Here is a 108,999-nt window from a genome sequence, read left to right as displayed (position 1 = left end):
ACTCATCCTAGCTTTATCCAAAGTTTGCAAACATAGAGCCTTTAAGTTACAACATTAATCCTGTTTCACCATTCAACTTATTCAAGAGTCATATCCACTCATGAAAGTTGCCACACTGGTAGTGGTTGGTGTTATAATGCACATGACAGAAAGGGCTGACAGATCAGTTTTAAATCATACTGGGCCACGACATGGTGGACCTAGTGTTATGCAGACCTTCAGTGGATCACATGACAACTTATTTGAGTTCATGAGAGAGGGGAATGATCATGCAAGGAATCTTTCTTTGGATCTATCAACAAGATTTCTTCCAAGGCAAGTAGGCTGTGGCATGCCATTTCACAGAAAGGAGGAAAGAAGAAGAGAATCTGGTTATCAATAGTGGTTAAAGGAAAAAATATTGCAAGTTTTAAAAAGAACAAAGGTGCAGGTAAGAAGAAATCAGAAGTGTGGAAGTGGATGACAATCAGATTTTCTCAAGACAAAAGATCGGACACACCCAGTTGCAATTTAAAGCTTGATTCCTCAAAGGGTAAGAATTGTGCAGATGTTTCACAGATTCTGGAGAAGAATGTACCAGGAACTTCTGTGCAAATTACACAGGAAACTGATCAGTGTTCAGTAATGAAAGAAGCTCAGTAGGCTTCTGCAGGAGCAATAGAAGAGATAGCGCAAATGGGTGATTTCAAAAGTAAAGTCTGCTCAATACTTGTCAATAAAAAGTAAAGTCTGCTCAATTAGTACGATTGACAGAATTTGCCTATGGAGATCTGCAATTCAGAATTAGGAAGACAAGCAGTTGGGGTGACTCAGTAAGAGAAAGAGAAATTAATTCTTCTCAGTGGGAACTATTATCCCCTATTGGGGGAAAGGGGAGGAGATCACAACTCAGGGAAAAAGAAGGCAGTGAACTCTTAGAGAGGCCAGAAAACCCTAGTGACTTTGAGAAGGCAGATACTTGTTCTCTAATGCAGTTATTAGAAAACTGGGGATGGACGTGGGCAGGAATGGGGATAGTTTGTAAGTAAATCAGAAAACAAAATCTAGAGGGTCAAATGTTGGTCAATTAGTTCATGTTACAAAGACCTTTTATTGCTTGAAGGAAAGGGCTCTTTGGGGTTGGTCCCTGTAATAAGTATAAGAGGTATAACAAAAGAAAAAGGGCAAGGATAGAACGATATCCCAGAGAAGTACAAGAGACAACCTAGATTTGGAACTATTGAAAAAGGGGTGGGAAAGAACAAAGTGGGGGCCAATTCAGATGCTCAAAAAGAAGATGCATTGTCTATTGAGGAGCATCAGGGGGTTGAGGAATCAGAAGAATAGACACAGGCAGGAGAGAAGGAAGATGAAGAGGTGGTTTTGGATCAAATAAGGAAAATAGGTGAAATATGAACTTGAAAAAAATAGTAGAAACTGAGGTTCAAGTATGGTTTTAGGTATATCATTTTTAGGAGGTGAAGATGTGAGAAATTTGATTCGGGAATTGGAAAACAGATATCCATTAAATGAAGAAAGTTAAAGAGGGGAGGTTTGATTGGTGAAATTGTTAGGGTCGTTCTTGACTTGGGGAAATTAGGGGGCTGTTTGCTGGGCATTAAAGCATCTTTTTTAGGTTATGATTTTCGCTTTGATTGTAAAATTTGGGCAAGACAGCTCCATATATTAACACAGCAAAAGAAACTCCCAAAACCCTTCTTGATCGAAACACTACATTTTCTGCTTCCTAGATTTCTTAATTTTCTTGATAGAACCACCCCTTATAAGTCTCATCTTCAATCCGCCAAAAACTCTTAAGACTGAACTTTTTTAATCAACAACCAGAAATTTTCATTAATTAATGAAGAAGATACAAGCGAGCATCCCAGAGAGAGATAAATTCTCTGAACTCTCTCCAAGATGACAAAAACATACGGCAATTACAGAACAGCCCAAAACAGTTGATCCCTTCCCGCCCCTTGCTTTGCCAAAACATCGGCAAAGGCATTTGCACTCCTTTTACCCCACTGCAACTTGATCTCTATATCTTGTGTTAAAAACTTTAAGTTCCTCCTCTCATTGATAAATTTCCACCAGCCAGTCTCATCTTTTTGCAGCCAGCTAACTACCAGCTTTGAATCCCCTTCTATGATCAACCTTCTTATATTCAGCTCCTTGGCTTTTTGGATCCCTTCCATCACAGCCAAGATTTCTGCCCTCAAGGAGTCTCCCACATCTATTGGCCCTGAGTGAAAGGCAATAACTCCTCCCACCTCGTTCTGAAAAACACCTCCAATAACTGAAGGGCCCAGATTCTCCTCACTACTACCATCAAAATTCAGCTTAATAAACCTTCTAGGAGGTGGGACTCAAACAGGCCTTATAACAGCTCTTGGAAGAGAAGAATCAGCCACATCCTTCCACTTTCTAAGCAAGTCATTTGTTGGAATGTCATCGAAGCTTCTCAAGGATTTAATCCAATGGATCACTCTAATAGTAATGGCTTCAATGATTGCCTCTCTGCTCCTTTCCTTGTCTGAAAAAATTCTTTGATTCCTTTCTTCCCATATTGTCCAGCATACTGCCGCTCTTGTACACCTCCAAAGGGTTCTCCCCCTCCTCTTTCTCCAATTAAAAACAGATTAATCAAACAGGCCTTGAACATTTGGCAGGGGGTTCGACATGCACCAAAACAAAGAGAAAAACCATTCCCAAATAGAAAGAACAAAAGGGCAGGAAATTAATAAGTGGTAGCTAGTCTCACCATCAACCTTGCAAAGGATGCTGATTTGGGGAGAGGCTTGTTCCAAAAACCACTTACCCTAGGAGGAGTAGGCTTGTTCCAAACCTCCTTTACCAGAAAGGACAACACTGAATTATCAGAAGGTTGGGTCAAAGCTGAAAAGAAGAAAGCACAAGAAAAGGAACCAAAATAATCAATACACCAAATCCGACAATCTGACTCTAAGGGGTTCAAGAATACCCCAACGAAATAATGAAGTAAGACTAAAACACTACTAAATTCAGCCTCCCTAAGAATCCTTCTAAATGGCAGGTAAGAAAAAGGAAGACACCAGCTCATCCTTGAAGATAGAAAGTCTAAAAAGGGAGGGAAATTGTTCCCAGAATTTGATAAGGTTACCCGAGCATAGGTTGTATCTGATGAAGAGAAGGAAAACTAGAAGAATATCATGGACTGATTTCCATGGTGAAGCTCTTGTTGCCCTGTTCCAGATTCCAGCATCCCATCCATTAGCTACAAGCCCATGAATGCTAATAATCACCTTTGTCCAGAATTCATCCTTTTCAACCAGCAATCTCCATAACCATTTCCCTAAAAGAACCATGTTCCTCCTCTAGATGTTTCCAACACCAAGACCTCCAGATTTCTTACTCCTACTCATCACCTCCCACTTAACCCTTTGTTCCTTCTTCTCCCCACCAGGCTCCCACAAAAATTCCCGAATTAGTTTTTCCAATTTTCCATTCACCCCTTCTGGAATTTTAAAAACTGATAGGCAAGTTAGCCAAAGTAGACCTAACCAATGTAATTCTTCCCCCCAAAGACAAATAGCTTTTCTTCCAAGATGCAAGCCTTTTGGTAAATCTTTCCATCACTAGGTTCCAGAAACTAGCACATCTTGGATTATCACCCAAAGGAAGCCTCAAATAAATCAAAGGCCACTGAGCCACCCCACAACCTAAGATTTCAGCATTATCAGATATCTCCCTCTGATCCATGTTGATCCCTGCAATGCAACTTTTATCAAGATTCATCTTTAAGTTAAATATTTTCTCAAATAATGGAACCACCAAGTTCAAATTCTGTGTCCACCTCCCATCTCCCCCTTCACAGAACAAGATAGTATCTCATGCAAACTGTAAATGGGTGATTGGCACACTCTCTCTACCCTCACTCCATCCCTTCACCAAATTTCTAAAATCCGCCCAAGAGACTAGTTTTCTAAGAACATCAACAATCAAAGTGAAGGGGAAGGGAAAGAAAGGGTCCCCTTGTCTAATTCCCCCAAGAGCTTGAAAATGGTCAACTTTCTCATTCACCAAAACAGAGTAGTGACAAGTCCTGATACACCCCTTAATCCATTTACACCATCTGTCTCTAAACCCAAAACTCCTCAAAACCTCTAAAAGGCAATCCCAATCCACCAAATCATAGGCTTCCTACAGATCAAGTTTAAAAACAAAGCCTTTTTTTCCCACCTTTTTCACTTCTCCAACACTTTCATTAGCTATAAGAATCTGATCAATGATTTGTCTGTCTTTCACAAAAGCCCCCTTGATTTGGGGAAACAATGGAAGGGAGAACATGCCTTATTCTACGAGAAAGCACCTTTGCAATAATTTTGTAGAGGCTATTCACCAAGCTAATGGGTCTAAAATCCTTGGGGTGTACAACATCATCATTCTTTGGAATTAAGGCAATGAACATGGAGTTTAACCAGGATTAATCACAACTCTCCTAAAAAATTCATTGTAAACTCCTTGGATATCATTTTTTAGGATCTCCCAACAACCCTGATAAAATGCCATTGTGAAACCATCCAGCCCAAGGGCTTTTGATCCATCCAAAGAAAAAATTGCTTCTCTGATCTCTTCCAAATCAAAACCCCTCCCCACCCAATTCTTAAGATCTTCTGATAATCTTGGCCACTCAAACCCATCCAGTCACACCTTACCCCTTAGGGGACTCCTAAAATAGATTTAAAATGACCCACAAATGCCTTTTCAATCTCACTTTGTTGATAATGATGCCCCATTCACCTCCAATTAAGAAATAAAATTCTTTCTTTTCTAACCATTTGCAAAGCATGAAAAAAAAATTAGTATTACTATCTCCTTCATTAAACCACTTGCCTAGATTTTTGTCTCCAACTGATCTCCTCCTTAAATAACACATTCTCAAACTTCTTCCTAAGGGACCATCTCAAATCTTTATCTTCCACTCCAAAGGTTCCATTTTCTTCTTTAAAATCCAGCTCCCCAATTTGGCTAATTAACTCTTGTTTTCTTTCTTCAAGTCTCCCAAATTGGCGGATATTCCATTCTTTTATTTTGGCTCTCAGATCCTTCAACTTCCTATGGAATAGCATGCCCTTCCATTTAACCCTCGGCTGACTTCCTTCCCACCATTCCTTGACTCTCTCCAAAAGACCCTTATTGAGCCACATGTTTTCAAATCTGAACAGTGTAGGGTCACTCCCTCTAAATTCTTCCTTGGCAATGGAAATAGGCCAATGGTTTGAAGTCACCCTAGGTAAAGCTCCTGAAGCCATACCTCCCAAGTACTCTTCCCCGTCCAAAGTAAACAAAATCTAACCAACTTGGAGCATATTGGATTAGCTTGGAGATTGGACCAAGTGAACTTGTGGTATATGCTCACTCACTCTAATCCTCTTAGTACAATCATTAAGTCTTTCTAATTTGAAAATTGCATTTTTCACAAAAAAAAAGAGTTGCCTCCCGCTCTCTAACATCTTCACATGCATCAACTTCAACATCAAAATTCCTCGATTCTTCTTCCTTTTCCATCAAATTACGTGTGGAACCCCCCTGATTTCATGAATTAGCTTCTTCCCTACTTTGCGATTTCCTACAAGATACTGCTTCCAACTCTCTAAACATCTTCCTTGCAAATTCCTCCCCTCCAAGAAAAAATATAACCCAAAATTTTACTTACTTCCACTTTTTTTTAACCACTATGTCCAAGTCCATTTCCTTTCCAATTTCATGAGTTTCATCCAAAACAATTTCATCTTCCTCTTCTGAAGGTTCAACCTTTGGTTTCAATCCTACCCCCTATGTCCCAAAAAAAAAAATGTTTTGTACTTCTTGTTTCCCTTGTACACTTCTAAATCCAACGACTCGGCCACAGCACAACCTGTCCCAACCTCCCTTCCCTCTTCAATCATTTGGTCTCTTAAATCATTTTCTCTCTTGTCCTCCATGATTTCATCTCTTTCCCCCATATTTACATCAAAAATTATTTCATGCATCACTCCGTCTTGTATTCCAACTTCAAAAACCATCTCACCCTACGGAATCATACCTGCCTCTTTTCCATCTTTAACAAATGGTTCCCCAATCTAAGGATCAATATGAATCATTGAGACATTCTGCACATCCAAGGAAGAATCCTTTACTTCATTAACTTGCTACTTTGAGACCCGTACGATTGGAAAATCATTTTGTTTCCCTTTTCCCAATCTACAATGCTAAGTACACAATCTAGAGCCTCCAACTTTCATTTTCAAATTACCCTTATTTCTAGCATTCTCTTTATTCTTGTCAATGTATGAAGTTGTGCACCATGCAAATACATCCTCGTCTTGTGGTGAACAAGTCTGAACCTTTGTTACTTCACTTTCATTATCATCCATCCTCGCACCTATGCGTCTGAGGAGAAGATGACGATAGAACACAACAATGGTTTATCATTGCATTATTACCATGAAGTCCAACATTGAACAAAACCATATGATGGAGACACCCTAGAAGGATCAATCACCCGTTGGTCAAGTCCACCCACCTCAGGTTGAACCAAAAAAAGGATTATTTAAGTTTGGCTCAAAAGTCACTCCTAACAGTTTCTTTAGCATTTTTCTTCCTCTCCACTTCAAATCTTTTTCTACAGATTTTAATTGTATTATTCCAGTATGCTCTCCAATCAACATAGATTGCACCATTGACAAATCCCCTCAACCATCCCACTAAGTTCAGGTCCAAATAAACTGTTACCTTTCCTATTCCCTTATCTTTAACCAATGCTGATCATGACTCCTGCCTTCCTGAAGCACGAATTTCTTGGACTTAATCACATGTGTCTTCCTCCAAACCACTTCAGTCATCATATTTGGACTCATTCCTCCAGTCTGTTGCTAAACCAGAGCTTTTCCAAAGATTTTTTGCTATCGAAAGATCAGCTCTTAGAATTACCAAATGTCACCCACGTCAACAGCTTGAGCTCAAACAGCATTAAGGTGGAAAGACCAAAATAATTATCTTGAGCTATCTTATCCTAATGCACACTCATCAAAATACTCTTATCTTTAATCTCCTCTCCAGTCCAAAGTTGTTTTCTCATGAAAACCATTAAAAAAAGGGTGAGGTTTCAAATAGCCAAAAGATCACAATTTTGGCAAACAAACTTTTTTCAATTAAATGATATCTTTTGCTCTTTCAGTTCCACAGTATCTCCCCCTTCAATTATCTAACCTCTTATAGAATCACAATGCAAATACCAACGCTGGACATGTAATAGAGTAGGGATGTTAACTAGCAGATTTTTATGACAATATGATGTAAGAGGGCTGGGGAATTCTGTCAAATGGGTGCCAAATACCAAATAATCCAGGATTATAGCAAAGATAAACATAAACAAAAAAGCTAGAACTAGGAGAAATAATTGGTAAGTTCAAGTAGACATATCAGGTATGGGCTCGGGTGGCAAATTATCATAGTTTTACAGGCTAAACAAGTGAATCAAGGCCTCCAAAAGTCTGAATTCTATAATATAGGTGGAAAATTAAGAGATATTAGGTTAAATTTCACAAAAAAAAGTGGCAGGAAAAAAGTGAGGGAAATAGGTTAAAGAAGCGGCTGATTGGGCCAACTAGGGTTTCTTTGCTGATCTGACTTGAGATCTAACAGAAGCAAACTCTAGAGATAGTTTCACTAGAGTTTCTTGCCAAAGGAGAAAAGATAAACTGATTAGCTTTGTAATTAATAAAAAAATCAAAATTTCATTTATCAGTTTCAAATAGAAGATAAGAGAAGAATTCATAGTTCAGTGTGTGGCAGAACCACAGAAAACTGTTTAATATTTTACAAAAGAAAATGCCACTGCACCCAAAACTAAGAGAAAAAAAATATTACAACTACAAACTTCTAACCCAATAACTTGACAAATAACTAAACAGTGGCTAGATTCATGACTCCTAATGCTCAAACTAACAACCAAAAATATATATATAAAAAAAAACACTCTTGATAAGCCAAAAGTGCTGGAATACATTAAAAGAATCAGAAAACCCTGTTGTTAACCATTTGATACATAGAGTAAATAATTAGAAAACAAGAGAATGGTGGCTACATTTCATATAACCGGTGTTCCACCTCTAGCCCCAAAACCTTTTTGCTAAAGAGATGTATCATAAGGCCAGGTATTTGATCAAAAGGAAACCCAAAGAACAACCTAACATAATGCTAAATAATCTGATGTTATCAGCTACTCCGCCAGTTCACCTACCGAACTAATACATACCCTCTAAAATCCAGGCTTGGTCAGTCTTTCCCAAACAATACCATGCCATAGAATTTGTAAGCACAGTAAGATATCTTTCTCCAAATCCCCTCCCACTATTTCATTAGCACCTTAATCAGTACAAATAAAGCACAGGTGAAATTTGCACCACACAATAAGAAAAGAAGCAGGGAAGCACAAGACAAGTTATATTCGATTCATTCTCAATTTATTGCAATTGAAAGCTCAGGGTGAAAAATTGCAAAAAAGACAACAAATGGAAACAGTAGATTCAAAAGCCACAATGTCTTGAAAATCACTGCACACAATGCTTGTGATTTAACAAGAGAGGAATATTGTACAGATATACAAACTCAGGATGAACATATTGCACGGCCACACAACACTCACAAATAATTGCAGCAGTCATATACAAAGCGTGTACAATGTAACTTTAACCCTAAGACCTGAGTCAATAAAAACAATATACCTCAGCATTCAACAAGAGAAAATTTCAACACTAGCCATCAGAAAGAAGTAAAGAATGTCTGCAAAGAAGAAAAAGAAAGAATGGTGTTATACAGCAAGAGCAGATACATATCACTACAAGGTTAAAAAAGGCCATTACCCAATGTTGGTCCCAGCTATCTGGGGTCTTGGGAGGGGTGGACTGGATATGGTCCTATGGTAATTTTTTGCACAAAGTGGTCTCTCTCAGACTCAAACCCATGTTCTCACACTTGACAACCTGAGATTTTTCCCTATTGCTACAAGGTAATAAACCTCCAAAAAAACCTTACCAGTATGTAAAGACACGGTGAAAAATGAACCGCTTGGTCCTGATAAGCCAGCCACATCATGATTGTTGACTTGCAGAAGGTGGCAAAGGGCAAATGGAAGCACGCTAATTGTTCACTGTTTAAGTAGTGAAGGTATTCCAGAAAACCGGTTTCTTCACCAAGCTAGTTAACATACGTACTAGGGCGCAACCGGCTATAGAATTCAGTGAAATCTAGCCGGAACAGAAGGAACTTCAGATCAACATGCTGCTGAACAGGCAATTGAGTGATGAATCCCTCAAGTAACGATGAATACTCATTTGCAACTGTATCCAAATCTGATCTCATATTTCGAAAAAATTCTCCAGCTAGTTGTGTTAGGGCCTTCCTGCCACCACCAGTCCATGACCCACATTCTAAAGATTCGTCAGTTGATCTTGACCTTGACTTGTTCCTGCCCCGGGAGGACTCCATTGCTCTGCAAAACAGGGCAACCAAATGTGGTTCAACAAGTAGAAATACATGGCTAAAGTACGCTTAATAACTTTCCTAGAAAGCAATTTATACTTCAGAATGACAAAAAAATGAGGCTTACCTTGCTTGTAGTTCATGAATACCTTCATATAACCTATCTGCACAACTACGGAATCTCAATATAAGGTCAAGTAAGACAAAGAGTGTCTTAGAAAGTGATTGAGATCGCTCTCCAAGAAGAGACTTTTCCACAATCGAATGCAAGTATTTCTCATGTGCTGCATGCAAATCATCAAGGTCTTTTGCCACTTCCATTTCATCTAAAAAATTGGACCATGATACTTCCAAAACTTCAAACATGATGTAATATTGCAGATTAGTGACAAAATGATTCATCTCATCCCAAAGAACCTGGCACCGCCGCAATGTCGAAATAAACTGCAGCTTAATAGCACCTTCCTGCTTTGTGAAAAAGTGAGACGTCATACAATTTGGCTTCATTGTCTTCCAGGCTCCTATAAGGGCATGCTCAACGCGTCTAAGTTTCCAAAGGAAATTGAAAATTTTAAGATACCTAGCCATGACTGATTCTGTAAATACGGTATTTAGTGGCACTCTTGCATCATATTCCAATGAGAATACATCCCAACCCCTATCCCCAGTACTATGTGGCATCATTTTGACCCTTAACCTCTCCAATATATCTGGATCATCATACTGTGCATTAGATGAACGTATTGCACTTTCCAGCAATCCAGCCAGTTTGAATGAGCTGATGGTGTTTGCAGGCTCTGAAAGCTCTGGTCCTACAATATCCATTAGGTACTGAACAAAATCACCTTGGCCAAGAAGTAAATAGCGCTTAATTGCAAGACAATGTTCCTTGAATTTGTATCTCTTGTACATGACATCCATTAGATGCTTGTCTATCCTTTTTGCAGCTTTGGTGACCAGTGATTCGAGGGCATCAGTCTCACCATATCCAAGCCCTCCTCTCCGAGTTGTAGTCCCAACGGCAGCTGCTGCTTCAGTAGCAGCATCTGCCCAACCCTGGTCCTCACAACAAACACGAAGGAAGTTGATTGATTTCCCAGTCCTCAATATCCGCTGAGCAAGAGACTGTGAGATGAAAGATGGAAGCATCCCTGCATGGAGTCTGTACCCTTCTTGCCAGAGGGACTCAGCCTTCACAGGCTGACCCAAAACAAAGAACTCTGCAAAAATATCATCTAGCTCTCCCTCCAAAACCCAACTCCTCACCATTTCAAAAAGCGGAGAGCAGACCCGACGAAGAAGGCGCCTCATGAAGTCTTGAATCAATGGGTCTCCATGCCGAGCATGCATATGAATTGCCCCGGCCATTGCACCACCCCTCAAAACCCTGCAACTATCAACCAGAACCGCCATCAACCTCATTTTCACCAATGGCTCAGCAAACCAAACTGATAATCGCCTCAGCGAGAGATAGTTACCCGTTTTTTCCGTTTCAGAAAACATTGGAATGGGATTCGTACACTGAGCTTCAAGCACAGCCAACAACTTGTAATATTCAGACAGTTCGTCCTGCAATGCAGCACAAAAGGCCTGCCCAACTGTTCCAACATCTTCGGCGGGAAACCTCTCCCTACTCTGGGTGATATAACCTTTGACCTTCCTAAACAACCAACCCAATTCGCAAAGCTTCCGAACCAAAATTCTCGTTGCTCTGGGTACCTTAATGGATTCCGGCAACACATAAGAATCAATGCTCTTATCGAATTTCACATACTTCCCATTGATTCCTTGACAAGCATACAATACATCCCTAACCAAAACCGCCTCCGCAACCTCGCTCTCTTCCTTCAACAAATCTGCAAACTCCCGAAAGGCAATGTCCCTGATATTTTCTGGATCTTTTGAAACCAGCAAAACACCACCATTCCAACCTTTGTCTAAGGTCTTCTGATTCCTAGGAACCCTACAATTATCGGACTCACCGTCAAACAAGAGCGGTAGACCACCAGATACCGTCGAAGCAAAGAAACCAGACGAAACTCTAGAATCAGATTTCTTCTCTTTTCTTCGATCCTCGGATATCACTTTGAGAAGGTAAAGGACGCCCCATTTGTTATGTATACTACCAGGACCAGACTTGGAAGAGAACTTGGCATACAGATCGGCGAAGGTTAGGGCATCAGAAGACTTACCTTCGTTAACGAGATTGCGCTTGATAGACTCAGCCATGGCGGCTTCGTCGACTGAGATTGAAGGCGTCATCCGGCTGCCAAGTATGCGCATGGCGTATTTGAGCGCCTTCACGTGGTCGATCGAGTGGTCCGATGGGCCTGAATCGGCTCCATTTGGTGAAAGTAAGCGAAGAACGAGCTCTTTAACTAGATCCAATATCTTCTGGTCTTCTTCCATGGAGGATTACGATCGGATTCTGAGATCTTATAAGTTGGTCCAGTAGCGAGTGCAAGGGAGTGAGTGTGAGGGAGAGAGGAGGTGAAGTTTCATTTTTTTTGTCTTGTGTTTTTCCGAATTTGGGGGTTTAATCGATGTGAGGGTTTTTTCGATATTGTTGTGTTGTGAGCGCGGAAACTAGAGCATTTCAAAAAAAGAAGGAAAATTGATGGATATTCGATGTTTCAACTCACGTGAGGAGTGTTTTTTTAGGGAAAATTCACGATAGGTAATATGTAATTTAGGACGAGTTTCAATTTAGTACTCGAACGTCCGAATTTTTATTTTGGGGTTCAACTATTATATGGAAAATATATGATATCGGAAAAACAATTCATCAATAAATTGGAATCATAAATGTGATAGTGAATCAGGTGTTATTTATCAAAATTCATGTGTGGGTTTTGATTGGTTAAAATTTTTTCCATATCATATCTTTCTCGTATCATAGATTTTCCCTTTATTTTGTGATAATTTAATACCCAGCATTAATTCATCGTCAATTAGAAGATAATATGGCCTAAATACCCCTCAGCTATTTCGAGTAATGCATGAATTTTCAATTGAAATTATGAATCTGACCCATCAGCTATTTCAACCAATACAAGTGGAAACCACTATTCACACTTGTAGTTACTGAGATTCCGGAAACCAACTCCCTCACCGCCTCACGCCGATGATGTTGCCAGAGAAGACGAAGAACACCAAAAAAAGTCAAATAAACCATAAACATATCAATGAAGAACACCAGAAAAATATCATAATAAGAGGAAGAGAGGATAAGTGAAAACTGAAAAGATTGTATATTTTCGTATTGGGTTGCTTTTGAAATTATATCAACGAAGAACATCAGAAAAATATCACTCGCTCTCCTCCCTCTTCTTATCCACAACGGAGATGAAAGACGGTTGTCACATCCACACATAGTGAAAATGGTTAGGTTGCCACTTGCCGGTTGAAATCGTCCAACTCAACGATTCCACTGTTGAAAATTGCTCAGACCCAAATCTCTCCTTCGAACACCCTTACCCACCCACCAAGACCATTTTCATCCCTGACAATGAGTGCTAGAAACCCGACTTCCTCGCCACCTCGGGTGACTTTCTCCGTGTATGGCACATTTCTAATAATCGGGTCAAGCTCAAGAGCCTCCTCAACAGCAACAAGAACAGCGAGTTGTGCGGCCCCCTCACCTCCTTCGACTGGAATGAAGCCGAGTCGAAGCGAATCAGGATTTCAAGCATCGACACCACTTGCACTATTTGGGATATCGAGAAGGAAACCTTAGATACCCAGTTAATCGTGCACGATAAGGAGGTCTACAATATTTCCTGGTGAGGCGTTGGAGTTTTCGCTTTGGTTTTCGCAAATAGATCCGTTAGGGTTTTCGATTTACACGACAATGAGCACTCGACTATCATCTATGAAAGCTCCGAGCCCGACACGCCACTCGTGCGGTTGGGGTGGAACAAGAAGGACACAAGGTACATGGCAACCATAATTATAGACAATGCTAAGGTGGTGGTTTTGGACATCCGGTTTCCGATGCTGCCAGTGGTATAATTGCAGAGGCACCAGGATAGTGTTAACACAATAGCTTGGGCGCCACATAATAGTTGTCATATATGTACGACTAGAGATCACTCTCAGGCTTTGATATGGGATCTTTTGTCAATGGGTCAGCCGGTGGAGGGTGGATTGAATCCAATTCTGGCTTATATGGTCAGGGTGGCAATTGAACATCTATAATGGTCGTCAACTCAGCCGGATTGGGTTGTGATTGCTTTCTCGACTAAGCTGCAAATACTCAAGGTTTGAAAGCTCAAGTGGAGTCTAAATTATATATTGAAAAATTGGAGATTTGTTATTGAAGATTATGGGGTTTGGTTCTTTTCCTTTTATTGCTTCTTGTTATCATTTTTCACAGATACGACGTGTCTTTTTTTACCTTAGTGATGGGTTATCACTATCTCTGATTTTAGTGGTGCTAACATAGTAACATGGGTCGGTTGGTTGTAGACTTGTAGTAACCCCTTAGTGATGGGTTATCACTATCTCTGATTTTGGGTTCCCGAAACCTTATCTTAATTTTCTTGAGAAAGAAGATGATGAACAATGTGTTTGGGCTTTGTTTCATTTTCTTGAGAAATAAGATGATGAACAGTGTCCAAGGGTAAATTTGATATTTTTTAAAAGTCTTAAATGCAGATGAGGTCAAGTGATATACATAACTGACGGTCCATTAACAGTAGGTACTAGATTATTGTTGCAAAATGAAAGTTCGGGTACTAGATTGTCGCATTTTAAAGTTTGGGTACTAAATTGGCACTCGGCCTAAAGTACGGGGTAAGTATCGGGAATTTTCCCCTTTTTTTACTACGAAGGATAAAAGTATTGTATTGGTATCGGGTATTTTGAACCCGACCCATCACAACTGTAATAGAAAATATATATTTTTTAATGACGTATAAAGAATTATACAATAAGATGTATAAATGTAATACAATTTTATTGATGATGCATCAATTAATAGTTCAAAATATATATTATAGTTTCTTATAAATAAATACATGTATAAATCTATTATTTTGTTATTTTCTATTTAATTTCAAAGCACAAAATATATACAACCATTATATTATAATTATTATATCAATTTTTTATTTTATTATTTTAAATTTTAACATTGGCAAAACATTCAATTAAATTTCAAATCTTCACATGTTTGGTGAATAATATTTGTGTTTTTGTAACAATAAATATGTTATCAAATTTGTTGAAAATTATAAAATACATGTCATATGCAAAATCTTCATTTTTAATTACTAAAATAATTATTCTAGTGTTAATATTTTTATTTTTATGTTTTTCTAAACTAAAAATAAATTTTTTGATATAAATGTAAATTAGTGGATTTTGATGGATTCAACTTAATATTATATTCTAAAATATTTTATTTTTATATAAATAATAAATATGTTTTTATTTGATGTAAATTAAAATAATAATATATAATTTATAAAAATTATAAATTTATCATGTGCAATTTTATAAAATTTAAGTACTAAAATAATTATTAATTTTTATATAAATGTGAATATATCAATTATTTATTCCATTGATTTGTAAAATGTCAATTTTGAATATTGTTCTTTTTAATTTATAGTTGTTCAACATAAACACATGTTATTTGATTGGATTGCATGTGAACACAAAAGTTAATAAAATTTATCACATTTCATGTATTATCACGAAAAAACAATGTGACTTAGTAGTTGAGAATTTAATAGTATCAATGCTTATCAACCCAATACAATGAGGATATGCATCAATATGGGCCCAGATCAATATCTATGTGCATCAATACCGATACAATATGTCCTGAATTCCCAACCAATCTAGATAGCAAGTGTGCAACTGGGCAGATCCAAACTAAGTTTTAACTGTCCAATTCCAAAATTTTACAAAGGTTAGGCTTGGATTTTCACTCCTTAGGTTGGTCTTGGGCCCATGACCTTGTGCTTTTTTTTTTTGGGGGGGGGGGGAGGTAGGTCGAAGTCTAGCCCTTAGGTAGTTTGAACCCAACCCAACTTTGTCCTAGCTTGAGCTTGAACTAACTATACACATTAATGCATATATACATACATGTTTATAGGAGTGGATTCGCCAAAATAGTATTAGGCTCGAGCTCAAATTCGACTCAGCACAAAAGCTCACAAGTTAAAGTTCGACTCCACTCGAGCTTACCACAAGCCAAACTTCATATAAAAAATTAAAAGTATACATATAAACATTATTTATTATCATGCATATAAAAAATAAAAATATTATATATGGTATTATTATATAATAAAAAGTCATTATATATAATGCGTGCATGTGTATGTATGTATGCATTCGGCTTGAATTGGCTCACAAGAGCTCATTAGGCTCGAACTCGGCTTAATTAACAAACGGGCCTATATATCTGGCTCGAGCTCGACTCAAAGCTCGATTTAAATTGAGCTAAATCGTGCTTTTCATGAGCCGAGCTCAAATAGATTGTGAAAAAAACTCGACTCATTTCCACCCCCACACGTTTACATATATAGACACATATGCATACGTATTTGCACAAATGCATATATACATGTGTAATTCTAGAGTGGGTTCATTAACCAACTTTACCTAACTTGGGCCCAAGCCCAACACAAGTGCATCAAATTACAATGCGGCCCATGTATACCCCTACATACATCATTTGTGTTGTGTTTGGCTTAAGAGAAAAGGTAGGCAAACCTATACAATTTGAGTGAGTTGATGGAGAGAGAGAGATAGGGCACTCCAAAATTAGGCCCAATCCATGTGTACCCCTGCATACATCACTTGTATTTGGTTTGAACGAAAGGTAGGGAAACCTATACAATTAGATATATAGATAGATAAATAGAGGGAGAGAGAGGGAGAGAGAGAGAGAGAGATTTGTGAACGCACAATGATGCCACTGTGGTTTTAATTGTGTTGGATTCAAATCAGACCTAGGTACATACGGGTTGCAAATCAATTGAATTTGATCCGAAATTGTTTTATTGTTATTAATTATAAACTTTATGTAATTATATACAATATAGTAGTAGAGAATGACCCATGTATTTAGTACTTTTTTTTAAGGGAAATTGTCTAAAACTTACCATGAGTTTTCAACATTTATCTTAAACTCATCACAACTTTTCAAAATATTTAAAACTCACCATGTTAATAAGCTTTTATTTTCCAAAACTCACCTTCCGTTAGTGCACCGTTAATGCTTCTTAGCAGAGGTGTTCATGTCAGCATAATAAACAACTTTCGTGACCAAATTACCCTTGAATGGTGAGTTAGAGGAAGATGGTCTTTTTTCAGTTTTCAATTTATTGTTTTTTTTTTTTGCATTGTTAATGTTTTTTTTTATAATTTCTGTTTTTTTTACATTTTCTATTTTCTACAATCTATAATTTTTTGTTGTTTTTCTCTACAAATTTTATTTTATGATTTTGTTTATCATTTTCTATAGTTTCTATAATTTGAAAATAATTTTTTATTTTGTTTGCAATTTCTATAATTTGTATTTTTTTTGTAATTTATATGTTTTTATGTATTTTATATTTGAAAATATTTTTTTTGAACTTTTTCCATTTTTCATATCTAAATATTAAAATGGTAATATATTAACACCCATTAATTTATTTTGTATATATTTTATACTTTTCTATGAAGGTTAGAATGGCAATATATTAATGCCCGTTAGTCTGTTTAACGTCAAATTAGTGACAGGGTGAGTTTTAGACATTTTGAAAAGTTTTGGTGAGTTTAAGAGAAATGCTGAAAACTCATGGTGAGTTTTAGACAATTTCCCTTTTTTTAAAGATATGTATTTAGTAGTTGGTATAGGGCCATTAATTTGACCTACTTTGACATATTATCTACAGTGTAAATTTATAGTAAGTTTTTATTTAATATATTAAACCAGGTTTTATTTGTAATTAATAAACAACCCATTTTATATTTGCCATTAAGGGCATGAATGAAGGAAACTTCCAACTTCCAAGGGAGGCAATATTGTTGCTTAAAGAAGACTATTTTGGTATATTGCGTTCCAGGCAACATGGTTTACGCCCTACGCTATTCTGTTTTAACTCCATTTTGATAAAGGCTAATAAAATTTAAACTTAGGGATATTAAAAAAAAAAAACTATTTTATCTAAAGAAAAGAATCCCACACCATATATTATTTGGTTTGAGATTCACTAATGCCTATATGGTAAATCTGATTTGGGTTTATACAATTTGATAAATTAAACCAGGTCTAGAATGAGAGAGAGAAAACATTTTAAGAAGTAATGTAGGAATACCACACCATTTGAATTAATAATGAATTTTGCTCTAACTAAATTTAAAGTTTCAGTGTAAATACTAAAGCTTGAATTAATACTGACATAATTATTTTTTTCTATTTTATTTACTTTAACTTGGTATATACTAGACTAAGTAATTCCAACTTCAATCTCCCGAGTTATAAGTTAATTAGGCACTAATATAGATTTTTGATAATACAACTTATCCTAAATTAATTATAACTTAATTAATATTAAGTTACTTAATGTTAATATTAAAATACCATTACTATTAACTCAAGCAACGGTGATCTACTGATCACCAACAAGATCTACACAAACTGCAATTCTTTCATCATTTCTTATGGCCATAAGAACCACAATACCTTCAACAACCCCATGATAGCACTTCTCTACGACATCTTTATCGTTCTTATTTCTCATAGTACCGTCAATGTCAACAATCTTAGGTTTTAAGGGTTTGATATTGAAGCTAATAACCAAATACTATTATTAAGCTAAGTTAAACTTTTTAGTTAATTAGGTTAATTAAATAGTCATTTTAGTAATTATGTTTTTAAATTGTTTAACCAATTTACATTCCTTTGGCCTATTTAGTAATTATTATTGATTTTATATTATCTTATCAGTTTACTAATTTAATTATCTTGTTATTTATTTAATCATTTTAATCACTTCTCTATGGGTAAAATACAAAAACCTCCAGTGAAGTTTTTGACAACCATGGGCTTAGGCTCGGGCTTTAAATATCAGGTCCGACTATTTTTTGGGTTGGGTTCAGGCTTTCTCAAATAAACCTGTTTCAAGCCCGAGTTCAACACGATAATATATAATAATACAACATCATATATATTATATAAAAATAAAATTAGTAATGAACAAGGTATTATATATTATAATATATAGAATATTATAAAGTATATAATATATTATTAATAATATATGACAATATAATATAAAATATTTGTCTAAATTAGACTCAGGATCAAGGTCTAGGCCCGACGATCGGGCCAGACTCAAGCTTGGGTTTGATCATTTTCTGTTTATAAAGAGGAAAAGCCCAACCTAAACCCAGCTTGATCCGACATGTGAACAGGTTTAGCTGTTATAATGTGGTATATTTGAAAGATGAGGAACCGGGTAATCTTTGACAGGGTTAGATTTCCCCTATGACTCTATGAGTGTAGTTACTTCAACCAAAGCTCCTCTCTCTCTCTCTCTCTCTAATATATATATTAAAACAAAGCGGTCAAGAAATTTTCTCATCTTTTGTTTTTTATTCCATGTCATTTTTGAAACAACCAATGATATGCAACCAATAACCTAAATAATCTCATATCCTAAAATTTATCCTAAACTACCTCCCCCACTTTCTCTAGAATTATCTCTAATTCCTATTTATCCTCTCCCTACTTTTTACCTATATCTATCTAAAGAAAGTTTTGATTAAAAAATTTAAGAATTATTTAAATATTCTAACAAAATTATATAATAACTTTAAATATTTATTAAAAACACAAAAAATAGTTTTATATTTTTACAAAATATATCACAAAATTATGTACAAACAATTTAAATTATATTTTCCCAGATCATCAATTTAAATGTTTGAATATGTAATAGCTTTAAATAAATAAAATTCAAATAACAAAAAAATTTAAAATTTTATAGATTATTTAAATATTTAAATAAATAAATATTTATCATAACTAGATTTTAAATAGTTAAAGTAACGAAATTATGTAATAAATTAAAAAAAAATCTTTAAAGTATAAAAATAATTATAACATAATATTGAAATTAATAATAATTTAATATACTACAAAATTAATAATGAAATTATGTAATAATAGTATAAATTATGATTTTATGGATACTTAAATTCCATAAATAATTAGTATTTTAAAATTCAAATATTTTACATATTATTTAAGTATTTAAATAATTGGGTATTTCAAATAACAAAATATTTAAATAGTTAAACTAAATAAATTATATAATAAATTTAAAAAAAAATTGAAAAGTAGAAAAAAATTATAACATAATATTGAAAATAATAATAATTTAAATTTTTTACGTAATATTGTAAACAATTAATTTCACTTATAACAAGTAATAATTCGAGAAAATAACTTTCAAAAAATTAATATTTATTAATAATAATTAGACTCTTAATTTGTATATATTATATAATTATATATACTAAAACTAATATTTATTGTATTTCAGTAATTATTTATTGTTTTTGTGATAAATGTGTTTTCAATGATTATGTATAAATTTATTTTGCTTTGTTATTTAATAGAAAACTTTCAATAATTATTGGAGATTGAACTACTATTAGTGAAATTTTTAAATTTAATTTATTGCACTTATTGTATTTATTGTATTTTTGTTATAACTTGTAACTTATCGATTAATATTTATTAGAGATTAAATTATTATTTGAGATTATACTATTTATTGAATAAGTTAATATATTTTTAGTACTTACTGTATTTTTGTATTTATTGTATTTTTTCATTATTAATATATTTTCAATAATTGTACATTTTTGTTATAAATTTTCAATAATTATTAGAGATTAATTTAATGTTATTTATCAGAGATGATACTATTAATTTTAGCTGAAACTATGAGTATTCATGAGTTAGTTCGGTTCGGTCGTAGGCTATTTGGCCAACCAAATTGACCTGGTCAGGTTGGGGAGTTGGTCAGCTAGAACTGACTGACCTTTTGTGAAAATCGACCCACTCAAGTTGTATCGGTTTGGGTCGATTTTTTGGTTTGGTTAGTTGGTTCAAAAGATTTAAGCTTAAAAATTAAATATATTTTTAAAAAATATAGTGCAATTATTAAAAAATTAGATTTATAATATAAAATAATTTAGACTATGAAATATGGGAAATTTTCCACTTTTCTATATTTAAAATATAAAATATTAATATATATCCATGGTTAGGTCATTTGATTTTGGTTGGTTTACAAATGACCAAAGTGAAATTGATCAAATTTGGTCGAATTGGGAAATTTTTGAACCAAAGCCAACTTAAAATACTAGAAAAACGACCAACTCGGGTCGAGTTGGTTGATTTCATATAAAGAATTATTGTTATTGTTATTTTTGTATTATAAAAGAATTATTAAAAGTAGTATATAAAATATGGATAATTATTAATTATTTAAAAACTAAAAAATATAAAACAATTGTATATTCTTATGTGATTCTACTAGAGTCAATTACTAGAACACATCTTATAGTTTTACATATTTACTTAAACATACCTTATAGTTTTCATTTTATTAAAACATCCCATATATTTTACAACTTATTTACTTAATCAATTTTTCATTAAGAAGTGTTTGTTTTGCCATTAGGCCCATGATTTTTTATTCCAAAAATACCCTTAACACTTTTTTTTGTATAGAAAACAAAATTAACCAAATATAGCCAATAGAGTGGTTGCACATGTCTTATAAAAGGCAAAAATGGTATTTCTATTTTTATTTTATTTTGATTAAATTTATTTAAATTAACATTAGGGTCAACATTGTCATTTTCCACTGTCATCTAATGGAATATTGATTAAATCCATTGCAAATTATAAGTGGTATTTTAGTAAAATTTTAACCATAGGGTAAATTTTAATAAATCCATGAAACTATAAGGGGTATTTTAATAAATGACTTTTTCTATTATTTAACTTTCACTTAATAAATCCCGTACATTGCACGGGTCCCTGCTAATTGAAAATATAAAGAGGGCTTACAGCAATGATCACTATGATATTGGGCCCAACAAAATTTAGGCTGTATTTGGCATTCCTTATTTTAAGAACTTATCTCTGTTTACCATTAAAAACTCTTATTTTAAGAATTTATTTCCGATTACAGTTAAAAACATCTTTATAAACACTGAGCTTTTAATGATAAAAAAGGAGATCAATCTCTAAAACAATAAATGCCAAATGCAGCCTTAGCAACTTGTAACCCACCAACGATCACCGAAATGCTTGCGGTGCGCCGGTGCTATCCTGATTGCCTGCTCGGTTGCTCTACAGCAGAGGAATCCGAAGCTCTTGCCGTGCTCGAAGGACTAAAGCTTGGATGCCATCCTGATAGAAAGTGATGCCAAAGTAGTCATTGAGATTATTTCTTCGTATATAAACCCCTTTTGGCAAATTCACACTACTATTGTTGATTGCCGCAACCTCTAGTCCTCTTACTTTTTTTTCTCACTGCACTCATCTCGTTCATGTAACCCATTAGCTTACGGGCTTGCTCATTATGCTGTGCTGTTATGCATAATAGAGCCATGGCCTGGTCCATCATGTCAGACTTATCATGGTCTCTGAAGAGATGTAATTCTTTGTTGATTATTGAGTGAATTTTGCCTTTGGCCTTAAAAAAGAGGGTCACACCATTTCCTTTCCTTTTTTTTTAAATATATATATATACAAAACTATCATCTAGCCTATAGCCACAATAAGCGTAAAATGTAGAATTTTAAACTAAACGGTAGATGTTGTAAACCCAATAGGGGAAACTTGTTAGGTTAAAAAAGGAAAAATACTTTCACATATAATTCACTCGGTGAGCTTAGGTCTAGAGATTCCAACGTTACAACTGGGGTGTGAGCGTGAAAGAAGAATACCACTGCCTTCTTCAAAGTAAAGAAAACCTTGAATCCACAAGAAGGATAAAATTCAAAGAAATTGCATTTAATTCACCACAATTGTTCTTGTACAATGGTTTATTATATTCTATGCAGTGCAATTCAAGTTTTCCAATATAGTAAAATTACAAAAAAAAAAAAAAGTAAAATTTGTCACCTGACTCAAACTTTGCTCAAACATCATATTTTAATGAAATAAAGCTTCCTAACAAATTTGAATTCAAATTAAGCTAAAACGATTATGATATGTAGGTGCCATTTGGCAAGTCTTTTTTATAACATCTTTTGGCAGATTTGACAACCAAACGATGATGTAAGCTTTTGCATTAAGATCTTAGCAGCTAGAATACTGTTTAGTTAAAGTGTGTTTTTCGACGCGTCTTTCTGTGTGAAGACGAGTTGAAAAAAAAGTGAAAAACTCCATTTGGAGCTTCCTAAAAATAGCCCAAAACGGGCCTCTTGCGCCTTTTTGGGGCTGTGGCTTTTGGCGACTAAATCTTTTCTCAACCAAATGAGAAAAGACTAAAATGTGGGATGCTGAAAAGTGCTCATCGAAATGATTCTTTTGAATATTTGGAATGCCTATTGAGACGTGACGCCAAATTTCTTGAATGGAATATGCAAAGATTTGGGACTGTTCATTTTTCTATCAACGTTTGGATGGTTGATAAAGAGAATTAGATGACACTCTAAGGACATTTGTGTCTTTTCAAACACCACTTAACAACTGATTAATGGGCTGGTTAATGATAAGCATTGAGATTGGCACATTTTGAAAGTCTGGGTATTGATTACTGAATTGTCGTGTTTTAAAGTTTGGGGAGTAAAGTGGCATAAGGCTTAAAGTACATGGTACTAATTTGGAAATTTCCCTTCTTAATATACTGAGCATGCATGATTATTAGGGGTGAGCAAAAAAACCCAAAAAACTGAACCGACTGAAACCAAACCAAAAAATCGATTAGCCAAACCGGTTAACCATTTAAAAAAACTGGCGGTTAACCGAATCGATTGATATATATATATATATAGTAATATATTTTTATATAATATTATATTTTTTTAAATCTAATAAAAATGTTCGACAGTCTGAGAGTGTTTAGACTACCGAACTGAGAGTCTGGGACTTTTAGGTAGACTAGCGAACAACCTACCTGACAATCTGAGTCGTTTGACACCTGCCGTGTGGGGATCCCTCTCTCTCTCTCTCTTGCCTCTCGGACTCTCTCTCTCTCTCTCTCTCTCTCTTTCTTTGACTCCCACTCTCCCAGTTCTGGGTTCTGGCCTTCGACGCTCCGCCCTCCGATTGATCCACCGACGGCCTTCGACATTGGCGATCCCTCCTGCTTTGGCGACATCGGAGGCTCGACTACGGGTTAGAGGCTCTACTGCATCTCGGTGACATTGGAGAAGTGGTGATCCCAGTTCTCTTCGACTGTGTTTTTCCTTTTTTTTTTAATTTTAAGGGCATAAAAAAATTAAAAAACCGAACCACGGTTAATTGGTTGCATCGGTTTGGTTTCAGTTCGATTAAATGTAAAAACTGAACATATTAATTCGGTCTAGAAAATTACTCCACAGTTCGATTAATCGAATCGTGAATACCCCTAATGATTAATCGAACCACAAACATCCATACTGATTATTTCTTTTTAACTTATAAAAGAGAATGAGGGCCTGTTTGGAAGGGATGAACTGAATATTCAGTTAATCTCAAGATAATCTAATTTAAAAAAAAAAGCTGAAATGCAGGCCTTCTAGCTTTCTAAGGTGGGCCCCAAGGAATAGCCTATAAGGTGTTAACTTTGGCTGTTGGGGGCCAACATCATATGCTGTTGAGAGCGGTTTTAGGCTCGACACATTCACTAATTCACACCCATGTCTGGTTAAAAGGAAATAGGGAGCAATTATTATATTACCCACCCTATTGGTAACGTGTGGTTCGCAAAAATGATCTCAACAACAGAGACTATTGCCCCCAATAGCCAAAGTTTTTCCACCTATAAGTTATTCTAAATGAAAAATCCCGATGGCCCAAATTGGCTGTCAGACATTTAAAGGACTGTCTGTTTCAACTTCATTGAATGGTTTATCTAGAGTGCTCCAGAACAGTTGAACTGGTTTATCTGAATTTTCAGCTCAACTGTTCCAAACGGACCTTAAAAAGCGCTACAAGTTGGGCTGTTGAAAGATTTCGGCCATATTGGGCTAGGGCCTATTGAAAATTAAAAAAATTCACAATCCAACCCAAGTTGCACACCAAGGATATTTAAAGTTTCAAGCACCGTGGTGATATTCAATAATAAAAAATTCTTTTCTTTTATGGGGTGACAAGCAACTAATCAAAATATATATTTATTTTAGAATGACGGTTCAGCCTAGGGTCAGAATTTTTAGGCCCAAAGTATAAATAAGGTGTGAATTTATGGTAAAGTGGGGGTTTTTGATATTTTAAATGTTTATAGATCTGCATTGAAATTAAGAAATCTGCATCGGGCCTGCCCGTATTTTTCCATTTATTTTTTATTTTTTACAAATGATTGGGCAATAGACATTGATACTAATCAAACTGATGGATCAATTTTTTTTTGATGTATCAATTTTTTGTGTTAAGTACCTCGTCATTTGGTCTGAGCTGGGGGCAGATTGGGTGACGGGCTGACTGGGCCGAGCTAGGCAGGTTAGGCGACGAGTTGACTAGAGTGCCAAGCTGCCTATTAGGTGTTGAGCTGACCAAAGTGCCGAGCTGCCTATTAGTTGCCGAGCTAACCAGAGGGCCTAGCTGCCTGGTGGCGAGCCGGATTGATTGTTGAGTTTCGTAGTTCTTTAGAGACCTGCAAGGAATCAATGTCAGAGGGCCCAGGGTGGCTAATCCGGTGAGGTCGCTCTGATGCTTAAGTCAGTACTCTCATAGCAGACTCCGAGCTAAAAATCACAAAGTATGAGAGCTAGAATATGCTTACTTGCCCCCTCGTGTCATTGGGGTTGGTGCCTTTATATAGACATTGTTTGGCGGGGGCTTCACGCACCATATCCGAGATTTCCGAGAAGTCGCCTAAGTGGTCTGAGATTCCCTAAGGTAACCGCCATGCACATTGACCACCCTCCGGATCGTTCGGCACGTGGGCCAACTTCAAAAGATCGTGGGAGTGTTTGGGTATGCATGCCAAATTTGTTGACGAACACGTCTCGTAGGTCGCCAGGTTGGCGCCAGTGCTAGGCTGCCAGTTCGCGCCAGGGCCAGACCGCTAGTTCGCACTTGGGCCAGGCCGTTAGGTCGGTGCCTATGCCAGGTCGTGCCTGAACCATGTGTCAAAATATCATTGGAGGGCCAAATTCGCCCCATCACAAACTATGATAACAAATTCACAACCCTTGAAGGTTGCGAGGGTCGAGAAAAATTTTGAGAGGATTCTTGGCTGTTGACTGTTGAGCTCATCTTTTATTCATAAATAATCCAATTAAGTGGGATAGATCAAGTATTTACGGGCATATGAAACCAGGTTTAGGCGAAAACTTTGACTCAATAAACGTTGGCTAAATAAAGAGGAGAAACGGTTGTGGACCAAAAAATTCAATAAACCACATCCACACCCACACTTAAACTTGTTCGGGGGGAATTCATGGTATACGAGGACGACTGAACTAAACCAATAATTCCTGCTAATTGAATTTCACCTGGGAATTTATTGACTCTTACCACCCTTCAGTATCCTCTTCTCCATTAATGGGGTTTCACTCTCTTCTGAGCTTCATTTATTGACATTGCCACCCCATTTGAGAAATTGAAAAATCCTCTCCAGTCAAGAGGGCTTGGTCGTAAAAGTAAAAAACTCCAGAGTCTATATATGGTCTCATCCCTTATGTGAGAACAAACTTTGTAGGGGATGGTGTGACTGCATTTTCGTCAGCATCAGGGAAGAAAAGAAAAGGTTTGATTTTCTATCTCTCTCTCTCATTTTGTTTTTCCACATTTGACACCCTTTTTCCCTGCATTTTCCCTTGTTTATTTATCTATTTACCTATCACCAAATCAAAACGTACTCTGTTTCCTTGTGGTTTCCCATTCCAGATGGATTTTGACATGTGTGGAAGGAGAAATTAAATTCTGTGTTGATTTGCTCAAGGAGTCACGACTTCTGAGCTGTGAATTGTGACTTATGATAGGCTCACCGGCCATTTCCGTGGCATCCCATCAGTCATCTTGCAGGCGCATGTGACCCAACCTGTCTGAGAGAGGGAGGAGAGGTGCGAGCACATATGGCCAACCTGTGCAACAGCGCAGAATGCAATGGAAAGTGTTATTGTGTCTATGGGTGCTTACCATGCAAAGGAGAGAATTCTGAATTCCTATCTCACCCACACCAGCTTCAGCTTGACACTACAACATAAATAAGGTTAGCTTCGTATGTTCATTTCTTTGATTTGGAATTAGAGCTCCATCCAAGCTTTAACTGTTTTATAACTGGTCTGAATATAGATACTTACATTTACATATTGGTTGAACACAATAACAATAAAAAGAAATCTCATGTTGATTTGGATGCATTGGTTCAACTTTGATACAAGTGAAGTTATTAAGTCATTTTATTCATGATATACATGAATTTTGAAGTTCTTAATTAGCAGTTCATTCTATTGATAATATACTGTTGAAAAACATGATACCGAAAAGACTTTAATCAATCAAAACCCTCTCGTGAATTTTGATAAATATCATCTGCTTAGATACCAATTTTATAATATCCCTTGATTGGTTTCAAAATTTTCAGGTATCATGTCTTTCTAGCATCATAGTCCAACCCTTTTTGTCTACTATTTTTTGTTATATTCTAAGCATTATCCAATAAAGTTTTACCATTAGGCTTAAACTTAAAAGAATAAAATCCAATTAAAATTTGATTGATTTAAATCCTGGTTGGTTTGGTTCAGTTCTCATTGCCAAAAGGAGCTGACAAGTGACAACCAAAACTAGTTTAGCCAACGTGTCATCAAATCCGGATCATCTTCGTCCTATTACCTGATTCCTGGTTCACTAGGACGTATAACAACGAAAACCGGATCAACTTCGTCCGGGGCTTGGTGGGCAGACCGGGTCATTTCTAGAAGCGAAGTGAGAGTCTCCCTTGTCAAACGTCGCAGAGCCGTTAGTCGGGTGCAGTGGTTTTCTTTGGTCGTCCGTTACAATCGGACAATTATTTCACCCGTCCGGGCAATTATATCACCCGGCCCGCCTACCCGCCCGCTTTATTAAAGAACTGGTGCAGTGCGACTTTAGTCAATGCAATGGTCCATATCAATTGATTTAAGTGACCCCACTTTACAGTACAGATGGAAGACAATTGACACAGCAACAAAAACAATTCAGAAAACTGGGGAAGAGTAATATTCATGTCTAACGAGGAGAATCCGAGGACGGACATGGACCGACGGAATTCGGAAATGGACCGGGCACAGGGGTGAAATGGGAAAGTGAAAAAAATAAAACGTCAACTTGAGACATTCAATTTTTTTAAAACGTTGCGTGCGGGAACCGGCACCCGAACGAACCGTTTACCGAGGGGGGAGTCCATTATCTCACAAAGAAAGAAAAAAGTGAAAAAGCGCACGAGGAATCGTCGGTAACTCGGTATTAAAGACGACGCAGAGACGATCATGAAAAACAAAGAAGAGAAGTAAAGACAAGATCAGTTGCAGACGGAGACAGGGTCAGGGTCTCTAATTTATTCTGACTTTTGCTCATTTTCCGAATTCCGGATGAAACGCGCAAATTCCGGAACTCGATGCACGAGTTTCTTCTTCTCCTCTTCGGTTTTCACTCTTTATAGTCTTTAGTCTTCACTCCGGTCCAGTTCTCACCTCTTATATTATTGTTGTCGTCGTCTCTCTTTTCGGGCGAAATCCAGTTGTGTTTTATTAAATGCATTGCAGCAAAGGTAAGCTGGTTTATGAGATCGCAATTGGGTACTTTTCATATTTTTTGTTTTTGATCTGTTCGTTCTCCATTTCTTAGGTGGGTCGATATTACTGATTATATTTTGGTTTGTTGATGGTTTATGAGCATATTATATGGGAACGAACTTTCCCTTTTCTTTCTTTTCTAATTTTCCGGGAATTTATGTTGAATTTTGATCTGGGTCCATCTCCAATTTTCAATTATGGTTTGGTGAAGTGTTAAAACAAGAAAAATGACAGATGGGCCAAAATAGAGGAAGATGGCAAAACCAAAGAAAGTTAAGAATGCCACATTTGTCTGGAACTTGTTACCTTATTTGATTTGGTTTTCGGATTAATTACTTATTTTTTATTATTTTCTATCTTAATTAGTTATTATGATGCACGAATTGTGATTGTCATGTTCGTCTTGTTTGTTGCGTTCTGCTGCACCTTGTAACCATTGCTTGGTCGTTCTCTTGGTGAAAACCTCTCCTTTGAACCTAAAGTGTCTAAGTTTCAGGTGATGGTATACAACAATACCGTCACCATTGCGACAATTCGAAATGTTCGAACGTGAAACTCTGTGTCAACTGTGGACGTTGGATCTACTTTCCTAATTTCATGAAACGACTTGAAGTTAAATTCTCCTAGGGGTTGGTGCTGAGAATCTTCTTTTTTTCCTTTGTTGTTTGGGGAGGTACCTATATCAAAGGTGTGTTTAGAAAATCTTTCCTTGGCCCAAAAGAAAAAGGACCAAGAAAAGTCATACTTATTCACGTAGAAGATCAGTCATCGTGTACTTGATCAGCTAGAGAAGGATTGAGGAACAAAAAACCTGCTCACCGTGGAAGTTGGAAGATTCAAACTTATTCGAGCAAGAACTTCCAATTTCTGATTAAGAAGTTTACGGTTTGGATTATTCTTTCCATATGTTCGTTTCAGTAGATTTTGTTCTCTACCAATGTTCTGCAGCTAGTTGCTGGAAGTATTCATCTGTTGTTTTGCTTATTTTTGAGTCATTATAGCTATGCTCAGAGCAACTCATGTTGGTTATCACAAAGAAAACTACCTTTCTTTCTTAGGAATGGTGGGGTTGTGGTGCCAAGAGAGTTCAATTTTCCTCTTTTTGTATGATATCTGGTAAGGCCTCAAGCAACTTGTCAGTGTAGGAAAGCCATATTCGTGTATGATTTCCTTGGCAAGTATCTCCCTCTTGTTCCATGTACTCTTTCCCTTTGTTGTTGTTTTAATTTACTTTGTTTGCTAGACACGGATCTTTGTTTCCTCTCACAATCTTGTCATTCCACACTCACCTTTGGTACCCCAAAAATGCTTACATTCAAACCTGAATGAGTGAACGGGGCAAGGAGTTCATACACCTGTTTTTAGATTGTTGTAATTATGGCTGCTTGTTTACTTAAAATTCTTTTATTTTTTTTACCTTGGTAAATTCAACCATACACGTAGTAAAGAAAAGAAGCTGAAGTGTGGCAGAAATGCATATGTTGAAATGGTGGGTGGAAAAACTAGAAAGAATAGGATTAGAAATGAAGTCATTCATAGGAACTTATGAATGGCTCCAATAGGTGATAAAATGAGAGAAATTAGACTAAGATGATTTGGTCATGTGCATAGAATACCATTAACAACAGCACATGTAGGAAGAAGTAATTCGTTACGAGTTGAAGGGGCTAGAAGGGCAAGGGGTAGGCCAAAAAGGACATGGTTAGAAGTAGTAAGAAATGATTTAAGTGCCAATAATTTAACAATGGATATGACATTAAACAGAATGGACTGACGAAACAGGATTCATGTAGCTGACCCCATATAGTTGGGATGATGCTTTAATGATGGTGATGTATGGAAACTTGATTGGTATATTGTCAAAAAAAATGGCCAAAAGGTTAGGACTTATCCAGCCCACACCTCCAAGGCCCCAGATTGCTGGGACCAACAATGGGTAACGGCCTTTATATAGGGAAACTTGATTATTAGTTGAAAGAGATTTCTTCCATCTGAAATTGGTGGGACTGGGAAATTAATGTGGTGGTTGGTAATGTTCCAAAAGAACATTCATGGTATTGGGGGAACCAAAAACAACACTTTTTCTGCACCCTGGACCTGGAGCAATAGGAATATTTGCTAGAGCATTACCAAATTCTGCCTAGATTGAATAAAAAAACAAGCAGAGAAAGTCCTATTCTAAATTTTACCAATCATCCTCAACTGCATGACCTTATGGTCACAATTAATAAGTGCTATAAATAATGGGTATTGCAGCCCAGTTTTAAGCCAACCCCATATAGTTGGGACGAGGTTTGGATGATGATCTTTTGCATCCAGTTAAGGTTGAGCTTGGCCTTCTAAATTAATTGTTTATTTGCTATAAGCATAAAGGCATCTCCTTAATAATGGCATGGTTTCAAATTTATGGAAACAATGCCCTTTTCATGTGAATTGGAAAAAATTTGTGAATTATGCTACACTTGGTTCTTTTAATCATTCACATTACAATGAAGTGATTATTTTCTCATTTATATGTTCATTCAATTAGGTTAACATTTGAATGTGTGCTAGTTATGATGCTGAGCAAGTTTTGATTTTCACTAGACCTTATAGGGTTTATTTCTGCTCTTGTAAAAATCATATTTATAAGTAAACCTTTCTTTTCAAACAAATTTTGATCAAAGAATATCAAACCCAAAACTTCATTCTGCAGTATCATGTCTTTATATCCAAAACACTTAATTTAGTACATTTTACAGATTAAAGGTACACTTTAAAAGTTAAAGTGAAACAATACTTTGTAATTTCTGCAAGCATGGCTCCTGGTGGCTGCATCTTCAAGGAAGTCCTTGAGTCTCAGTCTGCAGTTGTGGATTATGATATATCAGCTACAAAATCAATATTAAAGCATCCTCAATCTACCAAAGATGCTATTGTGTACAATGGAAAGTGTGGAGTGTCATCAACCAATGGTGTACATGAGCTTCTTGAATGCCCTGTTTGCACAGGCTCAATGTATCCCCCCATTCACCAGGTTTGTTCTGTTTACTGGACTTGTTATTTCCATCTCACAGTTTTTGCATCTGATTATACTTACGAATAGGTTCTATTAATCTGAACATTTTTCAAGACATTTTTCTTTAACTATTTTCCAAAACTTAGCATGTGAACACTGGTTTCATGGGAATAACTTTCCTTCCTAAGATGTGAGTCTGTTCAAACTAATATGAAAATGTGCACATGGACTGGATAACTTATCACTTATATTGGGAAATGTGGTAGACTAATGATGTCCACCATACTGTGGCCACAGAGCTTATTCTACACTATAATTATGGTTCGTGAGTTTCACAGATGTTCTTGTTCTTTCTATTCTTTCCTTGTTCATGAAAATGCATTTGTTCCATTGTTTTCCAATCCATTATTTTCTGTTTGATTAGTGATTTACCTTGCATGTATCACAAATCCAAAACTGATCTACTTTTTGTATTTTATTTTTTGCATGTAGTGTCCAAATGGTCACACTCTATGTTCAAGCTGCAAGGTTAGAGTACAGAACCGTTGCCCAACTTGTCGCTTTGAGCTTGGTAACATAAGGTGTTTGGCCTTGGAGAAGGTGGCGGAATCATTAGAACTACCATGTAGATACCAGAACTTGGGTTGCCATGATATATTCCCATACTATAGCAAACTCAAGCATGAACAACTATGCCAATTTCGTCCATATAATTGTCCTTATGCTGGGTCTGAGTGCTCCATCACTGGAGATATCCCTACCCTTGTTGCACATCTCAAGAATGACCACAAGGTTGACATGCATGACGGGTGCACCTTCAACCATCGATATGTCAAATCCAATCCACAAGAGGTTGAAAATGCTACGTGGATGCTGACAGTAAGTTCTTTATGATGCATATATGCATTCATATATAAATTATGTGTCTATTCTTTCAATTATGGATTGGCTGTTAATGACAGATATGTATCAACCCAAGATCACATGGATAGGTTAACTCTAGCAATGCATTTATATTCCTAAATTTGTATGGTGCTTCTGGGAAACAATTAACAAAATGATGAATTTATTGGATAATGATGGTCGGTCTCTGTTGGGTATGAAGAGGTATCTCTTGATTAAATGGTTTGAGTAGATGTTCCTTTCCTATTCACCACTATTATCTGGATGTGCCTCCTTGCCATATCATGTATGATTATCAATACCTTATTGGTTCATTTTGTGTGTGCATTATACTGCCCCTACCACCCAAGAAAAGAAGGTATTTTTTTGATTCTTCAAAAGCTCTACTATTTATCACTTTGGATTCTTCAAAAGTAGAGAGTTACCATAAACCGCTCTTCCAAGTTTAGTGAAGATTTCTGCCCAAATATACTTAATTTATAAGGTATATGGCCCATCTAATTTATATGGTATATGTAATTGCTTGAATTGTGATGCCTGGTGCAGGTTTTCAACTGCTTTGGTAGACAATTCTGTTTGCACTTCGAGGCATTCCACTTGGGAATGGCACCTGTATACATGGCCTTCCTGCGGTTCATGGGTGATGAGAATGATGCAAAGAAATTTAGTTACTGTCTGGAAGTTGGTGGCTATGGGCGTAAGCTAACATGGCAAGGAGTTCCAAGAAGCATACGAGATAGCCACAAAAAGGTTCGGGACAGTGAGGATGGGCTGATCATCCAGAGGAACTTGGCCCTCTTCTTTTCTGGTGGCAATAGGCAAGAGTTGAAATTGAGAGTGACAGGCCGAATATGGAAAGAACAGTAACAGATGCTAGAATCCATTTAAAATCTTATGTAGAAAAAGAAATTTATACTGGTTCAACTGGATGGGGGTAGTCCATTTGAGGAATTTAGAGATGCCAGTCGTTTCTGTATATGGGGTAGATCAATGCTTACAAACTTGATATTTTCTTTTTATTCCTGAAAAAAATTGCAGGGCTTCCTTTATCTTAGCCCCTTTTTTTTCCCCTGATATTTAGTACAATTAAACAAGGATACGATATAAAAAAGAATTGCCTTAACAGTGTGTGTCAGTGTTTCAGCATTTGGTCTACAGTTCCCAGAAATGAGGGGACGCCACTGCACTTTCCTTTTCAAACAATTAAGAGCGGAATGGAGGGCTATGTCTGCCAGCCCCACTTATGCTGTGTTTGGAGTGCAAATACAAATATGTACAGTGCAAATGCAAACAAAATAAGACAAAATACAAGCTTTTACACTCTACATATTTGTAATTGTACAACATTGGTTGTTTTGACTAAAAATCCAAAAGAATATGCTAAATGTATAAAGTTCCACACTTCCATTCACTGTCCTCTCTCACCGTTGACACTCTTTATTTTTCATTTTCTTTGTTGCAAAGATTGTTTGCAGTCATTAGACTCATTACTTGGCATATTGGACAGATAGCACTCACCATGATAATACACATAATTAGCAGATAAAGTAATGAAAGGGCCATTTGATAACAGCCGAAGTGGCTGGAATGAATTGCTTGACAAAATCACATATTGACTATCGAGTGTTATTATTGGCTGACAGTGGTGGGCAAGGTTCAAATTTTTATTATTTTTATTTTTTTTTTCGAATCTGGATCAGAGGGGTCAGCTTAACGCCTGGTTATCCTCTCAATCATGGTCTGATAAAAAATACTCCTTGTAGGGGCATATTAGGAACGTCATGATACGAGACATATTGGCCAATCCGGTTCGATACGTAATGATATTTTGAACTTTGGTGGTGGAGCATTAGAAGTGATCATTTCCAGCCCAGCCAGGAAATTTTCAGGCTTGGTCTGAACCTAACACTATCATATTGGGAAGTCATGATATTAGAAAATTTACAGCCAATCAACTGGTATCATTAAAGAGATGACCAAGCAGGTGGTATTCATCAAAATTCACAAAATGCTTTGATTGGTCAAAGGTCTTTGGGTAATGTCTTTCAAATATCATACATTTTCCCTATACCTATATCTTATAAAACTTAATTAGTGACATAAGCCCAAAGTCCAGCCCAGGGCCTAGGGGTGTCAGTTGGACTGGATTTGGTCCAACCCGATTCAGTCCAATGTGAGTCCGTTATAAATAGATCAGGTCTAATCCAGTCCAATGAATGTTTTGGACCAATTTGGACCGGTCCAATTCAATGTCTGGACTGCCCAGTCTGTTCAAATTTATTTTGATTTAGATTGGTTTCAACCCAAACCCGGTCCATTGACACATATATTCTTATCTTATATCAACAGACTAGATATTAGCTTAATCCAGCCCAATCCAATATAAATTTATTACGGACGGACCAGGTCCAATCCAATCTAAGAAATATTTTGGACCGGATTAGTCCAATCCAATATGTCTTATTGGTCCGTCCAATCCGTCCAAAATGATTTTGGACTGGATGGGGTCCAATCCAAAACTGGTCCATTGACACCCTTACCAGGGCCTATGGTTGTAACCCTTAGCATAGCCCCACATTATTACAAGCTCGGATCTCCTACCAACAAGGATCCTACCCACAGGACACAGCTATACATTGGGAACAACTATAGTGTCCTATGGGTAGGAGATTCGGATTCCATTATTACACAGTTTTAAGTTCAAGTTCAATTAATCTAGGTTCATTGCAATAAGTTGTGCATGCAATGCTATGTGGAGGCTAAAGAGTGTCATCAGACTAACAAGTGTTCTATGTTGTTCATTTTTATTCTTCAAAAAAAATTTGTTGGTATTCATAAACTGTCAACCTATGTTTCCAACGGGGGTTAATGTTTACAAGTTGGCATAGATGTTTTGTAAAAGTGCTTTTATTTAAGTACTTTTCATAAAAGTACTTCCATAAAGTGCTTTTATTTAAGTACTTTTCATAAAAGTACTTCCATAAAGTGCTTTTATAAAAGTACTTTCGTAAAAAGTAAAGCGCTTTTATAAAAGTACTTCTTTAAAAGTGTTTTTATTAAAGATCTTTCATAAAAGTACTTTTAGTACTTATAAAAGTGCTTTAATGTAAAAGTACTTTTATAAAAATACTTTTGTAAAAGTGCTTAGTACTTTCACAAAAGTAATTTTGTAAAAGTGCTTTTGCAAAAATAAACATCTATGGCAACAGTTTTATAGGCAGAGTTTCCTAAAAGAATGAAAATGAGCAAGATGAGGCATGATTAATTCTTACTCATTTTAGTAAGAATTAAAAGAATGAGGCCTAGAGCAATGAACGAAACATGGCCTAAGTTGTTAGCCAATCTGTTAATTTCTTTGTCATACTCGTTAGTTCCTTCCATAGAGTCCTGTTATGAAGTTGATGTTGCACGTATGCAGTCCGCATCTCCTATGTACACTAAAAGCCTTGTATTAATGGAGTCTGGATCTGCTCTCACAAAGCACTCCTCACAGCATGTCCTGGCCGCAAATAAGGAACATCTCCCACATTTGTATTTATTATTCATGGGAAGATGTTTCCAATACAAGATGAGATGTGGCTGTGAGGTCAGTGAGATCCCAATTAGTATTAATGCGTACACTGAAATTTTGATTGTTCAAACTCTTAAATGTGAGATCTTCTGGTATCATACTCTCACCACCCTCATGTTTGAGAGTTCGATCAATCAAAACCATCTTAATGAATTTTGATTGGATAATGCACACTTTAGTATAAGACATTTACAGTCCGTTTGGTTCCTACGATTTGGATGGGAAAATGAGAATATTTCCATTAAATTTCCATATTCACTTGTTCATTTGCCGGGATGGAATGGAAAACCAAGGATGTGGGATCACACTGAAATGGTATGACCCCGGTGAACAAGCTCATCTGTCACTCAAAGGAACCCCACAAAAAAAAAGCAATTCAGCAAATAGCAACACTATATACTGTACATGAACTAGATCATTGGTTGTGCTAATCAATGTTTGGTCATGCCCACATGGGTTGGGAACAAGCACATGAAAGGAAGGGAAAGAATGCTTCAAAGACTTCACAAGCACAAGAAAGATTTTGTGGGTAGATGCAAATGAACTTGCATTTAGTAAACAGAGATTGAATCAAGGAAAAACTAGCTCCCACAATTTGAGGTAGGGACATTGCAGAGAAAAATTCAAAATTTATAATGGTAAATGGCCTTAAACCAGGCCAAAGGAAGACCAGAGGAAGATTTGCAAAGGTCAATTCCTTCGATGGTGGATGACCTTGAACCAGGCCAAAGAAGACCAATTTTCTATGCTTTCAAGAGGTATTTCTTCAAAGAAGCCAGGTTGGTCAGTTCACTCGTTATGTATCTCAGCATTCAGCTTACCATTATAGTGAACAGAGTCAACACTGCACCAGGTTTGGATAAACAAGAAAAAATAAACTTGAAGTTAAAACCAATCAAATGAAACAGTAAGACAAGTTTTATAAATCCAACGGTACAAATCTAGCTTCGGTGAGATTTTCACAACATTAGTTCACAATGGCATCTTCATTTAAATGAAAAAAAAAAATTATCATAAACTTATCGTTGGTGGAAGTTGAAGTAGATTATGCAACATCTACATGGAATCACAGGAATGACTGGTTAGTAGAAGAAATATAGTCCAAAATTTTGGCAAAAATATAGTTCAGACTCAAGGTTAAAAAAATGGTTTGGTCTGTTAAAAAAAAAAGGTTCGATCTGTTCACGAGAAGCAACCAACAGAATAGGAAAAAAAAAAATAATGGTGAGAGGAAAAAGACGACTACAATAGTTCGATCTGTTCATGACCATAATTGCAAGACATACTTTACGGGAGCTTTGTGCGAAGCTGGCCTTTGAGAGTGAGAGGAAGAAGAAGACCCTGCAAATGGGATTCTACTCTAGAGAATTGCGAGAATCATCACGAGTGATGCCAAGCTAGGAATGGCAACGGGTGGGGCGGGGGCAGGGAGCCTCTCCCCATCCCCGTACCCGCTAACAAGGATGATTTTCTCCATTCTCTGTGATTTTTTATATTATCAATCATTTTGTTTTTGTTTTTGTTTTTTATTTTATTTAAAAAATAAAATAAAATAAAATAATTAAAATTTACAATTTTATTGGAAAAGATTCAAACATATTTTTAAAAGAATATTAATATATAGACATATGTGTACATATATACATATATAAACATATGCATACATACATATATATTAGCGGGAATCCCATGGGGCGGGGAGTGTTCTCCCCATCTCCACCCAGCCCCCGCCAACGGGGATGAAAATTTCCCCACCCCAATCCATGTGGGGGGAAAATCATCTCCATCTCCACCCCATTCGAGGCGGATCCCCACGGCGATTGAGAAAATGGGGAAAATTGTCATCCCTATGCCAAACGTGGCCTTATTTTTCTCGAGTAATACCCCAAGTGGATAAGTAACTTTCCCACCTTGGGGGGGGGATTGCCTCCACTTAGACAGGACAAAATTGCCCCCCTTAAGAATGATTTTTATGGTTAAAATGGTCATTGTCTAATTTACTTGGAAAATAGAAGAACATAGATAAATAACTTCCCAAAAAAACGAACAAGGCCTTAGTCATAAGTTTTTGAGAATTGTGCTTGATTGTTAGACTACTTGGCTATACTTCCAAAGGTGTTTAGAAATGGTCTTGAAAATGAAAAAATGTCAAAATTGGTGTTTTTTGATAAATAGTTCACATGATTTTTGAGAGAGCCGTTTATCTGATAAATGGTTCAACCAAATAACTTTTTAGGTGTTTTTTTTTGTCAAACACATCTACAATGATGAGATGGCATTGCGAAAAGCTACATCGATACCAAACACCATCTAAATCAATTTTGAAAAATAAAAACAAAAGAAAAGAAAAGAAAAGAAATTATTCGGTATTGAAACGAATATTTTTGAATTGTCATTGGCTTGGACAGTCAGACCATTTGGCTCGGGAACAGTCTAGGCAACCGGTTCCATTTCACCACTAACCCATTATTTGGCAAAAATCTGTTGACTTAGTTAGCGATATGTTGACATGAGTGGTCAAACCATTTACCCGTTTAACCTAAATCACAGTTTTAGTCATTTTTTAATTTTAATTATTTTTAAATTATTTTAGTTTTTAATTTGAAATGAGCCATCCATTCAAGCCGAACAATTGAATCACTAACTCATAAATTAATGGCTAAAGTGGTTTTAGTTTCGGGTCGGATTTTAAAACATTGATTGAAACACCCTACAAGTATGTCGACTGGTACGATTGTTTGTATTGATACTTCAAAATATCCAGATGTAATCTAGATCTAGATTAGACATGGGTTTGGTGTGTGCGACCTATTTGGATCCTGATGCTTATAAAATATAATATTTTATTTTTATATTATATTTATTATATAATTTTAGACAAAAAACTTGTGTAAAAAAATTTAGACATACAAAAAAATAAAAAAGTAAAAAGAGTTAGTTCTAATGAGGGGTGATTTGGCCATCTAGTGACATCATGCCACGTGGCATTCTAGAATTGTCGCACGACACTCTGGCACCATGTAGGTGATGACTTGCCTTAGCCAAAATAATGGAGACCTCCTCGAAACCACATCAGAAGCACCTTGCACACCTTGCGAGCACTTTGCCACCACCTAGGGCTGTAAGTCGGGCTGGGTTAGGTTATGTTGAGGCCAACCCTAAGTTCTAAACCCCCAAACCTAACCCTAACCCAGACTGACTTTCAACGCGACTTACCCAACCCTAACCCTAACCCAATCCAAAGTCAACTTCGGGTTGGGTCCAACCCAACCTTCCTCCCATCCCTTAAAATCTCATAGAATTTATCGATTGTAGATCTTAACTCAACTTTCACAACATATATTAATCCTATGCTTCATTAGTATTTGTTTGTTGAATTTTTTTTTGTTCTTTTGGTACGAAATTCAAAAAAAACAAGTGTTAGAAATGACTATAGTTTATTATGAGTTATGAGTTATGATGAATCTTTTATGGGTGGTAAACAACAAAAGGAGATGAAGAATACAATTTTCAAAAAATATAAAATAATATTATTAAGGTTTTAGTCTTTTTTATTAGGATTAAATGAAGTGATTGTCTTAAAAGAAATACATGATACTATGTGGTGGGGGTTATACAAATATCATGCATCTAAACAAATCAGTGTATGCTATATATTACATATAACATATATTTATATATGCCATGTACTATAGAGTTGGGTTGCCCTAAGGGATCAACCCTAACCTAACCTGGAGTAAAGTCGGGTTCATGAATTCCAACCCTAACCCTAACCCGAGCATCAACCTGACCCTACCCAACCCAGCTCAAGTTGCAGCCTTGCCACCACCTCCCCATTGATTGAGGTCTAAGTAGTGACTTGCATGGCGTGGCGGTAGACCTACATCTTAGCTAGGGCCGACCTATCTACGCCTCGTGCCCTTTAGGAGAAAGCACTTAGGTCTAGGTAGCGACCTGCATGACGTGGTGGTCGGCCTACATCTTGGCTAGGGTTGACCTATTTGCACCTTACGCACTTCAGGAGAGTGCACTGAGGTCCAAGTAGCGACCTACATAACGTGGTGGCCGACCTGTCAGCACCTCAACACCATGTAGGGAGCAACTTCAGAAGTGCCTCAGACACTTTGCACCTACCCTAACGGCCTCGCCCCGACCTCGACAGGCTGACCTACAAACGCCCCAGAAAGGGTCAGGTCGGTGTAAGAGGCAACCTACTTTTGTCAACCTGGCTGTGACCCAGTTGGTGACCTGCATGGCGTGGCAGATGACCTCCTTCACGAGTGGGTTATCATCTCCAACTCCTTTGGATAATGTTGTCTCGTTGAATGGAACTAACTACTATCCTACCCGCTCCGGAGGTAACCAGATAAGCGTTATCGCCTTACGCGGAGTCCGCTTCTAAGCATGAAACCACCTTCGAACTAGACGGGCTGGTGATCTCAGACACACTATGTGAAGCCCACAGCAAGCTACGCCTATATAAAGGCATCTCATTCCTCAAAAAAGGTATGCACGATTTAGCTCTCAAGTACACTAGCTTGCTCGCTTTCCAACTTACAAACTCTCTTTGCTAATTTAAGCATCGAAGTGCCCACCCCGGATAAAGCAACCCATGTACTTTGGTTGTTTCTTTGCAGCTCGACCATGCAACATCACCAACCCAACATCCAAATTGTCCGCCAACAAGGAGCACTGGATTGCACAATATTAAGTTCTTTTACTGGAACGAGAATCAACAAGATTTTGACATTTTGGCTAAGGGTTTGGACTAACCCGACCTAGGTTTCAATTCTAAACAACAATCAACCCTCGCATCCCTGTCCAGCCTGGCTATTAGGGCTGCAAGTCGAGCCGAGTTAGGTTGGGTTGAGGCCAATCCTAAGTTCTAAACCCCAACCCTAACCCTAACCTAACCCAACCCAGCTCGAAGTCAACTTTCTTCCCAACCCAACCTTCGTCCCATCCCTTAAAATCTTGTAGAACTTCTTAATCACAAATCTTAACTCAACTTTCACTACATATATTAATCCTATGTTTTATTAGTATTTGTTTGTTGATGTTTTTATTGGTACTTTAAGTACAAAATTCAAAAAAAAAAGTGTTTGAAATGATTATAGTTTATTATGAGTTATAACTTATAATTGATCTTTTATGGGGAGTAAGCTATGGATGGAAAACAACAAAGAGGAGATAAAGAATAAAATATTCAAAAAACATAAAAAATGTTATTAAGGTTTTGGTATTTTCAATTAGGATTAAGTGAAGTGATTATCTTAAAAGAAATAAATGATAGTATGTAGTAGGGGCTATTCAACTATCATGCATATAAACAAATCAATGTATGGTATCATATATATAACATATATTTATATATGATATGTACTATAGAGTCGGGTTCAGGTTGGGTCGGGTTACCCGAGGGGTCAATCCTAACCCAACCCGAAGTAAAGTCGGGTTCATAATTTTCAACCCTAACCCTAACCCGAGCATCAACCCGGCCCGACCCAACTCGACCTTTTCGAGTTGGGTTCGGGCCAACCTGACCCAAGTTGCAGCCTTACCGACTATCACTCATCATTGGGTGTTCGTAGCAAACAAACCTGGATCTAGTCCCACACCAATTTCACATGCCAGAGTAGATTGCAACCGCACATCAAGATTATCTCTCATACTTACTTGAATGTTGTTATTTACTGCAATATGTTCCGAATGCACAGCTGCAATATGTTGTGGCATGTGAGATCATGGTTTTCAAAACTGGATCGGACCGGACGATCATATTGAAAAAATCGAGAACTGGTTAGGTGACCAATTTCGGTTTTCCCTAAAACCAGATTTTCTTCAAAAATCATTGATTTTGATCAACAAACTGCTAACCAGAGTGGTTAATCGTTTTTTAATTTTTTTTATCAGAACAGGTTTAAACAGTTAGACCGCTCGACCTGGTAACCAAACCCCTGACCGGTTTGGTCTCCAAGTTGATTTTAAAAACCATCTGTAGGATTGGAGAGGAGAGTGTGGGGAGCGCTCCGTGGAAAGCAGATCCGGATTCCAACGTAATTTCGTAAATACTGGAAATAAATAACATAGGCCGACTTGGCATGTGGCATGGACTTCTCACATAACGTGCCCAACATCACATCGCAACCGTGTATTTGAAACATCTCCTCATACGCAATACGAGAAAAGAAAAAACGGAATTCGGCTTCTGTCAGGACAAATTGGTGCTCGCACCGTTCGAGCACCCACTTGAAACCTTGCATTTGAAATCTCTCTCATGAAATAATTCACGTAATCAAGCACGGAGATATTTTCAACTTCCAGGGCAAAGACATTAGAGCAGTTGAATATCTTTCTACTTATATCCTTTATTTCATGAAAAGATATTTCCAATGCAAAGTTGCAAAGGGGGGTTGGAACAGTGTGGGCACGGGATTGCCATGAGGGAAGCCGATCTCCGAAAAAACGAATGCGACGTGGAGGCAGGTAGGAGTAGGACAGGATCAGGAAGATGTTCCCAATCCATCAGGAATGTTAATTAGCGGTTAAGAACTCAAAACGAGTTTCCCGCGAACCCCTTAAGGAGGGAGGTGGAGACACAACGTCGACCTCTTTTTCTTCTTAAACATGAAAAAGGCCTGCATTAATCTCTCTCTTACCGATTTCTTCTCTGCTTCTCCCTTCTCGTGCTGTTTCGATCCCAATCTATCTGGTTTGTACCCTCCTTCCATCATCTCATCATCTTAATCTTCTCCTTCTTGAAAGATTGCCCGTTTATCGGTCTCTATCGTGAATTATACATATCTATTTCTACATTTCGTTTTGATAAGAAATTAATGCATCCCTGTTTATTGATGAATTATACCCATTTTCATTTTCCAAATGATCTGATCGATATTTGAGCAAATGATTAATAGTGTTTGAGTTTGTTTTTCCCTGCAAGGGCTGCAGGAAGGGGAATAGGGAGGTTGCCCTTTTCGTTTTGAGATTTTCTTTGACAGTTTGACTTACAAAATGATTTTGCTCAGGCTGAATTCTTTCAGATTGAGAGAATTCATTCAGATAAAATAATTTGGGAGCATTCGCTTGAGATGGGTTATTGAAAACATTTCCTGGGTTCGGTTGTTGGCGATCTGCAACATGCTGTGCTGTGGAGGTGCGGAGGAGGAGAACTACGGTCCGCCTGTTAATCAATATACTGCCCCACCTAAAGGAGGGGACTCACAGGGTAAACATGCCTGACCCTAGTATTTATGTATTCTCCGTGTCATCTTCTTTGCAGTAACTCGTTACAAGGAGAATGAATGCATGTGATGGGTTGGTTATAATATGTATGTACTATGGACGATTGGTCCTCACCTGTTGTTGCTTGAATCAGCGAATTCAACAGCCCCTCTGAATCTGCTTTCTTTTAGTTAATTTCTCCAATTCAGGACAAATGCTAGATATTTCTTGATGAGCCTTGACCTGTTTGTATATCTTATTTTTCCCAATGAAATTCCATTTTTTCCTCGCTTTGTTAGCATTTTTGCAGTTCTAGTTTCCATAAATTGATGAATTGAACCCATAACAACAATGGTGTCGGGAGCAGATGTGAATTAGAGAAATGTGATTTCTTTGGAAACTCATTACTCAGAGCCAGTGTACATTTCTACATCATAGGCCCCATTTTTTTCATTGTAGCAGAGTCTCTGCCATAAAGGGGTAAAGATATTACTCAAAAATTTTAAGATTTGAAAAAAATTTTGCCCCTTTTACATTGAACAAATGGGGCCATAATGTATTTTGATGTTTGTGGATAAAATATAATTGGATCTAATTAATATACTATATTGATTTTCATCCTTTTTTCTTTCTTTTTGTGTAGACACGATTTGACTTCCCTTCATATTAATGGTGCACTTTTTCCTGTGTATTTTAGGGTTTGCGAGAGGGGAATCAAGGGGTCCCAGTGCATCCAGGAGTGGAGCTCCTCAGAAAGTCTTACCCATTGAAACACCGGCCTTATCTCTGGATGAGCTGAATAGATTGACTGGTAACTTTGGGTCAAAGGCTTTGATTGGAGAAGGGTCTTATGGTAGGGTATTCCATGCAACCTTAAGCAATGGCCAAGCTGCTGCCATAAAGAAGTTAGATGCTAGTTCTTCACAAGAGCCAGATTCTGATTTTGCAGCTCAGGTGACCTTTGGAAAAAGAAATTAAGTTTACATATTTGATAGGTGGCAGATTGTTTAAGGTTTTCCCATGATGTATATATTGTTTTCATACTGGTTGATGCAGTTATCCGTTGTTTCAAGACTCAAGAATGAACATTTTGTGGAATTATTGGGATACTGTTTGGAGGCAAACAATCGAATCTTGGCATATCAGTTTGCGACTTTGGGTTCTTTACATGATGTTTTACATGGTATTTTTTATGAGATTCACTTTTTTTTTTATATGCTTTACTGGACTATCCATATTTAATCTATTGCACCAACTATTTTATTTTTCATGATTTGGGAACTGAACTATAGTCAGTTATCTTTGGTTACAGGGAGGAAAGGTGTACAAGGGGCTGAACCTGGTCCAGTTCTCAACTGGAATCAGAGGGTAAAAATTGCTTATGGTGCAGCAAGAGGTCTTGAATATCTTCATGAAAAGGTTCAGCCTTCAATAGTTCACCGGGATGTCAGATCCAGCAATGTTCTTCTTTTTGATGATTTCTTGGCGAAAATTGCGGATTTTAACTTGTCTAGTCAGTCTACGGACACAGCAGCTCGTCTCCATTCAACTCGAGTCTTAGGAACATTTGGATACCATGCTCCAGAGTAATTTACCTATTGTTACCTTGCATTGGATAGCCTCTTATTTTCTCTCATGACATAACTTATAAATCGTTGAATTGATTTCCCGATTTGGTTTGATGGCATTATGGTTTGTAGTTATCTGTGTCAATTATCTTTTTCAGGTATGCCATGACTGGGCAACTGACTCAGAAAAGTGATGTGTACAGTTTTGGTGTTGTTCTTCTAGAGCTTTTGACAGGGAGAAAGCCAGTAGATCATACTATGCCAAAAGGACAACAAAGTCTTGTTACTTGGGTATGCTCTCTAAACTACCACTTCAGCTTTAGTTACTGTTGTTTTCATTCATCTTTGCATCTCTAACTCCAGTCTAAAATACCATAGGCAACTCCAAGGTTGAGCGAAGACAAAGTAAAGCAGTGTGTGGATCCCAAACTGAATAACGATTACCCACCAAAGGCTATTGCTAAGGTTCTCTTTCCCTTCAATTTTCCTAAAATGCATCCACTGAATGAAAACTTCTGCTTTTCTTTATCTATTTTATTAAAGTTTCAATTCGTATTTTTGCATTTTGTTTAATGAATATCTCAGAAGGAAAATATTGTTCCAGTGCTATTTACTTAGAAATTAAACTTCTGCATGTATGTTCGAGATTTTCAGATGGCAGCAGTTGCAGCACTCTGTGTTCAGTATGAAGCAGACTTCCGACCAAATATGACCATTGTTGTCAAGGCACTCCAACCACTTCTAAACTCAAAACCAGCGGGACCAGACTCTAACATGTAACTTTTTGATTTATCTTTGTTTTACTCATTTTTTTTGGTATTTTTGTACTTCAAATCAGTACAGGAATCTTGTATTTAGACAAAAGTTTGGGATAGAAATTGATTAAGTTAATTGTCCCTCATGCTTCTGTAAATAGTATTTTTGGATGATTTTAATTGTTCCCCGTGTTGACCAATATCATGTGCTGCATCTTCAATGGCAGATAGTGAATATGCCAATTTTCACAACCCGTTCAATCAGCAGATGACCTCACAAAATGTTCCATATTTACCTAAATGGCACCCATCATCAGATCTGATCAAGCTATCCTAACTAATAGATTCACTTCACAAGTCTGAAGAACGTTGTGGTGTCTTTGCTTTCTTGTAATGAAAACCTCATATATCTCATTGCTCTGGCATCTCTCAACCTCTTAGGAGGTGTTTAATAGTTTGTATCATGGTAATTGGGAAAGCTGATTGTGCACATTTGTTTATTTTTGCTTAATATGCAAGCACCATGGGAGAAGTTTGCCCGTTTGTGAAATAAAAAGAAGGGTAAATTACAAAGATCCCCCAGTACTATGGGGTCAGTGACAAGCACCCCATTATACATTTTTTTTGTGACAAAGACCCCCTCTATTAGCCTTCCTCAGTAAACTTCAAAAAAGATTCTCATCTGACAGTTTGAAGTTTTTTAAATGCCTAAACTTCCATTTTCTAATTTATTATACTTTTTTTATTTAAGTTATGAAATCATCTTATTTTTTCAACATACTGTTCTCTGTTCATACTACTTGTGCCACCGGTTACCATTCTTATGCATGTGCACGTAGGTGATCTGAAGCAGGATTTAAAGAATATAGAGGAGAGGAGAGGAGAGGAGAGATGTAGAGACGTTCTGTTTCCGATCCTTTAAACTTCCGTTGGAGGAAAACATCAAGCCTGTGCTCCACATTTCGTTTCTCTCCAAACTCACTCACCGGTCAGAGAATCTGTCAGCGTTTGCCGTCCGCCGTTGACTTACAGAGAACCGCACCATATTACCCGTCAGAAATGCACGGAAAGCACACCATTCACTGGCAAAGAGTGCAATTCTGAGCTGACACTTACGTTGCATGTACTTTGAACCTAATAATTTTGACCCTGTGCTGAACCGTCATTCTCCCGTAATTAATTCACCATGTTCTTGATTAATCATTCGGTGAGGTTTGCTCTCTCTGTTTTAACAACAGTAACTATAAATTTATAATGCGCCCTCCGTAACTCAACAGTGGCAAGTATTACTGCTGCGCACCTGAGAATTCCCTGCGTTGGGTGAGATTATAGGGTATCAATTGGACTGGATTTGGTCCAATTCAGTCCAGTCCAATGTGAGTATATTACAAATGGACCTGGTCCCATCCAGTTCAATGAATATTTTGGACTAGTCCAAAGACTGTCCAATCTATTCAAATTCCTGTTAATTTAGATTTGTTTCAACTCAAACCAGGTCTATTGATACTTACGTTTTTATCTTTTATCAATGGACTAGATATTGGCTCAATCTAATATAAATTCATTATGGACGGACCAGGACCAATCCAATATGTTATATTGATCCGTCCAGTCCATCCAAATTCAATATGTCTTATTGATCCATCCAATCTGTCCAAATAAATTTTGAATTGGATGGAATCCAACCCAAAACCGGTCTATTGACACCCCTACGTGAGAATGGCCGAAGGGGAGGCAGAGAGGAAAGAGGTAAAGGGTTTGGGAGAGAATACGAAATAATAAAGGGTTCTTGGAGAGAGGAGGGCGTTACTGTTTTGGGAATTGGGAACGTGCTGCAAGCTTTAATTTTGGACCTTTTAATTAAAAAAAGGAGTAAATTAAAATAAATGAGGAAGACCACTACATTAGCCTTCAACGCCTTCTTGATCTGACTTCTTCATAATATTTTCTCCGATTCCTTTTCCAACCACAATCAAAGGTATTGTTTGGTCAGCTAGTGGGGTATTTTAGTAATTTAATGTCTTCTTTCATCTGACCTAACTGTTGATGAAAGTATTTGTCACAATGTAAAAGTTTAAGGGGTCTTTATCGTAAATTAAAGTACAAATAATCTTTATCACTAACAAGAGGTCTTTGTAATATATCCTAAAATGAATTTATTCAAAAGAATTTGGATAAATTGTTAAAACCTCCCCTCCCCTGAAGTTTTTGACAGTTATTGGATCTATTTGTTAATTACAATAATCTCTTCTGATCTTCTTAACACAGTTGCAAGTAGACCCCATCTCATAAAAATATCCAAAATATCCATATAGTAGCTTTTGACCAAAATGTTTATTTCCCAAAATTTCTCTTCATATCAATGGTTTACTCTTTCAATCTCTTTTTCAAAATTGATTTATTTTCTAAAATTGGTCTTTATATCAATTGCTTAAAGGGAAAATTACAACTTTAAACTCTCTTTTTTTATTGTTAATAAAGTTTATATTATTTTTTCTATAAAAATGAGCCTCAATTGTAATTGTATGGATATTTTAGATATTTTATGTCTCTTCTTAGGGAATTCTACGAGGTGGGATGGTTACAATGACCAAACTTGAGTGAAGGTTTCAGCAATGGTAAAAATCTTTAGGGGAGTTTTCACTTTTCAGTAATTTACCCAAGGATTTTTATGAACATGATGGCCAAAGGACAAAGGTACTAAGTATTTTTGTAAATTAATGAATGTGTAAGGGGCATAGTGTAATTTCAATTTTTAATCACACCACGAATTAGGGTTTTCATCCACCATCACGCGAAACTCGAACTCCGGCATCTCTATATAAATCCTATCATCAGCCTCTCTTCCTGTGTTTCGTTTCGTCTTCTCTTCGTTTCACTCTCCTATTGGCGTGGTTACGATTAGGGTTAGGGTTAGGGTTAGGGTTAGGGTTAGATTAGAATGTGCGTTTGGTGTGGATGTTAGATCGGCAGAAGTGAAAGAATTTCATGGCTGGTGATGCATTGAATTGTGCGTACCATCTGAAATTGATTCTTTGACGAAATCCCTTTTACATCTCTCTCTCTGAGGCTTTTTTCTTCTTTGCTGGCTCCCTCATCTCTTCTGTTTGTTTTAGATTTGTTTCTCTTTTTATTCCGTTTATCCTTTTTGTTGAAAAGATAAAAACTAACCAGAGGCCGTGATGTCAAATCATTACTCTCTGAACCTAGCCCTTTTTGTTTTTCCCCGTTTTTCTTATTGTACCTTTTTTTTCTACGATAAATTTGTGGTTTTGTAAGGCAACAAATTAGAGTCTCTGATGCGCTCTCTCCATAGCGTTATCAGCGCTGTACGTTGCCGATACCGATATCGGGCGGAGATTCTGGCATTTACCGCTTTGTTATTTTCCCGCGGTTTATGCATTCAGATGCTCGGACACCCTCAAACGACAACTTGCGATATTTGGTCTTGGCTCTGCTTGACGTTTCTTGTTTTTGGGGATGGCAATGCTTTTGCTAGAAAGGCTTTTTGAGGAGTTTGGGAGTAGAATGGATGAAGAGTTTTGTAGCAGGAGGAGATGAGATTTTTTTACAAAGGGGTGGATGTCTGTTGTATTCGGGTTTGGGGGAAAAGGGGTGGTGTCGTGGTTTCAAGAAGAGTCTGGTTTTTGATTTGTTTTTAAGTTTTTGTTTATAATTTTATATGCATTATTGGTTTTAGGTGTCAAAAATAAATTAAAACAAATTTAAGCAGATTGAACAGTCTAGATATTGAATTGGAATTGCATCAAAATGGTCCAAAATATTTTAATTGGATTGAAATGGACTTGATCCATTTGTAATGGATTCACATTCGAACTGAATCAGATAAGACCAAATCCAGTCCATTCGATGCCCATATGAAAGGATTAGATATGAGTTCTATTGATAGTTGGTTGACACCGAGTATGAAGGATTGACTCATTGCCAGTAGTGGATTATTGATAGGTGTAAAGCAAGAATTATATTTGTTTTTTTGGTGGATTTAATGGCACACCATTTGGTGACTTTTGTTGTAAAGCGATGGTTATGACTGATGTTGTGGATACCCGTAACGTTGATTGAAAATGCAAGAGCAGAAGTTGCTAATCAATAAAGCAGAATTGAACAGGAAAGCATGGAAAGTTTACCTTGTTGTTATCACAGTACATTTGAAAAGGGGGCAATTCAGAAGGAAAATCAACCATTTATAAAATCTCTTGTTCATTTAATATACTTCACTGGTGTAGAATTTGGACTTTCTCATCAGTGACCATCCATCCCATCCATTGGCTAAACTGCATTTGTTTATTTTCGGGTATATGGAGAACGGAAGAACGAAGCTTCACTACATATGCAATTATCCTTCCTTTCCTGGCTAGACATTGCATTTTAATGTAACTTGTTGTTGGAAAAGAATATATAACCAAACGTTACTATAGTGAAAACTGATGTATAATCGTCTTTGACTGGATAACAATGTCAATGTACTAATGTAAATGTACACTGTACAGCCCCACACATGGAGAACTTTTGAACGTGGGACGAGGAGCCACATCCCACATGACATGGGTCTGGTGTTCTTTCAACAGATGGGGTGACCTTTTGAGTTGAGGGTGTCCATGTTTAACGCCAGCCAACGGTACGTCCAATTAGTATCACCATCTGGGGCTCACTAATTGGGATTCGAATGGAATCCACTTTCGCTCTTATTAGTAAATAATACCGTTTTGTCTTGGTAGCCAATCCTTTGTCCCATGTCAGCCCATTAACCATGTAGGATTAATGATAGGACTGTTACTAATTTACTGTTAATTTTTACTATCTCGTTTATTTATGGGAAATTCCTGATAGGTACATATACTTTTAGGCTTAGTGTCAATTTAGTACAGAAACTTTAAAACGTGATATGAATTTTCATTTGTTAAAGACACAAATACCCTTGTTCTTTATGTGTCATCTATCAGGAGTTGCTAAACCCGTTCCCTTAGCCATATCCACCAGCCATCCATTTCAACATTGACAACCTTCCGGTGAAGCCCTCGTTCCGGGTTCTGGTTAACGACTCGGTGCTTACCAAACGCGAATGGACGTCCTAACTCGTCATTTGAAGCCAACGGCAACAGAACCCTTCACCACCCCCTACCCCTACCCCGGCCCCCCAAAACCCAAACAGGACAAGTGATGATCAACTGATACCTTCCGGTGCAGAGCAGATACTAGTGCAGCAGATGTCTGTGGAAGCCATATTTAGTTGTTTCCCTGCAGCGTGGTTCTCTCCATAGGATGTTTTTAGATGCAAGCAGCTGTTACAGGATGAGACCTCATTGTTATCGCCAACTTGAAGCCAGCTACACCCAGGTTCCTTCTTCATCCCTCTGCCTTTCAACCTTTTCCTCAGTTTTTGCACATATTCCCACCTCCCTGCGGCTGCTAACACATTTGATAAAAGTACCAAAGCAAGTGGTTTGGTGGAAAAACCTGTTTTCATAATTTTATCTTGCAGCCTCTATTCTTCTCTCCAACTCTCCCAAATTCTTACAAGCAACTAGAAAGGTCAACCATAATGAGTCTCTATGCTCTGCTGGAGATCCTTGAATGAATTCCTTGGCCTCTTTGAACCTCCTTCCACCAGCCAAGAGGTGCACCATGCAGATCAAATGATCTTTTTCAGGCTCTATCTCCATTGCATAAAATACGCTTTGCCCAATATCAACAAGCCCTCCCCCGGCCCCCCAAAACCCAAACAGGACAAGCTCAGAAGAGAAATACAGAGCCAGCCAACCAGGAGGGGCAGAGGGCAAACCATTAACAATGGCGCCTTTCATCGCCGTCTGCCCCTTCTGCCTCAGAGACCGCCTCACCACTCTCTGCCCCGAATGCGCTAATGTCTGACCCTGCTCTTGCTACCCCACTTCTTCCTCTTCGTCTCCGTCTTCCTCTTCCTTCTTCTCTCGTTCTTCCAAGTCTAACACCGGGATCGGGGCCACCGGCTGCATGTCGAATCTCGTTGACAGTGAATGCCCTTTCCGACGCTTGAGATCCACTTCTTTGCCTTTTTTCCGGCGACATATGGACAAAAAATTTTCTTCCCCAGTCATCTCCCCTGATATAACCCACCCAGAAAAAAAAAAAATGGAGACGTCTGGGGAAGAGCTCAATCAGCTCATCTTACACTCAAGATCTCCGGCTGCATCTGTTTCACGGCAACAATCGGTAACACAGGTATTCAATTTTTCGCTTACAGATACTGGTTTCAAGAATCTTGGTACTTTTAAATACTGGTTTTGCTTGCTGGGTTGCTCAAGAATCCTGAATTGGCGTTGGACTCTTCTCTCTGGAGCAGAACCTTGCTGTGGTCCGTTATTAAGGCCAAGAAGAAGATGGCAAGGTCCAAGTCGGTTCCGTTTCCATCGTGCTCACGTTCCGGCAGTAATGAGAAATTGAAAGCAAAAAGTTGGACTGTTTTTTTTCGAGAGAGAAGATGATTAACGGTGTGTTTTATTTTAAAGGATAATTTTGATATTTTCAAATTTTAGATTATCGCATTTTAAAGTTGAAATACTAAATTGACAATCGACCTAAAGTAAAAGATACGTATAGAGAATTTTCCCTAACGTTAACGGAAGTTGAACCCAGTTGACACAGAAGACAAAATAGTGAAACAACAGCTATCAGCAACCAACTATTCTCCAACAACAGCTACCATTTTTCTATTAAATAATAGGGTTTCGTCCACAGCAGCTATCATCTTCGAGAAAACAGAGGTGAAAGAGCAACTATCATCTTCTCCAATAGAAGTTATCATTTTTCCGTTAAACATCAGCTATCATTTTTTCAAACAACGATTAAATTTTGCGGAAAATTACCGATAGGCCTAATGTAAAATTTTGATTTTCACTACAGAGTTAGAAACGTTCAAAATGTCAATAATCTACATTCTATGCATCAACGTCTGCCCGTAAATTAACATCAATTCCGAATTGACACCTATCCCAAAGTACTTTTAAGTCTATAAATTCTGACCTTAGACTGAATCATCATTCTCCCAAGGTAATATTACCTAAGTAGATTTTACATTTGCTCAAAATCAAATTCTTTTTCCTGTTTGCTTTTTGGTTTTGCATGAATGGATTTTTTTAGGGTTTTTGTGGAGTATTCTATCTTTCACCCATAAATAAGAGATTTCATTTTAACCTCTTATATTTTCCTAAATGAATTTAGAAAAAGATTTATTTGGACTGTTAGAAAAAATGAGAAATTTTCTACTAAATATATATTTTAATTTGCTTCAATGAAAGGAAAAATATCAACATTAATATTTCTTGGATTGGCAAACTACAAATCCAAGGTAATATTACCTAAGTCGACTTTACATTTTTCTCAAAATCAAATGAAATGGGAAAAGATTTATTTGGATTGTTGAAAAAAAATGAGAAATATTCTACTAAGATATTGAGATATTCTGTTTCTCTCTTCTTTTGTGGCATGTTGTTACTTGTTAGAGGTTTTGTTCCTATGGTCTTTTTTTTTTATTTAATAGAGGCTAGTATGAGGATAATAAAAGTGTAGTGTAAATTATCTTATCACATGTATTATTAGAATGGTTTTCAGGATGTTGTTAGTTTGATTAAAATAGCCCTTTGACTGATATTTTGTATAAGAGTAGTCAATTTCTTTTTTATTTTCATTCTTATTGTAAATTTCTAATTGTTTAATCTTAACTTTTCAATATATTTTTGTGTCATGATTTTGAGAGTTTTGGATTTGTTAACCAAAGAGGCAGAGCAGTGGTTTTTTGTTGGATTTTGCATATATATATATATATTAGGATTAGGAATGGCAACGGGGCAGGGATTACATTCCCCATCCCTGATCCCAACCCTCAAATCACCCCCCATTCCCGTCGATCCTCATTGGAGAAAAGAATCCTCCTCCATCCCCGACCCCGACGGGGATGAATTCTCCATCGAGGACCCGAATCCTCGAGGATTACTGCAAAATCCAAACTCTTAGCCCTAGAACAGCCGGAGCAAATGCAGAGAATCAACAGATTCTAAAAGGTACAAATAGCCACCACAGAGCTCCAAAAGATACGAATAACCACCACAGAGCTCCAAAAGATACGAATAGCCACCAACTCCTCCATTGGAAAAAAGGAAAATAGGAAAAAAAAAACAAAGAATCAACAAAAAACCCAAAGCACTACCATTCAGATCTTCTGTCGAGTAACCCATTCAGATCTGTTGAGATTATTTGCCGAAAAACCAATTCAGATCTTCTCTCCTACTTCTCCTCCACTTCCTCCTCATCAAGTGGTAGATTGGTGGTCGATGACAATAGAGGTCCAACGACGTCTGATGTTCAATAGGCGAGTGGTTAATATTATATTATTATAATATAAATATTATATAAAACATTATAAATAATTTATAGGATTATATATTATATTATATATATAGATTAATCAGGGCCGGGTCGGGGCGGGGATTGCATTCCCCATTCCCGTCCCCGCCCCCGATCGGGGATTCAAGGATAGCCCCATCCCCGACCCCAACCCTGCCAAAATACTCCCCATACCCGACCCCGCCAGGTCGGGGAGCCTGGGTACCCATCGGGGACGGGAAAAATTGCCACCCCTAATTAGGATCCATAGTTTTTGGGGTTGGGTTTCCTTGTATTTATTCTATTTCATTTATGAAATGGATTTATCTATACTACTAATAAAAGAAGGAATAGCTCAATTTTCTAGACTTTTCAGTGGACAGTTTCTACCCTTACCTATCTATGCATACAAAGGGCATATAGAGAGTATATATGTAATTTACTCCCATTATGGTAGAAACTAACAAACAATCGTCCAATCTCATTCCCACAAACTCTCCCTTTTGTCTCCCACTAACTTTTCTCTCATGCTTCAACCTAGTTAGACGGACAACTGAACAACAACTGCTCCTGTTCTATCTCCCACTAATTTTTCTATCATGCTTGAACCTAATTAGACGGACAACTAAACAAATTCCATTAATATGGATTATCTCATGAGCCAAGCCAAGGCTGGGAAGGTGGATTTGATCACGCGTTAACTGGTTAAAATAAGGAAGCTTGGAACGCACATAAATATCAGAAGATTCAGTTCGTATCCTTTCACTCTACTTTATCTGATTCATGCTATCTCTCGATCTATATCTGAATTGCAGAAACTAAGCCCATTCAGATTGAAGAACATGAAACCAAATGTTTGGTTTGAGTCATTATTTATTGCATTTCGATTCATTTTGTTGTCGGGTTCAACCTCTAGGTGTGTACAACCAGCATTGAGGGAGCAAAGTGGGGAAATTTCGATGGAAGTAGAATTAATAGAACGGCTGAACCTGAGAACATAAGTCTCTGTTTAATCACAAGGCCTGGATTTAGATTCACCTCTGGACTTATAGCACAGAACTGCACTCTGTGTTGTTGTTTTCTGCCATGGTTTTCATGACTCTTGTTCGGTCTCTACAATGAATCCTTCAACATTTTTCTAAGGTCTATTTGGTTCATAGTCGGAATTAGAATCGAAATCCTTCAGAATCAGAATCAGAATGGTTCATTCCTATAGTCTGTTTTAGTTCAAACAGGAATGAAAATGAAAATTAAAATCAGCAGGAATAGGATTTCATTCCTAAGAGAGGGGCAGGGAATGACCATTCCCTCGAATGGGAGAATATCATTCTAGCAGAAATGAGAATGAAATTCCGATTTCGCCCAACCAAACAGTTGGAATCAGAATAACCCATTCTGATTCAAACTCCAGATCCCTCTTACCGCGAATCAAACAGGGCCAAAATGTCAATCGGCAAACCATTAAGGGAGACTGAATTTTGACAAAAAAATTAAAAGATTTATTTGACTAATTTCCATGGATGTTCAATCTTGGTTGTGCCCTATTCAATTAATTCAAATTTCTGCTGCCCAAATTCGATATGACTACAAAACAATATTGTAGCACAAGGATCTTGATACATAAATTGGATAACTTTTACTTTACTTTGTTTTCTATAAATTCTTATACAGGATTTAATCTACTATATTAGAAACAATATTCTGTTCAAGAAACACGTTAACAAGATGAAGATTGTAGTCAAAACCTAAGCTTAAATGTTCTTTTGATTAATTGTGTCCCTATCCAAGGAGGGGCAGCTGACTCTAGATGTTTATGAATTTCTAGACATTACAGAAACTTTTATAGCAACTTGTGAATTCTACACTGGGAATGAGACAAGTTTCGGACGAGTGGCATGTTAACAATGATCAGTGGACTACATTGAAATTGATGAATGGTTTTTCAGAGTCGTAAGAGTTGGACCCACCCAGATGATTGAACCGTGACCCAATGGTCGGTTTGTTAATTGAAGTGAAATACTCTTTAACAAGTGTGCCCTGTTTCCATCACAAGTTGCTAATCACAACTTTAGTATGATTGAGTCATACAATAGCTAGAATAATTTGATCAGGGATGACACCTCCCAATCATTTAAATTTCTCTTGAACTGGGGGTTTCAAGTGCTTTGTCCATTCTAAGTATTCAGTAACTGTTGCTTTTTCATTAGGGGGCCTTCTTTACACCAGTCATTCTTCCAAAACTGGACCCTTCTACCATTTCCCATTTTTTATTTAATACCTTTCAGAAACTGGGTTTGTATTTTTTGAATTACCTTCCATCCATCACCGGCCCATTGTTTTATTTTGTAAAAACCGGTTCATTTATTCAATCATGTATATATTAGTTAACCTCTATTTTTGTTTATGTGAAAATATCCTTATTTGCTACAAAACATTATTAAAGATCTCTTTCTCTACTTCCTTTTATTTTTTCATATTTTAATCTTTATCACGTGCAACGCACCTACGTGTTTTATAAGTATGTATCGTCGTCCAATGCAACCAATTCCAAGTAACTATTGTCTATTATGACTTTTCTATTTCTTAAATTATATTGGTTTTCCTCGCACGATTGATATATAATTTTGTAAATGGCCATTTCGTATGGATTTATCTCCTTGAATGGATTAAAGAATTTGGTCAATACCACTTGTTGGCAACTAAGGCACCAATGGTGAACTTGCCTTGTGCGACGTAGAGAATCATCCCTTCTTTGTAAAATGTGATAACAACCCCCATTTGCCTAGTCATGGCCTTTTCTTATCAAAGTTCTTTTTATTCAGAGGAATAAGAATTCTTCTATTTGCTTCCACAATGATACATGACCATATCAAATAATGCTACATGGGTGTCTTCTCATGTAGAAGTTTGTCTCATGGTGTACAAAACTAAGAAAAAAATTGGTGCATTCAAAAGCATACTTAAGGATGATTAGGACTACATTTTTCTTGAATGGAATTTCAACTATTAGCTTTTTTTATGTATGGACATTAGCTAGGTAGTTTGTTCCATGTTATTTGTGAAAAAAGATGTTAAGATTGGTTCAATTTTGTTATATTAGCTAGGTAATGTGGTTAGCTCCCTTATCGAAAAGGGTGTTTCAAGATTTTTCCACCAGTCACTGAATGACTCTTACATAATATCATTTTCTAACTAAAAGTTTTTCTCTCCAACATTTTCCTTCTTCCAAACACATGACCCTTCTTTTATATACGAAATATATTTAATATTTTTGTAATGTCAAGTAACATCGCACCAAGTGAATAACAAGAAATTAAGAACAAACCCTTGGATCTTTCCATTTATCACTCTCTTTGAGAGTTTTTTTAAGGGAAAATTTTAGATTAGTACATGTATTTTGGTCCCTAAATTTTAAAATGTGGTAATTTAATGTTCAAACTTTCAAAACATGTCAATTTAATACCTAACATTAACCAGCCCTTTAAGTGTCATTTGAAAAGACACAAATATTATTCAAGTGTCATTTAATTTTCCTTATCAACCATCCAAACATTGACAAAAAATGAACAGTCTCAAATCCTTGCTTCTTCTGCTCAAGAAAGTTGGGGTCACCAGAACGCCCACGGAGACGTAACCCAAACTTTTTTAAGTAGAAGAGGCAAAAATTTGAGACTGTTCATTTTTTTATCAACATGTGAATGGTTGATAAAAAAAATTAGATGACACTCAAAGAGCATCTGTGTCTTTTCAAGTGTCACTTAATGGCTGGTTAACGGATTGGTTAATGAGAAATACTGGATTGACACGTTTTGAAAGTTTAAGTACTAAATTATCACGTTTTAAAGTTTGTGGACCAAAGCGACACTAGACCCAAAGTATAATGTACTAATTGGAAATTTTCCCTTATTTTAACATGAAACCTTATAAAATAAGTAGCTATGCTTCATCAACACAATGGTCCCTTGTAATAAGTGGTCTTCAGAACAAAACATTTTGCTAATTTTTACTCCTTAATTGATAGTTAGCATATCACTTAACCATAGCGACAAAAGAGAGTGTGCATTGTTTGGATTGAAGACAATCTGCAATAAAACTTTAATATGTCAAGGGATGATTTTAAATATCCTCTTAATGAACTATTTATACTTTCACTTTTTTCTTCTTTGTGTGCTTTTCATATTAGTACAAAAAACAAAATGATTTCAACCATAAACCAATGCTCATTTTTTCTTTCACTTCTCAATCATTTGATGCCATGTAAGAAATTCTTCTTCTTTGTTCTACTCATACATTTATTAGTTTTTTTTTTTCAAATGAAGAAATGGCAATAAATATATTTTTTAAAGGATAAATTTCTTAAATTACCTTTATAGTAGTTTAGTTAATTGACTAAGTATATCTTACTATTTGAAAATTACTAACACTATCCCTACTATCTACTCCACCTATCCTGTCTCAACATAAACACTCAGGGATCTTTCGGTTTCTCATCCGAAATGAAATTTCAGCCAAATAGTTGAAAAAAAATTCAGTATCAAATATGTTCTAACTTCTAACAGAAATAAGGAAAGATAAACAAAACCTTAATAGGCAGAGCATCCATGTCCGCCCTGAGTGCAATGAAGGGAGGACCACCGATTCCAATGGAAGCTGGGGTGCCAGTCCCCGCCAATGGAAAGCGGTAACTGATTTGCAATCGGTCCAACTCGCTCCGAACCAGTCGACTCGTCTCGGACTCCTGTCCGTGCTATGTACCTCCCAGAAATGCTCCATGACCACCTCCCACCTCTCGCCTACACACCCACACTGCCCCGACCGCCCCTGTCAGTAGTCACCACACCCCCTGCACGGGGCGCTGTCCGTACTCCGTAGTCGCTGAGACCACCTCCCACCTCTCACCTACACACCTACACTGCCCAGATCGCCCTTGTCGTGACTGAGTGGAGAACTCAGTCTGAACACGAGTGTAGAACGAAGCCCCTCTCACCTACGCACCCACAACTCACAGCAGTGCGCCAGCGTAAGCGATTTGTTCAGGTAAGGTTTTCATGTATCCTCCTCCTCAACCCCTTAAGCCACTCCATCGTCTCCGGCCGCTTCGCCATCTCCAGGATCTCCTCCGAATACTTCGTGACCCAAACCCCCAGTCCTCCTCCTCCAACGATGGCGACGTTGACAGCAAGTGTGAACGCTGATATGGACTTCTGTTCTTGAGGAACGAATCCTCAGAACTAATATAGGCTCCGCCATCGAAGTACGAGTAAAAGAGGTCGGTGGAAGTGCTTCCGCCGATGATTTTGATGCAACTAACAAATAGAAGGATTGAGATTGAGAAAAACCCAGGTCCCTGAAGAGGACCCATCTCGAGTTTGCGTAACAGACAAGAGTCGGAGAGGTGAAGGAACGAGCAAATGTTGCGACAACGAGGGGCCAAAGGTGGATGGGATATTCCCGCCGCTGGTTATCCCAGTTCGGTTTACCGCTACGGAAAGGAAGAAAGGGACGAGGAAAGGGTAATATTGGATTTTAAAACAAGTGATACCACGTATATATTAAGGTTTTCGATTTTAAATGCTTAGCTGCATTTTGATATATATGGTAAAGCATATTTTTGAAAATACTTTTCCGGACCCAATTGTCTCATCATACATCAATGCATGACCAAAAATAATTGTTTATTTGTAATGGTTAACTCGAAAAGGTGCAAATGGTCGCTCATACTGAGATGTTCCCATTCCCACCGTGTATTGAGAAGATGTTCCCGATGGACGCTGAAATGTGCATGTGGGCGCCTTAGTGGGGGGTGCAAGTCTAAACTCGTCACTGTCCTGTGATGTAGGGAGTAATGTGGGGAGCCCCGAGAGGGTAGCATATCCGGAGCCCTTCCTCGCTCCTTCTAGAGCCTTCCGAATTGGAACCCTCCAGAATCCCCACTTTTCTTCCCCAATCCCCGTCCATATTTTATTCTCTGATTCCTCTCCGCCTCGCGTTTCGGCAGGCATCCCTCCTATTATTGGAAATTTAGAATTTTCTCGCGCACTAGATCCACCCCTCCATCTCTGTCTAGAGCATCTTATTCTTCCCACTTCTTTTCTCTGTAACTCAGCTCATGGCGAAATACGGAGAAGGCGACAAGCGCTGGATTGTTGAAGAGAGAGCCGACGGGGCCAACGTCCATAACTGGCACTGGGCCGAAACCAACTGTCTCGACTGGTCCCGAAACCTCCTCTCCAAGCTCCTCTCCAACCTCACCATCCTTGACGGCGAAGGCAACCTCTTCATTAAGACCAAGAATGTCGAAAAGGTCGACGGAGAAGCCTACGTCAACATCCGCAAGGGTAAGATCATTCCCGGTTACGAGATCAGCGTCTCTCTCTCCTGGGAAGGCGAAGCCAAGGATGCCGACGGTAAGTACCTCCTCAAAGTCGATGGAAACGTCGAGATTCCTTACATTGCCGACGAAAACGCCGATGAAGATCCCGAAGTCAAGATCACTGTTAAAGACGATGGTCCTATCGGGAAGAGATTAAAAGATGCCTTTGTATCCAAAGGGAAGTCCATTATTTTGGAGAAAGTTAGGGTTTATGTTCAGAGTATGGCTAAAGGAGGGCCCGCCAAGGATGACTTGGAGTTGAAGAAGGCAGCAACAAAATCTCCGTCCCCTGCTCCGGTATCCGCACCTACTGCCGCCGCCGCTCCAGCGAAGAAGGGTAAGAACAAGGAAGGGAAGAAGGGGTTCAAGTCCATTTCTTTAGCCGAGAGGTTTAATTGTCGGGCGAAGGATATGTATGAGATCTTGATGGATGAAAATAGGTGGAAAGGTTTTACGCAGAGTAATGCAAAGATAAGTAAAGAGGTCGGAGGACAGTTCAGTCTTTTCGATGGCTCAATTACCGGGACTAATCAAGAGTTGCAGGAAGGAAAGCTGATTGTTCAGAAATGGAGGTTCGGGAGCTGGGCGGACGGGATTTTTTCGACGGTAATCGGCTGTCCTTGATTACTTTTTCCTCATAATAACTTCATGGATTGGGGAATTGGAATTGACCAGGATATGCATTTGTTCAACGTTGCAGGTGCGGCTTACTTTTGACGAGCCTGAAACCGGTGTTACCATTGTTAAGCTAACCCAGACGGACGTACCGGAGGAGGACAGGTTGGGTTTCTGCGGTTCTTTCTGTTATTTATATTCTTCTGGTTTTGGGGCTTTTTTAATCGTTTTTCTTTTCTGAGTATTACTGTTTGCAAGTTGCGATGCAGATATGGCAATGCTACTGTTGTTGAGAACACCGAGAGAGGCTGGCGGGAGCTCATCTTCTACAAGATACGAGCAGTTTTTGGTTTCGGACTTTGAAATTTTATCACACAAATAGTCTGTTTCAGTAGAAAATTTCTCAACCATTTATATTGTTACAAGCCTATCCATGATTTTATCATAAAGGCTATATGGGTAGCATATGGGTAGTGGAGTCATTGATTTGGTGGTTCATGTTGGTTGAGAGTTTCAATGCTTCACGAGTCTTTTTTTTTTCCTGTAATCCAATTTACAGTAGGAACAAAAATATATGCAAGTGGAGTCCACATAGTTGGTGTTTTCGCATTGAAATTGATGATGTTTTTACATCCAAGTATAAAATCTTCCTACGGTGAGCGTTGAGACAAATCCAAGAGTTAATTCCCCATTCATTGTAGAAGTTGAAGGTTTAGCCTGATATAGGAGTTATAACCGACTCCAAACCACGGGTTTACAACACCCAGCAAAATTTAATAACAGAATAACCTTGCCTAGGCTTGGGTTCAATCTATAACCTTAGGGAAAATCTATGGTGCAGAAAAGATATGGTATGGGAAGAGTTTTGACCAATCAAAATCCACCTATGAATTTTGATAAATAACACCTGATTGGCCACCATGATTTTAATTGACTGATCAGAGGTTTTTCAGATATCATATCTTTTCCATATCATAGATGATAGGACCCATAACTTTATCCATCTTTTCGATGTCAAAAGGAAAATGCAGATGTGCAATGCCCACGCCCTCCAAGGTGTTATCTTCATGTTGATAGTGAAGAAAATTGAAACTGTCTGCTCTAGCAACGGTAGGAAGAAGGTTTATGATCCAAGCTAGATCGATTTTAGGGGGTGGTGGTGTTCAATGCAAAATGGGTTTCCCCAGTGCAACATGGAAGTGCCAGCCATGTTGGTATTTATCGAGAGTAGCTTTAAGTCTCAGTTGGCCATCCCAGACCGGGAGAACGGAGGGGATGGCCGGATGCATGGCCATTTGCCCAGATCGAGATGTAAAAATTTCAAAATTGGTAAGAGGAAACATTTTGAAGTGTCATTAGATTCTCTGTAGTGATGATTAAAAACCTTCATTAGATTCTCTGAAGTGCCATTTGATAGCGTTATGCTCTGATAAACTCCCACGCTATCAACCGACAACAATGTGTCATTAGATTCTCTTTAGTGTCATTAGATTCTCTGATAAACTCCCAAAGGAATGGCGTTGTGCCTATTTGATAGCCACGTAATCTAACTTTGTCTCTTGAATTAGCTTTGCGTATACCAGATTTCATTTCACGATAATCAATAGGGTAGGAGCTGCAGCTCAATAGAACTACTGCTACCATAAATTTCCAGAGACTCGAAAGAAAAATCTGGGTAATAGATTCCGTGATAATTAAAATGGACTATGCAATGAAATTCAGTTTCTGTTGAGATAGCAGAAGAACAGCAATATGAGGTACCGAGTTAGACTAGCTATGGGACTTCGTGGAAGTATTGTAGTGATCAGTGGCAAACTTACTACATGGTCAAACCTCATAGCTGGTCTTGTGCCCCTAAATGCTCGTTTTATAATAGAAATGGGATCAGAGAAGTTCAGACCTGTATAAAAATCCACACTGGTTCATTTTAAAATCTGCAGCTTCTTATTCAACTCTAAATTAGTCGGTATAGTATTGTAAAATTAAAATATTTTACTTTAATTCCCATAATATCATTAATGGTGTTGCGACCAACTCCTGGAAGGGAACCTAGGTCTTACCTCAATTTTTACATGATTGTTGGCGTTTCCCCCACAGGATATGGTAGTAATTTCTTGAGAAATCAATGGTAGAAGTTCTTTTTGTATCAGGTACAAGTTCATCATACACCAACCTCTGGATTCTGTAATGTTGTTTGAGGGAAGCGGGCTGACACAATATTCCTAGTGTGTGGTTTATGATGCATTTATGCCTATCAATGTCAAGGGGATGGTGGTAGAATCTTGTATTTCTTTTTCTTTTCTTTTTTTGTTTGAGCAGAAACATATTGTTGTCGGTTTGGAATGATAAAATGGTGTTTACATGCTTGAACCCTTTGTGCTGATTTTTTGTCCGAGTATGGTGATATCATGCTGAATTTTGCAATTCCAGATTTGAACACTAGCTTTCAGATTATGGGGAAAAGTGGTTTACAACAATATGTAAACTGAACTGAAGTATGTGACTTTTTCTTTCTTTTCCCCAATCATATATACCCTTGAAACAGTAATGAAATCCTTTATATAGTTCTATTTTAAATCTGTAAGCTTTCCTCACCTAGATTTTTGTGAATAAGAATGATGAATGTTTAGAAATATGTTACATGTTAAACAGGAAATGGTGCATCTCTGGACCTTGCTCTGCCTTCATCACTGACTATGGCTAGGCAGGAAGTTAGCAGAAACCATTTGAACAGTTATTCATTTAGAATCAGTGCAAGATAGAAGAAACATAAATGTTTTATGATAATTAATTGGGTTGATTGGTTATATACTAACAAGGCTTGTAGTATCATGCTATATCTTCTTACCACTTTGGAATCAACCATATCATCTTATTGGACCCAGAAATCAATGCCATTGAAGATTGTTGATTTCCAATTTGTCTCTAGAACTTGGATGAGGAAAGACAAAACCATGTTGACCAGAGGGTTTTAATTGCATGTTTTACATCTCTTTTGAATGCATTCCAGGTATTTCAGTTATATAAGCATCTCATCCTTCAAACTTCTATCCACACTTGGAACTTTTTGGTCAATAAATCTCTCAAGTTAGGCAACAGGAGTACCAACAGAACCCAAAGTGCTTCATATCAAGTTAAAAAGGAGAAAAACATATGCAGCAATTTGGTTTTAGTTGTCTCTGCATATCAAGGTCCTGCTCATGTTAAGTACTTGGCATTGCACCAGCAGGAGCACTATCTGTGGCATATCCTTTTACAAGGTGGTGCAGTGTTACTGTGTTGTTCAATATTTTACTGTATTAGCTTTTAGATGGCATTGGAAGGGCTTTTGACACTTTCAACAGCTTGCCTGAAGTAATACATATGCACCTATTATAATTTCTTATATGTTAAGCAGGAAAGGGTGCATCTCTGGACCTTGCCCTGCCTTCATCACTGGCTATGGCTAGGCAGGGAGTAAGCAGAAACCAGTTGCTTTGGGGGGTTACTAACCTAAAAGGTAAAATTGGTAAGAGGTGAAAAAATAACTTACCCAGGAAAGTGGGTGTTGCAAAAGAACATGGGAAAGTAAGGAATCTCGTTTACCTGGATAAATTAAACAAAAAAAGAACATTGCTGCTTTTGTAAGCTCTAAAGAATGGAAAGAAAAGATTGAAGGAGATTTAAGGATAGCTATAAGGCTGTGTTTGGTTTGATAGGAAAAGTATTCACAATTTTTTGGAACTCTCACTCAACCTCAAAACCTCTCAACTCTTCTGTGTCTCTATTATTTTTCTATCAAACCAAAAACAATCATGCGATTCCGATTCCAACTGTTTGGTTGGGTGGAACCAGAATCCCATTCCCATTCCTCCTGTTCCCCTAAATGCTTTTTAAGGGAATTCGGTCTTCAATCTGCACTTACGTTTTGATTATAATTCCTCCATTCATTAGTTTTAATGTCAAGGATTATTTGAAATCTCCACATAATGAATATAATATTTTATAATTACCTTTTCATAGTGAGTTCTTCGGTAGAATCAATGAAAGAATAAATTCTCAAGTGCTAAAATAAAATTGGGCAAAAAGAAGAGGCAAGACAAGATTTAGAACAAAGCATATCATAAGTTGAAGTAAATGCATGCCACAGTATACAAAATCAAGGATTTCCTTATGAACTTGGCAACAACCGGCCATTATACATTTTATCGAGCAACTTCTTTGCCTCAGGTCTCCGGAGAAGCCCCTTGTTATTGGGTAAACCAGTTCCTAGACAAACTGGGCAAACAAGTTTTCCTCGGCCTGTGTTACAACAGACTAGAGTTAGGACACTTACAATTTTAATTTAATAAAAACTGCACACCAGCACTCAAGATACCTTTTTCAAAAAAACAGAAGAACAAGTATAGTGTGAAAACAGGGCACATACCATAACAATTTGGACATTCAGTAAACTCATAAACATCCTTTGCCCGTTTTCTGTTCAGAGCTTTCCATTTTCCTGTACCACCACACATATCACCTGAACCAAAAAGCAAGTGAGATCTTAGGGAACAGAGTAACCTATCAGAAACATTTTTGGAGTCAACTGTGAATGCTTTGACATCAATATCCCCCAAAAGGTTATTCTACAATTCGTTTAAAATTTGACTATTGCAGATAGCAATTCCAAGTGCATGAAATGAAATACAACCCACCAGCATTACTAAGAAAAGTAATGGAAAGAAATAACTAATATATTGGGAAACCACCCAGAAAATTAAGAATCTGGTTTCCATTGACTTCTCTAGTTCTGTACAGATAATGCTCAATGACATCTCCATATTTCAGTTTCTTCATGTCAGAATCATAGCATTGACACTAGAGTTGCAATTGAAAGATACGTTCCTGGGAAGATATGTGCGTTCATGCCAAGCATGGCATTGATGCTAGAGTAGCAAGTCAAAGATATAATGAAGAATGAGATCACATAACAGAATAGATGACAGTATAAACTATATTAATTAGGTGGATTTTGGCAACTTCTGCACTTTCTCAAGAAACCACATTAACATAATCACATAAAATGCATTTGCAATCTCTTGATTCACAGAAAATAAGCAATAGAAATGTTGCCTTGGATTTTGAAATTTCGATTAATTGTCAAAAAGTTGATTTCTCTGATTCCAGAAATCATTTGTATCTATGGGATTTTGTGGCACATGTCCTTGATGCATCTCAAGAGACTCGATACAAAACAGAGATCAATATGCTGAAAACAGGTATTGGCAGATATATTTTTACAAGAATTGCTTTGGAAACACCATATCAACATGATATTTAGTAAACACCTTTTTTAGTCAAAATATTTTCTAGACACATAATTTTGAAACCATGTTGTGATTCTGATTACTGGAAATCAGTAGCCATGAAAACACCACCCTAATTAGTTAGTTAATAGAGTGTATATGAGTGATGTATAATAGTGTACAAGAATTGCAGCAAAAAAAAAAAAAAACGTACAAAAAGGATAAAGATAGCCCTCCTATACGCAATAACTAAAGATGTAAAAATTAATCACTACAAGAGAGCCCATTCCACTTCAACCTCAGATTTAGCAAGCCTGTTTGTCAAAGAATTTGATTCTGACAGAATCCATCTAACATGAACATAACGTTAAGAAGATAAGATCTAGTTAACATGTATAATGAACTGGCAATTACTTTATTTTTCTTAAAAAGAAAATGATGATAATTCAATAAACCACCATTATATCATCTAAGAATAAGTTAATGAGGGAAGTAGCTGAGTGTATATACCCACAATAACAAAGAAAGAAAGTAGTTCAAAAAGAAGAGTAGAAATCCAAATATAAAAATGCCTAGTAAAGACCTTGGACAACTTTTCAGCCTTCTCCATCCATGATATCAGTGGAAGGGAGAGGGCTCTCTGGAATATGGTGCGTTTTGCAATCTGTTGGTGCATCTGGAGGGAAAGAAACAACCAAATTTTTGAAAATCTCCCTGCCCATCAAGAAGCTTTGTGGCAAGATTGAGAAGACTCTTCTAAAGTGGGCCTCGATCAACAAGATGCTTAGAGGACTAAAGTATAACCATTTCACCGATCACCAGGTTCTATTTTGTGGGATGACACCTTTGCTGGTTGATGTTGTTCTTTGTTAAGGGCCCGAGAATAGGATCTCGTCACGGGTCGGTCCACGGGGAAAACCTCCTGTTTTCCCTTGTTCCTCCTTGCTCTTGATGAACCTATCTTGGCGCCTTAATGGTGATTTGTTCAAGAGATCACCTAACTCTCCTCTGCTCTCTTTCTTGACTGAAATTTTCCATGCCTTTATTCACTAATAGTGGCTCCTTAAATAGGAGATTACAAGAGTTCTGTTCTTAGGGAGACCTCCAGCTTTATCTTGATAAGATAAGTCTCTCTTATTCCTAATCTAATAAGATAAGTCTCTCTTAATCCTAATCTAATAAGATAAGGCAACCTAATAAGATAAGATAATCTAATCTACTAACTTAATAAGATAAGATAAGAATAACAAGATAGTGTAATCTAATCTGTCGAATGGATAAGACTATTGCTACCGAATTGGATAGGATGAGAACACCGGATCATTGCTGCTGCTGCTCCCAATACACGTCCACATCATTACTCCCCTCCTGGACTACGAGCTTGTCCTCAAGCTCGAATTCAGGATGGGTGTTTTGAAACACAGTCAAAGGAATCCCGGATAGGTGGAATGACTTTGCCCTCCTGGATCGGGTTCCAATGAAGAGGGTTCATCCTCATCTTCCTCTTGTTTCACCAGGAGGCAGAAAAGTCTCTTGCACTTGTGCCTTGCTGAGTAGAGGTCATCACAATTAAAACATTGTCCCCTCGCCCTGCGTTCCACCATCTCAGCCCTGGACAAGTGCTTAATAGGGGGTGCAACGACGCTGCTCCCCACACTGGATGCTGATCTGGAATTGTTGCTCGTCTGTGGCTTCCGTTCTTGGCTGGCTGCTTAATATGGAGCCATTCCGAGTGGTTCCGGGGATGCCCATGCTGATGGAGGTCACCACATACTAAAGGTTCCGCGGCTGAGTTGTAGCTTGCGTTCGAAGGCGCGAGCTATATTCGTGGCTGTGACCAGGTTGGGGGGGTGTTGCATCTCCACATCTACCCTCAAGGGTTCTGCTAACCCTGCGATGAACATGTCTACCTGCTGGTCCGGTCGTACCGAAGCTGCTTTGGCAAGGAGGGTCTGGAATTGGCACTGGTATTCAGCCATCGTTCCCGTCTATTTGAGGTTGATCAGTTCACCTAAGGGGTTGCTTGTCAGTGGGGGCCCAAACCTAAGAAGGCAGTAGGATTTGAACTGGGTCCAACTGAGCCCGGGTTCTTCCTGTTCCAATCGATAGAACCAGAGTTGCGCTTCCTCCGTTAGGTGAAAGGCGGCTAGGCTTACCTTGTCTCGGTCGTCTGTCCGTTGATAGCGAAAAAACTGCTCGCACCGGTACAGCCAACCCAAGGGATCTCCGTTGCCGTTGTACGACGGAAATTCCAACCTGCTGTACTTGGGAATGACCGCGGCCCCCTAGTTGACGATCTGCTGCTCGCCGAAAGACTCCGGCAGATCCGGTCGGCGGCCGCTAGTGGCTGCCTCCCCTTTTGTGTTCCTCTCCTTGCTAGAAAGGAATAACTCCATCAGACGTCGTAGCTCCCTGACTTCGTCCTTGATTTCCCGTACTTCCGAGCTGGTCTCCACGAGTCGGTGCTCAAGTTCGTGGACCCTGGATGGCAGCTGCTCCAGATCCCTTTGCCCCTCCCTTTGCGTGCTGACCCTATCGTGGCGACCTAAGGGGTGAGTTGTCCAAGAGATCACCCTAACTCTCCTTTACTCTTCTCTTTGACTGAAATTTTGGATGCCTTTATTCAATAATAGTGGCTCCTTAAATAGGAGATTACAAGAGTCCTATTCTTAGGGAGACTCCTTGCTGAATAGGGAGACCTCCAGCTTTATCCTGATAAGATAAGACTGATAAGATAAGTCTCTCTTATTCCTAATCTAATAAGATAAGTCTCTTTTAATCCTAATCTGATAAGATAAGGCAACCTAATAAGATAAGATAATCTAATCTACTAACTTAATAAGATAAGATAAGAATAACAAGATAGTGTAATCTAATTTGCCGAATGGATAAGACTGTTGCTGCCAAATTGGATAGGATGAGAACACCGGATCATTGCTGCTGCTGCACCCAATACACGTCCACATCATTCTTTGATCATGCTTTTTTATTCGGTGGCTGTATGCTCCCTTGTAGCCAGCTGCAAAGGAAATCTCTCCCTTTATAGCCTTTTCCTTTTCTTTATAAATTGATTGCCACCTTCCAAAGAAAAAAAAAAAACATATTGTTGCAAGCCCTTCCTCAGGTAGAGGGGACCTCTCTTAGGTTTGGTCTCCACCCCTTCAATAATAAGTTGAACTTTGATGGGTTTGTTGAGTTGGGCCTAGTTGCTTTTTATTCTTATTTTAAGCTATTTAGTTAGGAAGTTGTTGGGCTTTAGGCCCATTAGTTTATGTTTTTAAGTTGTGACTGTTCAGCTACATTAGTAGCTGCCCTACTAAGGGCATTCTTGTAATATCTCATCCTTTAAGTTAAGTATAAATATAATGAGGGGTTGGCAGCTAGGGTTATTTCAAGAATCCTGGTTGACTTCCTACTCTTTTCTCCCTCTCTTTTCTTCTCTACTACTGAAATCTTTATCTTCCTCCCCTTTTCCTTTCACAAGAAATTCAATTAAATCTACAATCAGTGATTTCTACTTGGTATCAGAGCAGGCCGAAGGTTCCTTGAGTTGTTTCCTCATGCAGCCCTAGATCGGCCGACTGCATGGTGATTTAAGAGGCTGATCGAAGTTCTCAGGTAAGCCCAGTTTTTGGATTTTTTGGTGGATCTGTGTGCCCTGTTGCTGGTCTAGGGTTTCTTATCAAAATCAAGAAAAACCGGAGAAAGGGGAAGAGTCATATTTCTGTTGGACTCTTCAATTTTGACCTAGGAAGTGGCGCCCTAATTTTTTAAGGTTCCTTGGAGTTTTCTGTAAGGGGCGGTTCAAGTCCTGCCTGATTTGGAGGCTTCTAGAGAAAGCGGTTGCCTCTTCTCTCTCTTCGCCCGTCTCGCAGAAAATGAATCTTTTGTGGGAAGACAATCTAGGACACCAGAAAGGTGTTGTTGGTTCCAGAAGTGTTTCGTTTGATCTTGTTACATATTTCAGTTATTTTCTTTACATTTTTTGAGAAGCATGGAGGGTCACGGAGTTGAAAATAAGCCCGGGAGTGAAATGGGACCAGTGGGAGGAGGTGTTGGAGACCTTTTCGGGACTGGGACCATTACTACAGTTAGGTTGGATGGTGCAAATTACTTAGAATGGTCACAATCTGCAAAGATGGCCATTGGTGCTCGTGGGAAATTAGGGTATATCACTGGTGAGGAAGTGAAACCCGAAACTAGCAAATCCCAGTGGGTACAGGAGAATTATATGGTGATGACTTGGTTGTGTAATTTCATGTTGCCCCATATAGGTAAAAAATTTTTATGGGATGAGGTTGCAGAAACCTATTTACAGAGGGAGAATGTTGCTAGGGCTTATCAGTTGAGAAATCAGATTATTTCTACAAGGCAAGGAGATAGACCTGTTGCAGCCTATTTTTTAGCCCTTAAAACCCTGTGGCAGGAGATTGACCATTTAGAGACATTTGCTTGGGAAACCACTAAGGATGCAGCTACCTATCAGAAACATCTAGAGAAGTATAGGGTGTTTGAATTTCTTGTTGGCCTTAATCCTAAGTATGATATTGCAAGACAACATCTTCTTTCCAGGGACAGTATTACCCTCTCCCAGGCATAAAAGAGATTTGATCTGTGACTACTGTAAGAAGCCTAAACACACAAGAGATACTTGCTGGAAGCTTCACCCACATCTTGTGCCAACTAAACTGAAAAATAAGAAGGGAAATGCACACATGGCAGTTACTGGTGACATTCCGGCCCCTCCTACTACAGCTGCTCTGGAGTCTATTGCAGCTGCTGCAGTAAGGGCCGAACTTGAGAGGTATGGGCAACTTTTGAACAAACGGGATACAACCAGCTCCAGTTCAGCAGCAAGCAGACAACAAGGTAAAGGTGGCATTGGTGGAGTCCACTCTACTACCTTTGCTCACACAGGTAGTTCACACGTCACTGCAAATTATGTTTTTTACTTCAGGTAAGGAGGGACCTCCTTGGATTATAGATTCTGGAGCCTCAGAGCACATGTCCCATAGTTCTATTTTTTCTTCCTACCAGCTTTGCTCTGGCAGAGATAGGGTCTCCACAGCTGATGGATCCCATGTTCCTATTGTTGGGAAGGGATCTGTCAAGATTAGTGATTCTATTTCTCTACCCTCAATCCTTCATGTTCCTAGATTGAGCACTAATTTGTTATCCGTTAGTAGTTTGATTAAGAATCTGAACTATTCAGTAATTTTTTCTCCTGGTCATTGTATTTTGCAGGATCTAGATTCAAAGAGGACGATTGGGAGTGGTCGTGAAGTGAATGGGATCTACCTCCTGGATGTTCTTCCTCCTCATCAGAGTCATCATGTCAGCAGGGATAGTGAGTCAGGGTTTGTGGGTCAAATTATGCTTTAGCATAATCGTTTGTCAAGTCTGGAGTGTGAAGGTTGTCAACTTGGAAAGCATTGTAGACATTCATTTAAACCTAGTAATAAAAGGTGTTCTTCTTTTGATGTTATTCATTTGGATGTGTGGGGACCTTATCATGTTCCTTCTATGGGAGGCTATCAATATTTTCTCTTATTTGTGGATGATTTTCACGATACTCTTGGATTTACCTGATGAGATCCCGCGATGAAGTACCATCCTTGGTGAGGCAATTTCATCAGATGGTGCTAACACAGTTTGGAACAAGAATAAAGGTGTTCAAATCAGACAATGCCAGGGAATATTTTGAAAAACACCTTGCTTGATATCTGTTAGAATATGGTGTTGTCCATCAGAACAGTTGTCCCTACAGTCCACAGCAGAATGGTGTTGCAGAAAGGAAGAACAAACACATTGTTGAGATTGCAAGAACCATGATGAGCACATCTACAGTTCCAGTTCGGTTTTGGGGTGATGTAGTTGTCACAGCAGTATATCTGATTAACAGGGTGCCCTCTCGTATACTTGGATTCAACACCCCATTCAGTCTCTTTTTTCCTGAGGGGGAGATGTTTCATATTCCTCTCAGAGTGTTTGGGTGTGTCTGCTTTGCACATGCCCTTGGTCCTCACCGCTCAAAGCTTGATCCCAAGGCAAAGAAGTGTGTCTTCCTTGGATATGCAGAAAATCAGAAATGGTATTGTTGCTATGATCCAGTCTCTGGGAGCCGGTATGTTACCATGGATATCACTTTTTTTTAATCCACATACTTCTTTTCAAAGAATCATTCTCAAGGGGAGTGTTTTGGGGAAGTGAGTCAGCAGTCTATTCCTCTCCCAGTTCCAGTCCCTATGTCTACTCCTGTGCTTGACCATCCTGTGTCACCCACCTTACCACCTCCTTTGTGTCCTGCTTCTTAGCATTACTTACGACACTTCACAAGGAGGTTGATTCCACTGCAGCAGAACTCACATCACTTCCTGTCAATTCCTTGGAGACTCCAGATTCAACTGACATGGATTCAGGTATTCCTCTTGGTCCCGCTACTGTTTCAGTTCCCATTGATTCTACTAACCCTGTTACAGATAACCTTGATCTTCCTATTGCTCTCAGAAAAGGGAAGAGAAAGTGTACTGCTCATTGTATTTCACAGTACTTATCCTATAGTGGACTTTCTCCTTCCTACCGTATTTTTCTTTCCTCCCTTGACTCAGTGTCTATACCCAAGGGTGTTAGTGAGGCTCTCTCCAAACCTGAATGGAAGACAGCTATGCAGGAAGAGGGCAACTTTGATTAAGAATCAGACATGGAACATTGTGGATCTACCAGAAGGCAAGGAGACAGTTGGATGCAGATGGGTTTACACGGTAAAATATAAGGCAGATGGAAGTATAGAAAGGTACAAGGCAAGACTTGTTGCAAAAGGGTACACACAAACCTATGGTGTTGATTACTTAGAGACCTTTGCACTGGTTGCAAAGATGACCTCTGTTCGGATACTTCTTTCTCTTGTTGCCTCATACTCTTGGCCCTTGTTTCAACTTGATGTGAAGAATGCTTTCCTAAATGGGGATCTACAAGAGGAAGTGTATATGAATCTTCCTGCTGGCTTTTACAGTGATACTAAAAAGGGAAAGGTATGCAGGCTTAAGAAGTCACTTTATGGCTTGAAACAATCTCCCAGAGCATGGTTTGACAGATTCAGAAAGGCCTTGATTGCTTTTGGATACACTCAGACTCAATCCGATCATACCTTGTTTGTGAAGCAAAGGGGATCTTTGGTGTCAATCCTAATTGTTTATGTGGATGATATTTTTGTCACGAGGAATGACCTAAGTGAGATTGATTGTCTGAAAAGGAATATACATAAAGAATTTGAAATTAAGAATCTTGGAGAAGTAAGATACTTCCTAGGCATTGAAGTTGCAAGATCAAAACATGGAATTTTTATCTCTCAAAGGAAGTATGTCTTGGATCTTCTTCAAGAGATAGGGAAGCTTGGAACGAAGGCAATCAGTACCCCTATTGATCAGAACCATAGAATCAATGCATCAGAAGGTGAACCAGTAAAGGACATTGGGAGATATCAGAGACTTGTGGGTCGGCTGCTATACTTGTGTATGACAAGACCAGACATTTCCTATGCAGTAAGTGTGGTAAGTCGATACATGCATGCTCCACGAGTCCAGCATTGGGAGGCAGTTGACAGGATTCTTGCTTATTTGAAGGGACACCCGGGCAGAGGCATATTGTTTACTGATCATGGGCAGTTGAAACTAGAGGCTTATACAGATGCAGATTGGGCAGGATGCCTTGATGACAGGAGATCAACTTCAGGAGTGTGCACCCTTGTTGGGGGTAACCTTGTCTCGTGGAAGAGTAAGAAACAAACAGTGGTGGCAAGATCAAGTGTTGAAGCTGAATACAGGGCCATGGCACATGGAGTTTCGGAACTTCTTTGGATCCGTTCCCTATTAGAAGAAATTGGTGTACAGGCAGAAGAACCTATGATGTTATACTGTGATAACCAGGCAGCAATTAACAATGCCCATAACCCAGTCCAGCATGACCGAACTAAGCACATTGAAGTGGATAGACATTTTATCAGAGAAAGAGTAACTTCTAGAGAAGTTTGTCTTCCATACATTGCTTCTGATCTGCAGCTCGCGGATGTTCTCACAAAAGGTGTTGCAAAGAACAAGCTGGAGCATGATTTACGCAAGTTGGGAATGTGTGACATTTACTCCCAACTTGAGGGGGAGTGTTGAGTTGGGCCTAGTTTTTTTTTTATTCTTATTTTAAGCTATTTAGTTAGGAAGTTGTTGGGCTTTAGGCCCATTAGTTTATGTTTTTAAGTTATGACTGTTCAGCTACATTAGTAGCCGCCCTACTAAGGGCATCCTTGTAATATCTCATCCTTTAAATTAAGTATAAATATAATGAGGGGTTGGCGGCTAGGGTTATTTCAAGAATCCTGGTTGACTTCCTACTCTTTTCTCCCTCTCTTTTCTTCTCTACTACTGAAATCTTTATCTTCCTCCCCTTTTCCTTACACAAGAAATTCAACTAAATCTACAATCAGTAATTTCTACTAGGTTCAATCTTGGTAATCCAAGGGAATCAAGAATTGGAAGTGTTAATCCAGTGTATTGTGGCAAGACTTGCTTCTTGGCTTTCTATCATCCCCGAGTTTTGTAATCAGAACTTGTTTGTGATTCTTAGCTCAGTTAAGTTTGTGGGAGTTATGATCATATCCTTTGGGGGTGAACTGGCTTGTGGTTTCCCCCGTTCTTGTATGATAATCTTTTTTTTTTCTGAAAGGTAAAGTGTTGTATTCAGTATGAGCTGTAAAAAGACTGTACAAGAGAATATACAAACAACCTTACAGCCCCCCAAAAAAGTTCACCCTCAAAAAAGCCCCAGAACAAAAAACATCTTTAAACAAATCAGAGCTAGACAACTAGCTTCTCAACTCTTCCACTACAAAGTTAATCACCCCATCCTCAGTCCTGTTTTTTGGTTCAAAAATCCTATTGTTCCTTTCTATCCAGATTGCCCATAAAACAGCAGCTGGAACGGCAGACCATACTAGATTTCCTTCCTTGGACATACCAAGAACTCTCCACCCTTGTAGCAAACCAAAGACTGATTCCAGCCAGCACCAACTCAGATTTATAGCTCTAAGGAAGTGCTGCCACACCTCTGCTGTGAAACCACAGTGTAAAAAAAGGTGATTTGCTGTTTCTGGAGCCAAATTGCACAAGGGACAGTTTAAATCTGATAAGCTGAAACCCTTCCTACTCAACATTCCTTTGGTGAGACATTTTCCTTTAGCGGCTACCCACAGAAAAAATTTGACTTCCAAAGGAGTTGCGCTCTCCCATATAGAAAGATTTGACAGTAAAACAACCAGATTTGGACCACAACCAGCATCTAGTATCCTCAGATTGCAGATCTGGGTGTTGTTCTTGAATCACAGAGAGCAGTTCAGCCACCTGATCCAACTCCCAGTCGTTGAAATTCCTTCTGAAAGCAGGGGACCAAACTAGAACCCCTCCCACCTGTGCAAAACAATCTGCAACCGACACCAAATTTTCTTCAGCTGCATCATACAAAACAGGGAACCTTTCTTTTAGAGAGAAGTTACCACACCAAGGATCCAACCAGAACTTCAGTCGCCTACCATCGCCTACTTTATAAAAATACCTCTGATGAAAGAGTATAGGCTTTATAAACACCTTTCCATACACTACACCCAAAAGATTGCTGTGACCCTCCGGCATCCCAACCATTTTCACTAAAACCATATTTTTCGGCTACTAACATCCTCCACAGCTCCTGACTCTCAGTGGAGGATCTCCAAAACCAGCTTCCCAAGCCCACCATGGGAAATGGGCTTGCATATTTCTTCCCACTTTACCAAGTGGTACTTCGAGGAGTCTTTCCACCCTTGCCACAGAAAGTCCCTCATCTTTTTCTCAATCTTCACAGCCACCTCCGGGGCATCAAGAAGAGAGACATATAGTAGGTCAGCAAGCTGGCCAGAACACTCTTAACCAAAACCAGTTTACCCCCTTTGGAGAGATATCTATCTTTCCATGAGGCAAGTTTTCTATCAACTCTTTCCAAAACAGGATTCCAAATGATGCTTGAGTTACTCTTTGCTCCTAAGGGAAGACCAAGGTAAGAGGAGGGGAATTTACCTGTTTTACACCCCAACACTTCAGCCAACTCTTGAAGATTCGAGATGGTCCCAACTGGTAGCATTTCACTTTTAGAGAAGTTAACTTTCATGCCTGACACCACCTCAAACCAGCTCAAAAGGAAGCGGAGATTAAGGACCTGCTCCGGAGAAACCTCACAAAAAATTAGTGTGTCATCAACATACTGCAAATGAGACTCTTGTACCTCCAGGACTGATCTCAAAACCTCCCAGCAGGCCTGACTCTGCCACTCTCTCAGTCATTTTGCTTAAGCCCTCCATTACTATCAAGAACAGCTAAGATGACAGAGGGTCACCTTGTCTTAAACCCCTCGAACTTCTGAACTTGCCTTTAGCTGCCCCGTTGATCAAAACTGAGAAACTAGAGGTTGTGATACTAACTTTCATCCAGTTTCTCCATTTCTGTCCAACATGTAATCTAGATAAGCCCAGTTTACATGATCGTAAGCCTTCTCTAAGTCTACTTTACAAACCAGACCTGCCCTCCCACTCCTAACTTTCAAGTCAATGAGTTCATTGGCAACTAAGACACTGTCCTGTATACGTCTGTTGCTTACAAAAGCACCTTGATAGCTGGAAATCAGAGGGCTCATGACCTTCCTTAATCTTGTAGCTAGCACTTTAGCCAAGATCTTATAAATACTCCCTAACAAGCAGATGGGTCTGAAATCTTTCAGCTCTTCGGCTCCATTCTTCTAAGGGACTAAGGAGATGAAGGTTGAATTCAGACTCCTCTCAAAAGCTGCCAAAGTATAGAATTCCTCAAAGACTTTTAGAAAATCTTGTTTGACTAGCTCCCAATATTTTTTAAAGAAACAGATGGTAAAACCATTGGGTCCAGGAGCCTTCTCCCCTTCCAGCTCATCCACAGCTTTCTTGATTTCAACCTCTGAGAAAGGCTTTTCCAGCTCTTCTGCCTCTTGCCCAGAAAGGCTTTTGAAACTCAGCCCCTCTGGCTTTGGCCTAAATCTGCACTGTTCTTTGTATAAGTTCTCGTAGAAACTGACAGTAGCCTTCTCAATTTCTCCTTTCTCCGGCACCTCACAACCATCTATAACTAACAGTAGAAACTGACAGTAGCCTCAAAATTGAGTTAACTCTCCGTCTTGCATTGGCCATTTTGTGGAAGAAGGCAGTATTACTGTCGCCTGCCTTTAACCACTTAATTCTTGATCTTTGCCTCCACTTGACCTCCTCCTGAAAAGCCAACACATCAAAATTCTTTTTAACAAGCAACCTTTTCAGCCTTTGGTCTTCCCCCCAAGGGACCTACTTCTTCCAGAAGGTCCAGTTCCTTAATGATCTCCAGACATTCAACTTTTTTGATTAATCAGCTTTCTGCCTATCCTTTTGCCACTCCTTTATTTTGCTTTTAAGCCATTGGAGCTTCTTGCTTAAGACATGGCTCGCAGTGCCTTCAAAAGAAGCTTCAGCCCACCACTTCTTGACAAAGGAATCAAACTCTTCCTCTCCCAGTCAACAGTGCTCCAGCCTAAAAGGTTGACCCTGTCTTCTAATTCCATTTATGTTCAGCTGGCAAGAGCACATGGTCTGAAACTGGTCTCGGAAGTGCTTCTTGAATCAAATTGGGAAAGAGTTTCTCCCATTCATTGGAAATTACAAACCTATCCAATCTGACCAGAGAAGGCTGCTCTTGGTTGTTAGTCCAAGTATAGGACGCCCAGGGCAGAGGCAGATCAATCAACTCCCATTTCTGCATGAAATCTGAAAATAACCGCATACCTCTATCTGATCTAGTGCAGTCCTTTTTGTCTTCCACCCTTAGGATGGCATTGAAATCCCCACCGATTGTCCAGGGTCCACTCCACTTCCTTCTCACACCCTCTAGCTCCGCCCAGAAAGCTTCTTTTAGGCTGGACTCAACGGGGTCATAAACTCCAGTCACAACCAAAGAAACATCAGATGGGATCCAGTGCAGTCTAACTGAAACAGAAAATCTGCCAATCTCTTTATCTAGCTGCTTGTGTTCCAAATTACAGCTACACCGCCAGGAGTGTTAACTGACGCTAGTAATAGCCAATCACATGGGCCAAAACCCCATACACTTCTCACTATTCTGGAGCTGAAATTTTGGAGTTTCGTTTCCTGCAACAAAAGGGTATCAGGTTTCTTCTCCTTCAAAAAATTCCCAATCACCAGTCTCCTACCAGAGCCAAGTCCTCTCACATTCCACGAAATCAATTTCAAATTCTCCATAAATTTTCTTCTTACAGATCTACTATTTCGGCTCCCTGCCCCTCCACCATCATTAAGGCCCCAAGCCAGACGCAACAGCTCTTTAGATTGCCTCTGGTCCTTCTTGCCCTTCTCCATTAAGTGTCTATTCTCAATTGCAACCAAAAAAGCTTTTTTTTCGTCCTCCAAGCCTCTTATAGAGATACCCAGAAACTCCCCAAACGACAACAGCTTAGACAGCACCCACGCCGATACCTCTTCCTCCTTTGCGTACCTTAGGTTAACCATCTGATGCTGAGACACTGAAAGGGGACCAACAGCTTCTTTGTTTCCTAGTAAAATCATTGCTAATGGTTCCTGGAAGACAGGTGATGAACCTTTTAACGCAGTCAAAGCCCCTGCCATAACTGAATCTTCCGTTTCCTTTGCAACAAAACACCGTCCATAGAACTCTCCCTTTCTGTATCTAGGCTAAGAGGATCACCTCCTTGTCCACTCCCCCCCCCCCCACGAAAGGCCTATGTCCCTTCTAGGCCCCTACAGTCCTGAGCCACCGGAGGCGAAGAGACTGGTTGAGGAGTCAAAGAGCTCTGTTCCATCTGTCTCCTGCCTCGAGGTTTTACTTCTGGACCAGCTTTCTATGAAGGTTGAGATAGAACTACCGTCATCCTGCGAGAAAGGTTCTTCTGTGTCTGACTCTTCTGAAGAAGAAGCAGACACTGCCACCTCTTTCCCCTTTCTTGATCCTTTCACCGAAGGCTTTCCCTTAAACACCATTCTAGGAGGGCTTTTTAACCGAACTGGGCCAGGCCCACTAGGATGATCAGTCTGACTCGGTTCGCCCAAAATAGCCAGTTCCAAATCCCACCCCTTCGACTTGAACTGGTCCAAAACCGCGCCTGCTAAGCGGTCTAAAAAGGGCTCTTCGTCCGCTACTTCCATGTTTTTTAAAATTTGAAAAGATTTAAACCCCTTTCTCAAGTCAATCCGACCCGCCTTTCCTTCTTGATCGTTCGATCCAAAGTCCATCCTATGGTTCTGATGTTTCTTCCTCCTTCCCCTGACTGTCTGCCAACCATCTTCTTCTCCATCTCTGGCATTGTCATGAGCCCTAGAAACTTCCAAAGTGGCAGAACACTCCTCCGCCTGCTGCTCTAAACCACCAGAGTTTTCCAACCTCCCTTTGGTGTCGTCGGCAATGGAGAAGCCTGCCAGAACTTGCTGAATCAGGTTCTGCTCGACTTGTACCACTTCAGAAAAATCCGCCGGCACCAGCATCTTTTCCGGCTTTATCTCTAGCCAGATTGTAACCACATACATTGAATTACCTACTACTACATTAACCGTCGGAGGAGGTACCCCTGACCAGCGTTCTTTTACCCAAAAAAGCTCTACACTACCTTTACCGGCTTCAAAGTTATCGGCTTCCAAAAAGCCTCCGCAGAGGTCCCCTATGCCTCTGGAAAGGTTCGTGCTCCAAAGGTGTAACAGCAAACCATAGACCCTTAGCCACACAAAACCAAGTATGCCCTTGGAGGATTGTCAAGTTCCAGATGAGTCTGACCAATGTTCGAGGTGCAACAGAGAACCTTTGAAACATCTGGAGCCAAAGTTCACCACTCTTCTAGCGTCTTCCTGAGAAGGGAGGATGAAGAGCCAATACTCTCCATCAAGCCTACGCACCTCAATGCCTTTTGGACAACCCCAAGCTTTAGACACCCATTGACCTACCTCCTCCACCCTCAAGTCTTTCCGGTCAAACACCCGACCAGGCACGCCTGAAGAAAATCCTTCCGCCTTTCCACTCCTCCGGCATCTACTTCCAGGAAAAGGTGTTGCTGGTTAGCTTTAATTAATGCTCACCTTACCTTCCGACAGCCAAACCCAAGGTAACCATTTTTTCCGGCCTGTCCACCATCTCTCTTGAGGGAAAATGTTCCCACTTCTGATCGAGATACCCTGGTCCCATCTTTTGATGGCAGCGAAAGCCATTCCTTTCAGTAGGCTACTGCCGGTGAGATCTTTTTCTGCTGGCGAAAGCCACGACGAAGTCACGCCTTAGGGAGTGTTGTATGATAATTTTTTCATCATAAATAAATTTTACCTTACCTCTTTTAAAAAATATATATAGAGCAATGGTAGTTCAACAAGGATTGAGGCTTGCTAAAAATTTAAATTTCAGAAATTTGATGGTTGAAGTTGATTTCCCATGTTATACAAACAGATCGTGGCACTATAGACATGAAGCTCAGGATATTAAAAAGATGGCAAGGCAGCTGGTAGTTATATACAGATGGACACCTACATCAGCCAATTATGCGGCTCAAGGCACTAGCAAGGCAGGGTGTGGACAGAAATCAACCATACTAACGGCAGGTTTCACATGGGATAACTTTGTAAAAGAGAAAAGAAAAAGAGAAGTAAAGAACAGGCAGTAGTATTTGGACCAAAGTAAGGGGTACTATGACACTTTTTACTTATACAGAGTTACATTATTCGTAAAATAATATAATACTTTGCCAGTTCACAAAAATATAATAATATTTTTACTGTTACTAATAAAAAAAGCCCAGATGGATATAGATAACTGTTTTTGTAAGAGGATCACATCTTGGTGTCTAAAAATATGGACTGCCTTTAATATGATTGTTTGACAACAGGCATACGAGTCTTATACTGTCAGGACTTGCTCTATGAAACATAATTGTAAAATAGCTGCAAATATTTAAACGAATTTGGAGATCCCAAGGTCTCCTCATAAACGAACCCACCACATAAACAGGATAAAATTTATGGATCTACATCCATTTTACATATGCTTGTGGGAGAGCTGATCAAGCATTTCACAGTGACAAAGTAAAATATTGATCAGAAAAAACTTGTAATTTCAGTTTTAGGCACACAATCTGGATGACATCTTTGACTAACTTAAGTTAAAACTAAAATAAGATGAAAATAAATATAATTAAAAGCAATATACTTACAGATTATGGCGCCACTACCCCCACAGTTCCGACAAACAGGCCTTTCTTTTCCTTCCAAAGCAATTGCTCTTGGTACAGACATAGAAGTGGTGGAAACATTTATCAAAGCTAGACTTGAACATAAACAAGCAAGACACTGGCGCCGTGAGACTAAAACCCCATTTCTCTGCAAAAAAAGTAGGTATGTATTTACTTGATAGAAGGTATGATATATGCTCTAGCATATGATGAAATCCATATCATATGATAAGAGAGGGCAACACATTAGTAGAGAACATTAATATTCAAAAATAATGCAAACAGCTAGAGGCATACAACTCAGATAAATCCACACTTCCACATGCACCTCAAGGCATTTTGAGTGTGAGTCACTGAATAATGGAGGTCTACTGAGTCATCACCTCCAGAATTGTTGTGCTAAGTGTAGGTCTTCTGAAGGAAATGTGCATCACCTCTTCCACTTATGCCCAGCCACACCCTTCTTTGGGTGTTTATCTGCTTTGTATTCCAGATATCATGGTAGGTTCCTCCTCTATGTGGGATCAGTTCTGTCATGGATTTCTGGTTCTTGTGTGATCTAGGAGCAATATTTGTAGTCTATGGTTCCTTTTTCTATACAATAGTTTTTTTGCAACATAAAAAAATAGTTATAAAAAAAAATCATAGGTCCAGTGCATCTTCAGTTACATTTTGTCATCTCTTGGTGAACTGGACTCTTTTCATAATGAGCTTAAGGGTCTGAGACAGAGAGATTTTGTCTACAGGTAGAATCTTGTTTTGGGTGTAGAAGGTGGTATGCTATTAAGCATTGAGCTAACAACCTTATTCTGTATCTCCATTCACACTTTTCTTTAAATAAAGCTTTCATGCCCACCAATCAGGAAAAGTTGGATAAATAATGATGATCATATAGACTGCATAGATGGAAAAATCAGAAAACAAGTATAAACTGAAATTCTCAAGCTCCATTACAAACTGGAGCTATGTCATTTATTTGAGAAAGTTTTCAGTACAAAGAAAGTCCATATCAAAGAAGTGTTCTCTCATTACTAGAATCATTCTAAAGAGTTCCAACCATAGTTTAAATTGTCCCTAACTTCCCTAATATTTCCACAACATATTTCCATTTCCATGGGTAGCAACATGAAATTTTACTGGAATCAACATTTCCCCAATGAACACTACTAGACCTATGTGGAGTACAAGAGATAGTACCCACAGCATATTTCCATTTTCACTTCCATGGGTAGCAACATGTAATTTTACTAGAATTGACATATTCCTTTTGAACACTACCAGTACTATGTGGAGTACAAGAGATAGTATTTTAACATAAGTTGGTGACAATATTGTAGATATGTGAAGTAACAAGTTATTGTCCACCTAACTTACATGATTACAACTTTGAGCTAGCTCAATATTCATTTCAAACATGAAGTTAAATAATAGTTTTTGTTTCTGTAGTATATTATTTGGTTGATCTGTTACAATCATTTACATTTTCTATGAGTTTAAATTTTGCTTTAACTAATTCTATTATTAAGTTCTAAAGCTTAAGGTTTACAAGGCAACTTCAAAATGTATTCTTTTGTCTATAATCCTAGATTCTTAGTTTTGTTTAATAACTTGGAACAAGACAATAATTTAAAAAGGTGTGCCTATGCTTCTTTTGTCATTTCATAAAATATCATTCTATATTTTGCATATTTTACAATGTTTCCACCGTGTCTATAATTTTTACAATATTTCCATACGACATTTCCGACATGTTTCTTATATTTGGATGACTGACATATCCACCGACATCGACATTTTAAACCTTGGTTCCAACAAATTTTTCAACACTCCTAAATGCAAATATAATGGGGAGGTTGTAGGGCTTGCACAAGAGCACTCATATCCAAATGCAATGACAGATCACTGCTTTGGACTTAAGAAATCACACAATTATTATTTCAAAGCAATCAAAAGAAATACATATAAGCAAGTGAAGGTGGAACTCCTATTATTTGTGCAAATCTGGATAGGTGATAACTAGTATGTTATTTTAATCTTTGAATATGGAAGCATAGTCATTGGCATTACAGGTCTCCATATAAGCCATGAGATTAATTGAGGAAGAAGCATGAAACCACTTTTCATTCACAAGGGGCTTTGGCATGTGATGAATGTTATCTGCAGTACAATTTCACATGGACAAGCTCCAAATGGGAGTGTGATATGTCAACTCCATAAATGCATGTGAGTGTCTCGGATGTTGTGGCTTAATGTCATTACTCATAAGCACAATCCACTAGTCCTATCTCATGCCTACTTGAGAGCTAAAGTTAAACAAATCTACTATATGTCAAAGGAGGTTATCTCCTCGTATTTGAGTTGTTGACTTCTCTATTTTGTTGTTTGGCTAAAAGGAGCCCTATAACTCATTTGGCATGGTCGACTTGACAAGCCACTCCAGCTTCCACAACACTGTACAAACTGTAAATTAGACGGTGTAAATTCAAAGGGGCACTGCAAAATAAAAACCAACCTTGATATGTTGGTGCCCAGAGGATTCGTCCGGAATACTTGCTGCACGGCTGTCATCTTCTATACCAGATTTCACGTACAACCCAACCGACTTAGATTTGGCTGCCATTTTAAATTTTTAATATAATAACTCGAATGAAAACCATTAGCAATATACCAGAAGGAATCCCCTAATGACATGATGGGAAGTAAAAGAAGTTCACAAACGAATCCAATAATTGTTTTCAACACATAATTGGCAATATAAGCATTAGATACAGTTTAGATAACTGGAATTTGTGCATAAACTGTTATATATAGATAATGAAAGTCCCTTTAAAAATACCAATAAGATTATATGTGCAAAATACTCTGCAAAAAGAAAAGAATAGAAAGAAAAATAAAATAAACCAGTAGATACAGTAAAAAAGAAATTGACATGAAGGGTTGCAAAGACGAGCAAAACTTCGTTTTCTGAAAGACAGACAAGGAATTTCGCAAGTAGAAGAATTTCATTAGCTTCCAACACCGAACAACAATCCAAATCTTTTTTTTTCAATTTTCCAGAAGAGATATGTAGGATTCTAAACAGGAAAAGAAGAGAAAACGAAGTTACAGCTCTTGAGGCCGCAGTTGTTGATGAGAGAAAAACGAGGAGCGATTGAAGGCTGGAGAGGAGAGAGATGAGAAGCCATTCCCATTTCCTCCCTCTCTCTCTCTCCCTATCTGTGTCTATTGTCTTCAATCTTCACTTTCAGACTCCAGTTTCTATTCTCTAGAGTCTAGACCCGGCTCTCGCTCCTTCTGGGCGCTATGAGTCGCAAATGTAGAGTCATAACCAAACCAAGGAGATAATTCTTTCATATGTATACGTGGCCATACCGTAAAGGCTATGCAAAGATTTCGTGGGTCCTGCTTCAAATTAATAGTTAACGGACGAGCTTGAACATTTTAGCGGTTCAGCGGGCTGTGATACGGTTCCACGTAATAAAACAGCGGAGTTACCCGTGCTGAGCACGGGCTTGAATATTTGGTTTCACAAACAAAATACCGCTATTCTCCACTTTCCAACTTCAGATTTCTGCACCCAAATGCCAACACAGAAGCTGATGGTGCACAATCCGGAAGTTCCTATTTGTGGAATTACTTGGACGTATCCGCATGGTGAACTGAATCAATCTGCAAAACAATGCTTAGAGGAATCAAGGTGGAAGACCCAGTGAGGCCGCTCCAATGCTTAAGTCAATATACTATGTGTTTGCGAGTTAAGTATGAATGCTAGAGAGCTTGAATGTGAGTAATCGCGTGTATCCTGTGTCATTGGGGTTGGTGTCTTTATATAGGCATTGTTTGGTGTAGGCTTCACGCACCGCATCCGAGATTTTCGGGAGGTCGTGCCTTACCAGTCTGAAATCCTCGGAGGTAACCGCTATGCACGTTGACCATCCTTCGGAACATTCGGTATGCGGGCCAACTTCAAAGAAATCTGTGAGTGTCGGGGTATGCATGCCGAATTTGTTGGCGATCACATCTCGCAAGTCACCGCCTGGTCCTCAGTTAGGTCGGAAAGCCCTCGAGAGAGGTTGTGCCTTGCGTTGAGGTCACTTCGGCCGGTGACGAGGTGCTACAAGTCGTCCCTAGACGAGGTGCTGCAAGCCAACCTAAGTTGTGATTGAGGTCACCAGCTCAACAATAAAGGCAGGTCGCCAAAGTCGGGGCAAAGACGAACTACGATCTGGGACTCCAAATCATTGCTTAGGTGGCATCTGGGTGTCGTCCAGCTATTTTGGGATGCCATGTGTCATGAGGTTATTAAAGGACCAAACCGCCCTCATCAATTGCCCCCCACTCCCAAGCTGAGGGCAGCTCAACAAAGGGAGTAGATTATTCCTTTGGCCCAGAATGACTATTTGATGAGCTCGTAGTCATTGGCATCAATCCAATTTGCTCCTCAGGTCGAAAGAATCCAAGTGTTTGTAGCCTTACGCAGGACCTTGCAGTCTTGATTATCGGGGCACAAGAGAAAATTCATCCGCTCGAGGAAAGGTGGAACAGGTACCCCGAAGACATCTACCTTATTAGGGATGCAACCATCAAGGGGGATTGCAATCTGACTAAGAACCTCAAGAGTAAAGCTCATCATACCGTCATCAAGAAGGGGTTCTGTGTGACTGCTTTATCAGGTTGCTCCACCTAGGTAGACTTCGACGCAGTGTCCCTCAAGCTGGTTCTCAAAAGAGTAGCCAGCGAGTTCAATGCAGAGCCTGAAACCAAGGTGGATGTCTACTATGAAGAGATTGGCCAAGTTTGCGTCTGTCATGGTCTAGTCTTTCCTTTGTTTCTCTTTCTTGTGCTGAATTAGTCTTCCTTCCTTCGCTTCTTTTTCTCTTTCTTCTTTTACACACCGATGAGGCTGAGGTAGAACAATATGTACCCGACCTGTCTGCACACCGATGGGGCTGAACATGAACTGCTTTTTTATTTCGCCCATGTCAAAGAGGCGATTGGGTCTTATTCATGTTTAGTGTCGAGGTCACTATTTGTTCGGCACCGTGGCCCTTGGGCTCTAGGAGCCGACGCGCGGCTTGACCTCTCTGCCTAAGCGGGTGGTCATTCTGTAGTAACTTCTCATATGGCTGCTTCTACGTCATCCAGTGGGATTATCTTCTTGGGTGAGTGCTTGCGAGACCACAATGTACATGTTCTGCCCCCCTTGTGAGGGATGTTGATACATAAATTTGTTATCGGCGTGAGTCGGTAGTTCGGGGCCACGGTTGCACTGCATCAGCCTCGTAATGACACCGGTCATCCACTTCTATAAGAAGCCACTAGGAGCTCGACCTGCGGGAGCAGCACTACTGACTTTAGGTCGCCAGCTCGCACGGGGGCCTTGGAAGGCTCAACCTGCAAGGGCGTCCATGCAATCTGTTGGTCGCCGGCTTCTACGGGAGCCACAAAGAGCTCGACTTGTAGAGGTGACCTCGCGAAACGGGGCTGGTGAGGCCTCATCCTGGTTGATTGCTATTGAGGATGAGTTGAGGTCGTTTTGCTGCTATTTACATCAAGCTTCTCCCATGCTCAGATCTGGAAATTCATGCTTTATCTCATAGAATTTCCATGCTTCAATCCCGGCGGGAACCGTTGATAACTCTATTGCGGGGAGAGTTCTCATATGGTACTGGTATATTTATTTGGGGCACTAAGAATGCTGGGTTCGGCCTAAATTTGTCTGATTGTCACAGGGGAGTTCTCAAGGTTCATCACAGACGTTCTTGCCCCCTAATAATTGATATTTGTTTTGGATGTTGGTGCTGCTCAAAAATGCTTTTTAGTTCATAAAAAATGGAAATTAGAGAGTAAAAACTTAAACTTTTAAAAGGCGAGATCTTAGCTTTCTAGAAGATGAAGACTTAGCTTTTTAGAAGGTGAGAACTTAGCTTCTTGTAGTGTTTCCCACAGACGACGCCAATTGATGGTGTGCGATCTAGAAGCTCTTAGCTGGGGAACCACCTGGACGTACCCGCGTGGTGAGCTGAATCAATCTGCAAAACAATGTTCAAAGGGACCAGGGTGGAAGACCTAGTGTGGCTGCTCCGATGCTTAAGTCAAAATACTGTGTGTTTGCGAGCTAAGTATGAATGCTAGAGAGCTTGAATGTGAGTAATCACGTGTACCCTGTGTCATTGGGTTTGGTGCCTTTATATAGGCATTGTTTGGTGTAGGCTTCACGCATCACATCCGAGATTTTCAGGAGGTCGTGCCTTACCGGCCTGAAATCCTCGGAGGTAATCGCTATGCACGTTGATCATCCTCTAGAACATTCGGTACGCGAGCCAACTTCAGAGAAACTTGGGAGTGTCGGGGTATGCATGCCGAATTTGTTGGTGATCACATCTCGCAGGTCACCGTCTAGTCCTTAGTTAGGTCAGCAAGCCCTCGAAAGAGTCGTGCCTTGCGTCGAGGTCACTTCGGCCGGTGATGAGGTGCTACAGGTCGTCCCTAGACAAGGTGCTACAAGCTGACCTAAGTTGTGATTGAGGTCACCAGGTCAATGATAAAGGCAAGTCGTCAGGTCGGGGCAAAGACGAACTACGATCTAGGATTCCAAATCATCGCTTAGGTGGCATCTGGGTGTCGTCTAACTGTTTTGGGATGCGATGTGTCAACGAGGTTATTAGAGGGCCAAATCCGCCCTCATCACAAGCCACCTACGACTCTTCTCGTTCCCACCCGGCGGGCAAAACCAACGTGGTTCCCACCGATAAGATGATGTCAAGGAAACCTATTTTCAACAGAAAACTTGGGCAATTCGATCGATATGTGTTTGGCGACATTGTTTCGTCAAATAAGATGATAACCAACTACATTCGTTCTGGTGATTTGGATTCTGCGCTTAGGGTATTCGAGAACATGACTGTTAAAACCACAGTTACTTGGAATTCAATCTTGGCTGGCTACTTGAGGCAGGCCGGGAAATTGAGAGAAGCGCGCCAACTATTTGATCGAATTCCTGAACCGGATACGGTCTCATTCAATACCATGTTAGCTTGCTACTTTCATAACTCGGATATCGAAAGCGCTCGATGTTTTTTTGATAGAATGCCAGTTAGAGATGCTGCATCTGGGAATACCATGATTTTAGGTCTCTCCCAGAATGGGAAGATGGCTGAAGCCCATGAGCTCTTTAAGGTAATGCCAGAAAAGAATAGTGTATCGTGGAGTGCCATGATTTCGGGTTATGTGGAGGCTGGGTGTTTGGACTTGGCAGTGGAATTGTTCCAGCAAGCTCCGGTTAAGAGTGTGATTGCATGGACAGCGATGATTATTGGGTTTATGAAGTCGGAGAAGATTGAGTTGGCAGAAGAATTATTTAAAGAAATGCCGCAAGGGAATTTGGTGACTTGGAATGCCATGGTTGCTGGTTATGTGGAGAATGGTGAAGCAGAGACTGGATTAAAGCTTTTTAGAAGGATGGTGACAACGGGAATCAGGCCCAACCATTCGAGAATGGTGAAGCAGAGACTGGATTAAAGCTTTTTAGAAGGATGGTGGCAACGGGAATCAGGCCCAACCATTCGAGCTTCTGTAGTGTTCTCTTATGTTGCAATAGTTTGTCTGCTCTGGAATTGGGGAAACAGGTCCATCAGTTTATCTCTAAGTCACAGTTGAGTCTTGATACAACTGTTGGGAATCGGAGATGATAGATCGATGGGTGGACTTATCGGTCCTTCGATTGAGACAAATCTCTAAGAGAACACTCTTCAGACCCTCTTCGCATTCGGTGAATATGGAGTCCGGCAAGGTCATGCAGGAACCGATGACAACGACCTCGTCAGTCTCGGGTTCCTCCCAAGCGTTCCAGAGGTGGAAGCAGAAGCAATCGGGCGCTTTGAGCCATCTAACCCCTGAAGCGTCAACAGCATTCTTGTCAAAGATTCCGAATTGGAAAATCTAGTTCTTGTCGTAGACAATCAGAGAGCCCCCTCGGATCATCTCCTGTAGCTTGAACACCACCTGCTGATCGGATCACCACAATTCTAATGTCCCCTCTAACTTGTAGTAGATGGCTTTCTACCATTATGTGGATCAAATCATCTTAAGGTCTATTTGGTTAGTAGTTGGAATTAGAATTGGAATGGAAATTGAAATCCTTTGGAATTGGAATCAGAATGGTTTATTCTTGTAGTTTGTTTGGTTCAGGAAGGAATGAGAATAGGAATTAGAATTAGCATGAACGAAATTTCATTCCCAATAGAGGGGCAGGGAATGGTCATTCCCTCAAATGGGAGAATGTCATTCCAGTAAGAATGAGAATGGGATGTCGATTCCACCCAACCAAACAGTTGGAATCGGAATAATCCATTTCCATTCTGATTCTAATATTCCTTTAAATCAAACGGGACCTTAGTTTAATCCCCATAATACCCTTATAATAATTATTTATACAATTAAGAGAAAAACAGTGTTCATCTTCCCCAACCCCACGATACACGAACGGTAGCGGCGGTAAATGACCCCACCAAAAGGCGCAATTGGAAAAGCAATTCATTATTCACCAAACCCCACTTAACCCAATACCCACCCCCTCTCTTGTCTCTCACTCTCACTTTCTCTCTCTCTCTGGTTTGCAGACGGTAGTAACAGTGAGGGGTTCTAGCCAAGCATAAGAAAAGATGCTATCTCCGTCTCCGGACCCTTATTCTTTTTTTTTGCGCTATTATTCTCTGCCTACCTCTTGCATTCATCTTCACAGTTACCAGCCCCACCAGCAGCAGCAACAACACCGATGACGCCGGTGCCACCACCAACGGCAATTATATTCGCAAAATCCAGGTAAGGAATATCGTTCCATCCACAAACAACATTAAGCAAAGCAAGAATAGCGGAATCAAAAGCAAAATTGTCAGCAGACTGTAGCCGCCGCCAGCAGTTATTCTAGAAGACGATGAATCTCTATTCCGCATCGCCAGCCGAGTAAACCGAAACCCACCACCCACTGGAGCAACAAAGAAAAGGGATGTAACAACAAATTATTGAATTTATTTGAGGCTCCATATCAAGAAAAGGGATAATTCCATGATATGCTAGCTGGTGAGGAAGGGATGTAACTCCTTCGGGGTGAAAAGTGAAACTATCTGCAAATGCTAGCTGAGTGGAGGAAAATCACTGCAAGCATACTATTGCACCTTCTGTTCTCCCTAGATGGCATCATGCTCATTTTAGTCACTGAAGCGAGAGAAAGGGGCAGCCACTGGCAGAACATGAATGTCAGAGTATTAGAGACCTAAAAAAAAAAGTTTCGCTTCCTGAGTGTGTCCTTCCCAGCACCCCACAGATTTTTCATTTTTCCTTCATTCAAGGGAAAGTTGATGTTGCTGAGCGCCATGAAAAGAAGCAACTTGAAACCACCTACATGGGCTTAGGGATAAGGTATTGAAGGTTGAGTCGATCGAACACTTAACGCTCATCGCTATGCCATAAACCCACCCACATGGGCTCAGGGATAAAGTATCTCGATGAACCATTCTCCCTTCCTCAACCCATCTTCTCACTACAACCAACCATTCTCCGGCGTCTTCTCCGGGCGCGCCATCCCCTCCAAACCCACCCAACCGTTATACCCCATCTCTTGTCTCCGCGACTCGTCGCCTCCTCGCTCACGCCCTTTTAGACGCCCCCTCCAACGCCATGTTCTCTCTCCTCTCCCCCTCCTGCATCCCCCTTTGTTCCTTTGGCTTCACATACCGAACCCTCATTGGATCCGATAAGAGCTTCATCGAGATCCTCAAAGACGAACCAGGCTTCTGAGGTTTCGCCGGAGCTGATCCTCTCGTTCAGACAAGCTAGGCCCAGATACGGTGACGATGGCAACTCGACTGCCAATGGCTCCGCCTCATCCATGTCGAAAGGGCACGACCCTTTTCTTTTTGCCCGGAAATTCTCGCCGTATTCTTTACAACCGTTGATGGGCATAGCCGGTGATGTCATCTTCCGAGACTGAAAAAGTGACTGTAACTAGTAAGTTTGGTTGCAGGATTTTATATATAGAAAAGAAATACAAAAACATGCAAGTGTAATTGTGTAAACCCCTCTCTTTGTTTTATTCTCTGAGTTCTTTATAGTTTTTATCAACACTTTTAACTCGGAGTCAACCGTCGCTGCTGTTCGTGTATCGTGAGGTCGGAGAAGGGGGTCTTTGTCTCACGGTATATGGCAAAACAAAGTACAGGGTCTTTATCGCAAAACAAAGTACAGAGGCTCTTTATCACAGACCCCATGTACAGGAGGATCTTTATAATTTATCTTATTTATTATTATGAACAGATTTCTTAAATTACCTTAATTGACAGTATCCTTACTGTTTAATTATGAAAAGTTAATTTTACCCTTCCCTTAAATTCAATTTATCTTTTCTCAAAAATCGACACATCCTTCCCGGTTCCATGCCCGTCATCTCATATTCTCATTGTATCCCAAAATTAACCAGATCAGCCTCTTGAACTCAAAGCCACGAGACCGTTCCTATAGGCCGAGCGCTGCACATCGTGGATTCGTGGGCGCCGATAAGAAAGTAAAAGTTGAGCTTCCTGTAGAGCATGTCACAGAAGAACATATTCACCGGCTCACAAGCATCATCCCGGACCTTCAATAGCCTGGCTTCAACGAAATCGACGTAGTTTCTTGCCTACCTTATAGTAAACTCCATCCTCCTCTAAGCCTTTTTTTCAGACATTTCAATGGCGTTCAAGGCAAAGAATAAGCCAGTAGAGGAGAAGAAGGCCGGGAAGCCCCTGTTGCAAAGAAGAAGCCCAAGGCAGAAGATCGGCTGAGAGAGGTTGGAGATCTCTGAACAGCTCCAGAACTTTTCAACAGGTGCCCAGTTCCGGCAACACCAAGCGAACGACGATCTAAATTTCCCGAGAGGTTATGGTCGGCAACGAACCTCTCTCTCCCCCCTTTTTCTTTATCTTTTTCTTCAACATGCAGCTCAACTCCCCTGTTTTTCCTTCCCTACCATCGCCACAGAAGGTTTGGCCATTGGGACGAAGGGGATCCTGACTGACTGAGTTGGAGATGGCAAGCCCGAATCCGGCCTAAATTTGGGCGATTGTGTTAAGTGGAATCGAAGCCAGAAAACTGAGTGGAGAAAAAAAAAGGAGGGTTTCTTCACTGGCTAGTGTTCCCGATATCGTGATTTCTGCCCCAACAATCATCTTCAACCCACCGGAGAGATCGACAGTGGCAGAGATCCTCCAGTTGATTGAGGACCCTTTCCCTTTTCTCTGTCTATTTCCCTTTTTCATAGAGAAAGTGTGAGAAACACATATGGGATATGATTTTCAGAAAAATACTAGCCTATGGCTTTTTCATAGCTAAACAACCGGCTAGCTTCGGGAATTTACTATTACAGGCTTTCGTTCTTCTCCCATTTGTCATCGCGCTTGGTATTCTCTATCTGTCGGTCAATGGAAAGATATTGGAAATTTTGTGTAAATATCTCTGAAGCTGCAAAGGTTTATTGGATCTACTCGTGTTCTAGAAGCACCATGAAGAACGAGGAGGAGGGAGCAAAAATAAAATTGGATTTAAAAAAATATACTTAATATTGATATTAATGAACTTTTCTTTCCTCTTAACTCTAAATGTAGATAATATTAATATTGTTCTGAATTCTGAATTTTGAAAAATATCAGATATTCAATTTAACACTATATAAGAGAATTTTTATTTATCTATATAATTCAATAAATAAATAATATTAAAAAATATTATAATAAATATTACCTAATATTAACTATTAATAATTAATAATTAATAATAATCAATAATAAATTAATGATTATTCATTAATTATTTTTATTAATAATTAATATTTATTATTAACAACTAATTAACTATTATTAATAATAATTGATTAATTAATTAATAATAAGTAATAATAATTAATTATTACTTAATTATGAATTATTATTATTAATTAATTAATGAAATATTATTAAAATTTAACAATTAATTAGTAATTAATACTTAATATTAATAATTAATAATAGTTCATAATCAATTAATAATTAATAATTTTTATGATTAAATAATATATATTATTAATAATTCATTAACTATTAATAATAATAATTGATTGATTAATTAATAATAACAATAATAATAATATATTATTATTATTATTTATTATTATTATTATTATGATTAATGAATAACTATTATTAATAATTAATTAACTACTATTAATAATGATTGATTGATTGAATAATTATTACTTAATTATGAATTATTATTATTATTATTATTAATTAATGAAATATTATTAATAATTAATTAGTAATTAATAATTAATGAAACTGTATGATGATAATTAATATTGTAATTAATTATTTTCTATTAGAATATTACTATAACATATTATAATGAATATTATAATATTAATCATTAATTTATAATGTTCGTAATATTATAATATTAGTATTATGAATATTATATTAATAGTATAATAATAATAATAATAATAGTAATAATAATAATAATTTATAATACCATTTAATATAAATAATTCTTGGTTTCATTATAATATTATAATTGATAAATATTATTCTAAATAATTAGCTATAATAATTAATATAAGTAATTATTAATAGCACTATAAGACGATAATGAATAATATAGTTAATGAACTATTATTATAATAGTATAATATGAATATTATAGCATATTATAATATTACATTATAATAATATTATGGGGAAAATAAAAGGTTAGTTGTGGGCCCCATGGGTCTTCATATGAGATGTTATAAGTTAATTGAGCATTAGAGGGGCAATATGGGTAAAATCCATTAAAATAATGTGATTCATTTGTACTTGAGCTATCATTAGGCTTCAGTGTTAAGAGCCATCGAACACCTCTTTAGCGCTGAAAGTGGTACGAAACCACTTCAGCGTTAAGAGGTCTGAGGCATCGAACATGGCCTAATGGTAGTGGTAAGCCTAATCAATTGTCAAAAACAATAGGGTGGTTTAAGATAATAGTTAAATAGTAAGGGTACATTTTGTCAATTAACTAAATATATGGATAGTTTAAAAAATTTGCCATATTATTTTTTACCCCATGCAATAAATACGTGTTTCAATAATTTATGTAAAATATAAATCACCAAAATACATTTAAAAATATTAAGAGATGGAAAAATAATTAAAATATGCATGCATAGCTTTAAAAAGCCAATATAAGTTATTTTTTATACTTAAAAAGGATAAATTATAGATTTCCCCTATAATTAAAGATGTGAATGGTTAGACACATTTAGGCTATATTTGGTTTGAAGGAAAAGGTAGAAAAAGGAAAGAAAATGTAAGGAAACTATACAAGGCTTGTTCCCAATATTTCCCTTCCTTTCCATACTTTTTCCTTTAAACCAAACATAGTCTTAGGGTACACAACAAACATATGAACATGATAGACTGATTGGGATACAAGTAAATGCAATTATTCAGCCAAAAAAAGTGAATGCGGTAGGGGAACCCTGTATAAATCTCAGAAAAGAATAGGACAGGATACCGCGTTTTGAACCTTGTCTTTAACTCATTAAAACTTGTCAACTTATTTGCTTGGGATGGACGCATTCTCCATGACGGTTGATCATATGGACTCCGTCGAGCAGCTTACTAATATTATAAGTCAAGGTTTTAAAAATTGACTCGAAAAGAAAACCTTCGCCACCGATTTTTGGTAGGGATGAGAGAGTACCCCTCCACTAATATAATATATATATATAGGTATATACATTAATATTTTTAAAAATATGATTGAATATGTTTAAATATATTCGAATTTTTTTTAATAGGACTGTAAATTTGAACTATTTTATTTTTAATTTCATAAATAAAAATAAAATATTAAACATTATAAAAAATTATAGAGTAAAGATTTATGTGGGGATAACCTTGTCCCCGTTGGTGACGATGGAGATTTTAGTGGGGACATGGATGGTTTGTGGTTCCCCATCCCCGCCCCATTGTCATTCCTAGTTTCTGGGTCAACAGTTCAGCAATTCAAGTCAACAGTTCAAATGTTCTAATAGTTATATATATATATATATATATATATACATCCTATCCTTTGGATTGGAATATTAGGATATGATGAATATAAATGTTATGAGTAAGTGATGAAATAATGGCGAGAAGGCTCTGCCAGTTGAGAGAATGAAAGAATGATGAAAGAGAGAGAAAGGAAGAAAAAAAAATTGAGGTGAAAATGACCTATTGTCACAAGTGTTCTCTTCGTCGCGCCATCAAGTGCCATCCATCGTGCCTACAAGTCGCCACTCTAGTGTCTAAGTGTGTGTCATGGGTGGGTTGTGCATGTATTTTGTATGGGGGATTACCAATGGCATTATTGTAATTCTGTAGTATGACTTTTCATCTTTTTTATGTTTCTTATTGTCACTCCCCCAAAAGTTTAACCTACTCTTTGAGGGGAGGTAGGTAGTTGAGTGAGTCATGAGCATGTAAAGGTTAAGCATGAGATCCTCTCGACACTAAACTGTGTGCTTATGCTTGCCATCCATTAATGCAATACAAGTAGCATTTTGATAATTCATGTGCCATCTTTGTTGCCTTTTCTTGTGTTGTTGCTTGTTACTTAGGCTTACTCGTCGCATTCGAGTGTCGCACGGAGTCCCAACGACTAGTCCCGTGACAGTTGGTATTAGAGCAGGAGCTCCTTCACACACTCTGAACCCTGCCTTCGTCCCTACGTCAACACAATGAAGAGCAACCGTGGCATTGCCGATGACACACCACATGGGCGGCTCCAAGCCCACGACACTAATGAAGCTCCACTTGACGAACCTACCAAGACACAAGCCCCAAAGGGCCGCACAACTAAAGCTAGCAAGCGCGACAAATCAGTCGACCAACTAGCTAGCATGGACATGTGCCTCCTACGTTGTGAGGCAACAATGGGAGAAACCCGAGATCGGGTCGATGAAATCCACCTCAACCTAGAGACTGTTGAGAATGCAGTGGTGGAACTAGAAGGACATTTCAATGGTGCCTTCAGAGACATGCACACCACCATACAAAATTCGGGAGTTAGGCCTTCCCAAAGTAGCCTACAGGGCTTGCTAGACATATTTCAAGCGCAATTGGATGAGATGAGAGATGAGATGACTCTCCTAAAGAGGGTGGTGACCAATGCACCTAGCACTCCCTCGACCCTAGCTTCCATGAACATCAAGATCCGTGAGCCAACACCTTACTCAGGTGCTCAGGATGCTAGGGAGCTTGACAACTTCTTGTGGCAATTGGAGCATTATTTCTCCGCCACTGGCATCATTGACAACCAAACTCAGGTACGTACAGCTGCTATGTATTTGACTGATATCGCAATGTTATGGTGGCGTAGGTGTTGCCAAGACATTGAACGTGGAACCCGCACCATTGATACTTGGGTTGGAATAAAGCGTGAGATCAAGCGTCAGTTCTACCTAGAAAATGTGGAGTACATGGCACACCGAAGAATGAAGAATTTCAGACATCAAGAATCACTATGTCAAGGAGTTTTCGGCCTTGACGCTGGAGATCTCCGACATGTCAAACAAGGATCTCCTGTTCAATTTCATGGACGGTCTCAAGCCATGGGCCGAGCTCGAACTCCAACGACGCAGGGTTGAGGACCTCGCCACCGCCATGGCCGTAGTTGAGCAGCTCGTTGATCTGAGAACACCTAAGGAAGATGCGCAAAAACCATCCAGCCCATGCACCATGAGTTTGAGTGGGGGAGATCAACAATCAACCTCTACAAAGGAGAAGCCAGTGCCCACGGACAAGCCCTACAATTACCAACAAGGGAAGAAGCCACAAGGAGGCCCAAGCTATCAGGGCCACCAATTCACTAGGAGACATCCTCCTGCGCCTTGTTACCTTTGCAATGGGAAGCATTGGACGAGTGATTGTCCAACACGAAAGAAAATAACTGCCCTCATTGCCAAACTCAGGGGTAGTGAAGAGAGCGATGAGGAGAAACCCACAGCGGCGCCAAGAGTAGGCGCCCTCCAGCTCATCAACGCCATGTTCAAGAAAGAGGCCACATCTAAGCGGCCCACCAAAGCCCACAAGGGGCTGAATTATGTAGACATCACCCTCAGCGGGAGGCCGACCCAAGCCTTGGTGGATAGTGGGGCCACCCACAACTTCATTTCGCTTGTGGAGGCAAAGCGACTCAGCTTGACCACCACCAAACAAACAGGGTGGGTCAAGGATGTCAACTCCGGGGCCAAAGCATTAGAGTGCATGGCTCGTGGAGTAGAACTCCGAGTTGGACCATGAAAAGGACCCATCAATCTACCTGTGGTACCCTTGGATGATTTTCAGGTTGTTCTTGAAGTGGAGTTCCTCACGTAGGCAGAAGCAACACTTATGCCACACATCAGCAGCTTACTTATTTTGGACGAACACTCCCCTTGCATGGTTCATGTCTCATCAGCCTTGCAGATACTTAGTAAGCAGCTTTCAGCCTTGCAGTTGTAAAAAAACTAGTAACCATGAAGACAGCGTTGCGTCAACAAGGAAGAACCCCTGTCAAGCATCTCATGTCGACACTGGAACTAGTTGGGAAGTCGTCACCAGGAAGAAGTCTCCCCCAAAACAGTTCCATTTCCAGCGCCAACGCCCAAGTCAGCACCAATATCAGCATCAGCATCAGCATCAACTTCAACACCAACCACATCAGCGGAAGTTGACTTCGCAGCAGAAGCAGCAAGCGCCAGCAATTGATGGGCCCAACAGAAGACCCAAGGCCATGCCAAACCTTGCCCACATCTACTATCACAACCACCGGGGAGTACGAGTGCCACCCAAGCCATTTAGGGACCACATTCACATCATCCATCAGGCTAAATCTAGTAGTAGCCCTGTGAGTCACCTTTGGGGAAAAATGCATGGGAACCAACACCCTAACAATCCAAAATATCATTTTGACCTAGCCTTGGCCACAAACCTTCCTAGCACCAAGTTAGAGCAACCAAAATCCTATCTTGAAGCAGCTAGGCAAGGACTTACCGTAGGGACTAGCCATAGGTTTTCCCACCATCCAGAACGCCTTGAAGACTTCCACCTATCATCATGCCCGGGCCTTGGAAGAGATAAATTTCGTGGAGCAGCTAAAGAACCTTCCTTCATCAACAACAGTTCAGAACCTCAAGCAAAAGCTAGTCTTCGAGGACGAAGACTGAATTGAGTGGGAGAGAATGTCACAAGTGTTCTCTTCGCCACGCCATCAAGTGCCATCCATCATGCCTACAAGCCACCACTCCAGTGTCTAAGTGTGTATCATGGGTGGGTTGTGCATGTACTTTGTATGGGGAGATTGCCAATGGCATTATTATAATTCTATAGTATGACTTTTCATCTTTTTTATGTTTCCTATTGTCACTCCCCCAAAAGCTTAACATACTCTTTGAGGAAAGGTAGGTAGTCGAATGAGTCATAAGCATGTAAAAGTTAAGCATAAGATCCCCTCATCACTGAACTGTATGCTTATGCTCGCCATCCATTAATGCAATACAAATAGCCTTTTGCTAATTCGTGTGCCATCTTTATTGCATTTTCTTGTGTTGTTGCTTAGGCTTACTCATCACATTCGAGTGCCGCACGGGATACCACGACTAGCCTCGTGACACTAGCAGTGATGGCAACAGTGTAGATGATAACAGATATGAAATCTCTCTCAAATCTCTCATCTGAGATCTCTCTATGTATGTGATCTGAGATCTGAGAGATTTGTGACCGTCTCTTGGGCCTCTTTTTCTCTGCTTTTTTTTTTAATTTAAATAAGATATATTGAACTGTAAAACATTGTCCCGTTCAAATGGTTCAAAGGTCAGACCAATTCAATGGCTCGTTGACCAATTCAGCAATTTTTAGTAAAATAACGATTCAGCACTATAACGGAACCAGTACCTCGGCCGATTTCTGGGCCAAACAGTCCAACCATCAACAGTTTAAAACCATGATACAAGTCAATTACGAAGCACAATACGCGAGGGACCAAATTGCCAGTATTTACACCGGATTGGAATGGCCATAAACACCTTACCAGCCCCTCCTACCTTTTCTGCCGAACCTAGAACATGGACCTTACCTCCCAATAGAATAGACAGTTTCACTTCACCCTTGTTAGTAACACCAACAGCTTGTTTTCAGTAGAATATTTGATTGTATATAAATTTACATCACAAAATGGAGTATATTTCTCTGTCATTGCAGTTGAGATTCCGCTTCCATAAAAAATATACAACAATCAGAAGTAACGGAGAAGCTTTTGGTTTCCTTCTCAGCACAGACTTCTCACAATTACATGATTGCAGTTTTCGTATTTTTGACTGCAGTGCAACTGTGCAAGCAGAGGGCAAGCTGTCAAGCTTCGGGAATCAAGACACAGTCCGACCATAGCACAGAGATGCAAGATAGAGATTCTTAGCCCATTTCTCCTGTATACATACCACCAAAATCATAATGAGACAACACATAAATTAACAAATACTGCCATTCCAATCAATTTATAATTTAGATCTTTTGTTGATTTCTTGACAGATTCAAGCATTTATGCATAAAAAAGGTAAGGCTCAGTTTGGAAGGAGTACAAATGCAAATATGTAGAGTGCAAAATCTTATATTTTGCATTATTTTGTATATATTTGCAGTGTACATATTTGCACTTGTACTCTTTCCAAACTGAGCCTTAAGCACAGTATTTCTATGCATGCCTGATGAAATCGAATACCATTCCAATTTATATGGACCATTTTACACTCATATTTGCATTCACACTTATTTGCAGTGTACATATTTGCATTCACACTTATTGGGCCATTGCCCATGTAACTTTTTCTTTTTTTTACCACTAAGAGATCACCAAAAAAATATATGGACTTGTGATAGTCCATTCAGAAAGGTGGCCATTAACTCAATCAAGTACAATTCCACAAGCAAGGCATTATTTTTATGTGTTATTTATGTAATTTCCATACTAAAATAAAAGTATTACCTTCACATGAGTACTTGGAAATTGAGATGTGCGCAAGGTCTCCTGTGTCTCATCACCGGGTTTGCGCTTTGGCACACTCAATATAAGAGCAGCTTGATCCCAAGTAGCAGCTGTAGACGTGATCCTGTAACCACTATCCCAACGTCTATGGATACCCTCACTGGGATATAGAAAATCAAGCTCAACAACCTGAAGAAATTCAGCAAGATTAGAAACACCAACACAATTAGTAGAGAAATAGCAATGACTTCTCTTACATTTTTACATAAATGCTTGGTCAAGTTTTTGTGTAGCCATAGTTCTTTGTATGTAGAGCCTGCCCTTAGCATCAGTTTTTTACCAACTGGTTTTATGCACCAATATATTTCATATTTGCCCTCAACAATGACTTGGCAACTGATATAGTTTTTATTTTATTTGCAACAGGGGATTCAAAAAGGCAAAACATGGGGAGGGGGGCGAGGTGAGAAAAGATAAATTCCAAGAATAGGACCAGAGACTGAGCTTAACCTGATCGCTAAAGCCAGCATTGCGAGACATAACGATACCCCATCGGCTTCCAGCAGTTGCCATTGAAGTCACATGAAAACCTTCTCTCCATTTCTTGTTTATCCACTTGAAAGGGAAAGAATCACTGACCTTGTATGACTGTTGTGTATATTGGGTACCTGGAGAATGTAAGTAATACAAGTTCATTCAGCTAGTGAAAAAAAATACAAAATACATAATAGACTTAGAAGGGAGGACCAGGGGGAGGAGGGGAGTGGCTTATAACCATGCTGCACTTGTAAAGGTGGATAGTGAAGCATGCTATTTCACAGAATTATCCTCTAAAATAACTTCTTGTATCATTAATATACTAATGAGATTTTATTAAATACACAAAATTTTATTCCAGTAACTTACATATACATCCATAGATAAATTAGTCAGACTTTAAAATGGTCAGCCCCACAACCACCAAGGCTGATCTCAGAGCCTATCTTAACAAGGCATTCATAATAGCCACCAAGGCTCCAGCCACTCTTATTGCATTTCAACACATCCATAGGCCAAAATCAATGGTTTCTGTCCATCTGATTATAACCTGAGAATCTCCTCCAATGATTAACCTCTTCATAACCCAACATTTTGGCCAACCTTCAACCTTATAGTAGGGACAACTGTTCTGCATGTATTGAGTTCCTGCTTCCAAGTGGACCTGAGTATGTCATAGAGATCTTGCAAGAAAGATCCTAAATAACCATTTTATTAATTCCTTTCGGTTACCAGTCATGTTTATCATTCCATCTATTGAAATGACAGTCATGTTTATTGTTCCATTTATGATGGAAAATCAGAAGCAAATGATCTTCAGCTTAACATCATAGCAAAAGGGAAATAACATTGCAGTATTTCAATTCAAACAAACTTTTTTTTTGATAAATATCAATTCAATTCAAACAAACTTGCAGAAAAAAAAGACACAAGACTTTAGGCATCTGACCTCGAAATCTTTTAGAAACAATTAGAACCATGGGCATGTTAAATAATAAGTTGATTCACAATTAGGACAACAAAGTTAATTCAGAATCTCCAAATAAAATGTTGGAAGAAGAAAAAAGAGCTAAATCACAAATCTAAAACAAGTCTTATAAGTGTTTCAACAATCATACGCACATCGAGCAATAAATAAGTTAATTTAGAGATTCAAGACATAATACTTTATTTCATCTAATTACTTTAAGGAGAAAGCCTCCAGAGAATATTGTTGCATTCCATGCTAGTTTGCAACTTTTTTATTTATATATTGGATCCTTGTCATTGAAAGATAAATAGGTAGATGACCCCATATAGTTGGGATAAGACATAGATGATGACCCATAAGTTTATCTTGGCAGCCAGATGAAAGGGACTAACCTTTGGACATCACCACAAGAGAGCTTCCATTGGTAGCACCAGCAATAGAACTGATGTAATAGTTTTTCTCCCATTGCTCCATTATCCATTCCTGTGATGTTTGAAGGATCAAAGTTACACAAATTATTGTAGTTGATTTATAAATGATGAATCAAGAAAACCAAAAATTAGCTCTTTACATGAATCCATACCTTGTGTAAAAAGTATGGTGATAGTTCATACACCTGACTTGAGAAACCAGTCCCAGCATCCATGATGAGTGCCCACAGATTGGAACAAGACGCCACACAGCTTATCATAAGACCATCATCATTTCCCCTCTCGACATGTTGTGCCAATCGAGCATCAGCCACATTATAATGGTACCTAATTACAAAAATAATTCACATATAAATAAGTGCAAGTAAAAAACATGTCTTTAATGGCTAGGATAACTCTATTTCAGAATAAATGATGATAACATCGACACTTGTTGGCAAGGAAGAGCAAATTTTTAACAAAAAAGATGATAACCTATACCATCTTTCTTACATAAAGTGGGACCCAAGGAAGGTAACTTTTACCAAGCCGCAACTTTAAATAGGGATGCTCTTTCCTCCACGACTACTCAATACATTAGCAGAAGGGAGTATGATGCAGAACAAGGCTAAGAGAAGGAAGACAAAAAATCATAGCTTTGTCTAATCTGTACATACACCCTTGTGGACCTCTAAGTGAGTGTCATAATGGGCCAGCTATCAGGTTTTGACTGTCTGGGAAATGGGTCTAACACTGGGATTTGACCACACATCCAGCCACCAGATGTCACGAACCCCACAACCCCCTCCCCCCCAAACCATACATTCAACAAGGTCTCACAAAGTATTCTATTGATTCATCTTCAGACTTAGTTTCTGTTTGTTCCCTAGTGCTTTAATTTTCTATTGAGTTAGGTGATCTTTTTTTTCTTTGAGAAAAAGGTATAGTATATTTGTAGTGCTATTAGAAAAGGGAGACTCCCATTACAGCGAGTGACAATACATCATTCACTAACCATGGAGTATACACCAATTACAAAAAAAAAAAAAAAAGTGTCGGCTGTAATCATCTTTGCCGAAATATTTCTGTTCCTTGAGAAAATTTGTTATTCATCAAAAGAAAAATAGTTCCATCTCGTAAACTGAGGAACCAATAAAATTCCAAATGACATTCATAGATATAACGACATATTCTTTGAGAACCTTTAATATCATAATATTCCAGTGTCATTTTGTGGGCCCATTCCTCTGTTTCAAGGTATCCTTTTTATAATCTTCTTTTTTTATCAGCAGATATCCTTTTTATAATCTTCAGCCCCACTTGGCGCATCTTTTCGCACTGTCTGTCGGCTATTTACAAGCCCGGCAGACATTCAGTCTTTTCCCGTTTGGTTTGTGGCAGATCTAGCCGCCAAAAGCCAACACGCCAAAAAGACACGAGAAGCCCAAATAGGGCGATTTTCAGGAAGCTCCAAATGGAGCTTTTGCGTTTTTTTTTTCTATTCGTCTTCGCATAGAAAGACGCACGGAAAGACACACCTTAACCAAATGGGCTTCAGGCGGCTCAGATCTTAATGCAAAAGCTCAATGCATCTTTTGACTGTCAGAGCTACCAGAAGATCTTCCCAAAAAGACTTTCCAAACAACCCCTTCATTAACAATTACCCAATTGGTAGAACATCCTTCGAAATACAAAATTTTTGCTTGAAAAGTAAAAAAAAAAAAAAAATGATAAGCCAACTAATGGCTTTTGGTTGTTATTCTGGCATGGAGGTAGAGGGACACCAGTACACCACTCAATATGTGGTACTCCCCTCTCACTGCCCACCTCCAATCACTCCCAAACAACATTCCTATCCAAACCCAATGTCCTGGAAGGCTGGAAACTTTATAGATTTCTCACTTCTTTCCTCTACCACCTGTCCCCCAAACCCTGACACTTTTAGGCATGCCTCTAGTCATGCAAGAACCATTTTCCATCTTTTTTTTTGATAGATAACCATTTCCCATCATTCCATTGTATACAGAAATATATTATCCCAAAATATCTTACAACCACACTTGAATGTCCAGAAAAAAAAATGGAACCATTTCATTTCAGAAAAATATAATAAACAGAAAATAATAGTACCTCTGTTTCATTGGCATCCTAGCATTGTAAACTGAAATCCACTGTGTGGCAGGAACTCCTAGACGGACCTTCTTCCTTGGTTGCCCATCATCTTCTTCCTCAATGGTCAACCTACCACGTTTCTGGCCAACTTGATAGATAATCTGGCAAGGATTAATGAAGAGCTAAAAGTATTGAACATCAATGAACACCCAGGAAATAAATATGATGTGGAAACTATAAGCAAGGCTATGGATTACCTTCTGGGCACCATCAGTATTAATTGGCCTTATTGCCGGATTTGGTCCAATCAACCCTTCAAATAAAGATATTAATTTGGAATAGTTGGGCTCTTCATCAAATTTCATATTTACAACAATCTCAAGGAATTGCTTAAAAGGTGGGGGGCAGAAACAACACAGCATCTCAGGAGATGTTGCCATCTTTTTCTTGCAAACAAGGAATGATTTGTTATCACCCTGAAGTAAACAATAAATAAGCATATTGAGGAAGAGCCATTTTATCGACAAACAAGGTCTATTGGGGAAATAGAATAGCCCTATGGTATAGCCATTATTACCTGATAACCCTGCCATGGCAGTCTGCCTCGATGAAGAAATATAAGAGTATATGCAAGAGATTCCAGATCATCTCTCCTGCTTGCAGTTCTTCCAAGGTGTGCATGCACACTAGCATAACGAACAGTTCCTCTGTGACAATAAATTAGCTAATGGTATCAGGACAGAATTCAGTATCAGGTTTTAACTATAAATTATTACAAAATATAAACAACTGACCTGAAGACATCAGGTCGTTGATCATACTCAACATGCTGACCACTAGCACTATCTCTCCATCTTGTTGCTGAAGGATAATACAAAAAGAAATAATTAAGGAAACAGAGAAACAATAATGACAAAAAAATGTCAATCCAACCAGGATTCTCAAAGAATAATGATAAATTGTGAGCCTAGATGTCTCACCTAGTCCTAGGTCAACAAGAAATAACTTCTTCTCTTGTGGTGTAGATGGCTGACCTAGTAGAAAGTTTTCAGGCTTTACATCTCCATGGACATAGCTAAAGTCAGACAGAGAATGGTGTGAAGTGAAAAATGGAAACCCAAAATAGGTAGATAATCAAATGAAAAAGAAAAAGGAAAAAATCAACAGTCCAGGCTGGTGAATCTAAATAACTGACTATGTTAGAACAATGCAAAAAAGAAAGTTACCCTCTTGAATGCATCTTCTCCAGGATTGATATAGATTCAACTGCAATACATGCTACCATTTCTGAGGACATCCTACAAAATTAAAGAAACTAATAGTGCCAATGTAATGGATGTCAAACATCAAGAAGAAAATATCAGAGATCTCTGCACAATAGCACAAGCAATTTCCAATATATATCAAGTGTACCACAGGGGAAAAAAGAAAAGAGAAAAATAAAAGCTAGCAGTCACCAACTGAAAGAATGCCAACAAAACCAGCAGACAATCAAGGCACTATACCATGGATCTCCTAGTAGGATACTGCAAATGTGAAGTAAATTAATATTTTTTATTTTATTGATACGTGGGAAAGCGTCATGGAATGTATAGTGCAAAAGACTAGGATTCAGGCAGGTAAAAAATGCATTATAAAACATTTCAGAAGCTACAATAGGAGCTGGAAGATCCACTACCACAGTTTGGAAGTGACAATTCTTGAGGTAGTAAGCCATAACAACATCATCAAATCACACAAATAATGATATCTGCCATTGGAAATATTTTAAAGAAAATATGTTGAATATGAAACACATTAAACTCAATGAAGCCGTAACTGATTTATAGTGGAACTATAGTAGTATATAATGGTAGTACAGTAACTACAGTTCAAAGATACTTGTAAATATGAGAAAGTGACAATGCATAAGATTGCCATGAAAAGTTTCATATGATGGAAAGATTCCTCTTTGCAACTAATAATAGTATCCTCCTCTTATTTTTCTTAGTACAATAATCTTACTTGTCAATACTGATAAAAAAAAGTTATTCTTACTTATCAAAGACAATGGTGGTGATGCAACAACAATGATCGTCATGTTTTACACCCCATCTAACAGCACATACTCACTAATAGATACCCCAACAAAGTTTCAAACTTTGGAGATCATGAATTATAGAAATGGTAGAATGATAGATACTTACGCTTGCCCTGAAGAATTCCATGTATCCCATAAGCTAGGCCCTAGCATATCCATAACCTGCATAGATGTAAGATTGATATCTTTTCACCAAAACATGACAGCAACAATATTTCTATTTCTGAAGGAAGCAGGAAATATAGATGCAGCCCCCAGAGAAGCATATGCTAAAAACTAAACTTATCAAAGGTGACAGAAATTAATGAAAAAAGAATAACAATGGTGTGATTGAGACTTGAGAGAGAGAAAGAGATATGAGAATCTGAATCATACCATAACATAATAGTCCCCTTGCCTCCCTTTATAGTGTACTCTGGGCACTCCATGACTGCCACCGAGAGTGCTATCCAACAAAAATTGCAATAAAGGTTTAGGAGGAAAAAAATAAAGATAAAAAAGAAGATCGAAGGGGAGGGGGAGTTTGATAGATGCATTCAAATGAAATGATAAGACATACTTGTAAACTTGCCACTCATATGGAGGGCCGTAATTACAGCCTTTGCTGCTTCTATGTTCAAATTTCAGAGCCACCTATTAAGGATAAATCATAAAATGAGACAAGTCATAACACATGTCACATGAAGAACATATAAACATTCTTCCAATACACAGTTGTCATGTTCTTGTAAAGGAACTAAGTCGAGACTTACCTCCATAGCCCCAGGACCTGTTGTCCGCTCATTCCCACCTGAAACACGGCGACCAACAAATACCTGGCCAAACCCACCTTTACCCAACTTTCTCTCAATCTTATAGACTGGTGACCCTCCTACCTGAACCTGAAAAAGAAAGCGAAGAGGATGTTCAAAGTTATTTTAAATGAATAAAAAGAACTAAATGCACAGGGCATTCCAATGAATGCCAAAATGTACAAACTACAAACAACAACTGATATGATAATTATGGCCAATAAAATGCACTTACAGTAAAGAAATAAAACAATAAATACCAATAGTAATTAGAACCAACACCAGTCAAAGAAAATATAAGATCCCATCTTTGACAAAGAAACGAGCATACCCTTTCAGGGAAAGGAGCAGTGCTCCCTTCTTCTTCCTGACCACCAGCCTTATTAGCACTTAGACCGCCGCTATCGTCTCCCATCATTTCCTTCCGGCGACTTTCCGCCCTAACCTCTTCCACTGGGTTCGCAATCCGATCTCCTCCTTCTCCCTTTTCGCTGACCTCCTTAAACTGCTCACGACCCGACTCACCGTCCCTTTCCGAAATCACAATCACCGGAGCCTTGGCCCGATTCCTCGAGGCCAATCTAGTCCTTGGCCTCACCGGTCGGGTCTTAGCCCCGATTTCCGCCGCGTCTGCTTTCGCAGCTTCCTTCGCGACAGCCGCTCTGGTTCTGATGTAATTGCCGACCAAGGGCTCGGATTTCTTCGCTCCTCGACCTCTCGTCTTCCGACGCTGATCTACGGTCGGATCACGGCCACGACGTACCCCACTACGCAACTCAGGCATTCTTTGCCCATACAATCCGAACCCCTCTTACCCAATCCGATCATTATCTTCCTCAGCGAAGCTATGAATTCCCCACCATTGCAGAACCGATTCTCTCTGCAAAACCTAAAAACCCTAGCATCAGATGTCCCATTGATAATAACGACGGCGGAAAGAATAATCAATATGGAACCAATGAACGTGGCGATCAAATTCGGTGGACGCTAGAAGATATATATAATCCTTTCCTGGGGGTTTGCAGTAGAAACGCTAGTATTCGAAACGTACCTCTCAGAGATTGACCTCAGAGAGAGGGAGCGAGATCGCCTTCGAGAAAGTTTTGTTTTTTCCCCTTTTTCCTTTCGTTGAGTGAACTGTTGACATACAACACCGACTGTTGTTAGTTCGTGCCTTCGTGGGCGCAGGGATGGCAATTTTCTCCATACCCGGCGGGTACCTGCCCCGGCTGCCCGTATACTGAATTTACTAAAATACCCATAAAAATCCGGGAAAATAAAGATGGGCTACAGTACAGTTCCAGGGTAGACCTTCCCGAACATCACACGTCCTAATGTATTCACATCCAGTTATCAAAACGTAAAATTTGAGTCTTGTTTTACTTGTCCCCGAATTTTAAAATGTGAAAATTTAGTATCCAATTTTCAAAACGTGTCAATCTAATACTTGCCATTACTTAAGCCCCTTAATCATTAAGTGTCATTTTAAAAGACATAAATGTGTTTTGAGTGTCATCTAATTCTCTTTATCAACCAATTCAAACATTGACAAAAAATGAATAGTCTCAAATTCTTGCCCCTTCTGATAAAAAACGTTGGGGTTACTAAAATGTCCATTAATGCATAACCTCA

The 108,999-nt window shown here is 38.7% G+C and overlaps 6 protein-coding genes, 1 non-coding gene and 1 pseudogene across 14 annotated transcripts; 5 read left to right on the top strand and 3 right to left on the bottom strand.

Moving 5' to 3' along the window:
* Positions 1–8,491: 8,491 nt before the first annotated feature.
* SPC98 (spindle pole body component 98) lies at positions 8,492–12,054 on the bottom strand. Of its 2 annotated transcripts, XR_735219.3 has the most exons (3): positions 9,614–12,054; positions 9,040–9,496; positions 8,492–8,787 (listed from the first exon to the last, which is right to left on the bottom strand). XR_735219.3 is itself a non-coding variant. In XM_010259202.3 (2 exons), exons 1-2 carry the CDS (start codon positions 11,893–11,895, stop codon positions 9,202–9,204), a joined length of 2,577 nt encoding a protein of 858 aa, XP_010257504.1. In that variant the 5' UTR covers positions 11,896–12,054; the 3' UTR covers positions 8,693–9,201. The 2 variants fall into 2 exon arrangements, 1 of the variants encoding a protein (XP_010257504.1); XM_010259202.3 differs by having other exon boundaries at positions 8,693–9,496.
* A 427-nt stretch (positions 12,055–12,481) lies between these two features.
* Positions 12,482–13,752, top strand: LOC104597775 (WD repeat-containing protein LWD1 pseudogene; annotated as a pseudogene).
* Positions 13,753–26,094: 12,342 nt separating this feature from the next.
* LOC104597580 (E3 ubiquitin-protein ligase SINAT2-like) lies at positions 26,095–33,467 on the top strand. Of its 2 annotated transcripts, XM_088892342.1 has the most exons (5): positions 26,095–26,414; positions 26,555–26,879; positions 31,185–31,459; positions 31,934–32,320; positions 32,891–33,467. In XM_088892342.1, exons 3-5 carry the CDS (start codon positions 31,241–31,243, stop codon positions 33,209–33,211), a joined length of 927 nt encoding a protein of 308 aa, XP_088748468.1. In that variant the 5' UTR covers positions 26,095–26,414; positions 26,555–26,879; positions 31,185–31,240; the 3' UTR covers positions 33,212–33,467. The 2 variants fall into 2 exon arrangements, with proteins under 2 accessions (XP_088748468.1, XP_010257505.1); XM_010259203.3 differs by lacking the exons at positions 26,095–26,414; positions 26,555–26,879 and adding an exon at positions 28,084–28,418.
* An 8,839-nt stretch (positions 33,468–42,306) lies between these two features.
* On the top strand, positions 42,307–46,662 carry LOC104597581 (protein CYTOSOLIC ABA RECEPTOR KINASE 4-like). Of its 4 annotated transcripts, none has more exons than XM_010259207.3 (9): positions 42,489–42,627; positions 42,944–43,143; positions 43,837–44,093; positions 44,196–44,322; positions 44,452–44,725; positions 44,866–44,998; positions 45,086–45,172; positions 45,362–45,483; positions 46,302–46,662. In XM_010259207.3, exons 2-9 carry the CDS (start codon positions 43,056–43,058, stop codon positions 46,303–46,305), a joined length of 1,092 nt encoding a protein of 363 aa, XP_010257509.1. In that variant the 5' UTR covers positions 42,489–42,627; positions 42,944–43,055; the 3' UTR covers positions 46,306–46,662. The 4 variants fall into 4 exon arrangements, with proteins under 4 accessions (XP_088748561.1, XP_010257509.1, XP_019053335.1 ...); XM_019197790.2 differs by having other exon boundaries at positions 44,911–44,998; positions 46,302–46,442; XM_010259208.3 differs by lacking the exon at positions 46,302–46,662 and adding an exon at positions 45,690–45,830.
* A 1,790-nt stretch (positions 46,663–48,452) lies between these two features.
* Positions 48,453–48,535, top strand: LOC148790092 (small nucleolar RNA snoR117). Its single transcript, XR_016079045.1, has one exon. It is a non-coding gene; the product is annotated as a small nucleolar RNA snoR117 (small nucleolar RNA).
* Positions 48,536–59,723: 11,188 nt separating this feature from the next.
* On the top strand, positions 59,724–61,447 carry LOC104597584 (uncharacterized). Its single transcript, XM_010259209.3, has 3 exons — positions 59,724–60,823; positions 60,918–60,997; positions 61,102–61,447. Exons 1-3 carry the CDS (start codon positions 59,954–59,956, stop codon positions 61,193–61,195), a joined length of 1,044 nt encoding a protein of 347 aa, XP_010257511.1. The 5' UTR covers positions 59,724–59,953; the 3' UTR covers positions 61,196–61,447.
* Positions 61,448–64,916: 3,469 nt separating this feature from the next.
* Positions 64,917–84,736, bottom strand: EDA3 (DnaJ/Hsp40 cysteine-rich domain superfamily protein). Its single transcript, XM_010259210.3, has 5 exons — positions 84,521–84,736; positions 83,927–84,027; positions 81,397–81,562; positions 65,241–65,333; positions 64,917–65,113 (listed from the first exon to the last, which is right to left on the bottom strand). Exons 1-5 carry the CDS (start codon positions 84,603–84,605, stop codon positions 64,983–64,985), a joined length of 576 nt encoding a protein of 191 aa, XP_010257512.1. The 5' UTR covers positions 84,606–84,736; the 3' UTR covers positions 64,917–64,982.
* Positions 84,737–99,593: 14,857 nt separating this feature from the next.
* LOC104597586 (casein kinase 1-like protein HD16) lies at positions 99,594–108,731 on the bottom strand. 3 transcript variants are annotated; one of them, XM_010259214.3, is made up of 17 exons: positions 108,419–108,731; positions 107,699–108,247; positions 107,329–107,457; positions 107,136–107,209; positions 106,952–107,021; positions 106,683–106,738; positions 105,723–105,794; positions 105,477–105,571; positions 105,291–105,357; positions 105,074–105,203; positions 104,754–104,972; positions 104,515–104,657; positions 102,558–102,732; positions 102,367–102,457; positions 100,978–101,135; positions 100,468–100,656; positions 99,594–99,910 (listed from the first exon to the last, which is right to left on the bottom strand). In XM_010259214.3, the coding sequence occupies exons 2-17, from the start codon at positions 108,149–108,151 to the stop codon at positions 99,851–99,853; spliced, it is 2,181 nt and encodes a 726-aa protein (XP_010257516.1). In that variant the 5' UTR covers positions 108,152–108,247; positions 108,419–108,731; the 3' UTR covers positions 99,594–99,850. The 3 variants fall into 3 exon arrangements, with proteins under 3 accessions (XP_010257516.1, XP_010257517.1, XP_010257513.1); XM_010259215.3 differs by having other exon boundaries at positions 107,699–108,256; positions 108,419–108,548; XM_010259211.3 differs by having other exon boundaries at positions 107,699–108,537.
* Between the last annotated feature and the right edge of the window lie 268 nt (positions 108,732–108,999).

Source organism: Nelumbo nucifera, chromosome 7 (assembly GCF_055504915.1).
Source record: "Nelumbo nucifera cultivar China Antique chromosome 7, China Antique-T2T, whole genome shotgun sequence".
NCBI classification, from domain to species: Eukaryota; Viridiplantae; Streptophyta; class Magnoliopsida; order Proteales; family Nelumbonaceae; genus Nelumbo; species Nelumbo nucifera.
This window is presented reverse-complemented; position numbering and strand designations above follow the sequence as displayed.

Bases quoted from the DNA above. Each gene is read 5' to 3' on its own strand.
- LOC104597584 (XM_010259209.3), top strand. From the start codon at position 59,954: ATGGCGAAATACGGAGAAGGCGACAAGCGCTGGATTGTTGAAGAGAGA. The intron at 60,824-60,917 runs GTAATCGGCTGT...TCAACGTTGCAG, and splicing joins CGGACGGGATTTTTTCGACG to GTGCGGCTTACTTTTGACGA. The intron at 60,998-61,101 runs GTTGGGTTTCTG...GTTGCGATGCAG, and splicing joins GACGTACCGGAGGAGGACAG to ATATGGCAATGCTACTGTTG.
- LOC104597581 (XM_010259207.3), top strand. From the start codon at position 43,056: ATGCTGTGCTGTGGAGGTGCGGAGGAGGAGAACTACGGTCCGCCTGTT. The intron at 44,094-44,195 runs GTGACCTTTGGA...TGGTTGATGCAG, and splicing joins ATTCTGATTTTGCAGCTCAG to TTATCCGTTGTTTCAAGACT. The intron at 44,726-44,865 runs GTAATTTACCTA...TATCTTTTTCAG, and splicing joins TTTGGATACCATGCTCCAGA to GTATGCCATGACTGGGCAAC.
- LOC104597580 (XM_088892342.1), top strand. From the start codon at position 31,241: ATGGCTCCTGGTGGCTGCATCTTCAAGGAAGTCCTTGAGTCTCAGTCT. The intron at 31,460-31,933 runs GTTTGTTCTGTT...TTTTGCATGTAG, and splicing joins TGTATCCCCCCATTCACCAG to TGTCCAAATGGTCACACTCT. The intron at 32,321-32,890 runs GTAAGTTCTTTA...TGCCTGGTGCAG, and splicing joins ATGCTACGTGGATGCTGACA to GTTTTCAACTGCTTTGGTAG.
- SPC98 (XM_010259202.3), bottom strand. From the start codon at position 11,895: ATGGAAGAAGACCAGAAGATATTGGATCTAGTTAAAGAGCTCGTTCTT. The intron at 9,497-9,613 runs GTAAGCCTCATT...CCTGTTTTGCAG, and splicing joins ATTCATGAACTACAAGCAAG to AGCAATGGAGTCCTCCCGGG.
- LOC104597586 (XM_010259214.3), bottom strand. From the start codon at position 108,151: ATGCCTGAGTTGCGTAGTGGGGTACGTCGTGGCCGTGATCCGACCGTA. The intron at 107,022-107,135 runs GTATGTCTTATC...TTTGTTGGATAG, and splicing joins TATGAGTGGCAAGTTTACAA to CACTCTCGGTGGCAGTCATG. The intron at 105,795-106,682 runs GTAAGTATCTAT...TTAATTTTGTAG, and splicing joins TGGAATTCTTCAGGGCAAGC to GATGTCCTCAGAAATGGTAG.
- EDA3 (XM_010259210.3), bottom strand. From the start codon at position 84,605: ATGGGAATGGCTTCTCATCTCTCTCCTCTCCAGCCTTCAATCGCTCCT. The intron at 81,563-83,926 runs GTTGGTTTTTAT...CTTTTTTTGCAG, and splicing joins CTGGGCACCAACATATCAAG to AGAAATGGGGTTTTAGTCTC. The intron at 65,114-65,240 runs GTATGTGCCCTG...GTTGTAACACAG, and splicing joins TGAATGTCCAAATTGTTATG to GCCGAGGAAAACTTGTTTGC.